Here is a 103765-nt window from a genome sequence, read left to right on the forward strand (position 1 = left end):
AAAATGTCGATGCATTTCATACACATCTGTCGTTACATGGACAGAATCGCTACTGAATTTAACAAAGAACGACGACTTTATTAGAGAAAAGCTTAGAAATATTGCGTTTTAGTCCGAGTTAGCTCAGGGGCCTTCTGACCATCGGTTTGTCTAACCTGTGACTTTTTGTCTCTGCACACATTGTCGTAGGTGTAATTGCTTCATGCTCAAGTGTCTTACTGGTGTATTAGCTTCAGATTGTGTTTTACTACGGCCTCAAAGTATTGTCAGAAAACCTGCAGTGTTTACTGGGTGAGTCAGGAACCTGTCTGCTCGCACAATGTGAACGGAATATTTACACTGTTGTTCGTGGTTGTCCCGGCTCCTACTGGGCCTGAATGAAGTTCTTTTTTTGTCCAGTCCAGTTTGTAGTTTGGTCACTTCGGTAGCCGGGGGTGTCACATCTCACAGGCAGTTAAGTGAGTGCGAACCAGAAGGCGTGAGGGGATCAGTCTGTTAAGTGGCTGAGTTTTATTCATCAAGCAAGTCTGAGATTTATCGTCTTATGCAATCTTTTGTTTTCACACCGGTCAAGTGTTTGCTGAATGTGTTTGGGTGCTGCTGTGGAGGAGGCTGTTCAGCACCGGGTGAAGGCGATGTCAGCAGACAAGAAAGAGAACCCAAGCTGTGTTTATTAAGGTCTTATCAGACTGAGTACTTAGCAGCTTCTGATGCCTCCTCTTGTTTTCAAGCCAATAATATGAATTCAATCAGTCAGTTTCCTGTTCAGCTGCTGTAGAAATGGGACACGCATGAATTTTCCCATATTCCTGAGATGACGATGTGTCATCGCTGGACGGGCTCACACAGGAATTCACACACTGCTGTGATGCAAGATACTGGTCATTCTTCCTGTTTGTTACAACTAAACCAGCATCACTGCTCACACAAATGTTTTAATATTTTGTTTCACAAATAACTATTTTAGGTGCTGATGACCCCAAACTTTTGTCATGCTCAGCGGCGGTTTGCACAGAAAGAATGTGCTGAGTTGCTTCTGTTCTGGTTTGGCTGCAGGTTGCTGCACAACATCAGCACAGTGTCGACTCAGGTTTGTGGTATTACTGCAATATTTTCATACTGCCTGGTACAGTTTATACACGACTGGGCTCTTGTCTGTTAACTGTGGTTTACAATTAAATCCAAAGTGAGCCCAAACGTCAGATTTTAAAGCGCCAACATAACGCTGCTGCTACTTGCTTCCATGTTGTAGCCGTGTACGGTGCAGCTTCTGTCCGTACAATGAGAATGAGGTGTGTTGCTCACCGCGCCCCCTACTGGTTAGGAGGTTGAATTGAATTGTGAAAACATATAACAATGCACTGATGAATGGATATTTTTACCCACTCCTAGTTGTTCCTGCGACATTTCTTTTCAAATTTTGCCTTCATCCCCTGCTAACGTTGGGCCGGTGTTCCATGTCCGAATCCGTCAGCCTTTTCCATTAACGTCTCCTCCTGAATCCTCATTTTCATCCCGTTTTTAGCTGCTTCAAGTTCTTGAATGTGACCTCTGAGCGAATGCGGCGTTCAGGAATAGCTTATTCGGTATTTCAGAGGCTGCTGGCTAATCTTTCCTCCTATGTTTCCGCCCTGCTGGATGATGATGACGACGGCGATGATGATGATGATGATGAGAGTAGCCTCGGGGCTATAGAGGCAGATGGACCCTCATCCTCCCTCCTGCCCGCCGCTGGTCTGACCTCCCCATCCCTTGAAAGCATGATACCTGTGAATACCCTGATTATGGCCGGGCCAGACTGCATAGGCCCACGACCCCTCGCTGTGCAGGTGAGTGTTGAGGCAGTGGAGTGGACATGATTGACTCTCACTGCAAACCCTGCTGGAGAGCTGCGTTCCAGCAGAGAAAGACAGACAGATAGAGAGAACAGGAGATGAGGGGGAAAAAAGAGAGCGCCCGCCCTGCATTCTCTGGCTAATTAAGTGTTATTATCCTGCACAACAGGAGGTACCTGAGAAATAATTGGCCACAGCGACAGCTAAATGTTCCAATCTGGAGGTGAAGCCAAAAGCACTGCAAAAGGTCACATGCCATTATGCATTGTGCTGATCTTATTAGTGCCGCAGTCTGTCAAAAGACCCGCCATTAATTCATAAGGTAAAATACTTGCAAGATTAAAAATATACCCCTTCCCTTGATTTAACACCAGTCTTGTTTAGTGGAGGAAATTAGTTTTTTTTCCCAGTGATTTGTGACCTCTTAAAAGAGAGAGTCTCCTTCAATTTTGGCTTTTTACGGCCACTTACCTTGTAAAGATTGTCTCTTTTGTAGTGCTAATGCCAAATTGAAAAAAAAAAAAAAAGGGATATTAGGAGGAAGCATATAGAAATAATCTGTGTGATGCTAAAATATATATATCCCCACTATTAGAGGTAATTTGAGCCACGTACTATAGACGACTAAAGACCAACAGTGTGCTTCGGTCTGCTGAGAATATATGTTTTAACAATATTAATAATAGAATTAGCTGCTGTGTTTGGTAGCTGTTATAGACTCATAAGCAAGACCTCCTGTACTCCTATTTTATTTCAGCATGACTACTTACATTTTTTTTTTAGATTTCTAGATTTTAAGTTCTTTAGCTGGAGAACTGGAAGTAAAGGTTGGACATATGCATCCTCTTGATTAACAGCAACACAAGACTGGATCACAAAGCCTCCGAACGGAGTGTACGGCTCGACGTCTAAGCCTGCAGCTGTTTATTTAATTTAGTTTTCATGCTAGAATGACTGCTTCCACTCCAGCTGTGTGGTTAAAATCTTGTCGCAATAAATGTCAACAAAGCAGAGCACACGAGCCTCAGTCCGGCCAAGTGAACAAAATCTCGCAATCAAATCCCAGCAACTGCTTCACTTACCACTGACCTCAGATCATCAGTGAGTTGTTCAGCCGGAATTTATGAAGAATCCGGTTTATTTACTTGCTATACGGTGGTAGTCGCACGAGGGATGAAAATCACAGCGAATCACTATTTTTACGCCGTGACACAGCCTCGAGAAAAAAGAAAGAAAAAAAGAACCTGACTGGCGATGGTTGAAACAGCTTAAAATGAGCCAAAAGCAAAGTGACATTCTAGACTGACTGCGTGACAGCTCGGCCTCTCACTGAACTTCGCAGTGACTCCAGATTTTTTTTGTTTTCGTTTCTCGGGTACCTTTCCTCATCTCCGTACTTCCAGGAACTGTAGTCACGCAGCCTCGTGATGCGTTTGGGACGTACTTGTTGCTCGAGTTGAAACCAGAACGTCGTCGCCACATCTTACAAATAATCGCGCTGCACAAACACAGGCGTTGATAATTGTTTGCTGCTCTGTTTGTAGAAGCTTAAAAACTCAAATATGGCTGCAGCCAGGGCGACTGTTAATGAGATAAAAACTGAGCTGCGGCGTTTCCTGTGAATCCAGTGCAGGAATGACCACTATCAATAAAAAGTACGATATGGGAGAGTAATTACTGAATGCAAAGACGCTGATGGCTAAAATTTGACTTCATGGAAATCAATCGCACACAACCCTGTGTTTTATGAATTCATTTTGTTGGGAGGGAAAAGTCAGGCTTGCTCAATTTTCAACCTCAAAATGTTGCTATTAGGGCTATAAAATACTGAGTAGTGTCTGAAGAGTCATTAAAGGTTCGTGCTATGGATGCATCAACATGTATATTAGCCTCCCATCCTCACCATTATGCTATTTGTGAATGCCTTGTTTGGCAGTTTTTTAAATTCTTGGCAACTGGCCCACGCTTCTAATTAGTGCAGCTCTCCTTGGCTTCTTAACTGAGCTGCACAGACACACCAGAAACAGTAGGATAAACTCGATATTTCAAAGAAATAACCCAAATGCGAGAGCCGTGAGGCAAACTCTTTGACGCTGATGCTCGATAAAGTTAACGTTGACGGGGCTGCTGTGGTTGTGTAGGCTTTTATAAAGCGTCTCCGGGGAGCGTTAAGCAACACCAAAGCAATATTTCTCATCTTTAACCCAAACTTTGATTGGAATGAGAATATTTTGCAAGGAGGGTCTCAAACCACAGTAAAGTCGGCCTCGGTGTGTAATATAGTGTTTAAGGGTGATCCATGCTGTTTTCTCTTCATCGCTGTTCCGTCGTGCCCTGAAGTACTTCAGCGCCTTGTTCTGAATGTAAAGTACGCTTCTTTCTCAGTGTCCGCTGTAGGAGCTACCTTCACATGGTGGTATATTTATGATTTCAGGCTCATTAAACAGCATTTATATAAATAATGGAAACATTTGTTCCACAGTTATTTATTTATTCTGTATAGAAGCTCCTCACAAAAACAAACGCATCAGTATCTCGTTAGAACGTGAAAAGTTTCTCGAGATACTGTTTTATCTCGTTATAACGAGATACGCTTCACATTATAACGAGATAATATTTATGACATCATAACATGAAACCATATCTTATTTGAAAACATGGCTCATTTACACGATTTGATTAAATGCTTCTAGATGTTTGGGTTGAGACACGGTGAGAGTCCAGACACGAGAGGCGCTCTTCTGGTACACGACGATTTCGTAGAAACTTCAACAGCGGGGCGTCGCTCAGGGCTGCCACGGTGTTGCCGGCTGTCACTGCAACCATAGATATATATAATAAAGGCTAGATATCTCGTCCACGTTGCCGGCCAATGGAATCGCAGGGCCACACTGGCGGCCATCTTGGTACAGTGCACTTGCTCACCCATCACATTGTGTTGTCTGGCGCATGTACTTTTTAAACCATAACTTGCTCAAATTTCTACCGATTTCCAAACGTTTTGGTTTCTTATAAATGTCAGAGGTGTAGTTATAACACTGTACTCATGGATAATTATGTTACGCTCTCACGGCCAGCAACAATTAGCATTTTAATTATTTTGTATTTTATATGTATTTTTGTAGTTTGAATTGTAGCCACGTTAATAACTTTTGTAAGAAACCAAACCGATTGTAAGATTTCAGCGAGATCAGAGGATTTACGTTTGTGCAGATCACTCGCCTTCCTTCACGTACCACAGGTTCCACCAGAGAGCTGCCCCGAATCAAGATGGCCGCCGGTGATCCCGTTCGAAATGGCGCCTTAAGATATCGATCCTTTATTATACATATCTATAACTAACCAACTAACCAAGTGGCAGTTCACAACCAGAGCACAGGAGTCCTCCTCCGCCGAGACCAGCGTGAAACCTTATCGCGTTATAACGAGATAAAAACGTACCTCGTTATTCTACAGGTTCATTCAACAGACGCTTTTATCCAAAGCGACGTCCATCTGAGAGCAGATACAACACAAGCAAGGATCTGGTCAGGAGAAAACAATCTAGATAAGCACCACAGAGCAAATAATGTTATAACGAGATAAAAACATACCTCGTTATAAGGTGATAAGTTAGTATGTTGTATAACGAGATACTGATCCGTTTTTTGTTTTTTTTGAGAATGACAGTTCAATGCTTCCATAAATCTGCACTATATTCAGTCGTTACGTGTCAGCGTCAGTCATCCATGTCAGTTCGGCAGCGCTTGACCGTGACCAAACCCCGGCCCAGCTCGTCATTAGAACTTACAGAGTACTGGCCTCACAGAAGGGAATTTCCTAATATCACAGACCGGAGACAGACGGCTGTGATTTAACATTTACTTCTGGTATCAGGAAAGTCGTGCCATTTTCACAGCGCACATTTTGACTTGTTACAGGAGAAAATACACGGGAGTCACTAATAACTTTAAGAGTGGCTCTGTTCTGGTAAAGTGCTCCAGCGAGCCGTGACAGCGTGACCGTGAGGCGGCACAGTAATGGGACCCAACTAAATGGAACCCAGCCATTATTAACGTCATTAGCTGTGACATGTCGAACTGTCGTCACCGAGGACACCTGCTTGGTGAACGGACGCATTTTCACCAAAGATGTTGGATTACGTAACCGCCTAATTAGGCTGCAATTACTGAATTATTACCAACAATTTGACAATATTTTATTTGTGGTAAAACAAACAGCCAGTGCAGGATCACTTTAAAGTGACAGTGCCTCCGGTGAATACTGTATGTGTTCAGCAAAAACAAAACGATACGCAGCAAAATTAAAATGTTCCCTAATGAGGAAAATCAGACTGTAGAGCGAGACTCTTTCTTCCTGCTGTGAGCGAGTGTAACATGAATTAATCGGCAACTAGTAGCGCAGTGTGTTGTTATTTCCCAGAGTGCTTTGATGAACTGAAGGAGCCATGACAATACTTTTAATACAAAGGATTATTGCTTTCTTTATCTTTGCTCCGCAGAACAAAATAAGAATCGATGTGCATTCATAACCTGACTGAACAATACGGGGTGTTGTCAGATAACTGAACATCACGCTGCGGATAGCCAGATTTCGTTATTAGCAGCTGACCTGGAGTCGGGCATTATTCAAAGACATAATAAACAGCCTCCGTCGCTGGAGTTTGCACAGAGCGGGCGGCCGGCGTGCTGCCTTACCAAGTGGTGTAGAATTGATCTGTCTATTTGCAATTGCAAGAATTCCATTATTGGTTTGACCGTTTTGCAATATTTATGCTTTTCACCCCTCATTGCCCTTGCTATAATTGCCCCCCCCACCCCACCCCCCAACAAGCTTTTTGTCAGCCACTTACTCACCTGATGCTAATGACCAGGTGCCAGCGCTACTGTCCCTCAGATATCATGCCTAAAGACTGATATATTGATTGTGTGAGATTGATCAGGGCAGGGATGATACAGCAACATTACATGATTTATTTGGGTTCTAATATGTTGCGTCAGGACCGGCCCACCGGGAATTGGCTGTCGAGGCTCGGTACACTTTCATCTTCCATCGCGGTATCACAACCTCTTTACAGACTGCGGCTTCAGTTTCTCCAGAAGCAAGAGGCAGTGACAGTCTCAACTTAGCAGTGACACGCACCATTTAAATAAACCCCAACACAGTCTGAAAGCTGGTGCTTTTTATATATATATTATGTTGTTGATGGAGGCCTCCTTTTGCTTTTCTGTCTCTCATTTTATTTAAGTGATTTGCATTCTGGGGATGGAATTTTTTTTTATTTATTTCTTTATTTTATTTTTTTTTAAAGCAATTGAATAAGCAGTTTTCCATTTCTCAAAAACAAGTCTTAACCAAAACAAGGCAATCCAGCCTCTCCAAATAACATATTAGTATTCATCAGTAGGGAAAGCTCATTTGTGATGCATTAGACGTGCTCACTACATGTGGATGTTTTACTCCGAGTACTTATGCCATTTGTTTACAAAACCTCAAAAAATTAATGAACACAAAATCACAGTCAAACTATCTCTGAGTGGCGAACGGTGAATCTGTTCAGGCTTCAGTGGGGCAGCGCTGACATAAGTACCAGCATCTCAGTCTGTGACCTTCGTCGGTGCACCAGGATGCGACTTTCATAAACCTCACGCAGTCCGTTCATTACAGCCGAACACTTAATACGAGCACAATGCCACTTAAAGAGAGAAAATAATAATTATGTTCAATGCTGACCGTTCTTTTTTTCATTTGCGTCTCGTGGCTGACCTGACCTTATGTACGTGGAGCTTAAATAAATCAGGAACTGCATCAGAAGACGCCGTGTGCAGACTGTCCCTGAGCTCAGAGCCAGACGTATGCAACATTTAATGAACATGAACACGTATGTTAAATGCTAATGCAGGAGAAGGCTGAGGATGCAAAGAAAGGGACGCGACGCCACGGACACGCGTGACCAGAGATCACATAGACAATATGCAGCGCTTAACATAAATTAATTAGATCACCACCCAATGCAAGGTTTATGCTACAGCTGCTGTATATTAACAGCTTTAATAATTACCAGAATCATTTTTTATGTTGCTGAAACACCAGTATGTAGAAGCTCTTTAACTGAAATGATAGTTTTAAAGCTAAAATATAATTATTATTGTTATCCAGGAATATTCAAAGTTACTGTTTTGCAAAAAATATCTGAAAAAATAATAAACCCCTTTATTATTTCTTGATTAAGATGTCAGATTATTGTTATTTACTTGCATTCCTGAACAGAAAAAAGTGTTTTAGTGGTTTAATGTGATGCTTGATTAATTTCTGACTCATCAGAGAAGCTCAGAGGCTCAGATTTGGGTATTAAAAGGTGAATTCAGTTTGGAATTCCTCATTCCTGTTCAACATGGTAAAACGTTGAGTGCATATTAAAGAACTTCATGATGTTGACATGAGGAGGTGTGTCAGAAAAATTCCAGGACTGGTGTCACAGAAGATAGATTCCAAACTCAAACTACAAACTAGGAGTTTTCCCCTTCAGACGATCAACCAGAACATCTACAAAGAGATCCTGTTTGCTTCGTTCAGAAGAGGCAGAGTTGTGGCAGGACCAGTCATGGCTGCTTCACCATGACAACACCCTGAGCATCCCACAGCTCCTGGCTGAGAAGAACATCTCCGTGCTGGAGCAACCTCCCTACTCACCCCACCTGGCTCCGTGGGGTTGTTTCCTCTTCCCCAAGCTCAAGGGGGTCATTAAGGAGACCTGTTTAGAAGACGTGGACGACATCAAGATGGCTGTGAGGACGGAGCTGCAGAGGATCCCTGAAGAATCCTTCCAGGAGTGCATGGCGGTGTGAAGAGAAGGCTGGGGAAGAGGGTTAGACTCCAGGAGGATTACTTTGAGGGGGAAAACTTGTTGTTTGGATTTGAAATCTATCTTTTGTGACACCAGTCCTGGAACTTTTCTGACACACCACATATGCAGTAGTAAACAAGTCAGACAGGTGGTCTAATAAACTTGTTGAGCTCTGTATATCATCTCTGTGCCCGTCTAAAGTACCACATGCTCCACGTTTTGTCATCTCACGGCACTTAACAAGGTGCAATTTTTTTGCAGAGAATCCCATCAAATCAAAGGTTTTGTTTGGATTTCCTTTCAAACACAAACATTTAGCAACAGAAAGGAAAAAAAACAACAATTCCCCTTTACCAGGTAGGAACAACTACCTTCAGAACCAGGCTTAGGAACCATCTGCCCCGACCGGTCGGGGTAAAGAAATCCTCTTGTGCACTAACATCACTGATTCGTTCGTGTTTTTTTGAGCACAGAGTAGACGTGGAATTGACCCCAGAATTAGAAAATGAAATCTAGAACCTGTTTTATCTTTGATGATTTGATTTTAAACATTTTACAGAACTATGATGACATATCTACATATCTGTCATGGCTGCTCTATAACAGGGTTTTTCTCCCTGATGTCACAGCCCTCGTAACAGAGAAGCCTTCTAACGGCGAGCCGGCGTCTCAGGCTGTTTGACGCAGGTGGTGGGGCAGCGCGGCCCGTTGTTCTGAGGGGCCGGAGGGCAGGTGAGCTTCTGTCAGAGCGGAGGACGGGTCAGACCCGTGATGCGTGTGGCGTGTTGTTGGTGCAGCTGATGGGGAGGGGAAGGGGGTCAGCGATACCTCCCAGGCTACCCATCCTGCCCCACCACCACCCCGCCACCCCGCCCCTCTCCATCTGTCCGGCGCTGACGGGCTGTGCGTAAAATAACAAGTCAGCATCTGTCTTGTGATGAGGTTCCCAGCTCAGCATCCAGATATCAAACAGGTAGATGATGATAGTCGTACAGACTCATCAGTTCAGTCACTGTGGTCAGCCTGCACTGCTGCAAAAGGCTGAACATGAACATGACAAAGCTAATGTCTGTATAAAACATTAATGCAGGTCTCAGACAGTATATTTCAAATCTCAGCACAGATCCTTGATGCTGTCATGACTATTATACTCCGACCTCTACAGCTTTAAGGAGCCCATGTTATGCTTCCTGGGTTGTTTTTTTTTTTTTTTTACCTGAAATGCTGTGAACATCACCACATATTTACATAGCAGCGGGCTAGCAGCACGTCTGTTATCTTCACTAGGGAAGCTCCTGTTCGGGGTGAATCTCTGATCTCATGGATCTGGAGTTACAGTCGTCCTCAAATGTATTCATCCGCCTCCATTAAAGAAAAGGCAAAATTCACAACAGTCGCTCAAATAACTAGAAACTGACAAAAGCAATAATAAATAAAAATTTGCTAAATTATAATTTAGTGAAATGAGACGTTGCTTTTGAATTGTGGTTGAAAAGAATAATTTAAAAAAACAAACAAAGCTGTCAAATGAGAGCCCTTTGCTGATGAGCAGTGGTCCAGAACACCTGCCAACAGGTGCAGAAGTCTGATGGAGAGTTACAGGAAACACCTGATGGCAGTGATTGGCTCAAAGGGTTGTTCAACAGAATATTAGTCTACAGGTCCCATCATGCTGGTTTGCTTGTTTTCCTTCTTTAATGGGAGGTAATGAATACATCTGAGGACGACTGTATGTTAAGTTACAAGCATGGCGTCACTTTGTTGAACCAGCTGACCAATCGGAGCAGATGTGTGATTTATAAAATGGGCAAAAAAAATCAACAAAAGGATGGAAAGAGACGTCCATCAAAGTCCAGCTGATGTTGACTCGGTCCTACAAAGTTTCATCAGGCACCAGTTTAGCATCATTGTATTTGCTGCTGTGCTTTTTTCCTGTGAGTGAGCTGAACTTTCCACCTGAGCTTTAATTATTACTACTACTATTATTAAAAGGGCGATAGCTGTAAAACTGTGCCTACCTATAATGTTATTGGTAGGAAACAGAACCGGTGAATAGAACCACGGTAGATAGCTGGCTTATCTCAGTTTGACTCAAGGTCCTCACTCAGACACAGACATGAGATAAACACCAATCCTCTCATCTCACTCTTGAAAAGAAAGCAATTAAGTCTAACTGCTTATTTTCTTTTTTTTCCTATTTCATCTCACAAGGACAATACTCAGTATATTTAAGGTAGCTATAGCTAATAGCTAATTTCCACCTGCAGTCCTGTGTGGCGGCCACCATTCGTTTAATTATACAGCTAACAGGCTTTACTCACAGCTTCCCGTCTGACTGCAAAGACTAAAGCGAGCCGGTGTGCTGCCAGCCTCGGCTCCAGCCCTCTCTGTGTGGTATAGGTTTCTACAGCAGCCCACTCAGAGAGAGTGACACCGTGAACTCTGCAAAGTGTGTATGAGAGTGTGTGTTTTGTTCAGAGGCTGTTGTAAAGTAAACTCATTCATTATTTACAGTAAACTACATACGTTGTCGGTGTTTCGCATGAATGGGTTTTTTTGGTCAGGAAAGATTCAACTGGTGACATTTAGCTTTTGTTCCACTTGCCTATGGGAAGGAGGATTTCTTTCATTTTTTATGCAGGGGTCAGTTTAGAGAACTAAAAAATGCACTTTAGAAGGAGGAAGCAAAGGCTCGCCTCGCTTACCTGCCATGCTGCTGTGACCTTCAGCTATAAAGGCAGATCCCTGCTATTTTGCAAGTCGATTATTTTTTGCCCTTTGTCAAAAGCGAGCTTTTTCCTAATTCAGTGTTTTAATAAATAATTTTACATTTGCTTCCGTTTCTTTTGTTCTCCCGGGAGTGGTTGTCAGTCATTCAGGAGAAATCATCGACTTGCATCTGGTGACGGGAATGAGACACGTTCAGCCCCCCGGAGAACTTGTGGAGAATGAAACAGTGGTCACATTCTCTGTTTAACTCCTTTTCTCTGTTTTACATATAAATACTGAGGGTGCGTATCAGTAATATGTTGCACGGCCACATAGCAGCGTGCTGTGTGTGTACTTGAAGAGAAGTGATCCTCAAGGCTATAAAAAAAATCACTGAACCCTACTCTTTGCACTCATGTGCAAAGCATGGCAATTCCTCAGTCCACTGCACAAGCTTCCCACATTTTCCTCTTCCCTTTGGGCAGTGTGTTCTTACATATACAGAAAAATGAGTACCCATATGGTCCTTCAGAAGATACTACAGCCTTAATAATGAGAGCTCTCATTAGGCGCTGGAACCTCTGACTTTCATCTGCTATTATAACATGGTAGCAGAATTTGTGCTCGCAAAGGCTGAACTAAGCTAGTGAACCACACCATGTCCAATCTCAGCATTAATGCAGGCCGACGTGTTACCTAGCCGGCTACACGAGTCATTTCAGCGTTTTCGTGGAGATGAAAGCTACAGTAAAACTCAAGTGTTCTGAATTTGCAATGAAGTGGTGAGTAAACGCCTCCAAATTCGTCTCTGCAGCGGATTCATCCTGAACCAGTAGATATTTAGACTCTGTGAGTTTGTGGGAGCCTTTTGATTATTTTGTGTCAGGCTCAGTGTAGTCATGCCTTATGTAAGGTAAACACACTGTCAGGACTTCCTGTATCACACTCTGTTCACCTATAGGGGCTGTTCTCGTAGATACAGGAGGATATCTGGAACTCCCAACTAGTCAGTCAGACCTGATGAGAGGTGGAACGTCTTCAGTCCAGTTTAATTAATAACCATGACCTGGATGACTGAGAATCTGTCCATTAATTTTATTTTAGGTGGCCAAACTTGTTGGCTTTAGAGCTTTCAAAGCCACCTAACCTAGAGACCGTTGCTTCACATCTACTTTGGCTCGATGTAAACGTTGGCAAAGTGTAACACTGCCCATTTCCCCATCGTTTATATGCTGAGAAATTCACCAAACAAAAAGAAAAACTTCTTACACCAGACTGAAAACACACCTATTAAATTCTTTTATTAACACCATACACAAAACACATCTGTCTAAATATTAGCAGAGCAAAAGAAGTAAGGAAGAGATGGCCCAAAGTTCAGCCCAACACAGAACCACTGTGGACAGAACCAGTAAACAGCAGTGATGAGGTGCACCAGTTTCTTAGTTGTGTAGCCTTTAATCACAGCCTAGATGCTAACATGCCAAACACACCCTCCGACAAAACGAGTCACAGGTGACAAAACGACAATCACGCCGTAGTTCTCTGCAAAACTGATTTTCCTGAAAGCTTAAATATAATAATAATACTACAGCAGTGACACCTCCAGATCAGTCGGTCTGCTGGAATTAAATCCAAATGAAATCGACACAATTGCAATGTCACGGTGAAAAATTGTCAGTTCACGGCAGCATATGTAAAATACTCCGCTATCGTATAATCATCTTAAGTTGCCTTGTGACACAAAGACTTGGTCCTAAATATGGAAATTGTTCCCCTCTCTACCGTCAGAGTGTGAAATACCCCATTACAATCAGGCGGTGGGCGGTTTCCAAATTCCAGCGGAAAAAAAAATCCTCTGCACGCTTCCAGTTCTGCAGCTCACCTGCAAAGTTTAGCATCAGAACCGACTCATTACCCGCAGTTACCTCTTAATCAGCTGTGAGCTGACCCGGGCCGACGCGTTAATAAAAGACCGGCAGGTTAATCAAATGTGCTTCGGCTTTGCTAAATACACGTCGATGCATAAATAAATGAATGAAAATGGAGCGACGTGTGCGAGTTGTCGTCGGCGTTTTCGGTGCAATTGGAGGCATGTTTTCTCTTCAGATGTTGGCTTCAACAAATTTAACCTCCTAAAAAATATTAATGTTACACAGGATTGGCTTTTTGACACCAGTGAGCTGGTTTGAAAGATCATTGGTGGAGTTTTTATTCTTATATTAGAAGATCAATATATAAACTTTGTAATTTGAGGTAAATGTGCACCTAATTGTCAACAGAGAACAATAAAAACTCAAACAAGAGAATAGTGCCCGGCTGATAGGAACTACTTCTCCTTCCGCCCGTCGTTGTCAAATGCTAAGTATGGCTCTGTATAAATGCGGGAGCCACTTAAGTGTGAAGAACAGAAGAAAGGTGTTGGACAGACTCGTATCGGTGGATTGGTTGGCAGTGGGTGGCAGCATCCAGGTACACAGAGAGAGTGTAGCTATGGCGACGTTTATCACCGACGGCGGGGAGGCGATTTGCATCCGTCTAGACTGCAGTTTGTGTTTTAATGCTGGAACAACGGGACTTCCCCGCGTTCTCAGAACTACAGAAAGGCGTCTGATTCGAATCGATACGTTCGTGAAGTGAATAGGTGGAGTATGATGTAGGTAATGAAATAAATAAACGACAACAAGCCGCCGTACCGAGTTCAGGGCTGCGGATTACGAGTTCAGTTTGAAGTGAGATGCGCGTCCCTGGAATCGCCTCACATCAATTTCATAAAGTATTCCTCAGTTGTATTATTATTATTATTTTCAAAAACCCGCGAAGCTGAAATGGCCGTTTTATTATTGAGAATGTTTCAATGACATTCACATTAAAGCAGAAGTGCACTCAGAAAGCGTAGTCCATTGCCAAGGCCAGTGTCCTAGCTCACGATGTTGAAGAAAGAGATCTGGATCTGGACTGAAGTTTAATGGATTCTTCCTTCGCCCGTTCTCCACCTCCTCGCCAGGCTTTATCAGAGTCTGCTTGTAAGTCTGTTCTTGCTTCTTGCTGACAAACAATAAAACAAAAGACACTGAAAACATACTTCTACCTTCAGGAATGATTCACTCCGTACGCAGCAGTCCTAACTACCGTGACTAATGTAGGTCAATGAGCAGCCAATGTTCCTCTGTTTGGACTCACAGCTAACGGATTATTCTCTCATTCAAGGAAGGCATTCTTACACCACAGTATGGTATAATAAACCTACATATGTGACCTGTCACTTCCTTTTCTCTTGTGAAGTAGTATTTTTAGAAACTGCACACCAAGATGTAAGTGCAGCTCGATCTTGTCCATCGTGTTTGTAGACGAGTCTCCAGGAGCAGCGACACACAAGATGTTTGGGAGGTAAAACATGTGGAGTCGACTCTTCCTGCTACTCTTCTAAACGCTCTGGTACCAGCCTGTGTTTCACAAAGGAGACGAGCATCACTAGTATTTAAATATGAGGATACATTTCACATCTGTAGAGGAATATCAAAGAGACACGATCGTATCACACCAATGGGGCATTTCTGGAAAATTGTAACGCACGACTGCTCCAGGACCACGACCACGATCAAACAGAGGTAGTTACGACTGCAATAACAACGGCCCTCGATTGTTTTCCACCTGCCGACATCATTGCATTCATTTATAGCAGAATGCATGCACGGTAAATTTGTATTCAGCTCGCCGTGCGATCTGTTATACAGCGATCGCCCATACATGCATCACCACCACCACGCACACCCGGCACACAATACAACAGTGTTTGTGTAGGTAGCTGAGAGACTGTAGTTCAGTCTATTGATTGAACCAAGGAAACACATGTGAAGAAGCAGGAGGCAAAGCTTTGGCTGAAGCATGTCGTCTGCTATGTGATCGTTCCATGTTTTTAGCTGGAGAGAAGAAGAGTAGACGTATAGCAGGAGTCTCTCACAACAGGACTGTGTTTAGTTTGATGATGAACTGGAATATGCATGGCCGCAAAGCAGATAGTTCCATGTAAGTGCAGTAGTTGCAAATACAGTCGTGACTGGATAATCCGACCCTTAACAATCCTAAACCTGCTATCCGACAGGTTTTTAGGAGAAACGAACAGAACCCATATAAACAGCCTTAACATAGCGACAGCCTTGGATTCTGACTCCAACATGACATTTAATGTCACCAATCAGGATGACGGCGTATTATCTGACTGAACAATCCCACAGATTGGCTACGTTCACACTGCAGGACTTGATGCTCAATGAGGATTTCTTTGTGACTTCCTTCACGTTTCCAGTTCAATGCGACTTGTATGTGATCTGCTGTGTGAACTTCATACGAGCCAAAAGTGTCCCGCATGCGCAGAAGAGGACACGACGACGTCACACGCAGCGAGCGTGCTCAGTGTTTATGGAAGTAAACATGGATGGTAACGGTGGAGCGTATCTGCCACTCCCCCGCCGCCACCGATGGAGGAAACAGAAGTGTGAGCGCTAACTAAACTAGCATCAGCAGCCAAGTACTGCCTGTGTGTTCTGGACACTTCCACCCCGTCAGAGCGCTGCCCCGGGTGGAAGTGGCCAGAACGTGCACAAACCGGTCAGTTAGGCTGAAGTCCAGCGATGCGTCGTGTTCTAACAACACACTAGTTATTATAACAACTATGAACAATAATTAACAACTAATGATCCTTCCAGCATCAAGCCCTCCTCGTATCTGGACCTCCGTCTTGACAATCCGACATAAAAGAAGGTTTTACGTTTAGTGTCGGATCATCGAGTCACGACTGCACCATGACTTGCTTGAACTGGCTGTGACATGACAGTGACTTGTTGACTTGTCTATACACTAGATTTATGCTACAGTGGCTGCATCACCACTGAAAATCTGATCTTTTTGTGACTTTGCATGGGTCAGATATGACCACCAAGCAGGCCAGTAAGGGAATAACTCCCCCTAGATGATGCTATAAATGAGTTTACAGATGCCCTCCTCTGTGCTTTTCTGCTTTTTCTCATCACATGGAGATGAAAACGGCTTTTTGCATCTTTACCTCGGCTTGTTTCTGCACATCACGGTGAGAATACATCTTTTGGGGGAACAGGACAAAAATCTTTTGCTCGCACTTGAAGCCTTCAAGGCTCAGAAACAACATAATTATACTGAAAGACTTCAGTGTGCAAAGATAAGTCCCAGCAAAAGCTATGATATTGATTTTAATGAAAATATTACATCAGTTTTAGTGATGAAAGAAGGTGCACACAGCGCAGATGATAGTTTAGATGGAAGAGTTTGAAAAAAAAGGTAAATCCAGGCAAAAGTTGGAGCTGCTAGATATCAGATGGAGATGCAGGAGGAGAAAAAAAAAAAAAGCAGCACAATGAGAGCGACTTTGTGAACAAAGACATTAGTAACTTAATTCACTCAAGCACCCTTCAGTACATTTCCTCATTAGATTGTAAGAGTTCGGTCTACATTTTCCTCTCATTGAGCAGCGATCTCTGATGTTTGCTGAAGGAAAAAAAAAACACACAGAGCAAATATCAGCCCGCTGTCTGCACTCTCTTCAATTCCACACCTTCAAATATGAAACATGGGAAAAAAACAAGAAATACAATATTTTGTGGCTTTTATGCAAATTTGACATTTCCCCTGCCAGTTGCAGGGAGCCAGGTTTTCTGTTGACCACAGATACCTGCCTGTGTTACTGCTGAGGTGGCAGCAGCCTCTGTTGCATTGAGTCTTCATTATTTGTTATCAGCACATTAATACCTGTCAAATAGAAATTACACACATGCAAGTCCAAGAGTTGAACCGCTCTGAATGTGCTGTATATTTCACATGTGTAAGTGTGCAGACGTATCTTTAAGCTGCACCTTTGGGATGTCATAGCAGTGCACACGTAATAGTTTATTTGTAATGAGAGACACCAATATTACAAACTAGAAGTCCCACGATTACTCCAGCTGAGATGGTAATATGTTCTAATATAAGTCAGAGCATTAGCAAAATGTAAATATCAACCTATTAATTAAATGTATTTGTCATTATTTTCTTTGCTTCCTGGGAAGGAGCTGCAGTGTTTCGCCAAATGATGGGTTCAAATAAACACGCCTGAATCGCATTTGCAAGAAAACAAACTGAAAAGCTACCGACCGCAGCTTGAATTCCATCCTGTGCACTTATTTTCCAGCACTTTACCAGCGAGAGACATCGCAGAACGCCGCCGCAGTAACTCGAGGCGCTCGCCATCAGTAGATCATCACTTAGTCATAATTAAAGCTGCATGTGTGACTGTTGCATTAACAACTGTGATTAAATTAGTGCATTATTTGGTGATCCAGTAAATACACAAAAGCGCCCGTAGCGGTGCATACATTTTAAAGATGATCAAAGAAAGAGAGATAATAAAGCCTCTGGTCTATTTGAGGAGAATCTTCATGTTGATTCATTTGCCCCTGGGCCTGGGTGGCGTGGTAGCGACACCACGGGATTTAGACGTCTTGAAGCTGTGATCTTCACTACTGCCAAAAACATACGCTCTTTTATTTCAGTTTAATTGAAACAGAAGCACTGTGAGCATCATAGTGCGTACCACCCACCACTAGAGTCTAGTAATGACACCGGCGACTGGAGAACCAGGCAGGCAAACTGAGAGGCTGCTTCTGCTGGAGATACACCTGTTTGGGAATATTTGCTCCAAGAAAAAATTTAGCCAAAGCGAATAACACACCAAACCGATATGGCCCAGGGTGGCACCTCTGCATGTGTGCTCCCAGTGCATCCTCTGAAGGTACATTGAGCGCAGCAGGGAACACGGTCACCCCGCAGCACTCCCCGCTAACGCCGCAAATACTCTCATCTCTTTGGTGAAAAACCGGCATGATTAGGTCCCTTACGCCTGAATGTGCCGAATCGAAGCGTGAGCCATTACTTTCTGGCGAGTTTAAACCTGAAGGTTAAGAATTTAATTTGGCTAAAATATTTAGTTTTTATCACATGCAGCCCAGCCTGCCACAAAATACCGTTTCCTGAATGCAACGTGTGTGTTTGTTTGGTTCGGCTGTTTTTATTTTATGCATTCAGAGTTAATTCTGTGTGAACAAACTCTACTGAATTACAGGAAACTACTGCTCTGTCATACACGTGTGACGTCTTATTAATAATTAGCTTTTGGACATTTTATGACCTCAACCGGACCTTCTGCTCCTTCAGATGGTTTTAAAAGTTCCATCCAACGACAACAAACCGAACCTTAAAACGAGTCTCTTATGTTTCTCTTTCCAAGGTCGAGAATAAGTTTTATCATTAGCTTAATCATTTTTATGTTTATGCCGTCTTTATAATAGAAACCGGCTCCTTCCGAACATCAACAAATCAATCTAACCACGAACACAATCAAGACTCAAAAGTCAGCGAAGGCGAGAAAATCCCATTAGGAAAACAATACAACAGAGAAATGAAGAAACCCTGGGTAGGCAGGATATTAGAAGCCATGACATTTGAAAAAAATTACAGCAGCGCGTACTCAGCGTGTAATAATCAGCAAGTTAGAAACTTTATTCATGAGCTATTAATTAAATATTTTAATTTGCACTCGTGCACAAGGAGAATAAAACAAAAACACATGCAGGCTATCTGATGGCCATGAAATTTGGTGGAAACATTAATGCTCTCAGGAGATAAATACATTTGATTTTAAAGACCTCTTTATCGGTTTAATGAACATTGTAGCCTCCAGGGGAAGCCAGGGAGACTCCAGGTCTTGAAAAATTACGGTTTGATTATTAGTGTGGTCGTTGGCGGTGAGGAGCTGCAGTTTCTCACACAGAAAAGTGTTCTCAGTCACAAAGAAGTGTTGGAAAAGGCTTTTAATTCCACTTCTTCGACGCACATTTCGTGCATCATCATGTTTAGATGCTCCCGCTTCCCCGCACGGAATCAAATAATCTAATGTCGTGTTTTTGGCCCGTCATTGTCTGAGCCAGAACTTTCATTTCCAGTGTTTTTCTCGCCGCTGTCTGCCAACACAAGACTATCAGCTCACACAGGTGGATGCTGTTTGGCTAATTAGTGTTCTCTTCTGGAAATTGTAGGTTTGTGCAAAGTGGGTTTCCTGGCCGACGCTGCAGTTCTCCTGCTTCTAAAAGGTAAAAGTTGGAGTTCAAATCACGGTTTAGCCGCAATACATGTGGGTCGGCGAAGATCATATTAATGCTACCCTTTACCGAGGGACCGGCCTCACATTTGGAATTGATTTACATTTTTCTCGGGGGGGCTGGCATGAGTAAATGTTGCTCGCTTGTCCAGTCCTCCTACAGCTTATGTACAAATTGATATGCACGAGACACAAACGCTGGTGTTTTAAGAATAGGGGCACATTTCTTTTAGCTTATCCCGATGTTAAAACCTAAGCTGGATGCTTAATTCCAGACGAGACTTAGAGTCAGATATAAAGTGCATTAACAAGAGAAAGAGCTGAGAGAGCTACTGACTGAAAAAAAGCAGACTTTGGTATTCCATCTGTTTTGGTATCTGTTCATTAGAAAGTGAACCACATAAAAGGAAATTACAAAGAACGGCACAACACTGTGATGTTTTGTTGGTTCTGAGAACTGCGGGTCAAGCAACAATGCCATTTTTCAATCTATTACTGATTGTGGTACCAGAAATTATTTAATTAAAGTAGTGAAACGGCTCAGAGAGGTTTTCACTTAAACAACTCCAAAATGAAACCTGATATAAAATATCCCCCTTTTTTTTTAAAGCTCAGTATTTTTTTAGGTTATTACCAAAAAATGTTTTTATTTCAGGCTTTCTGGTTCCATGTTTTCTTCAGCTGCACTGTGTTGTTCTTCCTCAATCATTAAATTATTTAGAAAACGTGACATCGATGAATCAGTATTGCTATTAACCATGTCAACAAACACAAGCTAGTAAGAGTTTATGTTCAGTTAAAGGTACTTTGTGGCAGGTTTGACTTGACAAGACAGATTTTTTTAGAGATAAAAATAACAATAAATTGTTAACCAACAAGTTTCAAGCAGCCTCAGATCATCCCTCCATCCAAGGAGATGATCATATTTACTCCATCCGGCTTCAGCAGGGCGTGCTGTGGAGGACCTGGTTTCAGAGGTTAAAGCACACATGCAGAGGTATTTGCAGCCCACCTTTGGAAATATCAGTTTCTTTGGTTGCCTGCTGCACAACAGAGCAAAATAATCCCAAACACGTAGCCCCGTATCTCCACTGGTGGCCACAACCTTTCTCAGCTCAGCTGCTTGCCGGCGTTTCCAGCTGCTTGTGTCGTTACTGGCCTCTGGTGGTGAGCGTCAGGCATCACAGCACGTTAACGAGGGTTTCCGTGTCAGCTAAACTAATTAATACTGCATGTTTCCTACAGTTTGAGGATCCTACCTTCAAGATTTCTAAACCCCAGGTCATACCATGTTACTGTGATGGAACTGAAGCCTGAGAACAAATTATTTAACATCAACGTTTTCCTCAAATCAGCTTTAGACTTTATTGTGTTGATATCTTTGATCTTGTTTGAGTTTGTATGGTCTGTTGTTAGCCCTGCCACAGACACTCAACCTGTTGAGGGTGTATCGCGCCTCGGGTACAGATAATGGATGGATGGATGGATGGATGGATGGATGGGGACGAGTCCCGTAAACCATCCTCCCTAAATATTGGTTAGTGAGTTGAACGTGTCAAGTTGCCACACTGCAGCTGACATCAAAGCAACCATTTGCTCCAGAAACATCCAATAGATGGGAGCGTTTGGACAAGATGATAAGACTGTCGGCCTTTTCCCAAAGAAAGAACATCACCCATCCACGTCTTCCAATCCAACAGGCTGCTTTATTCCTCAGTAAATGGATTTAGACAAACAATTTGTGCCATTTTCAGCTATTTTGTGAAACATTTTCTTTTTCGACTGAGCCTCATGCTTGAAAAACAGAAAAGCATTCACCCATGTTTGTGTAAGACGTGACCATGATGCCCTACAAAAAGCCCCCGCTGATGTTCTTGCAAAACGAGACATTATAGTGTCAAAAATAACTTGAAGGTCAGCGACATTTAATCCATTGCATCTCATTTTTAGGGCATCAGACACAAAGCAGGCCTGGGGTTTGGAGTGTAATTGGCTCTGACAAACAAATATAATGCCATCCACTCCTTGAATGGTTTTCATGTGCCAGATGTGTCTGCATGTTTTTTATTCACATTTGGTATTTAGTCATGGCGTGGACTGTGAGCTTTCATTCCCTCTGTGAGACTGTAAATAAGCCCAGCATCCTCTGGGAGTGACTACATAAAACACTCTGTGGTTAGCAGACCTCGGTGGCTGCCAGAGGCATAGCTAAACCACGCACGCTTCACTTCTATCAAGTAAAAGCAATATCCTACATATCTCTGTTTATCTAACAGAAGACCACACCATCAAAAGACAATCCTGCTCTGGAAAAAAAAAAAAAAAAAAGTATGAAAAGCACATTTCTGAAAGACTTCAATGACAAAAAAACATAAAGGGAAAAAAGGCAAAGATGGGGGATTTTCTGTCTTTACATTGTTTAGTCCCTGAAGGAAATGATGCTATTTAACCATCCAGGCAGATCAGACCAGTTTAATCTGATCCACATCACAGATAGACGTGTTTTATTTTACTATGATTATTTACTGTATGTTTCACAGGTTATCTGCATCGGGAAAAATGCTTCGGCAGGTTTTTAAAAAAAAAGCAGATTTCCTTTTGTCCCCTTATTCGTCCTCCAGTTTAGAGTAATTTCACATTTCTCATGCTCTCTCAGACTTGACTTGGCACGTGTGTTTAGAGCGGTTGAATTCACTTTTAAATATGCCTTTTCTCTAGAGGTCCCAGCCCCTTGTGATGTGACCCGCATGACTAATTCCATTTAAAGGGGAATAACATGCATTAGGGCTCTCACTTTTCTGCCTTCCATTTGCATAATTTTGTTTGGCAACTTGGAAAAGGGCCATTAACAGCACTAAGACACACACTGTAAAGGGTAGGGAGGCAGACGGATCAATACTTTATTTCAACATCTTTAGCAGCATCGGGGTCCAGATCAGGATGCATTCACTAATTCAAATTCTTGCAGGACTCTTGTGATGCTACCATTAGTCCCTGATAAGGAAACACCGTTGTACTGCCTCTCTTAATCTCTGACAGACACATTCGCTCGATCGATAGTCTTTTACTTTTTTGTTGCAAAGACAAGATTGATTGCCAGGAGTTGCCTTGTGCTCAATTCGGCTTCTCGCAGCCCACATTATTGTTTCAATTAAGCGTTCTCCGGAGACCTTTTGCGGGGTGGCATTAAAATGCGGTGACCTCCCGCGATTCACATCAAACACCAGATGTTGGGCAGCACAACCTCTGACACCAACTTATTCAGGTCAAGAAGTAAAAGCACCATCCGAACAAGTGGATTAAGCGGGAGGGGGTCTGTGTGCGGGAGGCATGGGGATGACCAGGGGAAGTTGCGACTCGCGCCAGTGAGGAGGAAATAATCACAATGTTACCTACTCATGAATTATTAAGTGCCCTGTTCCTATTTTAGCCCGACTCAAAATGCTGCATTTTCATCGGTGGGTCTGAGGCAGCGTGCAAGGGTGTTTTTTTTTTTTTTTTCTTCCTTTTCTTCTTTTTTCTTTTTTTTGACAGCTGTATTACTGCTGATAAGCGAGACTGTGTGAGCTGATCAAGTAGTGAGACAAGCGTTCAGAGCAGTAGCAGCACAGCAGCAGCAGCGCTGTAGTCACTAGGTGCCGTGGCAGCAGAAGCAGCAGCAGCACTATCAGTCACAGCACAGGCAGCAGCGACAGCAGCAGCAACAAACTCTCTCCTGTCTTTTTCTCTTCTTTCTGGAGTTGTTTCCCGCTCAGAGGACAAAAGCCAAGGAAGTAGGAGGGAAGTGATCCAGGGCTGATAGCTGCCATCAAAAACAAAACCAAAACGCAGACCTGGCTGCCCCCATGCCTATCGAATTTGTTTGCAAAATCAAATTTGCAGAGGAGGATGAGAAGCAGAAAAGCAAGCAGGATGGGGACAAGGAGAGCCTGATCGAGGAGAGCTGCACACCTCCGGCCAAGGACTTGGCCGGATTTGCTAACTCCTGCTCCCTCCATGGGATTAACCACATCTTTGTCTCTGGTCGCCTGGGCATCCGGCAGACTCTCTGGGCTCTCGCCTTTTTGACTTCACTGGCGCTGTTTCTGTACCAAGCGGCTAAGTGTGCCATCTCTTACCTGGAGCACCCTCATGTCACAGCTCTGAATGAGGAGGCGACCCCGGAGATGGTTTTCCCTGCTGTGACCATCTGCAACATTAACCGCTTTCGTTTCTCCGCACTCACCGACGCTGACATCTACCACCTGGCTAACTTGACAGGTCTGCCCCCCAAAAACAGGGATGGGCACAAACCTACTGATTTAATGTATCCTGCTCCTGACATGCAGGACATCTTCAACAGGACAGGACATCAGTTAGATGAGATGCTCATGAGCTGCAATTTCAGTGGACAGAACTGCTCAGTCGAGGACTTCTCTGTGGTGAGTGTCAAACTTTTTCAAAGTTCTGCTTTTGCCTGACTTACGATATGACGTCACCCGACTGTGATTTATCGGCTTCATCAAAACTTTTTTTTCCCCTAAAACAAGTTTTGTGAAAATACATTTTTCACGTCTGAAACCTTCTGAGGAATCATAAATGTGTAACTTCACAAGGTGCCTCTTGTTCATACAAAACTACCGATGAGCGTGAAGGCAAAGTGAGCACTTTAAGGCAGGAGGAATTGAAATTCTCTTTGTGTTTGTACTCATCTCCAGGGGCCATTTGGTTCCCACGATGCATTTCTGCATGCAAGATTCATGGCTTCGGCTCAGTCATTGAGCTGTATCTCTTCTCACTAAGTTCTGAGCAGCAACAGTGTTTCTCTTCAGTCGTGCCTGTACCAGAATCTATTATGTCAAAGAACAAAGGCTGCTCCCGAAGAAGAAAAACAGAGAGCTGTCGTATGTGGTAGTGTACTTTTCCAAGGCAAACTGTGCTTTAATGCTGCCTCCAACCCCAGTAGCTGAGAGTGCATGGCAACAAAATTGTCATCGAAAATAGCCGTGTCTCTTCTTCCCCTCTTTTCCATCTCTCGCTGTCGCTCCCACTCTCTCTTTCTGACATTGCAGAGCAGCTGCCTCTCTCTCCCTCTCTCTCCCTTCGTCTGAGCTCTTGTACCTTTCAGGAGGGAAGGAGTAATGCTTCTTCAACGTTGTATTTCAATCTTGCTGCTGTTAAGATTAAATATTTAAAGACAGACATACATGATTTTTGCATTAGCCAGATTGACTAAAAGGAACGAAACAATTTCCATGAGAGGCAAAGTGTGTGCGAGAGAGAGAGAGAGAGAGAGAAGGAGGGAGAAGGAGGGATCAGGTGAAAGGAGGAGAGTTTGTGCCTGTGTTCTGTGCACTATTTATTAAAGGCACTGTCCTTGCAGGAGATGGATTTCCCCATCTCTCCTGCAGGAATAGGAATATGCAATTGCTTTAGTGATGATAAAGTGCGGGTGTCAAGTCTTAATAGGGTGTGTTGAACATTGATATGCTCACCTTCCTGAGACCTAAAGATTCTGTCTTATCACAGAGATGGGACTACATTACATCTGATGTGCCAAATTACACCAAAGAAATAATGACGTTTCCACTGCTGCTCATTTGATTTCCTCCAACAGAGATATTTATTTTTCCTTTTGTTGTCAAGGCAACCCCTCACATGTAGACATTAGGATTACCTGTGACAGAAGAATGGATTCCCCCCCCCGCCACAAAAAAAAAAGGAAATAATCTCTCAGTTGTTCTGTGGGGCAAAAGAAATTGTCCTCAGGGAGGCGAAAAGTTTGATAAAATTCAGTCTGAAGCAGCAACACGACTCCAAAAGTTTGTAATGTGCTTCTAGCCGGTTTGACGGCGATATCCTCTGACACTTTGACACTCACTCCTCCCTGAGTACATTAATTAGCAGACAATTCTGACATCCAGGAAATGTCTGTCCCGTGTCAGTCGATGAAACGTCCTGTAGCTTTCTTTGGACACTGGGCGACTTCATCACAGATTAAGATCCTGTTGAAAGTTCCCTAAGCTGCTGTTTCCTCTCTGTCAGCTATGTGATCTGCATTTTCGGGGGCTGTCAGTTAGATTTGTTACAGGCTGCTTGCTGCCTCTACGCATGACAAATCACTTACTCTGAGTCCTGGTGGGGAGCACGACTGGGAACGCAAAGGGAGGAAGAGACTGGGAGTTATGGGAGCAGGTTCTGAGAGCACAACGTGGAAGTAACGGAGCCTAAATGAATCTAAATCAAACGCGTTCACTCCTGTGTTTGTGTGTGTTTTGTAAGTACAAATCGCACGCCATTTGTTACACGCAGGAGCCATTATTACAGGTGATGCACTATTAATCACATGCAAGCATGTACAAACCCACATGCACAGGAGTCCCGTACAAATCGGTCATTATTCTTCCTCTCTTGGGGCCCTCCTTCACGATCGGCTCCTCGTAATGCATTTTCTTTCGATTGATCATTCGGGGAGCTGCAGATGTTTTATTTTGGTAATAGCCTCATGGATGTGGAGCTCTTGGGAAAATTGCATGATGAAATATAATTGCGATGTCTTCTGACATTTTAGCTTCTCTGTAAACAGATCGGCCTCGTTGCAATGAATCTTCGAATTTTATTTCACTCACAATCTTCATGGATGTATTTTAATTCCTGTAAACATCTTAATTTAATTAATCATTGAATAATAAATGTAGTGTCCAAAATGCTGTAAAACACTCAAATCTAAAAATATAGATATGTATTCTGTCTCCCTTTCTTTTATTTTTTTGTTATTAGCTTATTCCAGAAAATCCTGAGTTGCCCTCTGTACATATTCGCTGTTTGAAAGAGTTAAATAAATATAGGTCTCAGGGCCAGAACGAAATTGTCTGGCTGTTCTAATTTATGGCAGGAAAATACATAATCACGTAGCAGAGGAATTTGTTTTCCTCTTTCCAGCGTCGTGGACCGGCATGATTATTTGACGTAGGTAATAAGGCCATTCTTTATAATTAAAGATTACATTATTGACTTGGATTAATCACAGAAGATAAAGCTGATTCAACAAGCCATGAATAAATAGATTAATATTTTTCTTCCCGTCTAACTCTGAATAATTGTTCATCTATTGTGTGGTGCTGTCGCAGAGATGAGCAGCGAGCCCTTTGGCTTTTTTTAAACAGAGCTCTGAATTGGTTTGCTCTGACTCTCAGCTGTGTTTGCTGCTGCATTATCAGATTTTGCTCTCAGCAAGGACAGATCCCTTCTGCATATATTCATGGAGATAACTAAACAGCTATAGGGTGGCATGCGAGGTGATCTATAAAAACCTGGGTTAACGGGGACAACACTGAAGAGCTCTCCGCCTGCAATTTGTCATTTCACTGACTGAAGCCTCTATTGTGTATTTTATAGATAATTGAATGTTTAATGGTGTAAGCCACAGATGACGTTCAGCCCCGTCCCCCTTCCTATCATTCATAGTGGAATGAATCCTGAAACCACATTAATGTAAATCAATAGTGTGCAGAAATGGCACAAAGGAGACTTTATTGTGAGTTGATCTCAAAGTGTGTGCCGGCCTTGTGAGGGTCGTGAGAAGGAAAAAAAAAAAAAAGCCAAGGTGGACCGTGATTACGGCGTAAATAAGAAAAGCAAAATTAAGTCATGAACCAGCAAAGGTGCAGCTCCACCACGTAGAGATGAGTCACTGAGACGGCTACCAGAGCACTCTGACTTTTTATTTTTTCAGTTCTGAAGCATGTTTTCCATTTTGAAGACGTGCACAAACCTTTTTTTTTTTTTCACCTTTCGTGCACAGCGTAGCATCGCTTGTCACTCTGTTACCTCGGCCTGGTGTGGCGCGTAAGATTTTTTTTTAGCCGATGCATCAGGAGAAAGACACAAGTGTGACTTTTCCGTGCTGCCACAAGAAATGCATCCCCTGGCTGTGGCATGGTCTGGGAGTCCTGCTGCAGCTCAGACTTTCATTCTCAGTTATATATATGTGTGTGTGTGTGTGTGAAAATGTGCTCGGTACATGTGCAGATGACTGTGAGAGGGACATCCTCTTCCCTTGTGGGACCAAAAGTCTGCCCACCCCCTAACAACACACCCACCCACCCACCCACACATGCATCTCCCCCGGTCACCCGCCTTCCCCCTGGTGGAGAGCGAGGAGTGTGGGAGCGTGAAAGTGACTGGCTATCTGGACTGGCTTCGTCTCCAACAGCCTGTCAATTAGCCATCTACAGTTCCAGTGCTGTGGGAGTCCCTGCAGCTTAACATGCTGTCTGATATGATCCACACACCCAACCCTGGAGGCAAGTGCTGAGCATTATTATGCCCTCCCACAGCCCTTAAACAAACAAATACATGCAGTCTTTTCTTGTCTCGTTCTCCTGCTAAAACGCAAAAGAAAAAAAAAAACAAAACAGAAACCCGAACGCTGCTCTCGTATCTCTGGAAGCTAAAGGGAGGACTGCTGCTTCTGCAACCCACTTCACTTCCCCTGCACTCCTTCCCCACCTTCCTCCTCCCGCTCCTCCTCCTCCTCCTCCTCCTCCAGTGTATCAGAGGAAGATGAATTACATTGCAATTGGTCGGCTGCTCCTCCTGATATGCATCACCACTGTCTAATCAGATGAAACCCACCTGTGACCAGCCACTGGATAACACCAATATGCAAACAGTTTATATTGGGGAGATTTACCTTTTCTATCACTCCCCGAGCCGGCTTTAAAACCTCTCACTGTGCCTTGGTTTGGAGCGCCCGGGTTTGATGAGGAGAATCTGCGGCTCAGGGACGGCTTTTAACTCAACGATAAAGGCTTCCGATGTTGTGGTGCTGCTACTGTGGTACCCCCCCTCTCTAACCCCTGGGAGTCTTTTACTCACACAGACATTTGTCTCTTTTTGACAACTCATACACCAAGCTGCTGGTAGTGTTAATGTGGCTGCACACACACACACACACACACACACACACGCATACAAACATGTGTGTTTAGAGTGTGTGTAGTGTAGATGGAATGCTTCCCCACACACACACACACACACACACACACACACACACACACACACAAGTCTCATCACAGATTGAGAGAGTTGGCTCGCAAGATTGATCATGACTCCTGACTGGGTGCCCCTCCCTCTCTGGAGGATCAATACATCCTTCAGTCAGATTGCTTCCCTGCCCTTCCTACTCCAAGCCTGGTGTGACTAATTATCTTGTGCCTGTGTTTTGGGCCCGGTCTCGGCTGCATTTGTTAATACTGCCAGAGTTGGTTGAAGAATTTGATCTTTGGAACAAGATGTCTGTTTGTTTTAGTGTATATCCAGCCAAAATCAATCCGCATACACTGTCTGTCTTTTTCCCTAAAGGGCGCTGAAATTATCGAGCAACGTGAGATGACTCACGGCTCGCGCGAGGATGTGGAGGAACGAAGGCTTTGGTCAGATCCAGAAGTCTCGACAGAACTTTATTATACAGTCATGATATGCATCCCAGCAAATGTGTACCGCTGAGTACAGAGGAGTGAAAAGAGTTTGGATGTAATTGCGTCCTCGGGCGTATTTGGATTAAACAGAAATCTTAAAAACTTGAATTAGTTCTTGCAAACAAAACCACGTCTCTATATTTTATGAGAGTAATGGTATGTTTGAGTTTACTTCTTTATATATATATATATATATCAGCTAAATTTCGGTAGCTGTTCTCCATATTTTCAAATTTCAAGTTGGTTTTCTCCATATTACCAATTTGAAAGGTTTTATTTGCAGCTATTCAGCCTCGGTGACCCCATCAAACAAATACAGCTCAACTTACAGCCACAACAATAATATTACTCCCCTTTTTTTAATTTAAAAGGACTCATTGGTTACTTTATTTTTTATATTTTTATCTTGTTCCTCACTGTGTATATTTATTGTTGCACCAGAACAAATCCATCGTATTGTGCAAACTTTACCTGCCAATAAATCTGATTCTGACTCGTTAGCCAGTGTATTTAGGGGGAAACTTTGATTAACAACTGATTTCGTGCACATTTTCCTTAAACATAGAGTCCACTCAGGCTCCATTTTGATAATGAAGTATTCTGGCACATCCGTCATAATGAGGCGTTTTTCCTTCACTTTCCGGTGATGACGAACGGCACTCGGTGTTTAGATAAGTACGGTTATGAAAGTCTTTGGCGAGGCACACTTTAAATGTACACTTGTCTTCTTAGCTGCCGATGGGAGCTTTTTATTTTGTCATGTTTCCCGCTCTCTGAATACATTAGCGGAAATTCCTCTGAAAAATTAACCAAGCTTGCTTTTAGGCTGCCACATAATGGGTTCGTGCTTCTTCATTCCCCCTCGCTTGTAAGGTTTAATTACTTTGTGAAAGATAGCACATGCAGGTGGACAAAAAAATAGGGACACCTAGCAAAGTAACTCTGCACAGCGGTGTTATTTTCATTCGTGAAAACTATACTGCAATTTATTTATTTATTTATTGAAATTATGCAACTCCAATGATAATTTATTTAACCATCTTTGTCCGACTGCACTGAAAACACTTCCAGCCACGCTCCAGATGAAGTAGTGGCTTCGAACGAGAGATCGGCGTGTGGGGTCAGTTTAAGCACAAGCCATCAAACTTAAGTGCTCGGTGTCATGTGGCAGCCGGTTGTGGATTTCTTAGAACACACCTTCTGCAGTAAGGGTGTGTTAAAAAGGAGAGATGCTGGAAAAAACAAACAAACAGCAAAACAATTCCAGAGCTGTCACAAGCAGAGAGAGAAGCAGCTGTCGTGGCTTTGTGTGTTCAATCTGCTGGATTATGTGAAACCCCGGCCTTCAGAAGGTGTCGACCCAAAATTCATAACGCCCGGTCGTGTGCCGATTTACCTCTGTTTTCAAATTGAGGTTAAACTGAGGTGAAATAAATTTACAGAAATGAGGCCGGGGGAGACCACAAACCAAAACAAACACCGTTAAAAGCCCACGACGCTGAACCGGACCCGGTGGTGGTGAGACCTCGCTGGGGTGTTTGGGTTGCGTGGACGTCTCAGAGTGTGGTCTGACTCGTCGTGTGTGTGATATTTCACTGTAAATAGATTTAAAATGTGGGAATCGTGGTCACTGTGACACGGATGGAAATGTCAGTCGGCTACAATTCAGCCGATGGAAATCGAACACAGCACAAATGTCACAGTGAATATTTACCCCTGGCACAGTCTGAACATGAGGGCCTCGTCTGTCCGCCTGGCTGGACACTTGGCCCTTATTCTGAATTATGTCTAATGTCACACACTTGGCTGTGCCCCTTGCCGCTTTTTTGAGTTTATTACCGCACACACACACACACACGATGTTGTCTCAGAGATCAGGCTTTTTAACGTCCTCTTTCTGTCCCTCTCTTCTCTGTTGTCCCTCATTACTGTTGGCTGCAGTTAACGCTAACAAGGTCAAAAATCTCCTACATGGACGCTAAGGTGTCGTGACAGGTGTGATATTTTGTCTGAATCTATACGACTCGGTGGTGTAAACCCGGCCGAACAGGCCTTCCTGTACGATGCCGTGTGCCGTCCCTCGTAGCTTCCTCCTGGGAGATGCACGCAGTGATTTGTCAAATGGCTTCAAGGCAGGCTTCCCGGCAAATGCACTGAATTCATTTTTTCCACATGCAACGTTCACCCCTTACATTCTATATTGCTTAATAATGTACGCCACACTTATGGCACAATACGGCATGCTATGATAGAAAACGCTGAATAATTTAGACGGCTTCCTAATCTCAGTAGCTCCTCCTGGCCATATTTGAGGCCATTCGCTGTTATGTCTTTATGCTGTTTTATAAAGCTGAGAGGAATCAGTGGTGGATTAAAAATCTTCACCAAAATGACCTTCTTATTATTACTGCTCAAGAGCTACTGCACTGGTGCAGATAATGCTCAGGATCAGTCAGAGCCACTTTATTCGCAAAAAAAAAAAAATGAGGAATTGATCCCGACCGAGCATCTTTCTAGTGCAGGTTTTATAGAAAATATGTTTTTTTCTTTCCCAATATTGTGACTCTATAAACTAAAGTACAGATGTGTGTTTGTTGTGTCCACATCCTATCAAAGCAGATCCGTTCAAACCAAGCCTGTTACAGAACTGTTTCTGCATTGATGTAATCAGATAAAACACCTCAGTTTGTGTTGCTGAAATCCTCCTTTTTCTATTTTTTTTTAAACCGATCAGTCAACATTTAAATTCACGACATACAAGCTTCATATAATAGCAGCGTCCACACCATACCGCAGTGAAAACATTAACGACGTTATTTTCAAGCCTAATTTCTATATCACAGAGTTTCCCACCAGTTGCCGGATTCCTAACAATTCCCCCACATATTTGTAAAAAGAAATTTTCAGCTTTTTTATAGTGAAGTTCATATAATAGCTGTCAGAGAAATCATTCCTGGTGATTTTCCCCTCATCATTCAGGCACAATAAACACCTGCGTAAACCGCCATATAAAAAAAATGTAGTGCGTCTCAATTATCCTAAGGCGAAAACAGCTGGATGTCCAATTACGTCTGGCGGCAGTTTGCAGTACACGAGCCGGCGTGCTTTTGTGGCCGTTCTTACCCACAATCCTCTGTGCAGCTACGTCGAATATATCAGTGTCATGTATGAGCACACTTGAGCTGCAGAGAGTCGACGGACAGATGACGGCTCATTTTGCACCGCACACTGCGACGGTTCGAGCTGAAGGCGCAACGTTAGGACGCAGTAGTGGCATAATGTACGGCACAGTTTATAAAGGCACTTAAAGGTAAAAGAAAAGCCCTTTTTTTTTTAAATCGCCACACACTTGGAATGGACGTCTAGTGGACTATAATTAGGCGTTCCCTGAATCTGACAAGAAGTGCGTTGGATTAGAATCGCTGATCACACTGTAGTCCGGCTTTAATTTTAGCACCAGGGTTGGCAGCTGTGCACTGTGGCTGCCTGAGACGTGACGACTCGAGGTAGCTGCTAGCTACTCATCTGAAATCAATATGGCGCTGTCACACACACACACACACACACACACACACACACACACTTATATATATAAATATATATGCACATATACAGGGTTTTTTTTTCAGCTAACTGCAACTTAAATTCTCACAACTTGTGAAGACAGTTAAGTTATGATTAAAAGACAAATTTAAAGTTATTCATCTCAGATCGCACTATGAGTATGAAAACAGCTAATTGCTAATTCCCAGTGCGACGTAGATTCAACCCATCCATCTGGAGATCGTCGTTGGTTCCTGTTCTCCTCGTTCTCCTTCTCTTTTCCTTCTGTCTTTAATGAATTTATTCTTGCTGTGTTGTTTCGTACATTTGCATATTTGCTCCATACAAACACATTTCATTCCCTGCACATGCACCGACTGTGTTCCCTTACAGATGTGGTCTCGTACCTCCTCTCCCCCTTCAACATACAACAACCTGCCATCCACCGAGGCTCCCCTCCTCCGACATAATACATTCACGTCTTGTTTGGGTTGGATGTGGACATTAAATCTTTCACCTGATTCTGGCAGCTTCATCGTCTGGCTCTGTCCTTGTTGACAGAACACTTGACCTTCAGGTGCAGTGAAATGTCACCTGATTTAGCATGCCCAGTTTGAGTTGCCACCCCTCATTTTGTCATCCAAGCGTTGCGTTTTGGTTAGGAAGTGTCAGAGCAAATACATTACAGTGTAATGAGCTTGTTTGGAGGAGGAGACTCACACACATCAGGACTCCTAATGTCATCCCGGCGTCGCCGGTACTGTACGTTTATGTGTGTCGGATTCAATATAATTATACATAATCTGAAATCTGATGGATGTTCGATGCACACAGTGCTCTTTACCTCGAGTCATTTGTAAGTCAAATAAATGCAAAACATTGAGACCTCTCTGGCCCCGCGTGACACAGACACTGGATTTATGCTCTACAAATCTTTGAAGTGGCATTCATGCTGAAAACCAGGATTTTATCCAAAATGACAGTGAGGCGAGCCATGATGCACTGAGGTCCTGAAACATTGAAGACGATATGCTTTATCATTATACATGCATAATGCAGGCCTTCATTTATATTTAGAAAAAGACAGTACCATCACTGCTCGGCCCCTTTTTTCTTAATTCGTAGTTCAGTCGTCGCTGTAGCTTCTCGTCCGGTATAATATCAGTCAGGCTGTGTTTACCTTCACTCCTCCTCCTCCTCCTCCTCCTCCTCCTCCTCCTCCCCGTGATCGCCAAGTCACTGTTAGACATGTTTGCTTAAACAAGCATGTAACTGTACTCGTGTTCCCCAATGGTGTTGTCAAGATTAATTCCGTGTTTTCCTAATGCATGCAAATGAGAAAGTTGTGTGCATTTGATTGTCAATAACGTGAAATACGGCTCTGCTCCCTAAATGCTGCCTCCGTTCAATATCCTATTAAAGTTGAATCAGAGATAACTTGGCGCGCATCAGGAAAGCAATCTGAAATTTGTGCTGACATTGATCCAGCAGGAAGGAGACCTATTGCTCCGATTAACACTGTTGCCCCAGGAGAGGAGTCCCTTGGCCATTAATAGCCCTCTGTCCTAGATTTTACTTAGACCATATAAAATGCTTTTATTTATGAGACACATCGCGGCAAATCATGGTGGACATCGTCGAGGAGTGCCAGCCGTTTTAACTATCCCTGGGAGCCGGGCTGTTGATCACAGTGTGTTTCATTTCCAGGTAATACCCCGGCCCCTCTTATTTTTCTATCTGTTAACATTACATATTTGCTGTTTGCACTGTGCAGACGATTATTCTGGCATCTGCCCCGTCTCTCTAGAAACTGGATTCAGTTGCATTTTTCTGCAGATATATTTCCTCCCACATTACATTTGTTTGTAACGCATACAGTTATGTTTATAATCAACATATTTTCTCCATATCTAGTTTTACTGTTGCTCCTTTTCAGCCCACCTAACGTAATAAATGGAGGGAAAAGGGTTTGATTTTAACCCGAATCATGATATTTCCCTAAACGTAACCAACAAATGGGTGAAAGCAATATTTAAAATAACACACAGAACATTCTCCTGACTATTAATCCTGTATCAGATTAATACCACCATCACCCCTACATCCTCTCACATGGACTTTGTTTGCTGTCACACTGTTACCAGACCAGGAGAAAATACCTTTCACTCAAAATATAATTTAAAAAATGCAGTTTAGTTAAATAGGAATGTAGTTTTTGGAAGATATTCTATGTTCAGTGACATTTGTCTGTGTGCTGATAAATATGTTCTTATACTGACAATGCTAACTTTAAAGCTAACAGCTCTGTATATGAAAATAAAAGTGCTGCTGCTGCAGATATTTATTGTACAGTAGTGGCGTCTCCATGTCTTTATCATGTAGGGAGACTTAATTTGATCGGGTACATTTCAACCATGTGATTTTCTCATAACGAACCTCTAACTGTATTGTTTGATTTTTACATCTCGCTCACTCATATGAACTCAAACACTGGGTTCCACTGGTGGCTTTTTCTTTAAAAACATGCAGGAACATTAATTCCTTGAGGAACCTAAAAACAATCAACATTTGCTTCAGTTGAACCAAGCGATGAAATAAAGAGTTCACTTGGTTCAAAGTGTTCACATGCAGCCTGCTGGCGTTTAATATGGTGTTTGGCCAGTCGCTGGTAGACGGTCGGCAAACACAGCGTTTGGTTCATTAGTGCTGATGATGGTTGTTTAGGTGTGTTGCCAGGGCGGCTGAACGGAGATGGGTCCACACAGGACCAGAGAAAGAACCTCCGGGTCTGTGCTGCTGATGGGGCACGCTTCGTTTAGACCACATGAAGCGTGGGACACGTTTAGCACAGGAAGCTACAGCAGGTGTTCTCTGAGTCACTACAACACGATTCAGTAACGATAAAGATGGTCAAGCAGGCCGAGAGAAAACGTCCTTGATGCAGACAAACGTGAAGGTTTAGGTTGTTGCTGATATGAATGTATTAATCCATTTATAATCGTAGTAATGTCATTAAAACAGCTCTGATTGCACTCTTACAGTAAATATTCAGGACAGGAGCATTAACTCAAAAAGGCTGACGAGCTAACAATTAATACTGAAGTAACTCTGGGCAGCAGCAAATTAAAAAATAAAAACAACTCTGAGGTTGATTCAAAATTCAGGACATTTGCCATCATCACTTATGAAAAATTATTATTATTATTATTATAGGTCAGATTGGTTCAAACCGTCGGTTGAAATCACTGGCAGAATGCATCACGGCTTGTCAGAGGTGATCATCAGCTGCTCTGTAGACATGTGAGCGACTCCTGCAGGTCCTGAGACCTTCTGAGATGTTGTCATGCACAGTGCCGGAGGATGAAGCTGAAGGCTCACATGAAAACCAGGTGATCGAGTCGTATTTTGGTTGTTTGATCGTAAATCATATTGAGAGAAGTCAGGTTGTGTTCTTGTTTCTGCCTCTTCTTAGGAAAAAAAAAAGCTTTGGAGTAGTAAAATATTCCAGCTATGTTTTGTTTTTGGAACAACCAGAAGAAACGTTAGCTAGTTCTCTGGTTTCTCATCTTTTATAAACTGTGTTTGAATAATAAGCTGATGATCATTAAACTTTTTTTCTTGTTGATTTGTGAGCTACAGCTTGAACACGTGGCCTTTAGCACCAGATAAGAGGAGATAAGGAGGCTCATATTTCTGGTTACTTTCACTTTCAAATCATCTCAGAACCAGCTAATGGGTGTCTTGACACATTTTAAACGGCGCACTAGAACATCTGTAAAATGCCATAGACCTTTTCCGAGCGTGCCAATTATTTGAATACCAGATGTGCGCGTGCTGCTGTAGTTTAATGCCAACTCAGGGGGAGGCTGCTGTAATTACACCCACTCAAAACGTGATTGTCTGATCTTAAAACGCAACCAAACGTATGTAGCGCGCGACGTAGCTGGAAACGACAAGTAGCTCATCCATTTCACAACACGACCAGACGCAGGGAGGAAGAAGATGACAGATCTTTGTTTTCGGCTTCTTTCTTTTTCTTTTTTTTTTAGAACTGTGGTCTCATCCATTTAATTATAAACACTGTGATAAGGGCATCTCCTTAGAACAAATATGACCAGTAATGAGCTATGGCATCACTGTTTATGCATGTCCTTGACATTCACTTTGAGAAGAGGCAAAGGGGGTAACGGCATCCTTCTAAACAGATCTTTAAAGTCCACTGGAAGGGATAAATGTCAGTGGGCCTCGCTGAGAAATCGGCGGGCTTTTTTTTTTTTTTCCTCTTCTCTGACCTTCACTGTGTCTACTCTAAAGAGAATTAACAGGATATTAATAAATAAGTGTTATGTATACCATGATGAAAGCGATCCCCAGAGACAGATTGAATATGTCTTCCATAAAAGCATGCCCTTAAACTGACAATTAATTAGTGTGTTTAGGTAATGATAAATAATTAATTAGTGTGACATTGAGGGACTTCTGGGACAATGCGACAACCGGATAAATTACCGAGCTTCAACATTAGCTGAATAATCCCGAGACTGGAGCCCACGCCGCATAAATCCATCGAGCATTTGAATATCAGTGTAATCTAATTGGTGTCATCATATCTCTCTTGGCAAGAGCCTCGCCTTAGGACACTGTTTGGCTGCTCCAGTGGAAGTGTACTGTGAACAGATCAATAGATGTAGTGAGCATGATTATGTTACGATTATACACTGGAGAGAGAGAGAAAGGTGATCTGAAGAGAGGTACCACACCTCTTGGCACGCTTCCTTCGGCTGAAGCAGCTCAGCGGGAAACAGAGCGGTCAGCGAGCTTGGCTGCAGCCCTGCTTTAGGACCAGCTGGCTCCGGAGCAGAATTAGAGCCTCCCCCCTTGTTTCCACCTGCCGTATGCTGCTCAAGTGTTCCAAATCAAGCCATTATTTGCTTCATTTCCTTGCTGTCTGACTCAGCTTGCCAGTAAGTCAGCTGCGCACCCCTATAGCATGACATCTCGCCGCTTAGACAAGCCGGTCTGGAAAAAGATGCACTTATTCCACCAGCGAGTCCAAATAATTAGTATGTGGCTGAGTTTCCACCGGCGTTAGCAGTAGGACCAAAATGTCAGCATGAATTTTGCTCTTTAAAAATCCTTTCAAAATGACCACAGCAGAGCTTGTTTTTTTATTCGCACGCCTCTGAATAATTGAGCTTTTTTTGGAATTTGGAATTCAGCTATGATGTGTAGGATAAATCAGATCCTCGCCCAGCTCCTGATGATGATACTCGGAAGGGGTCACCTTTAACCGGGCCTCTCTCTAATGCAGGTTATGGAGGACGGCGGCCTGATCTCACCAGACATCGCCTGTGTACAGAGTAGATGCCACTGAATAAATAAAACCCTCACCCTTTCAAACACCAGTGTAAGATGCAGGGATTAGCATCTCATTAAACACTACTCGCACTTGTGGTATGTGGACAAAGTAAGAAAGAGGGACTGTTTGAGGTCTGTGTGCTTCCTCTTTCATGGACACTATGAGCTTGTTAGAGGCTTGATCACCTCTCCTGTTAAACCAGCGGCATTATTCCAAAAATACCGTTCTAGAGATGTTTATCAGGACTATTTTAAAGAGGCAGAATTCACACTTGTCATTCTTTAAAAGAAGGCTGCTAGAAGTGCAATCGAGAGAACGCTCACACTGAAAAACTTGGTGACAGTTTGCTTCTGAGATAAATTGGCCACAGCAAAAGTATCTCCTGCTGGTGGCCAGTCTGTGTTATCTGTGCCATGAACATGCAATTTCCCCTTGATTGTGCTCCCCACGGATAAGTAAACACATTCAGCAGAGCAGTAAACCACAAAAGACAAGCACCCCCCAAAAAAAACAAAAAAACAACAACACACAGTAGTAATAATGTGCCTGAAGAGACAAATTCAAACCCAAATTCACAGAGATTCAAAAGATTTTAGCCGCTCAGGTTGTCAGCCTGCAGTAAAGACGCGGTGGGTTTTCGGAGGAGTCATTTATTAAGATAAAACTTGTTGTCAGTTTGTTCTTCCTGCTTGGCTCTGAAGCAAAAAAAACCTTTACATCACGCTGATTTCCTAGATGTCTCTGGGAGATGCACTACAGCTGACAGATATGAATGAAATATGAAATGCCTGGACTGCCTGAGCAGCCCGGACACCATCCTGCACCGCCACCTCAATTTAAGCGTACAAACAGCACTTTGCGGCGTTGGATGACTGGGTTAATGCTGCAGAGCTGCATGGAGCGACGTTTTAAAAAGGACTTTAATGTCGCTATGTTCCCAGGTGTGCTGCAAGTTCCTCCGGAGGGATTTTATTCCCGTACGGATTGTGAAACATGGATTTCCATATCTGAGGTGAAATGATATTCCTGGCTCTATACGCCGTGAATGGAGGTGGCGGCGTGTGTTTTGATTGAAATGGCAGCGGCGTGTTTACCTCTGGCTGTTGATAGGACCATAATCTCCTCCCAGCTCTGAGGACTGTGTCTTGTTAGCGAGCAACACTATCATAAAAATCTCAATGTCACTATGAGCGGCGCGAGAAATCACACGGTGAATTTTACCCAAGTCAAACTGCCTTTCCTTGTCATCATGTAGGCAGAGTCTGAAATTAACTTTTTAGCTCGCTGCCAAGGGCTGCGCGCTAAAAAATTACCTGCCAAGAATACCACCTCTTATCAGGCAAAATAATGACTTTTCTCATACGAGTCCATGGCCCTGCAACTCCTTAGCCTCTTTTAAGCAGAATTTAATACACACTCATATAATCATTTGTTTTCTCACTTATTTTTTTTTTAATCATCTCACCTGCGACGTACAGTATTCACAGCGGAGCGGCGTTAATTTAATAACGTGACATTTGTTCACGACGGTTCACCGAGCAGCCGGCTTTGGGTTGTTTGGCTTTACTCAAACGTCTCACGAGTTGATTCCACCGTGAGCAATATTAAGCCCCTCTTCCCGCTGACAGGTTAGAAAGGGGGTTTTTGTTCGAGCACATAGTCAACAGTCCATTAAAGATTTTTGAAGCTGATACAAAAGGGCAAACATAGCATAAAAACAAGCGAGAACACAAAACCCCGGAGCCGCTGCTTGTTGCTTTGTGCGACTCGGTAGAACCGTATAGCGTTATTGAAGATTCAAATGGCATAAATATAATAAATAAACTGAGAGCTTTTAGGCTGTGAGACAAATGTTTGCATTCTTTTTGGTTCAGCCTTTATTGGAGGAAGCAAAGAGCACTTTTTTGTCTCTTGGCTAAAACCAACCTGTGACCGGTTAAGTTTTAGTTTTTTGCATTAAAATAGCTTTTCTACGAGGATGTGAGCAGCATACCAGCCGGTCCGACTGCAGAGCCGGCGCCGGCGGATGTTCCACCTGATTGCTTCCTGGAACAAAGACTAAAAATGATACATTGTTGTCCTTGGGTTCTGGTCCATTTGGGGGTCACAGTGACATATTAGAATCCAAATGAGCTAAACGTGAAGTTACGTGGACTGAAAGATAACCGTTTCATTTGACAGCTGTGGCGACTCGCCGCCCTGCATCATGAGCATCACATGGACTGTGAGCCGAGATCAAAACACACTTAATTTTAGTGACTGACGGCGAGCCGGCGCCGTACGGCTTTATTTACCCTCTGCGGTGGTCACAAAAGAAAATCGTGGGTCGCAGGCGTCGCTAATGACGGATGCGTCGGACTTCACATGTTAAGGAATAATCACAGACACACAACCGGAGCCGTCAGATGAAAACAGTAATTTGCATTCTGTGTCGTACCAACAGTCAACTTTAGCTCGTTTAACTTGGACCACAGCTGAACCGGAACCAAGTAAAATAAATAAAATAACTATTTGAATTATTTTTATTACACTCTTTTACTCTTTTTTAATGTAAAACTCAAATGTTTTTCTCTTTCTAAATAACCAGATGCATGTGTCTTAACTGCATTGATTTTGTTATTTTTAACCGTTTACTCACCAGTTAACGGGGTAATTAATTTAACCATTTCACCCCTCTCCCCCCACCACCCTCTCGGCATTGTTCCTTTCATCACATCCTTTTTTTTCTCTGACAAATCCTGCTTTTAATGAGCACCCCACTTTAACCAGCGTTGAATTCTGCTGCTTGGTTTTTCCACCTAGAACTGCCTGAGATTCCAATTTTTACAGTAATGCATTTAAAGCAGCCCCCTTGAGACGCGTTTCATTCTCAGGTAAAGGTGGAATTTGTGCATCGCTGGAAATGCACAAAAACCACGAAGAGGCGCCGTCACGTCACAAAAACTGGATATAATTGTCATCCTAGATTGAAATCAAGGAGGTTTCTGGCCTCTGACTCGTAGCTATGCGGAGCTCTCCTATCGGCTAACGTTTGCATCGTCGCAGATAATGACTGAGTTGTCTGCCTGTTTGTGCAGTTAGCATTAGCAAGGATCGAATGTGTTATTGTGGTAATTTAAAAGGGAAGAGAAAGGGCATGATCATATGATGGAAAAGTGGTGGGAGGCACCGTCGTCCTCTCCCGAGGCCTGTCATGTAATTTCTTTTTTGGATTCACGGCCACAGAGAAACGTTATGAAACAGAACAGAACTGAAACCAAAAGGCTCCGGTTGCTCAGCACCAGCAGCCAGCGTTAAAACACAAGTTGAAATGTTACGGCTTTGTATGGGCTGAATAATAGAGAGCTACTCAGAGCTGTTGTTTTTTTTTTTTTCCTTCATTGTGACTGGCAGACAGCGTGCGGAGGCAAAGCGGGGACATGAGAACAGATGCATTCAAATGCTGCTGTCCTTATTACCGGGTGGCAATGAATCCATCAGTTACACTTCAGGGCTGTGATTGGCTGTAATTTGTTCTTTTAGTTTAGGATAGAAAATGAGAACTTTTCTTGAATGGACTCCTGCTTCAAATTTCAATGTCATTAATTAGTGTTTTTCTGTTAGAAGATATTATTTGGTGTTCGATAGGAATTGAATGCTCGCTGTAAAAATCCCTCGCTGAATGTTTTATTCTCAGAAAACACACATGGCGTCACTGTAAATGCGATGATTCAAACAATCCTAAAGCTGATAACTCCCCCCGTGAAATATTGATAAGTGTGTCGGGGAACTACTCCTCCAAAAAGTCTCTCTGTGCTGAAAAAGTTAAGATCATTTGATCACCCACCTCAGAGACACCCGCAGCAGTGATTTACTCGCTGTATTTTATTTTATATTTTATCCGGCCCATCATCTATCTTGGCCCGCCGCATGGAGCCTGGATTTGCCCTCTGTATTCTGTCTTCCAGATTACAACAGGTTCAGCAGCCTGTCCGCCGCCCACCACTCAGCTGAAGCCTTCTGTGGGGCCTGTGAGACGTGGCTCGGCGCCGATGAGCCTGAGATGTTGCTCGAGGTTTAATCCCCACACTGTGAGAAATGAGGTCCTCCTGCTCTCCCTCTTGCTCCTGCAACTTTGATCAAGCCCTAATGTGATTAGGCAGTGACCCTGACATGACTGGCCCGGGAACTTGTAAAAGAAGCCCGGGGAGGGGGGGCGGGCAGAGCGTCTGATCTGACCAGTAAACCAGGAGAAGAAAGGAATTATTCTGAAGGTGTCTTTTCTCTGTTGCTGCTCTGCCTTGTGGGTAATAAAGGTTTCATGTATTCGTTTTACCCAGGCAAAAATTGCGATCTATAATGACCTGACATTTCTTTTTTAAAACTAGCCAAGAGGCTCATGATTTGAATGTTAACCAGGGCTTTACTTGACGTAAGGTGCAGTCTACTGGGAGGAAGCTTCCTTTGAATTCTGCAGGATCTAGGCTCCTTTCAGCTGAGTCTTCATGGTAAATTAATGTAAATCTTCCACCGCCCGTATTACGGAGCAAAAATATTTGTGCATGCCTCCTGTCATTGCGGTGCATCTGTGTCAATAACAGACTACAACACTTTTCCGTTATTCACATGAGACTGCACAGACATGTCTTGTTCACAGCCGTGCGCTGAGCCTGTTTACTGTGTCGTGTACTCGACTGCTCCCATATGTGAGCCACATTATTCTTGCCGTCAACTCGCTGATGATGTGTGGGGTGAAATGCGCTGCCTTAACTTCAGAGGCCAAATGTGTCAAGTCTCGATATATTAACTTCACTCTAATGGACTTTATCAGCCATAGTGCAGAAAGTCATGGAGATTAGAGCGAGAGGGAGTGGATGCTTGATTATTTTTGCATTCTGTTTGGTTCCCCCGCACCGTGTCAGCAGCTGCATGAGGATGCTCAAAATGCCTTTTGGAGACGGCTGAATGTGGCGTTACCTGCATCCTGTGTGCTGATGTGGAGGCTGGCCGCAGCCCCGCAGCATAATGGGCCGGCTGTGATTTACCACCATTTCTCAAATATACGGTGCTCTCAATGTGTTTGCTAATGAACGTGTTCAAGCACCGAGCCGCATCATCACGCAGAAGTGAAAGCATTACATTCCACATGTATCCTGTGTTCTTAAGTATTTCAGTCCGCCGCTCCGGCTCGAGGACCCACCTATGCATTGTGCATTCCTCGCTAGCAATGGCAACCCTAAAGGGACAATGTCAAAGAAGAGACAGAATGTGAAAGATGTCCTGTACAATTGGCAGTGAGATGGAAAAAGATGCCGCACCACAAGGGATCCTTTGCCATTAGTCTAGAATGAGGGAGCTGGTGCGGAATGGAAATAGGCTGATTTACAGACATGATGGTGCTTTGGATCAAGAAAAATGTGCTGAATCACTCACGGTGTTGGTTGCATTCAACATCTACATCAAGACAGAACGCAAGCAAATAAAATGTTGTTTAGCGCACATTGAAACGTGGATGTGGATCTGATGAAGCCCCACAGCTAATAACCAGGACGGCGTCTGTGGCAACTTCAGGCTGCCACATCCAGTACATCAGGTTCTGATCCAGTTTTTAATAGTGGCACAGCTTTGACTGATAGAGACAATACAGCAAATGTGACGACACTGACAGTTCAGTCGTGCATCAGCTGCATCCCTGCTCTATATTAGCCCTTAAATTGGACAATACCAACACATTCTCACTCCCAACTTGCATGGTCATGGCTCCTGGGCATCAATTTTAGAATAACTGGACCCCTTCAGCTTCATTTTCCAACATTGGCAGATAAGACAGCATAACGACTGACTCAGGAGGTTGGACAGGTGGTGCTGGGATGAGTCACACACGACACCGTCACCCATAACGCTGGGATTCATGTCTCATGTTGGATTGTTGTTTTTAATCTTTTTGTTTTGTTTACATTGTTTTCTTGTTATTCTTTTTTTCATTTTCACTCTTTGGTTAAGTTCAGGCATCAGAGGTACCTGGTTAGATGCAGGAAAAGATCTTCCTGTGGGTAAAAACAGACCCGTTCACCGTGTTAACAGCCGTCACCTGCCACGTCCACTTTCTGATCTGCTGCCTGCAAACGAGTGACACCGACATCAGCAGCAGAGGACGTTTGGCTGCAGTCTAATGGTGTCTGTTTCAGATGTTGAGGGAATTCTACAGTCAACCGGAGTCTCTCGAGCGACGCTGCATTTTGCATTTTTTATTTTTCAGAGGCTGTTTGTATTGAGCTACTCTGCAGCATTATTTTACACAGGGGGGCAGAAAACACATCTGAAGACAATTTACCAGTGAACGCTGTCTGTGTATAAGAGTCTGAACTGGTGTGGCAGGATGAGTCGCAGTGCGCCTACGTGTGAGATTCGTTTCATTTGTTGTGATTGAAAAATGATCAAAAAACATCCAAACGAGCGTGGCCCAATTATTCAGCTAAATAAACACTGTGACATTCACGCCGCCCTACGTCAGGCTGTTTGATGAATTCTTTCACATGTGTAGTCAGCCTGCCCTTCATGTTCTGGAGGTTCAAATCAAAGTTTACTCGCCAACAACCAGTCGCTGTCATTTAGCATATGCTCACGATCTCTAATAAGTGCATACTATTGAATGCTAAACGGTAGTTTCTGTGCACTGCGCGGAGCAATTAGCTCCAAAAATGTCTACTTTAGGATTGATTTCGTGCACACGTCTGTCAAATGAATCATTACGGCTTCGTGGTTGAGTCTGGTAGTTTTGGGAAAGTGTTCTGATGTGAATTAAACAGGTCGAAATTGCACGTGTGAGGCATGAATAGCGCAGCGTCGGTGCAAAATTCAGAGCAAAGGTTATCCTCCACAACTAGTTTCCTTTGAACATCAGCTTTTGCTTAGCGTGCTACAGCAGAGCGCCGGCCGCCTCACTGCATCTCCACTCCTTCCACTTTCAGCAGCGTCATCTGAGGCCGCGCCGGGCTCGACAGGAACATAAACCATAAGAGATGCCTGTGTGGTGGCCTTGATATATCAAGCGATAAATACATCATTTGAGCAAGGGTCATTTATTTGCCTCGCTTATCTTGAGATTGTTTTTTCTGCGCAGTGAATGTACGGATCATGGATTGAGTCAATTATAATGAACAGTCTCTGGTGTTAAACGCTCACGGCGCTGTGGCGCTTCTGTCGTCAACTTCCAAGAGTTCACTTGTCAATTGTTTTTGGACGAAGCGCGTTTCTGTTGGAGGCAAAGCTGAAACTGGAACTTCTTGTTTCTGCTCCAGAAGTAAGAAACTCATTTAAAATCCCTCTGACATTTACAACTAAACTAGAGCTGCGGCTTTGGAACAGAGCCTTTGTCGACATTATGTCCTGGAACAGTTTCTCAAAACTGTTTTTTTTTTTTGCAGCCTTTAACAAACATCAGTCCAAACATATACGCCTGACATTTAGACTTCAGAGCAAAGTATTGATGGACTTTTGGAATATGGATGGAACCATTACAGCGATGTAAATTACCTGCGCTGTTAGTTTCTTTTAGGCTTTCTGTACTTTTTTCACAAATTATTGATAAAACTTTGTAGAAATCACAAAGTGTTGGTTTGTTTTGGGTTTTAGAAAGTAACCGTCATGCTTCATCTGTTTTCACAAAGACCACTGAGATGTAGAATAAATTCATCCCTGTCATCCAACAGTGACGTTCCTGTACAGCTTAACCGCATTCCCAGTTAAGTTTTAAGAGAAACCGACTTTATTTTTTCTATGACACATCATATTTTTGCCGTTTACCTTATTTTTTCTGCGCTTTTTTGTACCGTATTAGTTGTACTCGGACATTGCGGCACCATCGAACTCTGAGTCTTTCCTCCCGAATCACAATCTCGCTGTTCGTTGAGGTCATGCGCCTCTTTTGAGAGAAATTGCGTTTCTTTCAAAACATAAATGAGAATACAGATTAGTTTTATAGGGGTGTAATTTTGAGAGATGGGGCTGGATAAATGAGAGATTGGCGGTGGATCGGAGGTCAGCCTGGACATGACATCATGACTTTGGCTTCCTGTGACTCAGGAGACAGTTAAAGATGGAGCAGAGCTAAAGTGGGCAGTAACTCATCGGAATCGGTGGCAGAATATTATATCGATAAATTTCTCCTGTGTTGGTCCTGTCCTGAAATTAAGAAACACAGACTTTTTTTTTAAAATGCAAAAAGATAGTGCCAGTCGGCTAATTCAAAGTCAGACACCGTCCTCCGAACTCAGACATCACCGAGGTACCCAGAAGTCCACAGATTTACAGCGATCCGTGTCTGATAGGGAAGAAAACTCAGAGGAAAGCTACGAGGAACATCTTTATTCTGTGATTCCTCGGTGCGTTATTAACTTTTATTTGCAATACACACCTGAGATAAATCCTCCCAAAGTCCCGCTGAATCCAGAACAATGCGCATCATGTCTGTGTTGTGAGTTTGTGAGTCGAGCTGTGGCGATCCGTGGACTGTGTGTCACTGAGAATGATGCAGCTCCGGTTAGTTATTGTGGTTTAAGGTGTTGATCAGGAGCATAACCACTCAATGTTTTTGCCTCAAGTCTCCCTTCCCCTCTTTAAGACTCTCAGCAGGAGAATTAAGATGCAGTAGTTGGAGAAAACGGCTTATTGTTTGATAAATGACTTTGCAGACTTGTGCTACATTTGCTCCTGCGCTGCTGGTGTGCACACTTCTGCTTCTCACGTTGGAGCTCTGGCCTCAAATATGAGGCATAAGGCAGCTCTCCACTCCGCCCAGAATAGAAAACATACTCGTTTACATCCCACACAGAGTGGGCAAGACATCCCACCTTCTCCCGTGTTGGCCTTTTGTTGCTCCTGCTCTTGAACATTATACAAACATATACCTGCTCTCAGCGGCGTCGTGGGCTAGTACATCAAACTGAGACCTCGAGGTAGTTCTAAGGCAGTGTCGTCCCCGAGGGAAGTCAATCAAAGCCTCCCAGCAGGGTGAGCCATTTCTCCAAGCCCAGCCTGATCATTTTCCCTCTAATATCCCCAGTTCCAGCAGCTCAGAGGCTGATCAATGTTGTTGAAAACAGAAAACTGTCCATTCTGTCTGGGAGCGGTGGGTGAAGTGAAAAACACACTGAATTGATTACTTTGTAAATGGAAGCTGGGGGTAGACTGTGTGACACCCATGGTTTCCCCCCCACCCGTCCTCCTCAAAACACGTTCCCTATCGCCTTCATCACAACCAAATTAGCAATTCAGAGCGCGGCCCTGGGGTTGCCGAGTGCTTATGTGGATGCCCGGTGTGATGAAGGCTCACATTTGTTTCCTGTCACTGACCTGTCAGTCACTCGGCCATTAGAGCCGACGGCGGCGCCGGTTTTAACCTCGAGTAGTTGGAAAGACGTTTGCAGTCACCGACGAGAGAAAGACGGGAAGAAAAAAGGGGAATAAGAGGAGAAATGTTTACGGACGCCGACCACTCCCCCTCATCATCCCCACACACACACAAACAAAGCGGGCATTATGTCATCAAGGCTTTCAGGGAGAAATGCCCTTTACAAAGTGGTGAGCTGGCACACGCTGCCAGCAGATCCCACGGCCAGAGACAGTCGCCCTGTTTTTAAACATCATAATGTGGAATCAATATTTCTAATTAGCACTTCTAAAGCAACCCAAAGCACTTGTCAGATTTTTTAGATTATATTTTCCAATGAGTGGATCAATTATCTGTTTGAAGTGCTTCTCAGCCTATAGCAGCTTCACCGCAACAGAAACATGAGGTTTAGCCCCAAAGCGCTCACGTCACATAATGTTGATTAGGCACATTGGAAATGGCATTTAATTCTGTACATCAAGCAGATCCAAATATGAACAGCAGGTGTTAAATGAGATTCGGCGTGAGGAATGCCAGTGAGCTGATGAGGAGGGAAACAACGTTTTGTGTTATGCAGGAGGTAATTTTATATCCGGTATTTACAGATACTCGACGCCTTCTGCCTTACAGTGTCTGCTAAATGCATATTGGCCCAGTGGCGTGAATTCAAATAAGAAGTTTAAACTTACACAGACAGTTGTTCCCCTAATTTTTCATTCGTTAAATGAGCCCAGAGTTAAAGGTAAAGAAGAGTCTGTCAGCGCGCTGCATTATTAGAGCAATGTGATCGTAGTTGGCCGAGGAAACACTAAAGCGAACAAAACGCGGCTATAAACTGACAAAAAGAAATGACAACTCCAGCTACAATTAGGAGATCACATGGTACCGAGAAACATTCAGCTAAAAAGAAAACAGACAATATGGCCCATGAGTAGGAAGAAAAAAAACAAATTAATAATTATTCTAGGTTTTGGCACCAGGGGAGACGTATTATCAAAGAGAGAAAATTAAAATTACATTTTGTAATTACTGTCTTCATAAAAATGGGTTTTATGACATATTGCTCATTTAAACCCTGCGGTCACTGGGTGTTAAAAAAAAAAAAAAAAGAAGTGTCATATTGGAAAAGTTCTTTCTCCAGATCAGCTCCCCGAGGAAACTTCTTACTTCCTCAAACCCAATATAGCTCCGCTTGCTGATGGCCACGTCCACCGACCGGAGACGGTAGTGATGGCACAGCTGGATGGGCCGTCAGTCTGCAGGTGTTAACAGCTCCGTGCGCCTCCAGGTTTACATTTGCATTGATAATGTAAACTACTGTCCAAATAATAACGAGAGTGCAGAGTCATTACTGCCAACACGGCAGCGTAGTGATGTCGACCAACGCAACAGAAACGAGTGTGAAATACGCCCGCACGTCTCTCCTCGAATAAACACTCTGACCGGCATCTGCATGCTCGTTAAAACCTGTGTTATGTATTGATGTTATGAGCAGATCTGCTAAACCACACTTTGTGAAATTACTGCTCAGACGGCAAATGGACATAAGCCAGCAAGACGGGTGTCTGTTTACCGTTGCATTTATTAATATGGATTCTAAGAGGGTTTAGCTGCTGCAGACGATTATGAACACAAACATCTTCATGCTACATCATGCATCCATGTGTCTCCAAACTGTGGCGTATCAGAGCCACCCAACTGGTTCAGTGTCACTAATGATGTCACTAATTTCTAATGAAAGAGTGTCAGTGTGCTAACAGTGTTCTGCAAAAGCTGGTGTCCTGTATCTCCATCCAGGCCTCCTTATAGCACATCAGATCTATTTCAAAACAATGCAAATGAGGACGACCGATTGTTTGCATCAGTGTTTACTCGCAGCCTTCTTCTTCTTCTTCTTTGCTATATTTCTGTCTGTACTGTTAAACCGTCAGCGGGGGTGCACGTCCTGCCGCGTACGAGCGACCTCGTGCGTGCAAAACAAACGGTTGCTCCACACTGCTGCTAGTGGTGGAAACCTCCACAGGGTACCTTTGCACTGACAGCGTTTTTAACCTGCTCTCTCTTTTTTTTTTGCTCCGGTGCAGCGTAAGCACCTTTAAACACAACATTAACATTTCATCCCTCGATAAGAATCCGCTGATGTAGTGAATTAGTTAGCGAACAGTTGCTCATTTACACATCCGGCAAATTACATCAGCGCTAATTCGTCATGTCCAGCATCTCCTTTTAGCCCCGTTTTGTTCTCTACCGCCTCCTGATGCTGCCTTTCTAGCTGCTAAACGCTCCACTATGTTCCCCGGTTTGCCAGCAGTTTTTTTTTCGCTGTGTGCCGTTTGCCGCTGGGCACCTACTGTTCAGTCAGTCTTTACAGCTTTGTTGTCTGAAAACAGCTGCCAGGTGGGGCTGGAAAGAAACCGAGCAGAGAGAAGGAACAAAAAACTGTTAAGTTAAAGCCGAGTGCAGCTAAAGCAAAGCGAGACGCCGTAGGAACACGTCACTCGATGTATTGTTCAGAAAACATCGATTAGAAGACTTTCTGGAATAATACGCGATTCATCGGACACGTCGGTTTGCAGCTTTTCCACACTTTTGTATGTTTGATTTACCCACTTTTCTTGAATTGTCACTCGATCGATGTACTCTGAAGACTCCCACCGGTTCTGGTGCTAAACGCTGATGAATAAGAATCATACGTGGGGATTACTGCTGCAGTGGACTCTATCTGTTGGTTTTGAGGTTGTGTTCATCCTAACCTTCATTTGTATAATGACATTCTGCCTATGCCGCCTGCATAAAACAGGCTAATCAACGTGGTTTTTTTTCCTTCCACATTTTTTTTCCCCGCCAGGTCCATATAGGATGACAGCTCATTGTGGCTGCACAGTCCTATTAAATTCAATAGTGCTCATGTCACCGCGGGTTTTATATATGTGCTGTTTGTCCACTGCTGACCCTAATTATTTAAATGTAGCATTAATCCTCAGAATCCGCAGGATTGTGAAGCTGAATTAGGGTCAGCCAGAGGTTAATGATGGGCAGAATCACCTGGGTGGTTCTCGGTCTCTCCACAAACCTCCATTTAACGCTGTGTGATTATAGCTCGTCGGCTCACTTCACAGATTCCTGTAAACGTTTGTGTGTGTGTGTAGGGCCGGTTGTAACCTTTACTTTGTGAAAATATTGTTTGTATGTTTAGGCCCGCTGCCAAATGCTTCTTTTATTTGACTTTTTTTTGTGTTTGTCAAATGTTATCAGCCACACAAACAGCCCGTCACACAGAGCTGCTTAATGGCACCGGCCCCAGTGGGTGAAGTGTCAATGTTTGACTGCTTTTGATTTGTGTCAAAAGATTGTGAGCGTCTGATCTTTCGCCGTGCTATAGTCTAATCAATAAGAACTTGGGTGGCCACTTACATGTTCTGCATGAAAGCATTCATTCGGCTGCGTTTCCTTGAAAACAAAGCGCCGAGGAAATTGAGTGAAATTTAGTGGAAAAAAACCGGTTGAGGTGGTGCAAAAAAAAAAAACAGTGAATACTAATTCAATAGTACTTGAAAGCCTTTTGATGCAATTTTGATGTGAGTTTTTCTTTAGGCTACGATGCAGTCTGCACAATCAACAGCTCTGTGACTGGAAGGTGAGTACAAAGTGCTCCGACAACGTTATGCTAAATAATCAGAGCAGACCTCACAGGTATTTCTGCTGGCAGATACTCTGCTTGTTTGCTTTCTGCTGCTCTGGATGAGACTCTGTGGTCGGGACATGTGCCTGCACGGTGGTCAAATTACCACAAGACGAAATGACGGCGATAATGATGAAATACTTGATGATGCCCGGGCTGCACTGGCTGAAAGGACGCCGCTAATTAACATGGAGCGGATCCAGTCTGAAATGCAAACCTTTTGAAATAATACCTCAGAAAGCAGCTTTAATCTGTCACAAATGAGGTTTTCTGGAAATGCGGCACAGTTCACTCCAACATGTGTGACTGTAAACTAGAAGTCTCACTAAATGTCACGGATAGAGAGCGTTTAGCGTTCCTCCCGAAGCGTTTTGTCATCAAGGTTTGTGTCGTCGTTCAAACTCTGAATCTGAAGTCGAACCTGGATGCTATCGGGCGCTGCATGAAATTGAATTTCAGTGGGAATATCATTACCCTTCATGTTTGTTTTTGCTCTCCATCCCACTTTTTAGCTGTTTTGTCAGCAGTGCTCTCTGAGTGTTGACCTGATTTAAACATAACTAAACCAATAATTACGTGGCTCAAACACAAATTTGGATTATAGGGCGATTGTGCCAAAACATCATTCAACTCAGTCACTGAATCTGTTGTTGTCGTCTCTGACATATCGACACTCAGAGAACCGAACACGTTGCTGCTCTCTTCACATCCAGAACGAGCCTAAAGTCTCACCTGTTTGTGATCCTAATAAGGAGATCAGGCAGCCTGACAAGAAGGGCTTTAACTTAATTAATAACATGTCATGGCTTAGCTGGCATACATGTAGTATTAAATGCCCTACAGCTCCAATCAAGTCTAACACGACGGCACTGGTAGCCCGTGACTTGGCATAAGCAGTATCTAAGGAAGAGTGCACGGGGCCCAGGGGTGCACTTGATTTGGTCATCAACATAATGAGGTAATTTTAAACAGATTGCCGCTGAGACAGATAATAGGCACATCATCAATGTGCCTGCCTGACCTTTACTAACAAAGCATAAAACTGTCCTGCTCGGGCTTTATGGCCAGGTTCTCAGGGCACTATTGCATTAAGCCTTCATAAAGTGATGAAGTTTCCAGACAGCTTTCACTTCGTCCAAGTCGTTAGAACTTATGTAAAGTAATATGGATGCATTAATTACTGTGTCCTTTTCAGAGATTGCATTTCAATATCTTTTGTGGGGGTTTTTTTTCCCCAGTTATTTGCATTAAAGGTGAAATCTTTTATGTAAATTAAACTGAAGCTTTAACCAAAGTGTTATATAGGTCTCTAAACAACATACAAGTAAATCTATATAATGGCTCATTTCTCATGTGTACAACAGGCTGAGGTTTAGCAGCGCTTTTCTTTTTTTTTAATCACAATTTTACAGTTCAAATGTATTTATTTTGTAAATAATGCACATCTTCCTTCACCCTGAGTCAGCTGGGATGGACTCCAGCCCCCTGCGACCCTCGTGAGGATTAAACGCTGTATAGACAATAAATGGATCAATGGATGTACCTCTTATTTTTTATCCCAATATATTTTTTTCTGAACCCCTCAACCCACAGTCAGATTTGTAATCTTTTAAAAGTTAGAACCTGTAAAAACTGAGAGGATCAATCGATAAATAAACTCTCAGATGGTCCTTGAGCTGCACGTCTACGATTACTTTGGAAAAATGCACCAAGTTTAAGCCTCAAATTGTTGTTTTTTATCTAAATCTATTTATTTTATATGTCTAATTTGAAAATTTTCCATTCGCATGAACCAGAAGTTTATAACAATAGATAAATAAAGAATTATATTGTCCTCAGTGACACAAGCAGCAGGCTTATGACAGAAGTTCAGGGACAGATTGGACACAACTATGGACAAAAATTAAAAATATAAGTAGTAAAATATTTATGGTGTGTAGAGTCACCATCGTTTCCAGTGTTGGTAACCATTGGTTCCATTTTTTATACGATACTCAAAGAAATTCAACTTTCCTTTTCTTTGTGATTTACGCCATTAGAAGTGTGTCATCCTGAACAGAAGACGTTTTTGAATTGTCTCTGCTTCTGGTTTCTATAGAGGAACAGGACTTTATATGTCAGTAAACAACAACCTCACAGTGAATAAAAACGATTCAGGAGCAAAAGCTGTTCGCTGAGGGTTCATGTTTTCAATCTGTGTGTCTGCAGAAACAGCAAATTAGCGCCGCTACTGAAAATATATCTAACAATATGCAAGACGTGTTCAGAAAAACATCCACGTAAATAAAGTTAAATTTTCACTACAAATTAAATTCAGCTCCTGAAGAGGAATAAACATTTCACAGCAAGTCCATCCAATATTTGAGCAGATTCTTCAATCCAGACTAAAGTGCTGGATCAATACAGCAAATTAATTTCTAAAGTGGCATTTTGAAAAATGAAAAGTTTTATTTCATCTTCCCTGAGAACCTGTTAATATTTGCCTTCGTTCGGTGTCCCTTCAGAATGACTCCATGTTCAACACGGGGACGGATCCACCCCGAGATGAAACTGCAGCACATTAAATGGTGGAACTGGCAGTCTGAGCCTGTTATTTACTTTGGACAAATTGACAGCCTCAAATAGAAACTCTGCTCTGACTGATGTTCTCATCTTAGCGCGCTGCTCAATGAAAGATGCAGGCTCTATCTCTGGTCAGTGAAAAATTGTGGAGTGCTTTTTGCGTAGATATGCCAACTTGTATGCACTGACAACTCTCAGCGGGGCTTAGACTGATCTGGTGGAGCCGTGTGATTTTCTCTATTTTATTTTTTACCTGCTGCACCGGCTTTCTTTCGCCGGTGACGACTCGAGGCTCTCGCTGCCCGGACGTCTGTTTTAGGAGGAAAAAATGTCGCACGGAGGCAACACAGCTATTTTAATAAGCACAATAAACGAGGTGCGGTTTGAATCGGACATAGCTCGACGTGTTCTTTGGGATCTGTGCCAATCTCAGCACTGACTTTAGACTTTTGAGAACCAAAATCAACCTTACATTATCTTGTACAGGAATTCATAACAAAACAAATAAAATTGTCCAAAGAACAAATGTAATAATAGAGCATAATAGTCCCCATGCATCACGGCTTGTTATGATGCCTGTTATCGACATCCCAGACATTAGTCATCATAGACAAATGCTCAGTGTTGCTGGCAACAGACATTAGAGAGATGGAAGACAGCAGAATGACGGAGAATGCATCGTCCATATTTTTCTTACAGCCAAACCTCTGACTGATTTGTTGCACTTTCTCTGCCCAATTAAACACTTTTCCATGTAAAAAATGGGATTTCTATGATGACTTTCTGTGTATTAATCTGATCCGACATGTGTTTCGCACTCTCATGTGTCTGAACGTCACATTAGTTCTGACATGTTGTCATTTTCTCATACAGCCGGTGAATCATCAAATGTTTTTATCAGTTACATATTCTTGCTCCCCAAAAAAAAAAAAAAGAAAAGTTTTATGATGTTTTCAAAACGATGGTGTTGCTCAGATTAACGCCCGCTCCGCCTCTCGGTCCTTGTCAGCGCTACAGTAGATCACATCATGAGGAGAAGCACTGCAGATTAAAAATGTCAATTTCAAACGTCACACTCGGCGCCGTGATGTACGGCCGCGCTCGGGAATGCACACAGGAATTTGAACGAGGAATCTTCGCTCGAATGTCACAGAGAAAACACCTGCTGGAGCCACATTCGTTTGCGCACACACAGGACGTGACTGCCTTGACTCCTCGTGACATGACTATACACTCTAATCTCCGTTTGGGTTCACCCGGGCCGCTACGTGCTTCAGTCTGAATAATGTTTCTCCGTCCTCTGCCTCCTAAGCCACGCTGGCCTTTGACTTGTTTACACAGATTAAAGATGTGATGTTGAAACATGTGCCGGATCAAACAGCGGCTCTGCCGAGGCGTAACAAATGTCAGCATGATGAAGGTGAGGACTCTAATGCTGTATTATCTCTGCTACATTGTTTAGCGGCTACGAGGGGGGAAGCAGGTGTGATGGATGTCGAGCGGAGACGAACACACATTTCTACCTGTCTCCACCTGTCTGTCGGAGGGGGGAGGGGGAAATCTATTTGGCCGGGGGCTGGGGGTTGGGTCAGGCAATCCAATCTGAAGATGTTTGCTGGTTGACGAGGTGGAAGCGGTGAATGGACATGGCACAGTTTGGCCCTGGGAGATTTCAGTCTGACACTGGCAGGCAGGATAGACAGCAGCGGGTCGAGGACAAAATAGGAAGGTCAGCGCAGGACAGGCAGGTGTCACCAGATGTATTGTGGGTTAACAGCCTCCGAATTACGTCGCTGTCGGCTCGGCGCACAACAGAGACATCCTGAAACAAAGCAGGATTCTTTTTCTCGTCTCTGCATCTCCAGCAAATATTGCATTCAGCTCGATGTACGTTCAGTCTGAAGCAAGACAACAAAAACAATAATTTATCTGGTTGTCATCAAACTGTGTCACCTGATAGATCCACAGTTTTGTAAATTACACGTTTAATAGAACAAGGACTCCAAAGTAAACGCGGATTCTTCGGCCCCTAAATGACTCGTCTGGGTATGATGAGGCACAAAAACTGTTTGATTAAGGTTTGGGTTCGTCAGGGAGGGAGCATTAGTTGCAGCGTGTGAATGAAATATCAATGAAAGCCAGTCAGTCCTCCCACTCCCCCCACGTCCTGCCCTGCTCTATACCATAAGGCCCAGTAACTCCTCCACTGGCACTGAGCGGTGGTGCTGGACCGATTCTTCCTGTGACTCCCAGAGACGCTCAGAACCACGTCAGTGCAGGATGTGACTTGGACGTTTGTCCTACCAGCAGTTGTAGCAGCATTTCCTAACTTTTCACTTTTGTTTACCCAAAACCGTGATGTTCCCGTAAAGAAGCAGGTCGTCATGGGAGATGCTTGTTTTCTTGCCTCACGTGGTTGCTTAGCAACCTCATGGTGATAGCGAGCCACTGCTACCAGACTCGAGCTCGTTCGGCGTGCAACCTCCTGGCACTTTACTATTTCATGTGGTGTTGTTGTACAGATTTATTTTGAGCATCTTGCACCGTGTTTGGACCGACCCGTCTTCTGTTGTTCGGTGTTCTTCCTGTTTGTGAGGCGCTTTGTTGACTCTGTTTTTAAAAGGTGATATAAAAATGAGGTTATTATTGTTATTATAAACCCACAACTTGTCGTTTTTGCTCTATTGTGTCTGTACAGTTACAACATTAGACTTTATTTATGGAGCATTTTTCAAAATAGATGTTCCAAAGTGCTTTCCAATCAAAAATAAAATTACAATAAAATAAAGCAAACAAATAGATCATTTAGGAGGGCCCGTGTTTGTTTTGGTGGATAAAACCAGTCATAAGAACAAGAGGCTATAAAAACATAAAACAGGAATATGTGTTTTAAGAAGCGACTTAAAGGAGAGAGCTGCCCAACTCTCACCATGATAACAGTTTATTTATCTCTAATATCGACCGTGCTGTAGCGTCCATAAGCTCTAAAAGCTCTCTCGTTCTTAACGTCGGCGTTCTTCGTAGGACTCTACCTGCCCGAACCTGACGAGGATTTGCGGCTCCTTAGAAATGCTCCAAACTGACAGGAGTCGTGTTTCAGCTGCAGGTCACCATCAGGTCAGCTCAGACATGGTTCATATCAGGCTTTTGGAACAAATGAAAAATGCTCTTGTTTTTCTCACGAGGGCCTTAATGTGAATAATAATTTCCATCAGTGAGCAAAACGAATGATGAATCCCCCCGCTTATCAGCAAACAGCTAATATTTTACTTTTTAGAAGCCATCCGTCACAAAGGAAGCGTGAGTCAACAGTCTGTCAACAAGCAGCTAAACTGCATCTCAGACTCTTGACTTCCACATAATGAATCACGGAGCTTCATCAACAGCGAATGAACCTTCATTTGTATCAGATCGTGTTGGTGTCAGATTCCCGAGGAGAGAAAAAAAAAAAAAAAAGAAGCTGGCTCTGGTTTAAACATGTAAAATAATTATAATATAGCACACTGACCTTTTCTCTGACCCTTTTTTTTAAAGGCTGCTCTGCTGACAGGCTCTAATTAACATTAGACTCCAGAAGCTGACTGCTGTCTTCTGGGACACACAGAACAATCCTGGCCGGGCTGTAGTCCTGTAAAACACAGCAAAAGGCCATCGGTTCATCTGTTCATCCTGCCCCTGTCTCATCTCCCCACCTCCTCCTCCACCTCCTCCTCCATCCTCCTCCTCCTCGTCTCCCACTCAAGTGAAAACACACACAGCTGGAAAGATGCTCAGAGATTCTCGCTGTTCTTACATCTTTCTTTTTTTCCTCTGTTTTTAGCTACGTAGCCGACTGATGACCGATAGCAGCCACTGAAACACATGGAGGGAATGGAACCAGCAGCATGTTTTTGTCCAATTTGTGAAATTGCTCCTCCACCATTTGATTTCTGTTTTAAATCATAATGGGAAAAATAATTATTCTGATGTCAAAGTAGTTCTTTCGAGGCTTTTTGGCACCTGTTGCTCATCCTACAACACGTGTTTTTGGCTCGACTCACAACAAGATTTCAACAACACAACGCTCCATAAACCCAACAGCTCTACTACGTTAACTCCCTAGAGCCACAAATTCTATAAATTAAAGAGGTTTACTTTCCTCATCAGAGGGAAAACAAATGAAAACAGTCCTCTGTGACTGCAGAGGGAGCCTCAAAAAAAAAAAAAAAAAGCAAACATGATGTAATAGTGATGTCATTAAGGTCAATCTAGGCTTTTTACCAGAAATCCTCCTAAACTGGAGGTGTGGGAAAGAAACGGGCGTTTAGGAGGCAAAGAGAGGTCTGGTGGAAGACTCTATTGGGCTGCATGATGGGAAATTTATGATCCACCCCTTTTGGACTAAACGGCAGAATATGTCGGCCTCTGCAGTCTTTTTAAAGTCTGCTTCTCGTTAGTCCCTCAACGTTATGGCAACGCAATACTAAGTAGTTTAAAAGCACCTCTTCTATCTCCTGTGTGATGTGTCTGTATGTGAAAGGAAGCAACGATAGCCGATGTTTGTTTTGCAAATTTAGGTCCTACAGAAAGCTTAACTAGTGAGAAAAACTAATATTTTCATGTTTGAATATAATAAAGTCCCAGAACAGGAGTAGAAACGAGTCAGAAATCAATGAAAGTGCTCAAGTTCTTTTTTTCCCTCTGAGCTTTTCTGTCCTTGATCTGAGAAGCTCCTGATCCAGCTGCACACTCCTGGAAACACCCCTCGCCACCTCGCCGCATTAACGGAGGTTTAGGTCCTGCTATCTCAAAATCGCGCATGTGGCAGCTCGGGATGACATCATCTCAGCGCTGTTTTTGTGCAGCGTTTACTCCTCCGTTAACCCTTCTCCAGGTTGCAGTATCGATATCGATTCATTTTCTCAACTCCGAAGCCGTCAGCCGAATCCCTTTGAGCTCGCCGCAGCTTTTCACTTTAAATACGTTTTCTCTGATATGTCACAGCAGAAAGATTTTCTGACATTTTTACTCACACGAGTATTTCTCAAACAAGGATAACCTCTACAAAATACACCTGGAGTGTGTTTTATAATCTGTGATTGGTTCAGATTTTTCCCGTCAAGGTCAAACCACGTCTGCTCTGAATCTCAAGGCTTGCACTTTCTGCTTGTTCTCCGTGATAAATTCAGGGAGCGTGAGGATACCTGGTGAAAACGATTCCCCTACCTTCCGCGATTTGTGTAGTGCCGACGTGTTCTCCCTACGCACCTGCCATTTTTCACTGAAAAAAATCAATCAGCTGCATCAGGGGGGCTCATTTTCATCATCACTTCATTGACTTTCTCCCCAGCTAAATTTTCTTTACAACTACCTGGTGATACAGCTGAAGGCCGGGGAGATCATAGCACGTCTTAATGAGCTCGTGTGTGCATGCACTTCTTTTTCCTTTAGCCTTGTTAGCTGACATTTAGTGGAGGCGCTCATGTTGCTGACAAAAGCGTTCCCGGCAACGCTCTTGCTAGGTGAGGCACGTATGGCTTTTTCGTTTGATCTCGACAGCTCGGAGGCGTGATCATCACACAAGCGGTCAAAAGAACAAACCAGGTGACACAGAAGCACCCTGCTGGGATTTCATGTTGATTTAGCAGTTTTATGTTTTACAGTAATGGGTTTGCTCGTGCACAGGACTGAAAGCGCTGCAAAAAGTGCTCGACTGTGTTGTTTTTAGCAGAGACATCCAGTGCATCATAGAACATACATACTGCTTCATGTTAAGTTTGGTTAGTCCAAATTAAGGCCCAGAAATGATCATTTACAGATGCTAAAGGTTCCTAAAGCTATGTGCATTGATTTATGGTGTCTCCAGGTAAATGGGTGGGCTGTCAACGCTTATGTTAATTATGTTATAACAAAATCCAGCTGCTGAAAATGTAATATGCTGCCCTATTAAATTGGACCAAATTGCAATAAAAACCTATCACTGTAGTCACTCTCACATTGTAAAATCAATCAGGTATTACCCCCGTAATGTTTTCTCCATGATTAACTAAAGCTCCTGTAACCTGCAGGTGATTTGTTATTTCTAACGGACCAATGGGAGCGCCGCCTGCTCCCATTGGTCGTCAACCAGCGCGCTCACAGGGGATGTCAGGTTAACAAGGAGGGTGTTTTTTTGGTCATTTTGTTGAGAGGATTTCAGTTAGAGCCTGTAACTGAGCTCATAAACTCCAACTAAAGAGTCCTTACATTGGTGCTCATTGCAATTACATCAGCGTTTACGAGTACGTTACTCGCATTTGGGGCAATAAGCACCAATTGATGCTAAGAAAAACCAACTATATTTTTTATTTATAACACTCGTGGACCTTTTCTCTCTCGTGTTGCTGTGCAGCTTTAGCTCAAGTCCTCAAATGAACACCAGGCTGTCCGCTGATTGTATTGATTCCATTTTAAACTCGGCCCAGAATTGATAACGCCGCCCTGTTTGGCTGTTGCTATTGAGATTATTGCAAAGAGTAGAAATGTTGGACTGCAGGTCTCACAGCTTTCCTATTTGCCAGATTGTGAGGTCTAATTATGTTTGCAGTGTTTTTTTTGTCTTGACAATTACAGCTGAATGTAAGCCGAAGCCTCGTCCCTGCAGCCATCCAGGTGTAGCTCTGTGCTGCTTCAGGTTTTTTTTCCATTTTTGCTGACCTTACTGGCAGTGTGTGTGTGATGTGATCCAACATGACATTCAGGCATGTCCCTTGGACCATCGAATGGCTCTTAGTGCCGTGTGCCTTCAAAAGAGGCCCGGCTGTGTGGTTCCCGCCGCTATTCCAGAGGGAACGAGCCGATCGTCTCTTGTTTTCCAAATGGACCTTGGGGTTTGCACTGAGGCAGCAGGAGCACCACTATAGAGCTGCTCCTCCAGTACTCGGGTAGGTGGAAAGGTGTGAATGAATGTCACGGAGGGGAGCAAACATATGTCATGGATTGGTGTTTCTTTCTTCTTTTCTTTTTTTTTTCTTCAAATCAGATGTTCTGTACACACGGCACCACTCAGGAGTGCCATAATGCAACGTGCTCGCAGTGATCTCTAACAGCACCGGAGTGTGTTCAACAGTCTGAACGCTGAAATAACCCAACCGACATGGCCGTGGCCTCGCCCATGGGATGTGAACTGCGCTAATGGAAATCAATGAAAGCACTGGCATTTCAAATTCAGCTTGATGAGATGTGTGAAACTACTGAGAGAAAGCGGATACATCGATCCAATGAGCGCATCGACGCCCGGCCAACTGACAGACGTCGCTTGTTGGTCATGTTTAATGCTTCTCAGAGGGAGCGGCCGGACCGGCTGACCCGTCGTCCGGCCACCGTCGTGTCGAGACCCGGCACTGAAATGTGACCGCGGGGGATTCTAGCCGAGGGGTTGACAGTGGGCTCGTGCCCCCCGGGGTAATCACAGGTAAATAACACCACCAGGAGCAAAAGACAAACCATCAGGGCAGGATGCTGTGAAATGTTAGCCTGTGATATTACTAGCTGAGGTACAGATCTTAAATCGAAGTTATGTGGGTGTTGGATGTGTTTTAAGAGGTTCCCCGTGAGAATAACGGTGAGAAATGTTCTTTGCCGGAGGAAAGGGATAGAAAATACATTCCTGCCTCGTTCTCTAAGATACAGAGTTCAGAGGTGAACCACCAGCCTCCTCATCTCATCTTCTCATTATTTTAAAACAAATAGCGTTCTTGCCATGTCAAAGCACGAAAACAAAGCGTCCTATCACTTGCTTTCTTTTACGTTTTTCCAATATGAAACCAATGATCCGCGTGCACACGATGCAAAGGCTTGTTTGCTCTTCCTCTGCAAACACATGACACCGAAACAATTGAGGCCGACTGCAGGCTTTCTTCCACATCTCCACCTGTTTATTTTTCTAATGTACATCTCCTGAAGGCATCAGTTTCTATTTAGATTGTCAGAAATGTTCAAACTGAAAGGAGGAATAACACACAAACAGCAACGCTTCCGTCTGTTCTAATAAACCCGTAGTTATATAATGTAAATATGGTCAAAACAATGGCTAATTAAATTTGCACTCTCTCATAAGTATTAGAAAGTGCACTTATCAGCAAATGACGGGGTCTGCATCAGATAACCTTTGATAGGAACATAAAGGGATTAATGGATTTCATTAGCTTAATGTGCATTGTGCTTGACAGCATGTTATAAATATGTCAGCATCAATCCCTGTTGGCCTCTCGTTGACGGCTCGTGAAAGAATTAACGTCAGGCTTGTTGAAATTGCTTTGATAGAGAAATTACAGATATTCTTTGTAGTTAAATGACAACGTTGTTTCACGGGATGAAGAGAACAAAGTCAAAAAGAAACTCTGAGCAGAAAGCCTCCCATTTGGCAGACAGACAGCTGCTGTAGCAGCTCCCAGCAGCTTTCTGTAGACTCTGCCTTTGACAGCCGGGGATAAGTGGCCATTAAAATCCCATGATCACTTAATACACCTGTCATTAGCCATCAACTGTGCATTAACACTGCTAGCCAGGGCTTACTACAGAGAAAGGAATAGTCTCTGCTCAATTAAAAAAGTAAAAAATCGTCCCACACGTCTGTCTGTCCGTTGCTGGTCTCGTCTAAGCGCTCTCAGGACAGAGGGTTGTGTGTTAAGTGCTTCCTACATAAAACATATCAGACGTAGAATCTTCACTCTTTGCTGTTTGTCTTTTATAAACACAAATCTGTTTTTAATATTTAAAAAAAAAGGACACACAATTCCTCCAGAAAAATGTTTTATCACTGATTTACATGCAAATCCCTCCACGGCTGCGACTCACAACTCAGGCTGCACCATGTGTGAATATAAGGGACGGGATTATTTCCCACCGCGATCGATATTTAAATAGAATTATTTATGCATTGTTGTTTGTTAGTGCCTTTAAAGTACATGCATGGTTGAAATGAGGACGTTTAGGAGAGCTACTAAGTAATTTCCCCACACTTGTGCCTTTTTCTGCAGTCTCTGCTTTCTTGTGTTTTTAATCTTCCTCTCCGGCTTCGCTCTTCTCCTGTCCAGAGAACATTGTGATGACTCTGTGTCGTTGTCTCATCGTATGAAAAACCTGCATCTCAAACCATCCATCTAGTTGCTTTTTAATCTGACAGCAGTCTCATTTACACAATCTCTCAAAAAAAAAAAAAAAAAAAGAATCCAAAGCTGTGGAAGAAGAAAAATGCATTCCCGGGGCTTCTAGTTCCTGCTGTTTGAGAGAAAAAGGCAATTTGTGGACAGTGACAACACTTAAGGCGACTTCCCAGAACTTTGGACGTGTTCTTATAGATGAGTTTTATTTTTATGAAAAGTTGCAGAACTATTAAATCTGCTTACCCAACACTGTCAGAGAATCAGGTCCAGAAATGTGGCTTAATGCTCAGTTCTGATTCTGGCGTTTGGATTATACGGACAAGTTGAACAACGCCAGCAGTGACTCGGTCTGTCTGAGATGTTAGACGTCCTGATGCACAAACTACAGTTTTTATTGCAGATTTCTTCTGTAAACACAACAGACAGTTTAGGCCAAAACAATGTTTTCTTCCATTTTGCTTGGAAAAAAAAAAAAAAATCAACAAAAAGGACAATGGAGTTGGAACCTCGGCCAGTCAATGAAATGTTATCATTAATAGAGTCATTAAAAGAATAGGAAGCTGTCTATGTACAAATGGATTTTCTGGTAATTGTTTTTGTAGCCCGAGGCTAAGGATGCGGATTTGTTTTGTTGTTCTGTTTATTTCTTTTCGTATCATAGCTAAGGGTTGCCCATTTTCTGCATGAATATACTATTTGAAAAGGGTGAGTGCCAGGCCATTTTAATTAGGTCCAAATGTCCAAAACAGGGCATCTTCCTGCCAACACTCCTCTTGCAGAAGGAGGAGTTTGAAATGGATATGCAGAATTAGGTTGTGTTGGGAACTGCTCATTTAACATCCAATCTACCTTCAACCGAGTCTCTGAGAAAGTGTCGGCGGCGCCACGGCTGCAAAAACAAAATTACTAAAACAAGGTGCACAACTCCACTGGCTTCTGGCGCTGTCGCTATTAAACTTTTCCTTTCCGCCCTAAATTGACAAAACAGTGACCACATGCGGGTGCATCATATTTGGCTTTTGAAATCTCCATGACAAATTAAAATAATCCATGCCAGTTATGGTCTGGTATTAGTCTTGCAGTTAGAAGGAAATACTTTGCAGTATGAAGGATTTGTGAAGAAGCCTTCATGAAGAAAATTATCAGTTAAATGGAGGAGCCGAAATCAAGTTGAATCTGAAAAAGCCTCGTACGACACAACAAAAAACAGCAAAGAAGCAAAATAAACTATGCGCGCCGTTTTTCCCCAGAGAACATTTTGATAAGATGGATACACAGGAGCTGCAAATAGGAGGAAAAACAAATCAGAACTGATTTTTATAATCTGCTGCTGCTCTAGATAGGTGAATACTGTAATCCCTCTTTCCATTTGCAGTCATCAAGGCTCCTGTTGTTACTTAAAGCCCTCCAGAAAAGTTTGTTGGATCCAAGGCTGAAACCTAAATGCTGGTTGTGAGGTCAAATGGAAGTCGTCATCAAAAGATTTTGAGATCTGTGTTCTTTTCACTCGTCCTGGAGGCAGGTCACTGGTTTAGTGCTGTTGTTTTGTTGTTGGGTCGAGCTCGCTGCGGGCCGACCGTACCGGCGCCCTTGTGCATATTTTACTGTCATCTGCCAGCCAGATATGTGAACTAAATCGTAGTGAGATGTGGCGTTTTGACAAATATGGATATCCATGTTTCAGCTTACCGAATATGCACACTTGCTAAAATTCATGCCCATGTGGGATTATTCTTGTTTTTTTTTTTTGTTGTTGGGTTTTTTTTCTTCTGCCTGGGGGTAGTTGACAGCTGTTCGGTTTGCCAACAGTCTCGTCAGATATCAGGCCAAAAAGTTCCACCGTTTCTTCGCTGGTCTCTTCCCTCATTGCAATTTCACCAAAACAAATATGGAAATGGGGGTTGTCAGCGCTCGGTCCCACAGGATGTTGAATCGGCGGCATCTGACTCTCTGTGGTCGTCACAAAGCCACACGACAGGGTGTGTGGGCGGCGCTGCATGTGCCTGGGGTAGCACTGGCACTTAATGTAGCTGCAGCTAGCTTGTCTTTTCCTCTCCCCCTTCACCCCAGCAAACCCCCGCCACCGCCCGGCACTGAGTGATGTCAGACAGTCAGGGATGCTGGATGCTGGAGGAGAGCGCAACGGCAGCAGGCGGCAGAGATAAGGCCCCCCATACCTCCACAGATTAAACAGCAGGATTAACCTCTCTACTCCACCACTGCCACCACGGTGTCTTTCACCCCCTTATCTACCCCCACCTCCTTCTTTTCTCCTCCAACATTTGCCACCATACATTTGTACAGTTGTCATGATGTGGGAAATTGCTTTTTAACCCTATGTGGCTTTGCTCTGTCCTTGGCAATTGAAACATAAGAAAAACAGAGCAGACCCTGCCAGGAAAAAAATAAAAAATACACACACACATATATATATATAATACATATATAACTGTTTTGCCCCCAAAATGCTTTCTGGTCTCATCCTCAACCAGACTTGAAATAGTACGTCTGCAGGAATTAGGAGAAAAGGAAACCCTGCTGAAAATGTCACAGATTACAGCAATTTTGGCCATTTTGTCGGTTTCTCCACATCTTTTCTTTGCACCGCATTTAACAACTTGGAAATTCAGTCGCAACATTTTCAGCCATTCATGTTCAAAGGAATAAGAGAAGCCAGAAGCACCAATAAATAGTCCGACAGATAATGTCCTCAGCTGTGCCACCCTGAAGCCACTCCACAGAAATGATTTGCAGATATTTATTTCATGCTCCAGTGTTCAGGGCTGCAGCCACGCTCATAACAATACATGTCCAGTTCCCGGGTTTCATGGTTATTGGACAGCAATCAAAAAGTATATCTTTAACCAGTCCGCTAAAATGGAATGGTCCGTATTTACATAAATTGTATGACACAACATGGCTTCACTCAATATCCACTCAGAAGTCAATGCATTTCAATCATACGTGGCCCAAGGCTCATGCTGGAATTATACAGAAACTACATTTGAAATACCAGAGTTTCGTTGTTCTTACACTAGATGTAGTTTTTTATTCTTCTTACATATTTTCTTATCTATCCGTTTCTGTTGGACTGAGCTATCTGAGCATAGTGTCCACTGCAGACCAGACAGGATTTCAATAAAAATATAACACAATGCAGTTTACACAACACGTCATGTTAACCTTTTGACTTTAGCTTTTGTTTACCAGCTACAATCATTCATATCAAATCCTCAGCTAAGCTCAGACTAAGACGGAGAAAATGTAGATCCCCCCCCCCCTGCTCTCCAAACCAGCCAATTAGCATAGCATCCCCCGGTGTTAGCTACCTGCGATAAGAGGGCTAGTGACCAAGTGAGCTATGACATTCCATTGATCCAGAAAATTGCTGCAGAGCCAGCCTTGAAATTAGTTTAAATTGCTGAATCAAAAAATGTTATCCTGGATTCTGGCCAGGCCAGCGTAAACCTCATGCCTCTAATCCCCAGACTGATGTGAAAAGTTGTCAGGGATCGTGTCGCCCACCGCCACAACTGATGGGGGAATTTGGATTCCGTGTGACAGAGAGAGACACATGCAAGCAACTGGGATTTGACTTGGATGGCACTTATGGCTACCGGGGTCGTGACTTGGTTTCAAATCTGCAGGCTTTGGGAATTTCCTGTGCGATCCACCACTGGCTTTGTGCTTTTCAATTCAATTACACGCCAACTCTTTACTGTGTGACAATGTCAGATCTCCAGCTCACTTAGATGTGAGTTGAGTCATAAATCTCAGCTTTGACGCGCCGTTCAAGGATTGGGGGGGAATAATTTACCATCAGTCAGGTGCCTCGTTTTATCCTCTTTGGATTCTCTCAAAATAGCTACAAACAGCAGCGTTGGAGTCGTAGATTGATGGAAGGAGGGAGCAGGCAGGAATATGTCAACTCTAAACACCCCTAATGTGGAATAAGTTCTGGTAAGAGGATCACTGAAGCAAACACAGGAGTGGATTAAAGTCAAATATATTCTGTTATAAGTATAATCTCTTGTCAGTCTAAAAGCAGTGCTTGACCAAGAATAGTACTTTTGGGAATTGAAGATCACAATTTTTTGCCGTTTGGACGAGAAAACGAACGCCGATGGCCCGAATAGTGGCAAAGTCAAAGATTTCCAGAAGTCATCCAAACACTCGTTGGCACGTCATCCTTTTCACACAGTGATTAGAAAAGGCAACAGACTTCTGAATCAGTTTCAGCTCCCTGATTTGTTGGAGTGTGCTGCTGCCCAGGTGTGCCGAGGCTGCTCGCTAATAAACGGCTGAAATATGATTTTAACACCAGTGCACAGCAGTCTGCCGCTGTCGGGGCTGCAGATGTTGTTTTAATCAGTTCTTGCAGTGAATAATGTGTGGCTGTATGTTTGGAATACAGGATGCTCCCTCCGCCCCGCATCAGCCGTCCTCCCTTCTTTACCACAATCGGGCTGTTGTGGATGCAGCTTCACGTTCAAAGAACTCCTTCCAGTTTCACCACCGGGTTTGGAAAATGTCAACAACCAAAGAAAAAGGCATTTTATCTGCCAGTTTGATGAGGCAATCTTTGCACAACCCCTGTTTTTTAAGGTTTGTTTATCACGTCCCACAATGTCAGCAAATATAAAACCGGCCTGATTTTTTTTTTCAGCCTCTTCCTTTGACTCGTGTGGAAAAAAAGTTAAACTCTAAGTGGGTAAAGCTTTAAGTATCGTACATAATCCCTCCTGCTTCTGACAGGAATAGGAAACTTGCCCTAAAGACCACTCAACAGATTTTTAAGTTAGTGTGTGAAAATCCAGCAGGATAAGAGAATGCCCCACTGGATACACCGGGATTAGTATATCTATTGATTTGTGTCATCATGAGGAACACAGAGTATATTACAAGCACATTAGAAGACAGTATCTCTCCACATTAAAATGTGAAGCAAAGGGAACAGGCAAGGGCACTTCAAACAGCTGCTTAGCAGCTTACTGATTTGCTGAGTGTGTTTCTTCCCAACAGGTATGTAGTACTATGTTCTCATTAGAACTCCAACATCAAAGCCGCAAAGAAGAAAACTTCTTACGCTCGCAAGAGCCGGGGACTTCTGTACTCAGGGAGAAACCTTATAAAGCCCGAGATCACAAATTCTGATCTACTTCAAAAACCACGGCGGCTGAAGGAACGGCCGGCGCAGTGACCGGTGCTCTACCTGAGCAGTCCTCAGTGCTTTGTCTGCTTAAAGGCTCCCACTAGGGAGCAGAAACCACAAGGCCTGACAGTGTGTTGACTCTGCAGTGTGTTGACACTGACCTGCATGTCGCACCAGTGCTGATGCTGAAGTGGAGCAAATATAGCCTACATAGCATGCTTAATGTCCAGCACAGCTAAATAATTACTGTCCTTATCCCAGCAGTTCCTACAGCTCCAACATATTTAATGGAACACACGAACACACAGCTCAGAGTTTCCAGTGGTCTGTTGTTTCATTACACAACTGCTGGAGAACAGGCTCAGATGCTAATGTTGATTAATAAAAAATAGCTGTGAAGGACGTGAGCCACAAACAGTAATTGGTTTTTATAAAATAGTTGGGTGTATGTTTCTAAAGACTGGCATTTTTTCAAGGACCACAGTCCTGCAGTCCTTGGATTAGAAAACATGTAGTTTGACAAACACAGGCTGAGCAGCCATGTTGATGAGTGCATGGCCTTCTGGGGTATTTTCAGAATAAAGGACGCGCTGCATCACTGGCCTCCATCATTAGGTTCTGTGTGAACAATGCAGTGAATGGACATCATGCAGTCTAAGCCTGTGAATCATTTAATATCTTTGTCCAGACAGACGATGAGATGAATTTCAGACGTATATGTTTTCCTGAATGAACAGAACATATCACAACCAGATAAATATATTCTTTGGGCTTTATAGTTTTATGAGCGAGGTCGGACACAGGAGAGGAGACGTGAGGATGTAAACGTTAGCTGTTTCCTGTCTGAGTGGAGTGGACTGAGGCAGACGGAGCTCCTGTGGTGAAAATGTATGGCTTAACCCTGTGTTTGAACAGTGGTGACGGGACGTGTGTTAAACTGGAGGCTGTGAATCCTCTTCGGTTGGACTGAGAGCAGCAGCAGTAGGTTTTCCGAGCACACTGCAGGGACGGATGATGGACGTGCCCTCAGACTGCGGGCTGAAGATGAAACATACAGACAAGACACTGACACAGTGTCCAGAACTTAATGAACCCTTATCCTTTAGATCTAACTTCTTGTGTGAATGACTTCCTCAGCTTTAGCCCGAATCAAAACGCGGCAACGGAACAGACTGGGAACAGATAAGAGCTGTGGTCACACCGACGTAAAGCTTTTAGGATAAACTATCTGAGATGTCTCGTCAGACGAAGAGGAAGCCGGTCTTCACTGACGGCGCGTCGCTCCTTTGGATTGTAATGTAATATCTTAGATACAGGGCCGTATTTATGACAGATTGATTGAATGAGATTGAGCAGCAGGTGGTCATGATGCTGCATTAGCTGTAGAAGCACAAACTGTATGCATCGCTTTAAACATTCCTTTCTTGTGTGAGGATGCACCTGGTGAACTGTTCATGTTGTTTTCCATTTAAAACGATAAACTGAAGCAGCTTGAGGGCTCCTGATAACATTTCAGCCACGAATGTCGAGTTTAGCAAAGCTGCTGCTTAAAGATTGCAAATGCTTGAAATATTTCAGGAGAATCTGACGAATACCAGCTTAACTTTAGTAGTGTTTATATTACTATGTCTAATGGTAATTAAAAAAGAGGTTAGTAATGATGCACTTTGTGTAAACAGCACATTAAATGGTAAATCAAGTATTGCAGTTATTTGTACTTTAGTAATATTGTTAGAAATGGAAAGTGATGTCAGTACAACTACTGAACTAACTTACTGTAATTCTGTTGAGATGTTTATTTGATATGCTGCTAATAAATGGAGAAACACGTCAAAAAGAGTCAGAATTAGTGCCAGTTCAGCCCCAGAATCAGTTTGCTGTCAGTGGAAGTGGCACCTGCATGAGTCCCAAACCGTCTGGAAAGCACAGATCTGACCGACCTTGAGTCTCTTTCAGCCTCCGCTTTATTTGGCTTGAAGAGATTTGACCAAACACTTGACCTTTACAGCATTTTTTAAATCTTGAAGGACGAAAAACTATTTGTATTTCAGTTTTTTTTTTTAGTCTGGAGTTGTTGTGTTTGGTTTGAAGGTCTGGAGAATTCACTTACAGACGTCTGTGAGATCAGTTCCTCCAGGTTCTCATCAGTTACAACAAGTCAATGGAAATTTGGATTTTTAAATTATTATTTTTTTAAATGCACTTGTTTGGAACAACTTCGTCTTCCTATGAATGTACAGGCGCTAACTGGAAAGTCTAACCGTTGCTTAGTTACTTGAACAAACTCACAAAACTAAAAACAGTGTTTTAATGGCATTTCACACAATAAGTTGCCCTAATTGGCCAAACAACACGTGGCCGTTCTCAATCTAAATAGCATAAAGACCAAAGAATCCATTTTCCAATTTTGCATCTACATAAAGAGCAATGACCCATATTTACAGATTATGTTACGGTACGAAGCTGCACGTCTCCCAGCAGCTGAAGTTTTTTACCAACACTGCTGAGTTCTGAGCAAATTGCTATCAAACACTGTACTTGTTACAAAGAACACAAGAAACACTCAACAAACAAACTGAATAATGGATTTAGCTGCTGCTGCCCGATCCAGGCTGGCTGTCTGGGATATTTTTTCTACCGTTTTGTGATTGAATGTTTTCCTTAGAACTGACTCTCACAATTAAAACCAAACTCAGCTCCTCTCAGCATCTCGTGTCAGCTGTGGTTTAGATTAGAAAACCTGCTTATGGATCAGACAACGAGTTCACAACAGTTTTCATAATGCAGCCTTTCAGAGATTAGAAAAAATACAAATAAAAGGTATTGTAGTTGGATCTATAAGAGCTTGTCCCAGTGGAGGGAAAATAAAGGCAGTAGGCAGTACACAGCTTAGAAGAAGAGCAAACGGGGAGCGACCATGCAAATAGGCAGAATATTTCATGCCAGGGCCAGTCATAATGACAAAAGGAAAAAAGCATACCTTTTAGTTTCATTCAGCCAAGCTGCTCCGTCGTTAAATAGTTGCTGTGCGAGGATCTCCTGGGAAATTAAAAACATATTGTGCCACAATTTCCCTGTGACTCAGAGTCTCCCAAGGGAGCGCACTTTTAAAATTTCTAATAAAGGAGACTTCAAATTACAGAGAGGGGACCTGGCATTAATTAAACTGGGGATTTCAGTAGGGTCAACTTCTCATATTTATCTGTTTATACCCATGGTTTGGTGTTCTGTAAAGACTATTTGGTGTATTGAGGTCACAGCTCATGGGTAAAACAAACATGTGGATGTCCTCACGTATGATACAGAAGTGATTTATGTGTTACAATAAACTATAAGGCGATAAAAGGAGATGTGTTTCCGGCCAGTCAGGAAGATCTGACAAAGTTTGCTTTTCTTTTATTCTTCTGACATTTCATGGAGGTTGGCTTTCACTGCTGAAACCGGCTGCTCGCTCTGTAATTATCAGGTTTTACCATCGTCACCTCGTTTGTCAGATTAACCTCTTAAGAGGGTGTGCGGTGCAGGTCTGATTTAACAATGCTTGCAACATGCATCACCGGGACTCTGCCACATTATTTCTGCCGAACCAATGATCACTCGCCAACTGCCTGCCGCTTCCCCAAGACTAAAAGCACCAGTAATTTACTGTCCTACGGCAGCGGACTGCGGGGATACTTTTTCTATTCCAATGCTAATCCTGCATGTGGATAATGTTGTGTGCAACCTTGACCTGACTGGCTACATTTTCAAAGTGGTTGGAAAGCAATACACAAAGAATACAGGATGTTGTTTTTCTCCGTGTGTTTCCATCTGAAGCAGAGCTGTGGCCAGGCATGCATAATAACATGCTTAACTATTTCAAGGTAGATGTACAAGTTTTAGGGGGGTTTGTCTCCCATAAGGGGTGGAAACTAAACATAGCCACGTCAGACAGATTGCTGAAGTCTGCTGTAAAATGAAAAATAAAGCCGCGCTGATGAAGATGGCTGTGGACGTTTGTTTTTGTGCAGGATGATGCCAAATGATTTTTGGTGATTCACTTTCCTCAGGTCAGAATTTCCCTCAAAAGCTAAAGGCTGAGGCTGAGAAAGTCGTTGTAATTAAACTCGTGTAGCATTTCTCTGACCGTTATAATTAACAATGCACAGCTCCCACATACCGTTTTCACTCCTCTCTGATTTTATTTAAATGTTTATGTTAACGCCAGACAGCTCGGATGCCGGACAGCTCTGCCAAACCCTGATTTACATTCAGTGACATTTTTAAAGCCGCAATCAGTATTTTCATATAAACAACGGACCAAATAAATATCTGCAAAGTAAAAGGTGACATTTGTGGTGACAAACCCACTGAGCATTATCACCCGGCTCGGCAGGCCTCCCCCTCAGCTCCAGGGGGTGTTTCGGCTGCTTGAGCTCGCTGTGTTGGGTCACTCTCACTGCTCTCATCCACCTGGTTTCTACCTGCAGCAGGCAGATCTTTGCAGGGGAAACAAAACCCCAACACCAGATATAATCCACAGTAAGAATTAAGCAGCTAAAGGGGCAGATATTCCCCTCAGGAGAGCGAATCTTAACCTTTACCATGTGGCCACAAACACGATGACAAATAGACGCTAATGCTACGTATCTGCTAAATATTAATATAAACAGCTGCTCGCGAACATGTTACATCTTCATAAGGTGATAATAATGTCTGGATACAGCGTGTTGTGCTGCCACCAACTGGCCACAACAACAACGTGAAGGCTTTATAAACTACTACATCGACTACGTTGGCAAAGTAAAATTCCTCCCTGCAGTATTTATAACTATTTAGTTTGGGTTTTGGTTTGGATCTCAACTACAGAAGCTCTTGTACCTTAAAGAATCCGTATTAAGCTTTTTGTCCAATATTGGTTTTTACCTTTTCTTCAGTATGTGACTATATGTAGCTTCTTGTGGATCTGAAATCTCCCCAGACTTACACCTTGAGCCTTGAGAAACCCTCTTTAGAGTCCAGTCCTTCCTTCATTTCCCTGTTAACGTCACCTTATAATACATTTAACGTCCTCCTAGCAGCTAGTTTGGCACACCTCACAGTCCACGATCATTTCCACATCACTGTTCTCGTAGATCTTGGGTTACAGTACATAAAAAGCCTCGTCTTGCTTTGTCGGGCCAGATAACCAATCAGGAGGTGGAACCTAAAGGAACGTGAGCTACGTATACATCAGGGCTGTTGTTAGGATCCTGACACATTGGGGTCTTATCCCAGCCCACAGATCTTTAGATTGTAGCCTGATAACTGCACAGGAAAATAAACATAAAACATCAGACATTGTGCTTGGAGATAGATGTACAGATGTGTAGAAAACAGCTGGATGGACACGGTGCTCTCTTTAAGCTCATCCCACTTTCTGTCTTTGCTCAGACCCAGTTCCACATTAGGCTGCCTTGACCAGTGGTTCTCTAACCTTGGAATTAGTCTTATTCATGATGATTTACCGCTATGATCGTGTGTAACGGTGGGCCTCGTGACAACAACGTCTGCGAACCACTGACCCAGACCAGGGTTTGCCAGTTTAGTAAGAGTGGTTTCTCTTATAGGTTATTAATAGCCTGTAATCTGGGTGACCGAGTCTTTAGATAGTCCAGGAGAAGAGATGCAGGTGCTGCTGAGGGAAATAAGTTCACCTATAAAGTCCTATGATACAATAAATCTAAATAAATAACCAATAATTATCAGACTGTTTGTGTTTTGTACAAAAAACACTCACAGCTCCAAATGAAAACTCATCCAACAGGAGATCACTTTTCTTGCACCTCTTCAAGCCTCACCTCCACCTTTTTACTTCATCCTGTTTGTTTTTGGAAAATAATTTTGTGTCTGAAGCCTCATGCGGTTCTTGTCTTAGTGAATTTGTTAACCGGCTACCACCAGTAATGACGAATACTTTCTTGTCTCTCACACACCTTAATGCAAAGTAAATTAATTTATTGACACAGAACGAACCCGACTTGCATATTTGATAGAAGACATCTTATATTCAAGAAGTTTAGTTCATGATCAGAATGGCAGATGAACAGATCTGCAGCTGTTGATAAAACATTTAGCCTCCGATGACCAGATCCGTCGATTTTTAAACATTAAAATATGAACATATTGTATTGTATTACAAAAAAATAAAATTATCAACCTGTAAATGATTAACCTAATAGTAATTATTAACCTGTAAATGTGCATTTAAATGTTAACTTACCTGACTAACCTAAATAATAGATAAAAAACGACCTTCTCTATGCACCATTGCCCATAAAGTTGGAATATTTAATATTTTTATCAGACACATTCCTCTTTTTATTCCTATTTCTACACATCAGTGATCACTTCTGACCAGGTGCAGTGATTACATACTGAGTCCCAGTTACCAGGTGGAACCGATGCTGACTGGTGGACAGTACGGCACCGTGTCTTAACGCATTGATCCGTGTCAGGGGTGGCCAGACTCAATATTAGTGACATTTGAAAGAGTAATATTGGACATTTTGATGCATGAAATCCCCTCGAATATATGTGTTTCCTGTTATATGACCAAGGTTGAAAGATTGAAACAAAACCCGTAATCCTGTTGTTCAATAACCCCGAATTAGTTTAAGCCTGAATACAGAGTTTGTAGAAGTTAATAGTGGTGTAATTTTTATTGTGTATGTATTTTGAGAAGATAGACACTATCAAGAATAAATTGCATTAAAAAAAATCTTTTATTCCAACGTTACGGGCAGCAGTGTGTTTCCATGTGTGGAAACATCTGACTGTGAATGTCGACACAGGTCCGTGTTCACAGAGGCGACCGTTTGGCGGCTTCTCGTAGAAACAAAACAGTTCAGAATCTGTGTCAGCGCACTCAATAGAATAACCTGAGGAGAAGGCTGTGGCCGCATGTGCCTCGGTTATGGCACAGAGCATGGTTGCATGACTTTAATTACATTGTCTGTTTGGCAGAGCAGTGGCACATCAATCTTATCTGCTCAGCTGCATGCATCAATCCCAAACCGGAACACAAACCTCTCGGCTGACTCCGGGTCCGCAGGAGGACGGCGGCGCATATTCTGTTTGTGTTCTGTCACTCCGAAGTGAAAGCCTCTTTTGTTTGAGTGGTTCTGGTGTCGCCTCCCATCTCGCTCTCATCTGAATGTGAGGAATTTGATCATATTAGATATACTGAAAGGGTCGCAACAAATTCTGAAAATCAAACCACATTTTTTGGATTTAGATTTAAATCGCTAAATAAGAAAAGATCCACAGTGTGCACAATTTTATGAACTAAAGGCTTTCACCATCAGTATCATTGGCACGGTGCTGCTATGTTATTCTATTTTCATTACACCTATTACAGCAGCATAATTAAAAGGTAATTTTCTATCAATTAATTTCACAATAATAAAAAAAAGAGTCCTGTATCCCAGGTGAGCCTCTCTGTTTGCTTTGTCCAGCGTTTCAGATTAGACCTTAACTACGTTTGATCAAACTTAATTGTAGATAAGGCCAACTTTATCTTCTGCTCAACAAACAGCAGGGCAGAGCCAAGTAGGAGTGATGGATGGTCCCTCCTAGCTTCTCTTGTTGTTTGTTTCATCCCTCGCTGTGTTTAAAAATGACCCTTCAAAATGGTACCAAGGGTGGAAACTAGTGTTCTCGGCTGCATTGAAGGAGGACATGCTTGCTTGGGTAATCCTTTACCATGGCTTTTACGAGGGCCTTTCTTGGCACCACGGCAACCCATCAAACATCAATATCAGCCGCATGCTATCCCCTTTGGGTAAGTTCAGCTGATGGCCTTCCATCCTTGTATGAGGGCTTTCTGGCAGAGATGGAGGTGCCATGGGAACGGACTGACATTGATTTCTTCATCCCAATGCACACGCTGATGTATTGACTGCGGTGCTGATCAGTTAGAGACATTCTGTTTGTCACTGTTTGGTGGAGCTGAAAGACAGTGAGCAGAATCTTATCAGACTAGCCCACCGAGTCAAAGGCCACATTCATTTAATCTCACTGTAGCGCCGTTCCTTTCAGGAGAAAAACTCCACTTTGTCCTGTTTTTGTGTTTGAAAATGCTGCTGAAGTCGGTGTAGAAAAGACTCGCTCTTCGGGCTGTGATGACAACCAGTGTGATTATGTTGAGGGTGTCTGAGCGCAAACAGTAAAGCCTGCTCTTCTTTGTCGCACTTACTGTCATTCACTTAAAATCAGCTGCTCGTGTTTAAAACGTGTGCGGACTCAAAGGCAGGAGAGGCATCGTGTGGAGTCCTTCTTTTGTCACGGCGAAGACTCTCTGATTCACGGGACTTTGTAATCATAATTTAGTCATGTCAGCGGTGTCACTGCTCACTAATGATGAAGTCATGCAGGAGTCGCAGACGGCAGGATGTGGAGGCTTCTGGTCTCTTCAGAGGTATATTTTGCAGCTTGTTGTCACAGCGCAGCTAAAATAAACATGCTTTATTTCTGACATCTGTCAGAGTGAATTATAGATCTCAAGAAGAGTTGCAAAAGTCACAATTCTTCTTCTTGGCGAGCGGCTTTGTTGTTTGTTATAAAAAGTCGGGCGTTCTGAGTGCCTGAGTTGAATCTGACTGATAACACGTGTTCCAGAGGCAGAATACAAGGAGAACACGCTGCAGCTGCTTCCCTACCTCCAGGTAACGAAGCTGGCTGCGTGTTCGTGTGTGTGTGTGTGTGTGTGTGTGTGTGTGTGTGCGGTGGAAGTTTGCCAATGACCTTGCAGCAAGAGAAGTGACCCTGCATACCGACTGACCTCACATAAAAATGTAAAGATATATTAATTCCGTGCGACTCGCCGGGAATTCAAATAGTTTGATAATTATTCCAGATGCACTGATTATGTGATAGGAGATATGGAAAGCGTTCTCACTGCATCATCTCAGTTCTGGCAGCGAAAGTGCTTTTCAGTGGAAGCATTCAGGTCGGCTTTGTGTCTGTTAAATGCGGTGAAATTGCTCTGAGTCATATTAATGGAACTGAGTCACAATTTGAGCAGCTCGGGACAAGGTCAAAGTCGAGCTTACCACCTTTGAAATTGATTTGACACAGATTCATCCGCACGGAGCAAATGTGTGTTAAAAAATGCATGCCTCTTGATATTTTTATATTATAAATGTTGAAGCCATATTGACCTGTGACACGGAGGGAGAATACATCCATCTCCTGTCTTGTCGACGGAAATGCGGCATAAATGCCTCCATTTGCATTTCAAATGACGAGCGAAATAGTTTCTGTTTAAATGTTGGTAAATAAAAGGGTTCATCTGTCGCTATCTGCTGGCCTGAGGTTTCCATAAACACCACTTTGCGGCTGCTTTCTGGTCACTGCGGTGTGCTGTATGTGTCAGTCCTTTAATAATTTCATTGGTATATTTATTATTTATGCTCAACACAATGGCTGATCCAAGGGACACGACTCATTTTTATATATATATTCATACACGATAATAAAATATTGATGGTAAACAACTACCAGCAGGAAGCAAGACAAGTCTACAGCGTCCATGTGAGGATTCAGTGTTCACTGTAAAGAGCAGTTAATGGATCAAAGTGTGATGAAGTGCACGTGAGGTCGATGTCAGAATACGGGTTTCTTGGCTGCCTTAATTAAACTCATGTAGCAGAAAGGTGTTTTCTGTTATTATACTGTATTTCTTTGCCCACTGGTTGTTGTATTTGTACAGATTAGATTTGTGTTTTCAATGTTTATGGCCCTTTTTTTGTCTTTATTTCATCGGAATATAAAAAAGAATATTTAACGCACAGGTGAGTCATTGCGAATGTTATCAGTTTTGAAAATGTCACCAAAGTCATTAGGATGCGTTCTCTGAGCACCGCGAACGTTTTGTGCAACGCTTCACGGCCATCCATCCTGTAGTTGAGGAGACGTTTCTAACAACCCGTCTCGAATGTTATCAGCCTACGTATTAAACGGTCGTTATCGTCCTTCTCATACGTATGAGCCAGTGGGGACCTCCTGCATCTTCTGTGTTCCCTCGGAGACGTATCATCAGCTGTAATCGTTGATAAACTGAAACTAACCCCATTACCAACCTCTTGTGAGATTTATTAAACATAGCAACAGGATGTGTTCTTCTCCTACACCCGACCAGGAGGTTCCTCAAACAAAGACTGAAAAGGGGAAGAAAGATAGTGAATGAAAGCAAAATTCAAAGCAAGAGTCGGATCAGACAGAGGTGCTGTAATAATTGTCTGAGATGAAAATGGAACTGGAGGCTCCTGGATGAACGTCCGCTGACTTCTACCTTCACCAGTCCCTCTGAATGCAGTCTTTTCTTCCTCCATGTAAGTGCGAAATCGCACCTCCGCCACCATTAAGTAAGGCGATAATGGTTTACTGAGCCTACCTGAAGGCAGAAGAGCTCCCTCCTGGCCTGTACGTATGGAGATGATCTGTGATGCTGATAGCTTCTGAAGTGGAAGATCTGAAACAGGTGCTTCTGACTCGTGGTTGGACTAGTCGAGCAGTCAGGGGATCAACAAAGTGATGAGGAGTCATCTGATTGGCTGGCTGCAGTGTTCCTCACAGTGATTGGCTCGTTCTCAGCTGTGTTGTATTCCAGTCTTTATTCTTTGTGGACGTTCTAACCTGACGCTCATCACTCGCATCACATTCACGCTCTTTGCTGCAGCAGCTCCTTTCATCGCCCCCCCTCAACCTTCTCCCTCTGTGCTGCTTATTTAATTAAGATTTAATTTGTATGTTTGTCTTTATTAAGGGGGATTAACTCTCTTCGCAGAACTGGTTTTATTGAGAGCTCCTTCAAACAGGAGGCTGAGCCTTTTCCACCCAAACCTCACCCTGATTTTATAAATATCACAGTTCCTCTGCAGAACTGTTGTGAGGACATTTAACCGTTAGATGCTGAGATAGGTTAACAGATTAACTTGACCTGCTGATGAAGGTGGAGGAGTTCACTGAAGTCATAGGTGTTCATCCTCTGGGGACCTTGAATATCTGTAATGACCATTAGTTGCTGGGATTTCAGTTTAGGCCACCAAGTGAGTTTAACTTTTAAATACATATTTGTGTGCATTTACCTCCTTGTGATTTAGACGACCAGTGTTGCAGCCACATAAATCTACATGTACTGTCATCCAGGCAGCTTCTTCAGCTCAGTAAACCCTGTGATCCCGACATTTAGTGTCAGAATATTTATGTTCTCCGGCTCCCAAAAAGCAAAGTTTGACCGGTGCACCAGGTGTTGCCTACCAGCTATATAACATGCTACAGTTGGCCTTGGCTGGACAGACACGGCGATGTTTGTTCATCTTGTATGAAGTTTTAACTCACACTGCGCATTTTAATCAGCTTTCCTACTTGGCCGAAGCCCATGACCTCTTTGCTCACACTGTGCAAGTCAATCGGCCAGCCGTCATGTGAAGCTCCCGCTGAATGTAAACAGAAAAATGCACCAAACCTTGACTCCGAAAGCGATTTGCATACACAGCCATGAACCCCATGTATGAGAGCACGGCGGTGTGTGCTGGGATGGAGCGTTTCTGTTGGTCTTTGTTATAATTTTGACAGTGAGTAATGTGTTTTAGTAATGGAGCACATAATTGTAACAACTGCCTCGACCTCCACTGCAGCTTAGTGTACAGCGTACAATGGCACAGACCCACTCCGAGGCTCTGGCTGTAAATAACAACAAACAACTTCAGTGTGAATAAACTCCAAGGAGATCAAATGCACATTGACAGTCAGGGCTGTAACCACAGGAAGCCTTCCAACATTTTGAGGCCCTATCACAAGCAAGTTCTTTAACTGACAGTCAGAGCCCAGGCAACAGGCCTGGGATTGTCAAGACTGTGGGATATACAGAGCCCAACATCAACTCCCTCTAATCCACACTGAGCTCTGCGGCCTCTGATGCAGGATATCAAAAGTGCCTGTTATGTTCATAGAAAATTAAAATGTAAAAGTGCAGCAGCTGTGTCATCAACCTCTAAAGGTGTCTGGAGCAAATTCAATAACCTTGTTAGCAGGGTCTGAAATGGATCTATTTGAAAAACGTTCTTTAAAGCCTCTAAATGGTAATTGAGCAGCATACGTGCAGTGTACGGGCAATGTAAAATAACCGACAGGTTCTTTAAAGCGTAGGTTTTATTTTTCTTTTACATTCAGACCACAGGCTTGTCCTTGATGTTTGGGAGCTGCAGATGCCTCCTGGAAGGCGTCCTGTGGTCTCATGATCCCCATTTGGCAGAACCGGAGTCCACATGCCAAACATCTGGGCAGGTGGCATCAAGCCACTCCACTAATAGCGGGCCAGATATCTCGGCTGTCTTTGATGTGCAGACAGGGATTACAGTGGTCTTCTGCTCTCGCTCTTAATAACCTGGTATTAACGGGGCATCAAATCATCTATAATCTTTATCGACCTCCATTGGCGAACAGTAGGTGTTGCAGCAGCGATGATAGTTTTAGCCGCAGGCGCAGGAAAAGGGGAGACGAGCGAACTGTCCAGCGAAGTAGGAGTAAAAAAAAACGGAATAATTATGCAACTGAGTAATATTAGTGAATTATCCGTGGGGACGTTAAGAATTCAGAACTGAAATGTGCTGTCAGCGGCTCATTTGTACAACAATGCTGCTCTCTCTGTGTGTATGGGTGGGTGGCTAAATGGAGGTTCCTATTCCAGAGTGGAACAAGCACCACGGAGTGAAGTTATAATGCCAGAAATGTCACCACCTCAATTGTAATCGTTAATTCACTCAAACTAATCATCGACTCTATCAGTCTCCTGCAGGTCCGCTGTGCAGAAATATGGTTCTTTTGTCCTGTGGGGGCGAAAAAAAATAAAAAAAATTCTTACTCATACTTTTGATCGGATTCAGTCAAGGACAGGGTCAGTGGTCCGATGTTTTTAATTCCTGTTTGATCTGCCTGCCCTTTGTTCCGCGTCTGCATTATCTCCTACTTTAACTCAGCCATTTGAGAGGCCAAATTAAACCGGGTGTGTTTAGGTGTGCAGTTTAAACCTCTGTGTCTGCCAAACTTCCTTGGGCTCTGGCTTTAGATCCAGCTTAGTCTAATGGACTGTGAGATCTGCTTTTGACTCAAAACACGCTCTTTCGCCTGAGCAAAAACACTAATCAGACTTGTTTACTTGAATGATTTATGTAGCATGAAAAACATGAATCCCCATGCTCATAAATGTTACACGGTTGAGAGGCGAATATTGTTTCACTGTTGCGCTCACAAAAGCAGGACGACTGGGGTAAGCGAGCCAGTAAGTAGGTAAGTAAGTGCACTTATTGCACCATCTTGTGAATAAAGCAAGTGTTGCATGTCATTAGGAGTCCCACAATAATAAAAACGTCACACTGAACATGCATTTCTTAATATCTGGTGTGCCGGCTACGTCTCATAAAACACCTGCTATCACCAATGTTTGTGTACGCTGATACGTTGGCTCAGTTATGAATAACTTGTCAGAAAGTGACAAGAGCTAGCAGCTGATATTCATTTGCATCTGCATCACTCTCACATCCCTGAAGGGACACTATATTTTAAATTGATGATTCATGTCAAGAGATAGTAGATCCTGCTTTTTCCTTTCCGGAAGTTTCATCAACCCTAACATGTGGCTCCAATCCAACAGATATCATTTCCCCAGAGTCAGTGGAAAAGAAAAACAACCAAGCAGGTGTCTTGGTTATGATGAATACTAAATAAAAGGTTGGCCAGGGAACTGTGCCGGCGTTTCTTCAGTGGCAGTTGGGTGGGAGTGTTTGCGTTTTGGAGTGGGTGCCAGAGTCTGAGGGAAGCAGAGTGTGGCGCGAGAGTGAGAGCTTAGGAAATGAAATCCTGTGTTAATGACAGAGCTACCTTAATTAAACCTGAATATCTAAATGACTGTAGAAAAACAAAGTCGACAGTTAGACAAATGCCTAAGGCGGGACTGTTTGTCGGTGCAGCGCCCAGGGCAGATTTCTTGCCGGCTATGTCGGCGTGTGACGTGGAGAATGACTGATCAGAGGAGTGGGCAAAACGAGGTGAAGTGGAAGAGCAGAGCACGCTCGGCTCATGTATAGCGGGCAATATGCTGCTGTTATGCTTCGAATTCAGAATGACTGTACTGTACTCCTGCTTTAAGCCGCAGCGCCGAGCTTTGTAGTGGAATAAACAGCCGGAAAATCCTAAATTTACCAAAGGTCAAAAAATAAACATAGCCAGAGATGCGGTTCGAGTTTGACGGACGGGATCCTGAATGACTCACACGACCCATCTTTTGGCAGAAACCCTCAAACACGCCGTCGATTAAGCTTTTATTATTGCGTCAGAGCCGTCTGTGAAAGGCTTCGGGACGCTTTGACACGAAACCCGCCGTCTAATTTAACGCAGATAAATGGGGTTTGTTCCTTAGCGAGCACAATTAATAGGCGCTGTTTGAATTTTAAGGTCAAGAATTACTTACCTGTTTTGCTTGGACCCAGTCACAAGCTCCAGCTGCAGGAAATGATTCATCTCAATTACACATAAAGACTGATTAGGGACCCGTCTCTCCGTAGTGATCCAAATAAATTATCCCCATTATGACAGTAGTTTCTAATCACATTTACAAAAGAGCACCTTTTATGGGTCCGCGGCTGTGATGTTAGTGCAGACTGTACTCACAGGAAGCTTTCACATCTCTCAGAGTGCTGAATGTAGTGGACTGTTCTGTTTGTGAGTTGCTGTATTGTGCTGGAGAGCCTGTCCATTTTCAACTGCTTTTTCAAGAGCATCCCTCACCGCTCCATTAGCTGAGTATGCTTGGATATGTGGGGAATAGCAGAAAGGGGAGAGAGTGGGGGCTGCTGAATGCACTGTTCTGGCTTAGGTGCTCAACTTATTTTTGATGCTCTGTCAGAGGGAACCAGAAAGAGGGCAGCGAAGGGAGAGAGACGAGATTAGTCAGAACTCCTACACTAATAACTGAGACAAGCCCTGCAGGTTTATATCCTAATTTTAATGTATGGCATTTAGTCAACATACAGGGAGCTGCTTCAAATGCTCGCTGAGTAAGGTCATCACGTGAACCTGCCTCGGCGTTGGAACATTCAGACGATGTTCTTCCTATTAATCGGTCATTTGCATTTCTCCGGGGGGAAACGATCACATTACAAAACATGTCGTTCCGCCCAACCGCAGAGTAAGAACAACCGTGACGGCGGCCCGCTGATCGCACAGTATTTACCTCACTCGAACGGCCGTGTCGAACTTCCATTGAGATCTCGGCACTCAGTTGTGTAATGAAGGTTGGAATTGATACACAATAACTGTAATGTGTTGAATTGCAATCTCGAGCTGTGTCCCCGGTGCCCTGTTCACAGACCGGCATTGAGATGGAGGTTAATGGTGCAAAACTCGTGCGCTCACATACCAGTGCACTGCTGGGCTCCATGTCTGAGCTTCTCCTCTGTTTAGTCAAACTGTGATCTTCCCATATATATATGATAGAGGTTTACTCCTAGCTGTATGCATGTAGCAGAGATCCCAAAGCTCTGACCCGAGATAAAAGTAATCTGTCTGACATTTGATTGAGGATTATTTATGAATTATGCAGCTTAGAAATGGTGCATGAGAGGAAGGTTTAGAAATGAGTTCTTATCGCGCCGTGTCAGGTTTTTTTTTCAGGCATGTTCACTGAGTTAACAAATTATTAGCATTTTTGCCCTCTTAATCTGGAGCTCAGAGATGTTTAGAATCTCTGCAACCTTGATGTTCGCCTCGTTTATGGCAGCGGCGGCGAGATGCTGCTCCTGTCGCACGTTTGTGTGTGTGTTGGGTTTGAGATAAATGAAGAGGATGCACTTTTTTTTTAGATCCAGGTCTAATGTAATGCGCTGCAACACATCACTTAATTAAGACTGTGAATCAGTTTTTCTTGCCACTGTGTTGCTATGCTTTGGTGAAATATCTTGTGGGGGCCATTGTGCTGAATTCTGCTGTCGACGAGGAGAGAAACAGCTGCTTTTTAGTGCACTCAAGCTCAGCGTGGCGCTCGTCCTCAGAATAAATAAAAAGAACTGCTAATACGAGTGAAAGAGATGTGAAGCCGGCTCTTTTATTCTACCTCCGTGTTGTTTATCGGCGGATCGCATCTTAATTCGAAGACGTGTTTTTACCCTTTGCTATTCTTTATTTTTTTTTATTATAGACGGTCCAGTGTGGGGTGAGGAGTCTCTTTCTGCAGAGAGAGTGGGAGAGCGAAACAGTCACTTCACAGAGCAAAGTTTTGTGTCCGACCACAAATGGACGTCTCGAGTGCAAGGCTAAAAGGAAGAAATGGGATGCTGCTAAAATGCGGTAGCTGGCTTTGTGCCCTGCACTTAAAGGCCGTGTTCACGCTGTAAATTGTGTTTTACTCTTTTTGAAGACTCATTCCTCACATTTCTGTTTTCGCTCTCCTGTTGTTCAGAAGAGACGCTGAGAGTAAGACGTCACATTTGTAGTCTGCCTCCTAATGCCTGTTTACTGTGAGTGGTCTCCCGGAGGGCGTTCTGAGTCAGCTGTGTGACTTCCCCCCTTTGATCATTAGAAACTATCAGAACATTTGTGTGAAGGTGATAAAAAGCAAAATTGGGTTGTTGTTTTTTTCACTTTTTTAATGATGCTGCTCCTGCGTGCACTTGTGAGCGGTTCGAATAACTCGTTTTTTTTTTTGGTCCATTACCATTTAGCTCATATTAAAATGAGATATTGAGAAAAGATTGTATTGTGAGCTCGCACTGAAATGAATTGAATTTTGCATCCAGTTCCATTTAGGAGCTAACGCACATATTTAACATGCAGATGCACATGTGACACTTTAAAGCCGCCCACAGTGAAAGGTCGGTGATTGGATGGTGACATTCTGGATGCGGGTTTAGTCTTAAGAAGTTATTAATACACTAAATGTCAGGGTGAGAGAGAGAAGGTTTTTATTTTGTCGGTGAACTACTTTGACTGGCAGCCCTGTTGCATATGCAATTGGTCCTGAGAAAACATTCAGAAATATCATGTAAATATTCAGTTTATGTCACATTGTGATTCAAGTCCCTCTGCTGGGAACTTGTAATGAAGCCATTAAATCAAGGAACACTCTGTCTCAACCTTAAACCTTCACGAGCCAGCCTTAATGGTTTTCAACTGCCAATCAGTGCTCTGGCATATTCTACCACCCTGTGTAAATGAATTCAAATCCTCCTTCCTCATACTCAGAGAGCCACCCGATGACACGCAGCCTGCCTGGAAATGGATGTCCTCCGGAGAAGCACTGAAGTGATTCCTGCAGGTTATTTAAAAGGAAAACTTGGGACTGTCAGATCACGGTCATAAAGAGGGTGTTTAAAGGTTTAGCCCACCAGGGCTTATGAATTACATGGTAAGGGGTTGGTCTCTTAATGCATTTAGCATGGAGAGACACAGAATGAAACAAGGCACTTTGGGAGAAAAACACTGGCAAAAAAAAAAAAAAGAAAAAACCCGTAATGAATTGACATTTAAGGCAATTACATTATAACTGGTGAGATAGCCTACAATACATCCAAATGGCATGAAGTCAGGCATCTCTCCCAATCATCTTGCTTATGCAGCTGAAGGCTTCATTTTAATGCGTTTAGACTTTGTCTCGTCAAGCTGAGCCAACTTTATCTATGTTTTTCAGAATCACAGATTTATTTGAAAGCTTTTACCATCTGAGCATAAGACGCACGCTCTCTCTGAAATATACTTTTAACGGGAAAATTGAGACGCGTCCCATCTCTGGCGTGGACAAATATTTATTACAAAGTCGTCAGCGGGAGAAATATAATCAGGATAAAATAGGATAACGGAGCTCCTACTGTCTTTGCGCTATTTACGAGGGTGCTTTATAAAGTTGTCAGCCGCGCCCAGGAAACCAGGGGCGTCGCTCCCACTCTGGGGCACGACTGTAAACCATAAAGCCTTCTATCAGTGTCCACAAAACTCAAATATTTATTGTCATTTCTTTGGGAGTGGAGGAAAGCCTCATCTGGCTGCTTCTCCACCTGTGCTGTCCTGAAGCAGCAGCTCAAAGTTTTCCTTTTTTATTTTAATGCTTCAGAGTTTTTGTGGACACTTATATCAGACTTTATAGTTTGCAGTTATGCCCCAGAATGGGGAGAACGCCCCTTGTTTCCAAGTACCCTCGTATATATTCTGCTGAGTGCCCATCATGTACAGCACATACGAACCAGGGAGCAGCTACTACCGCTGCTCTGTTATCTTGTGGTAATCTGATAAAACACACAATTATTCATGTGTGAATGATGTTATTGGAAGCAAAAAATTAAAAATGACACATGTGGTTAAGACAGAACACATAACAAAACAAGAAGGGTCGGATCATTTGATATTTATTGATTATTAAGTGTAATTAATTTGGGATAAAGCAGAAATGGAGCCAGTGTTTTCCCACAACTATCTAAAAGACTGTCACACAAAACGATTTTGTTTTAGACCTCCGGATGACAACAAAGTGAACAATGGCGCATTAAGTACTGCAATAATTAGCTCTTGAGTTACTCAGAGGAAAACAATACGTCTTTTCATTTGGGGTGTAACTACCGTGCTGCTGCTCCGTTTCAGCTTGTCAACGGCGCTGCCAAGTCCCCTTCTGGGATTTGCCCAAGTCAGTCCTGTTACCTTTGCTAAATTTGGTGCAAGATGTAACAAGAGAAAAATGCTCCATCAATCACGCTGTAGATGCAGAAAGAGGAGTTGGAGGAGGAGGAGGAGGGGGGGTTCATGAGCTGAAAAATAAACCAGTGGAGGCTCTGCCAACAACCATTTCCTGGGTGAGATGATGGGAAAACTTCTCTCCGCTCTCCGGGGATTTCATTTGTGAACACACCGGCGTCCTCCAGAGCCTAAAGTTTGAGAGCGGAACTCAGGCACTTGGTCGGGCTGTTTTGAGCATTCCTGAAGTGAAATCCTCCTTTGCCTCTGTTGCTTGCTCCATCAGATAAAGACTGCCAGTGGAGGCTTAAGTGTGTCAATGAAGCCGGGTGGGGGCGGGGAATCAATGATAAGTGCAGCTTACCTCCTCAACTGCTGCGCACCAGCCAAATAGAGATTAAACCATTTCAACCTAATAGCACATGTCAGTCAAAAGTCACACTTGAATACTTGAACCCTCTCCGGCTGGGCCCCCGCCCACACGCCGCCACCTCCCATTTTCTAATTGCACCAGCCGGAAAGATGCTGCAATTTACAAAAAAAAAAAAATGCAAAGTGGCTATCAGAGCTAACTGAAACGCCGTGTGCACCACATCAGAGCCGGAGCTCAGGTCTGTCATTGTCAGCCATTTCTCTAAATCCTCAACCGACACTCACTTTGAAGGTTATTCTTTTGTATTACATTCAAAAACACACACTCAGTACAAACCTGCCCAGATCAAAGGCCCCGAGGTCTATTACTGCATAAAATACAGCTGTCCTTCTAAACAGCAGCTTTTGTAAACGCTACTCATTTCTAGCTCTAATCACTGTTGTGGACATTGCAAAATTGCCCACTGTTCCAGGGGATTACTCGACTGAACCCCACAACGTGGCTTTGATTTGTTGTTCAGTCATCTCAGATGTGGATGCAGCCTGTGGTCTCTAAATGAGAGCTTGTGTTGTTCTGCCAGTGTCCCTTATTTAGACATCACAGCACTCATTAGGTGGATCAAGCTGATATCAAAGTCAGAACACAGACGTCTATGTTTTTCAGAAAGCTGGAACCGTCACAGTGTCTGCTTAATGATATGTCTGCTGTCTATTCAGCTCGATTGTTATTTCACTGTCATTTCTCGAGTGCCTCGTCTGTTGACCTCTCCTGCCATGTGATTTCCTCGGCTTTAATGCTTTCATCACTGTCTTCTTTTATTTGATGTTTGGACAAAATGAATCCAATAGATGTCCTTTCTGCGCGGTGAAAAAAAATGCATTATAAAAGCTGTACCCTCAGGAAAGTTGTCGGAAGGGTCACCACGTGGTCATCAGCTGGAGCTCGCTAGTTATTACAGGTGAAGTGGGGACAGGCAGGATGTATCTGGCATCATTGGGCAAAAAAAAATCCATGCTAACCTGTTAGCATATGGTAATTCAAGTGGTCTGAGAGGAGACTCCTGCACCTCCTCCTAGTGTGTGGCAGGAGATTTCAGCCAATCGCAGGTGAGGACAGGATGTGTTGGTGCAACGGCTTGGATGGAGGACTTTCACTCAGGAGGTTGGGGTTTAAGTCACAGGTTAAGCCACAAATAAACGTTCGATACCTCCTCCCCGGTCACGAAGGCGCTGAGATTGGATTGCGTCTCTGTTGATGTAGCGGACAAATCCAGCTGGGAAAAGTTCTCCTCATCAGATCAAATATATCATTTGGCTGTTCAGATGTGTAGAGCATGCAGTAACATATCTTAAAGGCATCATTTATGCACTTATTATGTATACGATTACTTTGAGCAGGACATATAGCCAGAATAGACTTTGACTTGTTTGTTTTTTTTAATCCCCATGTTCATAAATTCTTTATCTTGCAAACCAATAAATAAATGTGGACTTCTAGTTTGGGCTTGTTTGGTCAGAGGCGCGTTTCTGGATTTTATTTAGTCGTCTTTTTCTAGATTTGGTGGTTAGCATCATCGCTTCGCAGCCAGAAGGTCGTAGGTTCACGTCCCGGTGAGGACACCTGGGATCTTTCTTTCTGCGTGGAGTCTCCATGTTCTCCCCGTGCAGCGTGGGTTCTCTCCGGGTTCTTCCTCCCACACAGTCCAGAAACATGCAGAGGTTAATTGGTGATTCTAAATTGTCCGTAGGTGTGAATGTGAGATAATGGATGGATGGATAGATTTCTCCTACTGTACCTTTAACGCAGCTTTACTTGCATGAACTGGTTTTAAATGCTGCCTCCATCTTTGTGATATTTTCAGTGAACTCCCTTGAAATGGGAACGATTGTTCACGCTTTGGCTCCACATGTGATGCTGTGGCTAAAGCTCACGGGCCCCGGACAAAATGTCAGCAACCTCACAACCCGATGATCCTCTCAGAAGAAGCGCTGTACTTTTACTGCGGTGTCGAGTTTTATATTATATAAGTAGCTTAAGGAAAAATGTAGCATCAGACTGTTTGCCAAACATAACATTAACCCAGGTCATGTTGGCTGCAGTTTGTTTTACATGTAGCCTCACTTTACACAGATAAATATTATATTTAACTTATTCTTTTTTTTTTTGCTTGTCTTTCTGACTTTGGAAAGGCCAAAAAAAAAAAAAAAAATGACACTGCCCTACTCTGCTCTTTAAATGCAGAGTCTCGCCCTCGCTAGAGCCGACAAACACAGCTTGGACGTGTGGAGAAATCCAAAGCCGGACACCCTCCATACCTGCTCGTGGTTGCTCAGCTATGATTCCACTGTTCGCTGTTCAGGGGACGGATTTAGAAAATGATCTCTGTAGTATAGATGTTCACAGCAAACTACTGCACGACTCAAAGCTTAATCAGGATCCAGAAATATTAATAACTTAGGTTTTATAGGGGGTTCTGTGCTTTCTTTTTGTTCCTTTATTCTATTGTTGTGAATTAAAAGACTTTGAGTTTGCTGGTTGTTTAATCCTCTGGATATCGGTGGTGTCACTACAGTAGCCTTTTGTTTACCCGTGGATCACGGATTGCGCCTTTAAAACTCAGAGGAGATAACAGTTAAATGACTTGTAAGATGGATATTTTCTGCAGTGCAGCAGTTTAGATGAGAGGTATAAACAAAGAGATGATGTGTCCCCCACAGAGACAGCTCCTCTGATAGGTGCTGCTGTGATAGCTTATTTAAAGCAGCCTCTCTGTCTTTTGTTTTCTTTTCAAGAAAGATTAAAGAATCTCTTATGCCATTTGATATTTCAGTGGGATGGTGATACTATTGAGTAGCATTGTGCCGGGTTTGTGTGGTGGGTGTTGGAAATTGATTCAAATACAGCTTATCAAAGTCCGTGAGGGACTGAGCCAGCACACTATATCCAGAGGTTTGTGGGTAATATTCAGCAACTTGTCCAGGCAGACACTCGGCCTGTTTATTTATTTTTGCAGCAACACATCTCTGCCTTCATTTCAATGCATTGCTAGTATGAGCTTGTCACATCCAGCATGTGGACTTTGTCATGTTTATGGTGATGTTCCTGATATGAATCTATTCTCTCCCAGGTTTACACCAGATATGGGAAATGCTACACTTTTAATGGCAACAAGACTACATCCAGGAAAACCAAGCAGGGTGGAATGGGAAATGGGCTGGAGATCATGCTGGATATCCAGCAGGATGAGTATCTGCCCATCTGGAGAGAGACAAGTAAGCCTCAAAACTATTTGTTCATTGTAATCCTATCCTATGCTCCAGCATGACACATTGCTGCTGCAGTTTAAATCAAAAACAACCTCGGTGCATTTCTCTGGGTCATGTACTGTAAATAATTTATGTTTTGATTGCTTTGCTGCACCTGAAAAATGTGATTTGTCCAAAAAAAAAAAGAGGGAATTCCTGAACGACTACCCCGGATATGTCCTTGCATTGCCACACAATATTAATCCTTCCTGGCTTATTTTTCAAACATGACTGAAATATGGTTTTCGGTTAACGTCAAACTGAGTCCAAGCTGTCAGATGAAGCAGCCATCTGAAATTCCCTTGTTCTTTCCCTTTGCAACGTGCCGTGCTCCGTTTCATCCTGATGAGAAGATGAGACGTCCCTGGAGGCCGGCATCCGAGTTCAGATCCACAGTCAGGACGAGCCTCCCTACATTCACCAGCTGGGCTTCGGCGTCTCTCCGGGCTTCCAGACCTTTGTTTCATGTCAGGAGCAGAGGGTAGGTCTTCTTCATCACAGCATACCGTCCCGGCTCCCCGACCCCCACCACCTGATTACTGTTCTCCCTGCAACAGCTCGCCCCTGGTGGCTCAGATTGAGGTCTAATAAATCTCTGTGTGCTTAGCTGACCTACCTGCCCCAGCCCTGGGGGAACTGCCGCTCCACCAGCAAAGAGAAGTTCCCAGGATACGACACGTACAGCATCAGCGCCTGTCGCTTGCTCTGCGAGACCAACGAGGTCCTACGAGTGTGCAAGTGCAGGATGGTGCACATGCCTGGTGAGATCATCCCTTACATCTTCTGTATTCAGAGCACAATACATGTCATGGGAGAGAACTTGCGTGCACGAATTACAAATGCACACAGATTAGCGATTCTTTCTCTCAGATAATTTTACTGTAACTCCAGCTACTGAAAACTGCAGAACTGTGCACCATAATGACCAAACATGGAGCTTAAAAAACAGTTAAACACAGATCCTATGTTGTTGATTTTTATAACTTTAAGGGAATGAAAGAGCATATGTACAGTAACAAAAACTTAAATTGGGAAATAAGGGAGAATACTCCAACAGAGTTAGTGTTTTCAAGTATTTCCTTCATTGTTTGGCCTTTTTATAATTGAAAAAACACCCAGTGAGCCCAGTATTTCCATGATATTTGATGACCCATTGTGCAAAAAAAAAGCCATCAGTTTTTTGGCCCTCTTGAATCAGTCCAGCACAGATATAATTTAGGCTGCCACATGCCTGACCTTGATGCTTGATATCTGGAGTGGGATGCTCTTCAGCGGCGCTGCCAGCTCTCTGGCCAGTGACACATCAGAATACAGTCTCAATGAGTTTGGGATCCTTTCTCTCATCCATCTCCATCTGTTTGGAAATTGTTCTGTTGTCCTCCTGTGGCTTTCATTAATTATTGTGATGGATTATTACTACTAGTCCTGTTTAGTTTCCACTGGTACATGACTTGCAGACTGCACGGAGGACCCCTGACTGTATTGGATTACTCGGGCATTTACTCACATAATGACGTATTGCCTGGGACACATATCTAATTTAAACTCGGTCTTGACTTTCATGAAGCGCAGAACAAAGAAGTTTCTGTCGATATTATATATTACATTGTTTGGGGTAATTTGTTGGAGCAAAATTCAGGAGAAAAATGAAAACATTCTCCAATGATACCCCCTGTAACAAAAGCAATTATTATTAGGATTGTTATTAGTATTGAGCACATTTTATGCCTTTAATGAATAGTTGAACAAAAAGCATTGTTGTTAGTGTTTTATATCAATAACAAGAATCTACAGCAGCGTTAGTGGCTCTGTGAGGCACCTCATGGGCTCAGCTGAACGCTATAATGATGTTTCACAGCTAGAATTTTAATCACAATCATCGTCTTTGCTTAGCATTGTGGCGTGCTAATATTTATATATTAGTGCTTAAAACACAGCTGAAGTTGGTGAATCTCATTTTTAAATACATGGTTATAGATGGACAAACTGTAGGTTTCATGAACATCCATGTGGTGGTTCTGGCCAAGTGTCAACATCAAGCAAACCCAAAAATGAGCAAAGAGGTGGAGCAGGAGTAACGTGAGCCATGCACAGATCTCTGAGACATGGAGAGTCCCAACCTGCATTCAAATCAGCCAACCACTTACTGATGCAGAGTTTTAAGTCTTAATAACAATTCAAACAGGTGATTTATGTAAGAATTCACCACCACACAGGTCTCATTAACAGATAAATTAGCTATAGAGACAGAAATCATTTGTTATATCTGGCTGTAAACATGTTTATTTCTGCTGTAAAGTTGGACATTTTAACATGGAGGTCTATGGGGATTGACTCACTTTCAGAACCAGCCCCTAGTGGCCGTTCGAGAAACTGCAGTTTTTAGTACTTCCTAAATTAGCTTTATTTTCAGCTCCAGTCGTTGGATTGGTGCACAAATTCCCTTAAATCTATTCAGTAGGTGTTAACATTTCACTCAAAACTAACATGAACCTCCTGGTGGCGCTAGAGTCAAAGGATCAATGAAGTTACATCCTTCAGAGACCACGAGTGTTTGTGCACGACTCTAACAGTTGTGGAGACATGATGCATACTTCTACCTGTTAGGTTGCTAATCTTGGCAGTAGCACCGTGTAAGCAGTTTCTCTGCTCGGCGCGGCGATATGTTGCCGAGCTGAGTCCGACAAACACGAAGTGAGATGTTTGGGCTTACTCAGTGCGTGCGTCATCACGGCTAGAGTGCAGCAAGTCAAAGAGCTGAGTCACTGAATGCAAGCTGCTTGACTGACGTGTCTAACAAGTAGGCATGTTGAGGATGGTAGCGTTTAAAGTTCCAGGAACCTTGCAATGTATGCACTTTCATTTCCACATTCGTTGGCTTAAATAAGCAAACAGGTAGGAGACATTTGATGTAGAATAAAGTTGCAAATTCAACCCCATACTGCATACTATAGGATTTTCCACAGAAGAAATCCCATCGCTCTGCCTGTACAGTATAAGTGGTGTGGTTTTCATGTGACACCTCTACACAGCAGTCACATATTTCAGACTTCCATTTGCAGTCTATAATGGATGGACTGAAGTCGTCGTCTGATCTGCAGAGAGTTTGCGGGCTCTGCGGTATCTTGTCACAGATTGCCGTTGGCTTAATAACACGCCGGTTGTATTGCACTTCACTCATCCTTGTTTGCTTGATGTGACACACCTGCCAGTGCAGCTCATGCAGTCCTAATGAAAGTACATGGACGTTGTTCTGACATATTTGGTCGAGAAAACATTCGATCCTCTTTGAAACGCACATTTAAAACACATGAAATGAGCATAAATATAAATAGATGTAATATTCTTCTGTGGCAAAAGTAGGAAAATAACTTCCTGTAAGCTTTTTGCATAAACGTCCGTCGGTCTCTGATGTCGGCTTGTTTACGTTTCTGACCACTTTTCCTCGCAAAATTCCTTCAGCTGCAAACTGTTTGAGGGTTTTCTTGTCTGTGCTGCCCATTTCAAATCCCCCCACAGTATTTCAATGGGATTCAAATCTGGCCGGTTTATTTCTAGGCCATCCCATAACCCTCAAAGACTGAGAGCTGCCCAGCCCCTGAGGCAGCGAAGCAACCCCAAACCATAGCATTTCCACCACCGCGCTTTATCGCTGGTATGAGGTTGTTCTTCTGAAAAGGCCGCCTTCGGTGCGTGCCAAACATGTCTACTGTTACCGCGGCCAAACAACTCTATCTTTGATTCGTCTTGTGCTCTTTGGCAAACTGCATTGTTGCTCTAATTTCTCCCTTGTGGACAGCAGCGGATTCTTCTCGGCTCACCACGCAGGCAGGTCGAATTTGGGCAAAGTCTGTCTGATTGTAGACGAAGACTTTGACACCAACAGTTGCAGGAGTTACCCGCAGATCCTGCAGATAAAGATTTAGGAATCTGAGAGGCTGCTTTGCATCAAACTGGTTGCTCTTGAGCTGAATTATCTGAAGCAGCCAGACAAGGACAAATTATCAGTCGTTTGAAATCTGTGCCACCGGAAGGTGATTGTCCTTCGAGTGGAATGATATTTCACATTTCTGAAATCCCTCGCCAGACTCATAGGCATCCGCAACCTTTTTCCTGAAGGCCTTGGAGAGCTCTTTAGATGTTGGCACACTTCAGTAGCCAAAAGAACACCAGAGCCCAGAAGTCAGAGCTTTAAATAAGACAAGTTCGGATCATTCGCACCTAATCTGGAACCCATGAGTCAATTCTTTTAAGGTGTGATGAATGTGCTTAATTTTTCCCCGTGGCTGTAGAGGTTGTAAGGACTGAGCAGGGCCGCAAAATCACTTGTAAATTGTTAAAATGACAGAAAAAGTACATTTTCTGTCACCTTCATCTGTAGACACTGTTTCAAGGAAGATCACCGCTTCGCTTGTTCAAATATGCTGAAGAAGTCGACAGTGTCTGTGGGCTGGACTGTACTTACTGTAGATCCACACTCTCTCACCAGCGTGTTGTCGGGAGACATTACTTAGAAATAGTCTATATTATAGCAATTCTTCAAATGAATGACATAAGTAAGAAAAAGGACAGTAGAACGGGAAACTTTCACCAGATGTGGAGGACACAGCGGAGGTGTTTGGAGAGCAGCACAGTCACTTTGCTTTCTGTGATGATGTATCACAGCAGATATGATATTTATTATGTCAGACGTAATAAATGTAGAAGCTTTTCCAGGCCATTTGCTCCCAGAAGAGGGCTCCGGTCAGGTAGCAAGTAGCTCGCATTACTTCACTGCACTTATCAATAGTGAATAAAATTTATTGTTGCATATGAAAATGAAATCCTGCCTTAAGGTTCCAGAAAGCAATTGGTTCAAAAGCTTTCCGAGGCAAAATGAGACCAACTCGTGAATAGAAAATAGTCTTAATGTGGCCGCACGGTGCTCTATAATTCCTCCAGCAGACCTCTAGCCTCTGTTACAGCGTGTTCTCACAGATTTCTCACATTGATTCTGAGTTTCTTGTAGTGAAAACAACATAAACGTTTGTGTCCTTGTGCTCACTCACATTAACTCTTTACAGTCTGCAGTCTGGGTTTACGTTGCCTACGAACCATCTTATGTGTGTTTGTGTTTCTTGTCCTTTTAAGATGCTGTTTTCATGTCATTACTATTATCACTACGTCCACCGAGTCGATTATTCTTTCACGTTTGTTTGTTGGCAAGATTTTACAGAAGCATCTCTAAAATTTGGCCAAACAAACGATTGGGTTTCGAGGAGGATTGTGCCACCGTGTGGACGCTTACAAAGCTCATAACCCTTGAACTGCGAGGCCTAGAAGCAAAACTGTGTTTTCCCAGATTTGCCTGCTTCAAGATGAATATTTCAGTGTTTCGGTCCATCTCTATATTTGGATGACCACCCAAAAAAGCTATTAACTTGTTCTTGTTCTTGATGTGTGGACAGCAGACAGAAACACTGCACGGCTTTTGCCTCCACTCTTCAAAAAAAAACTAAAAAAAACTACGCAGGGAAATTTAAAGAATATGTTAAATAATAAATAATATTTATTAATGACTTCTGGAAACCCTTTGTCCACTCTTTGAGAAGTTCTAAGAAGTCAGCTGACAGCGTGACCAGACACGAGTTCGCTGTGTAATAATGATCATTTCTGAGCGAGCGGGAAGGAGACTCACACAACACATTAACCCCGTGAACATTTCACAGACAGACAAACAAATTAATTGTGCTGCTGATGAATACCTGTCATTAATGGCCCAGGCAGTATGTTTGTCTGCAAGGAAGTGACTCATTGATTGTTTTTTAAAGACTTTCTAAATATGCCTGGCGGGTGGAGCCAGCATGCTCCATTTCTCAGCGCAATCAAGGACAGACGTCCACGATGGCCCAGACTCTGTGGATGGAAGTCATCCTCTGTGCGCCTGCCTTCATTTGGAGATGAATGATAAGCTGTGGAGTGTTGTTCACAGCCACGCTTCCTCATTGCAGCAGACACGGGTCACTGATCATTTTGTTTCTGATTGATCAGACTCATTTTCTGCTCTCCTTTCCAGGAACTGCAGCTATCTGCCCTCCCAGTAAAGTCAACTGTGTTGACAAAGCACTTGGTAAGAAACAATCTTCCTTCATTTCTTTTCTCATTACAATAGACTCCCCCAAAGGGAAATGGAAACACAATCAGTAAATATGATAAGGATTTTTTTTTGTTTTGGTTTTTTTTTGTGATACAAATACCTGGAGGTAGACTGGATATTTTCAAATGACTTTTCCTCGTTGTAATTTAGTCACTTTAAGGCTTGATGGCTCTGCTGCCTCCATTGTTGAACTGTTAATATTAAACATACACTTCATTCCGGCGTATCTGCATCCCCCACCCTCAGCCTCGGCTCTGACCTCGCTCCCCTCGCGAAGCAGATAGCGTGACTGAACCTTGGCTTCAAAGGCATTCCAGGAGAAAAATAAATAAAAAAAGAGACTGATTTTTTTTTTTTTTTTTTTACTGGCATGACAGACATATAAGTACAATTATCATTTCTCAGCTGAATGAGCCTGAAATTTAATTATGTCTCTCTTCACTGAATCCAAACCCTGTTTAAAATATGGCTGAATGAAATCTTAGATATATCTTACATGAATGGGGCATATTCATGTGGGTCATATTCCTGAATCAAATGGTGTGAATAGATTCACCCTCCATGAAAGGTAATACATTAAAATGTAATTTATATATTTATATTGTAAAGGTGTTTTGTTCCCGTATCTGGCAGAGAATATATGCCGTCGTGCTCCTGCATACAAATAACCTAATTGTTAGAGTTATAAAATACATAAATCATCAAATTATAATTACTGCTTTCAGTGCTCACTCTTTTTTTTTTTGTCTGGACTGAATGCATGTGGAATTTGAAAAGAGAGCGATTGGGAAAAGCTATTTACTCTCCTGTGAATGTTGTGTTGTCTAAGACCTCGGATTATAAATATATATTTGTTCGCGTGCGAGTAATTGGTGCCTACATGTTAATTGGGTGTAACGTGCCAAAGTCCTCTGCAGCGCTTTACTGTACAACCTCCACATTTATTCTTTGAGCAAATGTTGTCACAGAACTACTGTTAACACCAGGAGCTGTTGATATGACGTTAGATTAACACGTCATGTTATTAGGACGCTCAGAGTGATGCTATTTCATGAGAAGTGTAGAAAATATGACTGGAAACCCATTGCACACAGTGTTTATCTGTTGTTAAATATTAATTGTAGATTCTCTGTTAAGGCTGTGATGAATTTGTTAAATCAAAATTAGAAGCACAGCTACTAAACTAGTAGGAATAACATCATTTACACACAAACCGTAGTGAAAAAGCCACACAACAAAAGGATTGTTAATGAATATATCTGTGCAAATATCACTAAATCAGCCCACAATTATGTACATGTGTGTTTACATCATGGTCACTCAGTAAAGGAGATGTATTTAAACCGTTGTCATGAGATTTAACATGTGACACAGTGGACTTCTAAGTTGTCTGTTCTGTTTTTGAAGTGTCTTGAATTAATGAGACGTACCAACCGATTAGCAGCACATCTTTTCTGTGACTGCGGTGTAAAGCAAACAGAAGTGAGTACACCCCTGTGCAGTGTCACTACGATGTTAAAACAGCCACATCTTTAAAATCTGCATCAACTCTCAACAATAAGAAGATTCCTAAGCTGGCAAATGGAGGATTTCCTCCCATGAACATCCATCCATTATCTATACACCGCTTAATCCTCACTATAGGTTCGTGGGGGGGATGGAGTCTATCCCAGCTGACTTAGAGTGAAGGCAGGTTCACCTGGACAGGTAACCAGTCTATCACAGGGCTACACTTAGAGACAGACAACCAAGCACACTCACATTCACACCTACGGACAATTTACAATCACCAATTAACCTCAACATGTTTCTGGACTGTGGGAGGAAGCCGGAGAACCCGGAGAGAACCCACACTGCACGGGGAGAACATGGAGACTCCACGCAGGAAGATCCCGGGTGTCCTCACCGGGACGCGAACCGACATGCGAGGCAACAGTGCTACCAACTGCGCCACCCTGCAGCCCCTCCCATGAACAATCAAAAACAAAAACTGCAGGCCCCAAACTAGAAACACAATGACATGAACAGAGGTAAATATATCTGTGATCACCGATAGATGAGTTCAGAAACCTGTGATCAGTGAAACATATTGTCCATTTAGCTTAAAAACAGGAACATTGTTGTGAAATGATCTCCAGAAGTTGGTCATGCAGGCTGTGTCTTATCTGCATGATGGGTCCAGAAGGAAAGAAATAGAGGATCAGAGAATCTGATTGTGAGTTTCAGGATTCAGGAAAATCAGTGACCAGCTGAAAATCAGTCGGTAAACAGGAGGTACAGAACAAGCTGTAGTAGCCTTCGTCAGACACACAGCGGCTACAGACAGGACGCTGCTGGTACAGTCTGGCTCTGATAAACAGACAGTCAGTTACTTCAGACTTGGCACCGGGTTTATCGTGGAAATCAAAGTTTGTGTGCGAGCTCAGACAGGGTGAAGGACGGCGCTTAATGCCAGCCTCTGTGGACGGCTTCCAAGAAAAACTGCAAGTCTAAACTTTGTTAAAAGGCTCGAAACAAAGTCTGAGACATTCTGGAGCAGATTCTTTGGTCAGATGAAGATAAATGTGTTCGATTCGGCGTGTTTGGCATTAACCTGAGCGGGACCGCCACAGTGGACGCACAGGCCCGACAGTGAAGCACTGGAGGTGGGAGAGCGAAGACACGGGGCCGCACGAGTGCAAAAGGCGTCGTGGAGATGACATTCGTAGATGGCAAACACGAACGCCTGTGGATAAACCAGAATACTATCTGACAACATGACTCCCAGCCTGCAGAAGCTTGGCAGAGGAGGAATATTCCAGCATGATAACGATCCAGAGCAGGCTGCCAAAATCACACAACAAGAGTTTCTGAAAAAGAAAGTGAAAACTACAACCTGCCCAAGTATGTCTCCTGACTTGAATCTAACAGGAAGGTATTTTAAAGAGAAAGGTAGAGCAACACAAGCCCTACAGCAAAGAGCAGCTGGAAAAAAGAAAAGTCTCAGAAGAATGACAGAAATGTCCAGAAAATTTGTGCAACACTGATTTGCTCCATGCCGAGGAGGATGGAGGCTGTCCTTACAAATAAAGGTGGACGTACAACGGTTTGGGGAGAAAAATAATGTATTTAAACCTCACTAATCAAGGTGCAGTGACCTTGTTGACTTGAGTGCCTCATGTAGAGCTCATATGTTTAATTTCCCGACTTAGAAATGATGCAGTTACATCACATTGGAGTGATTCTGCTGCAGGCGTTTGCTCACTTCTGTTGTAAATTAGCAGACAGCATTAAACCTGCATTAATTCATATTTTTCATCAAATGACAATGAATAATGTGAAAACAAAAGCTTGCATGTACTGATAATCATCACCTTGTGTCTGCAGTCTGTGTAGTGGTTCTGTGGTAAAGTGAACTCGGCTCTGAAACTGACCCGGTGTGTCTCTGTTAAACCTCCTCCCCCCCATCGCTGCCATTGTGGTGCAGCACAGCTACAGAAGAACAGTGGAGATACCTGTCCATGCGAGACGCCCTGTAATCTCACCCGCTACGGTAAAGAGCTCTCCATGGTCAAAATTCCCAGCAAGGGCTCGGCTCGCTATCTGTCCAGGAAATACGACAAGTCGGAGGACTACATCAGGTACGACGGCGAACCTTCAGCCAGACTTAACCGACTCAGGAGCAGTGATGTGGAGCTCAGTAAAAGGGCCGTAAACTATGACCTCCGGGCCGTTATCACTAACACAACAGCAGCAGTGATGAATTAAAACAAGAATCTGTTGTATGTTCATGCGAACTGGGAGCAGATTGTCGGTAGATGTGCTTTATTTCTTCATTAATCTTTCTGTTGTAATTAATAACTGTATTTGTGTTTTATGATTCTAAGTTTATTGCTGCTATTTAGATCATTTACAGTTCCTTGTGGGGTCGCCTTTGTCTCTCCGTTTGTGTAATGATCCATTAAAACCAAACTAAAACATCTTGATAATGATTAACTCCATTAGATGTATTAGTACCAGGAGGACGGTATGAAAGCTCTGGATGAAACAACTGTGTTAGATTTCTTCTGGTGGAGTGAACGCAGCACGAGCAAAAGGTTTCGCGTCTAAATTCTGCTCTACAATATGTTTTATGGGACATTTGCTAATATTTCGATCGTAACGAGTTCAGCGGAGTAACTGATGTGCTTATGCTGTAATTCCTCTCAGTGCCTAATCATCGGGGATGTAGTGGAGGGTAAATACGCCTAAACCAGAGAGCACACGCTGCCTCACCGCATTTAATATTACCAGGCTTTCTAAATCCGGAGAGATCGGAGACATGGCAGTGACTAAGCAGGCTGTCGGTGCACGTTCTGCTCATCTCAGTTAAACCCTGCAACACCTCATTATCTCACAATCGCCCGTTAGATCTGTGTACAGCGCTGTTGGCCTGGCAATCCCGCCATGACAGCTACAGTGAGCATAAAGATCACTCCACGTGTTTTTAATTTTGGTTTTTTTTTTCAAATTATATTTGCAGTGAATTATGAAGCAGCTCGAGTGTGTTTGCTTCCTGTGCCATTTACACTCCACTTGTTTTCCCAGAGACAACTTCCTGGTCCTGGATATCTTCTTTGAAGCTCTCAACTACGAAACGATCGAGCAAAAGAAAGCGTACGATGTTGCGGGTTTATTAGGTAAGATTTGTGCCCATTTTCTGCCTATTTTCTGAGCGCTTTATAGGCCTGCTGGAGCGGAGAGAAAATGTTTTTTATAGAGGCCATTAGCAGAAGATAGGGACGGCTTTGTTCCTGTGTCCACTGCGCCTCTCTTTAAGTTGTTAAGTACTTTCTTTTCAGGTGACATTGGTGGACAGATGGGCTTATTCATCGGAGCGAGCATCCTGACAGTCCTAGAAATACTGGATTACATCTATGAGGTACAGTGTTCGTTGAAGCCCACGCACACGAGCCGATCACAACGTGAAATCAGACCTGCAGTAGCTGTGGTGTAATTAGCAATAATTAGCAGCTATTGTCCTGCTGGATTTCAGAAAGAACTCCGATGCAAGCAGCCGTCACTATTTACAAAACACATTAGTGCGTCTTTGTTTGCTTTAATTTCCCCCAGTATTGACAAAGTATTGTGTGTTTTTTGTTTGCAATGCGACCGCTGAGCATGTTGGTATTCCTCCACGTCCTCCCCACACGTTATTATCCGAAAATCTGAGGACAGCACTGGCAGCGCCACTGTTATCACTTATTATGCATGTGAGAAGTTTTATTTGATTCCCAGGCAGGAGAAACTAATATCCGCTCCGGCCTGAGCAGAGGACATGCTACTAACGCTGATCATGAAATGAACTCCTGCCTCATCTGTATCCCCTTTAAGCCTCGTAGCCAGCTGCCTGCTGACTGCCAAACATGCATGAATAAAGCAAAGTCAGAGGGAGGGACTGTAACGCAGACATCATGTTGGATGAACTCTTCACACTGCCGCATCTCTTGTCTCCCTCTCTCATCTCTGCTCTTTCACCCTCTCTGCTGCCGTGGTCTCGGGGAAACCAGGTCATCAAGCACCGGCTACAGCGTCTGCTGAGGCCGCAGAAAGAGGAGAAGAAGAGCAAGCAGCAGACCAGCACTGTTGCAACAGTGGGTCTGGAGGAAATGAAAGCAAAGGTACAGCACATGCTGAACTGTAACAAATAATACATACGCTGTTTTCATGCTGAGTGTACAAGTCGCCCCGCGGCAGTGCAGCCGCATTACAGAACAACAGAGGAATAAGGAAGAGAGCAGCAAATTAATATGTTTCCACTCCTAAAATAATGAAGAAGTTCAACGTTCCTAATTAGTCTTAAGCGCCGTGCCAGCACATCCTCCCCCTGAGCTCGGATTAGTTACTGTACAACTTTATATCTGAACAATAGGCTTCTTATCTCATAATTGTAATCGTGTCCTAATTCTGTGCCGCCGACTAGAACCAGATGGTCAGAGACTTGGTCCAACATCAGAATTCACTGTTGAGCTCAGCAGCAGACGCCGATTTGGTTTAAAATATAGGCTGAAGCCGCGGCGTGGGAACATCCATCAGCAATTTACCAGAAATTCATTCCAGCTAAACTGGATCTGGGTTACGTAAGAGTTCGCCGTTTAGCTTAAAATATATATGCGGTGCTGAAAAGTAATTTAACCTCAGACGTACCTTCAGCACACGTGCAGCGTTTAACGAATTTATTAGACCAGCACCCAGTTTAAAGCTTACATGTTTCTGTCATGGTTAATACGCCAGGATGTGGAAGCTCTTTAACTGAAATGATGTTTTTAATGCTGAAATAAAATCATTATTGATACCCAGGATTTTTCAGATTTACTGTTTTACAAAAGAAAAATGAAAAAATAGTAATTATAGTTGTTATTTCTTGATTAAGATGTCAGATTGTTGGTATTTAGTTGAGTTCCTGAACAGAAAAATGAGTTTTAGTGGTTGGATGTTGTGATTTGTCAGAGAAGCCCAGAGGCTCAGATTTGGGTTTAAAAGGTGAGTTCAGGTTGAAATTCCTCATTCCTGTTCAAAATGTTAAAATGAGTACATATTCATGATGCTGGATGGTCTACATATGGATTAATAAATTACACAGGTGGTCTAATGAATTTGTTCCTCACTGTACATGATATTGATGTGTTCATCTCCTTCTTGTAAAGAAACTAAATCAGAATCAGATTTATTGCCAGGTGCAGTTTACACAATATGAGGAGTTTGTTCTGGTGGGTTAAATATAGAGTAAAGTGCAAAGTACAAGATAAAAAATATATAAAACAGCTAAAAGAAATAAAAGTAATTACAAATAAAAATAACTGTAATAGCGCAAAGCAGAAGCAGAAAACTATTGTGGAGTGAAGAATTAAAGTTAAATATAAATAAGAATACTGAGGGTGCAGATATACTGATATTTACATTTATACAGATTAATAAAAAGAGTGCAAACTGAAGGTGTGGAGGTGCAACATGACCAACAGCAGTGCAATAAGCAATAAGCATAGTTTTTCTTTAAATTCTAATTTTAAAGAACCACCAGTGAGGTGATCGTGTAAAGTGTGATTAAAGTAGATTAGAGACAGCGTCGTGTCTTCACAGAAATGTTCTGTCCAGGTATTGTCACATGTTCTGATGGATTAATCGTAGCAGCTGGACCTGTTTGAGTTCCTTGAAGACGCTTCTCTCATCCAGGAGGCTTCATCAGCTCTGACTGACTGGTTGGTTTGATTGTTAGCCGTCTATGTCCAACAGGAAAGACCATCCTGAAACAGAGGTGGAGGTCTGAGGCATCACCTCTCACCTGTTCACAGCTCAGTCCTAAGATCTCTCCCCAGGAAGATGGAACCACATCCACACCTAAAACACCCTAACGAACCCCATAGTGGTAGGGGGAGCACT

General features: G+C 43.1%; 1 protein-coding gene across 1 annotated transcript; it reads left to right on the forward strand.

Moving 5' to 3' along the window:
• The first annotated feature begins 23406 nt into the window (after positions 1-23406).
• Positions 23407-102036, forward strand: asic4a (acid-sensing (proton-gated) ion channel family member 4a). Its single transcript, XM_008277214.1, has 9 exons — positions 23407-23982; positions 90054-90198; positions 90585-90712; positions 90839-90992; positions 96287-96340; positions 99834-99987; positions 100934-101025; positions 101188-101267; positions 101896-102036. Exons 1-9 carry the CDS (start codon positions 23407-23409, stop codon positions 102034-102036), a joined length of 1524 nt encoding a protein of 507 aa, XP_008275436.1.
• Positions 102037-103765: the final 1729 nt, after the last annotated feature.

This window comes from Stegastes partitus, unplaced genomic scaffold (assembly GCF_000690725.1).
Source record: "Stegastes partitus isolate 25-593 unplaced genomic scaffold, Stegastes_partitus-1.0.2 Scaffold91, whole genome shotgun sequence".
Lineage (NCBI taxonomy): Eukaryota > Metazoa > Chordata > Actinopteri > Pomacentridae > Stegastes > Stegastes partitus.

Excerpts from the sequence above, each read along its gene's own strand:
- asic4a (XM_008277214.1), top strand. The coding sequence starts at position 23,407 with ATGCCTATCGAATTTGTTTGCAAAATCAAATTTGCAGAGGAGGATGAG. Across the intron at positions 90,713-90,838 it reads TTTCATGTCAGGAGCAGAGG|CTGACCTACCTGCCCCAGCC; the intron begins GTAGGTCTTCTT and ends CTGTGTGCTTAG. Across the intron at positions 101,268-101,895 it reads TACTGGATTACATCTATGAG|GTCATCAAGCACCGGCTACA; the intron begins GTACAGTGTTCG and ends CGGGGAAACCAG.